The 139,673-nt window shown below is 49.3% G+C and overlaps 7 protein-coding genes across 9 annotated transcripts in view; all 7 read left to right on the forward strand.

The window, feature by feature from the left end:
* Positions 1-12,572, forward strand: part of LOC138078590 (keratin, type II cytoskeletal 1b-like) — a 13,465-nt gene extending 893 nt beyond the window's left edge. Inside the window, exons 2-10 of the mRNA XM_068971416.1 lie at positions 417-559; positions 6,183-6,314; positions 7,602-7,661; positions 8,161-8,256; positions 9,229-9,393; positions 10,888-11,013; positions 11,133-11,353; positions 11,769-11,803; positions 12,250-12,572. Coding sequence (XP_068827517.1) covers positions 417-559; positions 6,183-6,314; positions 7,602-7,661; positions 8,161-8,256; positions 9,229-9,393; positions 10,888-11,013; positions 11,133-11,353; positions 11,769-11,803; positions 12,250-12,572 — 1,301 coding nt within the window. The remainder of the gene's footprint in view (positions 1-416; positions 560-6,182; positions 6,315-7,601; positions 7,662-8,160; positions 8,257-9,228; positions 9,394-10,887; positions 11,014-11,132; positions 11,354-11,768; positions 11,804-12,249) is intronic.
* A 10,337-nt stretch (positions 12,573-22,909) lies between these two features.
* KRT1 (keratin 1) lies at positions 22,910-28,194 on the forward strand. Its single transcript, XM_068972234.1, has 9 exons — positions 22,910-23,503; positions 24,578-24,792; positions 25,089-25,149; positions 25,528-25,623; positions 25,794-25,958; positions 26,090-26,215; positions 26,763-26,983; positions 27,705-27,739; positions 27,848-28,194. Exons 1-9 carry the CDS (start codon positions 22,910-22,912, stop codon positions 28,192-28,194), a joined length of 1,860 nt encoding a protein of 619 aa, XP_068828335.1.
* A 24,248-nt stretch (positions 28,195-52,442) lies between these two features.
* KRT2 (keratin 2) lies at positions 52,443-59,914 on the forward strand. Its single transcript, XM_068969921.1, has 9 exons — positions 52,443-53,021; positions 54,279-54,493; positions 54,857-54,917; positions 55,725-55,820; positions 56,439-56,603; positions 56,863-56,988; positions 58,064-58,284; positions 59,421-59,455; positions 59,559-59,914. Exons 1-9 carry the CDS (start codon positions 52,443-52,445, stop codon positions 59,912-59,914), a joined length of 1,854 nt encoding a protein of 617 aa, XP_068826022.1.
* A 5,314-nt stretch (positions 59,915-65,228) lies between these two features.
* Positions 65,229-74,959, forward strand: LOC138078591 (keratin, type II cytoskeletal 73). Its single transcript, XM_068971417.1, has 9 exons — positions 65,229-65,675; positions 66,911-67,125; positions 67,940-68,000; positions 68,606-68,701; positions 69,444-69,608; positions 72,161-72,286; positions 72,674-72,894; positions 73,877-73,911; positions 74,712-74,959. Exons 1-9 carry the CDS (start codon positions 65,229-65,231, stop codon positions 74,957-74,959), a joined length of 1,614 nt encoding a protein of 537 aa, XP_068827518.1.
* Positions 74,960-84,717: 9,758 nt separating this feature from the next.
* LOC138077813 (keratin, type II cytoskeletal 72) lies at positions 84,718-96,632 on the forward strand. Of its 3 annotated transcripts, XM_068970065.1 has the most exons (10): positions 84,718-84,919; positions 84,953-85,179; positions 87,359-87,573; positions 90,192-90,252; positions 90,568-90,663; positions 91,403-91,567; positions 92,135-92,260; positions 94,768-94,988; positions 95,619-95,653; positions 96,439-96,632. In XM_068970065.1, the coding sequence occupies exons 1-10, from the start codon at positions 84,718-84,720 to the stop codon at positions 96,630-96,632; spliced, it is 1,542 nt and encodes a 513-aa protein (XP_068826166.1). The 3 variants fall into 3 exon arrangements, with proteins under 3 accessions (XP_068826166.1, XP_068826165.1, XP_068826167.1); XM_068970064.1 differs by having other exon boundaries at positions 84,718-85,179; XM_068970066.1 differs by lacking the exon at positions 92,135-92,260.
* An 11,737-nt stretch (positions 96,633-108,369) lies between these two features.
* Positions 108,370-116,063, forward strand: LOC138078067 (keratin, type II cytoskeletal 74). Its single transcript, XM_068970552.1, has 9 exons — positions 108,370-108,855; positions 109,457-109,671; positions 110,109-110,169; positions 110,663-110,758; positions 111,240-111,404; positions 113,064-113,189; positions 114,654-114,874; positions 115,333-115,367; positions 115,846-116,063. The coding sequence occupies exons 1-9, from the start codon at positions 108,370-108,372 to the stop codon at positions 116,061-116,063; spliced, it is 1,623 nt and encodes a 540-aa protein (XP_068826653.1).
* A 9,558-nt stretch (positions 116,064-125,621) lies between these two features.
* LOC138078035 (keratin, type II cytoskeletal 71) lies at positions 125,622-133,224 on the forward strand. The gene is made up of 9 exons (XM_068970499.1): positions 125,622-126,068; positions 128,472-128,686; positions 129,145-129,205; positions 129,713-129,808; positions 130,153-130,317; positions 130,517-130,642; positions 131,322-131,542; positions 132,179-132,213; positions 133,013-133,224. The coding sequence occupies exons 1-9, from the start codon at positions 125,622-125,624 to the stop codon at positions 133,222-133,224; spliced, it is 1,578 nt and encodes a 525-aa protein (XP_068826600.1).
* Positions 133,225-139,673: the final 6,449 nt, after the last annotated feature.

The following is a 139,673-nucleotide window of genomic DNA, read 5'->3' on the forward strand; positions in this document are numbered from 1 at the left end:
TGTGTCTCTGGATGCTCCAGGAGCCACGAGCCACCAGTTTAGCTGCCAGTCAGCGTTCAGCTCCAGGAGCAGGAGGGTTTACAGTGGTGGTTCCTCTGCGGGCTCTGGTGGTGGGAGCCGGGCTGTGAGGTCCGTGTGTCAGGCCCGAGGGAGGTGCGGCAGTGGTGGTGGTGGGTATGGGAGCCATGCAAGGGGGTTTACCTCCAGGAGCCTGTACAATCTGGGTGGCAGTAAAAGCATCTCCATCAGCCTAGTGGGGAGAAGTGCCAGTGGTTTCTGCCAGGGTGGGGGAGCAGGAGGGGGGTTTGGAGGCAGGAGCTTTGGAGGTGGTGGCTATGGAGGAGGTGGTCTTGGGGGTGCTGGGTTTAGGGGTGGCAATTTGGGGCTTGGGGGCTTTGGTCCTTCTTGTCCCCCAGGGGGTATCCAAGAAGTGACCATTAACCAGAGCCTCTTACAACCACTTCACCTGGAGGTGGACCCTGAAATTCAGAGGGTTAAGATGCAGGAGCGGGAGCAGATCATGGTTCTGAACAACAAGTTTGCCTCCTTCATTGACAAGGTGAGTGCCCCAGGGGCAGGCAGTCTCTGGGCTCTGACCAAATGACCTTGTACCCTGCCGCCTCTCATCTCATTGTCTCTGGTGGTGACAGTCACTTCCAGCGTGTGTGTCCTGGGACCTTAAGAAAGCATTGACTTCATTTAGGCCTCAGTTTGACTTCTTGAGGGGTTCATCTATGTCTTTTCATTTTGGCAGGAAAGCAGATCCAAGGAATGAAAATACCCATCAGACAAAATACATGATGTGGTCTCACTCACCACTTTCACTTTCCATCCATCCATCCACCCACCCATCTATCCATTTACTCATTCATCCATATACCTTTCACCCATCTACCCATTCACCCACCCATCCATCCATCCATCCATCCATCCATCCACCTACCCACTTACATAGTCATCCAGCCCACAGACATTTACTAAGCATCTACTGTATGCCAGACACTCCAGGTGTTGCAGGTCCTGCCCTCAAGGAGCCCCAGATCTAAAGGGAGGAGGATTGTGACAGTGTGTGGGAGGTGCGCTGATAGCGACATCGCTCTCTGCGCCATAGCACAAAGGAGGCTGTGATGAGCTCTGGGCTGATAAAGGTCTTGAAGGTGGAGAAAGAGTCAAACAGGTTCTCAGGGCAGAGGGAGTTTCCAGGCAGAAGAACCAGGAGGCCTGAGAGTTTGACGCTTTTAGGAAATTTCAAATGGTTACAATTTCTGGAGAACATGGCACAAGAGAGGAAGGAGGAGGAAAGTGGAGACACAGAGCAGGGAGAGAGAAGCCGAGTGGGCACACTGCAGCAGAGCCAAGCTGGCGACTCTGGTGGGGATTGCTGGGGGTCAAAGCCAATGCCCTGCTATATAGGATTCTGTCTGAGCTCCTCATTTTAGCTCATCCGGGGCCAAGAATAGGCCAGATGGAGCCAAAAAAACCCCCTTCTCCCTAGTTTAAACCTCAAGGTAGATTGGGTCGGGTCCAAACCACCAAGCAGGGCCTAGTAGGAGAGATATGGAAGAGACCTTCCACCAGTATTTCCTTTTGTCCAAAGGTGGTGGAGGCATGGACGCCACTGGAGGCGCCCCAGAAATTTCTTTACCTTTGGGGATGTAGTGGGAAGCACCCTGGGATCCAGAGAACCCTGCAGGCTCAGGGACATTCCCTCAGACCTCAGAGGAGTTCAGTGTTGAGGCCAAAGCTTGACCTATCTCTGACTGCAGGGTAGCCATTGCCAAAGTCCACCACTGGTCTGTGTACCTGGCCTCTGGTATCTGGGTGAAAGCTGGGGCCAGGAAACGAGGGTGAGTTGGGGGTGGAGGGATAAGAATGTTGAAGTCCAGAGGCAGCCAAAGGGGAATTCAACAGAGCAAATTGCTTCTGACTGCTTCTGATCACCTTGGATGAGACATTTGGCTGAATATAATCACACCTCAGGTATAGGCAGGGACTAAGAGGGCTTGATGGGAACAAGGAGATGACAGATGAAGGAGACACCACTGAAAGGTCAAGCTATATCAAAGGCAGGAAGAAGACAGGGTTGGGGATTGTTGAAATGGCCATGGGCAGCTGATCTCCTGAGACTCTGATTTGATTGTGGTTCCTGAGAAGGAGATGGCAACCCACTCCATTGTTCTTGCCTAGAGAATCCTGGGGACGGGGGAGCCTGGTGGGCTGCTGTCTATGGGGTTGCACAGAGTTGGACACAACTAAAGCGACTTAGCAGCAGCAGCAGCCATCAACAGGACATCTGTTCAGATTTATGGCATGGGGCGGAGGGCACAGGCCAAAGTTCAAGTGCCTATGGTTTCCTGCCCTTCCCTGAGGGCCTGGACTGTGGTGACCACGAGGAGAGTACTTATCCAGGAGGGCTCTGGCCTGGCTGGAAGAGAGAAGGCTTCTATCACAGTGGCTTCTGACCCTACCTTCTGACCTGATCTTCCTGCGTTTACCTTTAATCTTGTACATCCTATTCTCAGCACCACACCAGTAAAACATACCACATCACTCCATTTGAACCCTCTGTTGGCTTCCTGTTTCATCAGAAATAATAGCCATGATCTTATTAGGCTCTCTATGATCTGGCCCTCTAACCCATAGCTGCTGCTAGTTCCTGGCTTGCATTTGTGAGACTGAGGCCACGTTGCTGCTACTGGGTAGAACGACTCTCAAACTGCAAGGTTTAGTGAGCAGAGTGAAGGCAGGAACTTAGCTCACCAAGGTACAACTCAACAACGAGACCCTGTACACCTTCTCTGACTCTACTCCTGTTTTCCCTTTGCTCACTGGCATGCTATTACATCCCTCATCCTCCTGTACCCCACCGTGGACCTGCCTCAGGGGCTTTGCACTTGCTATTCCCCCTGCTTGGAACTCCTCCCTCCAAGGAGTGGTCCAGCCGAACCCCTCATCTCCTTCAGGTCTTTGCTCACACACTGCTGTCTCAGTGAGGCCTCCTTGATCTCCCTGTTTAAAGGAGTACCCCCTATCAGCATCCCTAGCCCCCATAGGTGTGTTACTTTTCTCCATGGCCCCTACAGCCATTCAACAAACTGTGCAGTTCACATCTGTTTCCTTATAGTCATCTCTTCAAATAGATTGTGAACTCCTAGAATGCAGGTATTTTGTCTGTTTTATTTATAGCTGTATCTCCAGCCCCAGAATACTGTCGGGGATCTGACAGCTGCTCAATAAATATGTGTTGAATGAAAAATTGAGTCAACCCTTCAGGTGTCAAACTTGGGCTCTCAGAGAGTGGGAATGGAGACAAAGGCTGTTTTTTCTTTTTTTTGGAATTAATGGCAAAGGAAAGGGATCCCAGGAAAAAAGGATGAGGGACCCAGTTCTTCCCACAGAGACAGTGCCCCGGCTTTGTTCAGCTGAGCTTGAACCCTCTGTTCAGGGCAATGAGCAGGGTGGATGGTCGACACTAGCAGCAGTGCCAAAGTCTTAGCATCTCATTAGTCCACGGTGTTTATGAAGTGTCCTCTCTGTGCTGGGTGCTGTGTGTCTACGGGTCTCAGCACCTGGTGTCCACTGGAGAACAAAGCCTGCCTTCCTGGGGCTCACATCCCATTGTGGGGAGGAATGTGCTGAAAAGCAAAAGACTGAAATCACGATAGATGCCATAGGGGAAAAGAACAGGGGGTTACGAGGGGGAGACCCCAGGGGTGCCATCCTAGTTGAGATCTAAAGAGAGACTAGGACTTCGCAAGGCAAAGAGTTGGGGAGACCTAGGCTGCTGGAGGCACTAGGGGGTGATTGGAGTGTCATTTGCAGGGGGAGAGGGCCACAGGAGGTCGAGTGGGGTGTGCTTTATCCAGGAAGAAGCTTAACTCTGCATGATGTTAAGTTTGATCTGGGTTACCCAGGCTTCTCCTGAGTACTGCTGCTGGGACACAGCCCAACAGTGTTTAGGGGCCCCTGGGGAAAGATCATGATGGCTTTCAGTGATTTTTACAGTGGTTAAATCTCATGAAAATTGCCTGGCACTCCCTGAAGTCAGCCTCTGACTCTGCAGTTTGGGTGACCAATGAAAGCCATAGTGTCTTCGCCTGGGGTAGGGGCTTGGCTAACCCCTTAGCACTCAGAATTGTCCCACTGCCCCCTCATTGTTTGACATAGAGCTTCCCTGTGGGACCATAAGATCCTTTCCTCTGGTCCCCACAACGCAGAGCACAGGGCTGCAAACGAGCACCCAGTCTCTCCCCTCCCTGCGATCGCCACCAGAGTGACAACCGGCCGGGTGGCAGGGATTTCTCATGGGGATGTCACAAACCAGGTGGACAAGCTGTGAGGGCGGCTGCTTTATCTCTTGCTTTGATAAAGCTAACAAAAACAAGCCATGGGAAAGAGTATTCTCTGGGCACATTCCAGCCTAGAGTCAGAGCCAAAGGAAGTTATTAAGGGCTGGCTGCTCAGAGGGACAGTCTCAAGGCTGGGAATTCTGTCCGCCCTCAACTCCTTAAGCATTGTGGAACTATCTTCACGGTTCTCTGACAACGCAAGAGTATGTTAGCCTCCTCTCCCACCACTCCCCACATCTTCTGGGCGGCTCCTGGAGGGCGTGTGTGTGTGTTTATGTGTATGTGAGTGGGTATGTGTGGGTGGGTATGTGTTTGTGTGTGTGTGTGTACACACACCTGAGCAAAGCATGGAGAAATCCATTGTCCTCACTTAAGGCACGGGAGGGGAGGCTCCCCCTGCAGGCGGCCGGTGGAGGTAGGACCAAAGTTGATAATCATCCTGGGAAGGACAGTCCAGGACTGGATCTGCACAGCCAGCCAGCTTTCTGGAGCCAGTACTTGACCTTCACGTGTGCAGCTATCGGGGAAGAAGCAGTGAGAACACAGTGTGAGGTCAGCTCTCCATCCTCTGTGCTAATGAAGGAAACTGCAACATGGGGGTTTCCCAAATACTAGTTCGATCCCTGAGTTTGGAAATACCTATAAAAGCATTTGTTGGACAGTAATGAGATTAGTTATGGCTCAGATGGTAAAGAATTTGCCTGCAATGCAGGACACCTGGGTTCGATCCCTGGGTTGGGAAGATCCCTTGGAGGAGAAAATGGCAACCCGCTCCAGGACTCTTGCCTGGAAAATTCCACGGACAGAGGAGCCTGGTGAGCTATAGTCCATGGGGTTGCAAAGAGTTGGACACAGCTGAGTGTGCACACACAACTCTCACACAGGCAACGTCAAAGTCCTTACTTTGGGGCATAGAAAGAATTACATAACTTAAAAAAAATGTACCTACTTTAAAACTTCTGTCCAAAATTCTTTTCCCTCTTCGGTTATTACAGAGTATTGAGCAGAGTGCCCTGTACTATACAGCAAGTCCTTGTTGGTGCCTATTTTAAATATAGTAGTGTGTAGATGTCAATCCCGAACTCCTAATTCAAGAATGTGGAAAAGAACAGATACAGGTATATGTGGAACTGAATCACTTTGCTGCACACCTGGAATGGACACAACACCGTCAATCAACTACACCTCAATATAAAAACATGGCTAAAAATGCATGTTTTTTTTAAAAAAATTCTGTCTGGGTTATGGGAACATTTAAATGAGGTGACCTTCCTGAAAAACACACTGGGCAGCAATAGAGGTGGTGGGTCGCGGGATGGGGGCACCTGGGCTAGTGTGTTCAGGAATCAGTTTAATATTCGAAGTCAAAATTATTCCTCCCCCCCTCTTACTTTCTCTTCTCCTCAATCACATGAAGTGTTTCAGCCACAGAGAGACATGAGCCGTGGGTGTGCCGGTGTTTCAGATGCTCTGGGTCCCCATTTCCTGAGGTTGGCATGGGGAGCTGAGGGCGGGGATGGGCAACTCTACCATGTGAGCTGATAGAACCAAAGGGAACAGGGTACCACTCGGATGGAGGGGACTTGCCCTCAACAGCAGAGTTCGATTAGTGTAATTTTTCGGCAGGTTGACCTTACAATCGTTGGTCAACCATCAGAAACCATACTGAGCTCATGTATCCTGGTCCTAGAAAAAGAGAGCCTTCTGGCCCCTGGAGGGGCATCCCGATTCTCTGAGGTCTGGATATGCTCTGGGGCTGCACCTGCTTCTACCCGTGGGACTGCTTCTTGGACCCACGGCTTGGGGGTGAACTTGGAGGTTTTCTGTTCTTAGGTGCGATTTCTGGAGCAGCAGAATCAGGTGCTCCAGACAAAATGGGAGTTACTGCAGCAGGTAAACACGTCGACTCAGACCAACAACCTGGAGCCCGTCTTTGAAAGCTACATCATCAAGCTGCAGAGGCAGGTGGGTTTTCTCAGAGCGGAGCAGATGCGCCAGAGTTCGGAGATCAGGAGCATGCAGGATGTTGTGGATGACTACAAGAGCAAGTGAGGCTCCAGGAGGAGCAAAGGGGTGGGGAGGAACAAGGCAGGGGCCTGGCTTACGGGGCAAGGCTTACTGTGAGTGGGTGAGGGGTGGAGGGGCCCTGGACGTCAGGCGCAGCCGGGCAGGCTCTGCACCACTGCATAACTGCACAGGCACCATTTTGCACACGGTAGCCCGGGAGTGATGGTATTGCCAGTCAGCTCTCAATTGTATTGGCTGGGGAGGGGAAGCAGAGGACCTTCATGGATGTTGGAGTCACATAAGCCTGGGTTCCAGGGTGGGCTTAGCCACTTGCTGACTGCCTGCAAGGTCAGCTTTCTAAGCCTTTGGTTTTCACATTAGTAAATTAGGGATAGTGAGTACCCTCCTTGTTGAACTGTTGTGAGGGGGAGATCTATGGCCTTCAAATTTGAGTGTGCATCAGCTTGTTGAAATCAGATTGGTCTGGGATGGGCCCAGAGGGCTTTTATTTCTAATATGCTTCCGAGTGATGCTGATGCTGGTGGACTGGGAGCCACATATGGGGAACCACTGGTTTAGATAAAATATTCTTAATAGTTCTTAGACTGTTTTTGCACATATGAAGCACTCAATAAGCACTAGCTATTATTAGTAATAATGGTAGGAGTGACACGACTTACTTAATTCTAGGTCAGCTGCTCCTGTCCCATACAGGCAACTGAGCAGCCTCCCCCCCGGTCCGGCTCCCCCCTTGCTGGGGGTGTAGGGTGCTTCTCTTGACTCATCTTGACGTGCTTACTGCGTTGAGCAGTCACATGTGTGTGAGTCAACAAGGGGGAAATGAAATGCACACTGAAGGTGACGGGGGCAGAATGGCAGGTGAAATTTTTTTCTCTTTTAAAAAAATTTAGTAAAAGTGGTTGCTATTTAGGTTATTATTAAAAAAAATGATTGAACTGGACAAATATACAAAGGTAAGATATTAAAATAAAAAGGACATTTGGGGGACATTCTATGTGGCTCTGGATTTTCCACATTGTGGGGTTGTGCCCTCTATTGACCTGGAGAGCCAGGAGGTGGCTCCAGCTGCTTGTCAGTGAGAGTGGCAGGCCCTGGAAGGGGACAGCCAGAGTCCAGGACCATAAAAGTCTGGGCAATTCCGAGCCTCCCACTGCAAGGAAAAATCTCAAGGAGCCAAGGTCAGCCCTTGCAGCCTGTCTGTGTTTCTGACCTCCCCCCAACAAGTATGAGGAAGAAATCAACCGGAGGACTAGCAGCGAGAATGACTTTGTTGTCCTGAAGAAGGTGAGGGATGGGGGTGTCCAGAGGGGAACTGTGGGTTCAGGAGGCTGAGAAGAGGCAGGGACTCCTTTGGGATGCGGTAGAACTGAGGGGTGGACAAGTGAGCTTGGGGCCAGCTTGTCAAGGGTGTTTCCTAAATGCTGGGGCCCTGACCCTGAAGCAGTGAGTCTCAAAAGTGTGTTGCTATATGAATCTTGAAAAGTTTTTGAGTGTTTAACCTCTCCAGAGTCCTGAAAGTGGAATTAAATTAATAGGCAGCATGTGAGTGTGTCGTGTGGGAGCCTTAGGACCTGGGGTGTTTTGCATGACTGGCCAGGATGAGGAGCTGATGGACACTTCCTTCTGGCCTGGAAAGCCCACGTTTGCTGGCTACTTATTTGAGTGAGGAGAGGAAATTTGCAGGCAAGGAAATAAACCCAGAGAGGCTTTGCCATTTGCCCAAGGCTGCCCAGACAGCTGGTGGCAGGGCAACCGAGTCAGACTGTCTTCACTTGCTGTTTAGGATGTGGATTCTGCTTATCTGAGCAAAGTGGACCTGCAGTCCAAGGCAGACACTCTGCTTGAGGAGGTCGATTTCCTGAAATATTTATTTCAATTGGTGAGTGAATATCTCAAATATTTCTATGAGATGATGAGCTCAGTCCTCATAAGAAACCTTTCGCTTTTCTACATCTGTCAGGGGGTGTGGGATGTAAGAGACGAAAGTCTGACACCCAACCTTACCCCCTGGGGGTGCCTCTCCCCAGTCACCTCAAGTCTGCGGGCCTGGAGTCAGAATCATTTCAACCCCAAAGCTCAGGATTCCGGGTGGGGCCCTGGAGATGGGAGCTGAGAGATGGTGAGACAGTCTCTGCTTCTGTCTGGAAAGGAAGGTTAATGCCCAGGACATATGGGGTAAAACCAGCCAGACAGCTTTATCAGCACTGGGGAGTAGATGGGGCCATCAGGGAACTCTGTGGGAGAGGGCAGTGTGGGTCTTAAAGGGAACACAGATGAAGACTGGAGAGGTGGGGATAACACATGCCTCCCAACCCTGGTCTACCTTGGAGGCACCTTCTCTGGACTGGATGCTGTGCTGGGAGCTGTATGGGTCTTGGGTATCTCCAGTCTATAGATGAGAGAACAGGGGCACTGAGAGACTGAGTTCCTTGCTCAGTCACCCAGCTGGTTAACGATGGAGCCCAGATGCTAAAGCGAGTCTGAGCGTCTACACACATGGAGTCCTTTCTGCTGCCTCTGGGAGCTCATGTGCTCTCAAGGAACAAGCCAGCCTGGCTGGGGGTCCAGCTCAAGATGGCAGCCAAGCCACAGTAATGCGGGATGGAGGGTCCAGGAAAGGCATGATGGGCAGCCCTGAGTTCAGGCTCCCTTCTTCTCCTCTGACCCAAGATCCGGATGCCTGTACCTTTAAGAAGGTCCCTCTAGGCACACAACAGTGATTCTAAGAGCTTTTCCCAGAGAGCTTTTCTCTCTTAAGGCTTCCCCAGAGAGCCTTGGGAGGGGGCATAGAGGGAAACTGAGGTCCCGGGAAGGGAGTGGAAGAAGTCAGCCTGTGTTCCATGCCTTGCAGGAGCTGTCTCAGATGCAGACCAACATCACTGACACCAACGTCATCCTGTCCATGGACAATAACCGCTTCCTGGATCTGGACAGCATCATCGATGCCGTGAGGATCCAGTACGAGGAGATTGCACAAAGGAGCAAGGACGAGGCTGAGGCCCTGTACCAGACCAAGGTGAGCATCACCATCCCCAGCCCAGGCCTGGTACCCTGAACCAAGCACACCTCCCAGAACTTGAATTGTCTTTTTCTTACTTCTAAAGTAAAACATGTTTGCTATAGAAAATTTCAAGATTACGGCTAAAGATTACTCATATCCCACTACCACTATGAATATGTCAGCATATTTTCCACTTGTTCTTTGTAGCTAACCTTTATTGAAAACTCACACATATCAGGCACTGCACTAAGTGCTTTTACACACAGAATTTCATTTACTCCTTACAACAACGCTATGAGGTAAAGATTCATTTATTGTTTTACCAATAATAGTAGAGCTCTTATGGTTGGGAAGTAGCAGAGGCAGAATTTAATTAAATTCAGGTGCACCATCTACACATCCATGCTCTCAGCCACCATGATGTTTTCTTATTTTTTCATAATGATATCTTTAAAAATATCTTTTTATATTTTTCTCTTTCATTTATTACTTGAGAATACCTTTCTCTGACATTAAATATTTGACATCATTTTTAAGAGCAGTGTGGTATTGCATGGTAAGAATATGTCTCCAGTTTTCAGATAAACATCCTTGTAGCTAAGTTTTGGGGCACATCCTTGGTGACTTGTTTAACATAAATGGACTCAGAACTTTCTGGAGGGCGAACACGGCAGTTAAAGAGTCAAAGGCTAGTCACTCAATTCTGAACACCTGGAGCTTGAGATCTGTTTCGTGGATTACCTGTGACCATCTCCAGTCGTGGCTGGCCTCTAGCCCACTGTCCTGCAGGCACGTGTTCTGAGTGCCATGGGGTCTGGCAACAGACTGGGGAGATAGATGGTCAACAGTGAAGACTTCAGAATGCAGAGATGCACTGGAGTCCACGCTGTCCCTTGTTTTCTTCAGAGGCACCCCGCTCTGCTTCCTCTGTAACAGTCATTGAGAGCCTGGTTTTGTCGATGGCATGCAGGTGGAGGTCCTCTTGATGGAGCCCATAGATACAGGAATGGAGATAGAGAGGAAAATGGGAATCAAGAAGGAACATGCTGAGGGCCTCTGAAGAAGTAAGGTCCTGAGTGTTAGAGAAATCATTCTGGAAAAGGGGAGGAAGGAATATGGTGGGATGGGAAAAGTGAGAGGGGCCCAGTATGGGCAAAGTTTAGATGTGGGAAAAAGGAGGTAAAAGGGGACATCAAGTAGCAGGTTTGTCTTGTTTGGTCCTGAGTCTGAATCTCTGTCTCGAGATATAGGCATCTCTGTGTGTGTGTGTGTGTGTGTGTGTGTGTGTGTGCACGCATATCTGTGTGTGTGGTGTCACAGTTCAGATGAGGGAGGTTTGGTACAAGTGTGAGCGTGTGTATGGGGGATCACAGCTCTAGGGAGGCTTACTCTGGGACCTTCCCTAGGGGAGAGCAGCCTTGGGCAGGGTCTGGGAAGGCAGACTCACTCCTTCCTGGAGGAGTGTGTGATGAGCAGCAGGCTGACCCTGACGCTGCCCTTGACCCTCAGTACCAGGAGCTCCAGATCACAGCGGGAAGACATGGAGACAAGCTGCAGACCAGCAGGATGGAGATCTCCGAACTCAACCTCACCATCCAGAGGCTGCAGGCAGAGATTGGCAACGTCAAGAAGCAGGTGAAATGTAGGCTCAGGGTGGCTGATCAGAGCTTCTACCTCCCATGATGCCCTGCCTCACGAAGCCCTGGAAAGTCATGCCCCCCCCCATGGTTCTTCTCCTTGACTCTCCCGAGTAGATCGAGCAGATGCACACCATCATTTCTGATGCAGAGGAGAGGGGACAACAGGCCCTCCAGGATGCACAGCAGAAGCTGCAGGACCTGGAGGCTGCCCTGCAGCAGTCCAAGGAGGAGCTGGCCCGCCTGCTGCGTGACTACCAGGCACTGCTGGGAGCTAAGCTGTCCCTGGACGTGGAGATTGCCACCTACCGCAAGCTGCTGGAGGGAGAGGAGAGCAGGTGGGTTGTGTCTCCAGGCCAGAGCGCAGGCTGGGTGCAGCCCTGGAGCAGTGGGATTATTTAGAGAGTGTCTATTTATACAATCCCAGCTTTCCTGGGAAGACTGGTAGCTCAGGGTGAGCAGAAACATTCAAGTCAGAAGCAGAGGACATGTGCGTAGGCAGTATCATTGTCATCGCTGTCCTGTTCCCCAGTGCAACGTCCCTAATACCACAACTTAAGCCACTGCAGCCAAGTGGTGACCCCCAACGCTAAAAGGCTCCATGAAAATGCTTCAGATTCCCTCTGCCTGCACTGGCTCCCTGACCTCTCTGCTCCCAACACACCTCCCCTGCTCCTGATGTCTCCTGGCTGATGATTGCTTTCCTTCAGGCTTTGCCGATAATGCTGACTGTGTGCACCTTGGTTTTTACAGGATGTCAGGGGAGCTGCAGATCCAAGTGAGCATCTGTAAGTAGCAGAGCCCAGGAGTGGGGCTGGCTGGGGCTAGGGGAGGGAGGGCCCATGAGAAGACTGGCCAGCAGAAATCTGGCAGCGGGCATTTTTGTGTCCAGTCCTACACAACGAAAAGCAGAGTAAGCAAGGACAACTGCACAGCCCAGAGAAATAGGTTGAAATAATATACGACTTTAGTTTTCCTTGATTTTGATTTTTATGATGCCTAATAATTAGTACTGGCTTAGAATTCTTCAGGGTGTAGCAATAATGAAAATGCGCCCTACATTCCTTCGTATTAGGAAGAATACTTCTGAAAGGGGGAGACTTTGATCCATGCTTTTGGCAAGTCAGATGCGGCCAGTGATGAAGGATGTAGGGGGCTGCTTTGAGGGTAGGTGCAGGTGGGTCCGCCCTGCCCAGCCCTCTAACCCCCTTGTGGGCTGTCCTTGCCCCCACAGCTGTGCAGAGCAGCCAGCTGACCATCGGCGGAGGTGCCCGGGCCTCTGGAGGTTACAGCGGTGGCGGAGGTTACGCAGGCAGCGGAGGTTACGCAGGCGGCAGCAGCAGTGGAGGCTACGGCGGCGGCGGCTCGCGCGGGGGCTCGGGCGGCTACGGAGGAGGCTCTCGAGGGGGCAGTGGAGGCGGTTATGGGAGCGGCAGTGGGAGCTACGGAGGGAGTAACAAAAGTAGCAGCAAGTACGGGGGCAGAAGCGGCGGCGCCTCCCGAATGCAGATAATCCAAACGTCTACCAGCACCTCCCACAGGCGAATCCTGGAGTAGAGCGCCAGGCTTCTGGAACGCCTCGCGGCTCACAAGCACCACCTCCTGACCCCACCCGCCACGCCCTTCCTGACCCCCATCCCCTTACCTTTTCCCGATGGGTCTCAGCAGTTTTGCTAATAAATTCCACTCTAGACAGGGAATCAGGTGGATGATCCCAAACGGCAAATCTCTATTTGGAGGGCACTCACCGGTGGTCCAAACACAGCCAGGCACATTCTCAAGCCAGATGCCTCAGCTGGCCCAGCTTGGGTACACTTGCGGATAATGGAGAGTTGATGTCAGGTATACTAGGTTTCTCACTCCAGGTTCTTTTTCTCACTCCAGGCTCCCCTTCTTGCACCTGGGCTTCTCTGTGAATAATAATCCATTCCTTAGGTCTGGGGTTCACAACCTCCAGGATCTAATATTAGCCTGATGACCTGAAGCAGAGCTGATATAATAATAATAGAAATAAGATACACAACAAATGTAATGCAATTGAATCATCCAGAAACCATTTTCCCCCACCCTCTGGTTCAGGGACAAATTGTCTTCCACAAAACCAATCCCTGGTGTTAAAAAGGTTGGGGAATGCTGCCTTAGGGGACTTGAAAATGAGGTCTTTGGGTGAGTAGCTGAGGAAAAGGCAGGCCAGCTTGGTAAGGAGAACTTCTGTGCCAGGGGTCGGTTCCTGCCTCTTGGTCTGTAGCCCCATCCATCGCTATTGCTGGAGAGTGTGGATTTACACATCAGACACCTGTAAGTCCTGTCTGGTCCTGATTCTGAATCTCTGTGTCAGGAAACATTATCCCTTGGGTTAACAGCCCAAGACGGGGTGTCCAGAAAGCAGAAATGCTCGTCTTCAGGGAGGACTGTAACTAGCAGTGAGTGGAGGAGTCGATGGACAGCAGTCTGGCTCTATTCTGTCCTGACTTCCTTTGGAAGCTCCATTCTTTGGAAGTGTGGCCCCTCCTGAACTCTGCTGGAGAATTGCCCAGCAGTCTGGGCACGTGCAGCCCAGCACTGATCTGTCCAGGTGCCCAAGCCCTGAGGAGTTTGAGAATCACACTTGGGTCTTGGGAAGGTTCAACCCTGAACTAGTCTGCAAGCTGCCCGTTGTTTGCAAGGTACAGCTTCATGCTCTTCCCAGACCTCAAAGTTCCTCCTGACTCTTGTTCTCTGTGATTCTCTCTTTGTGAGACTCTGACTGTTATTTTTTGGGCATCACGTAAGATACTTGAGAAATGCTGGAGGGGACAGGATGGGGAAAGTATGACCAACTAATGGGGCTTTGTGGGCCTTGAGAGATGGCCGGCTTTGCTGCTTAGATCTGGATTTACCTCCGCTTGTTCGCTGAGTCCTAATACGATGTCCATGTCAGGGACACTCCTGAGGCATCTGCTGGACTCAGTGTGGGTTCCCTAGGAAGTACTGTGACCTCAATATCTCCTGGTTGAAGGTTGTACCTTGAAGGGCTTGACATTTCTGGTGTCTCTACAATAAACTTTCTGTGTTCTCCAAACTGCTGTTTGATCACATGAGTTTACTCTTTTTTTACTTTCTGCAGGCTTCTGAAATTATTCATAATTGAAAAGTAAAGTTTACAGCTTTTATTAGTTTTTTATTGCATGAGTAATAGTTGATCCTCAAAAACCTTGCACACATAATCATACTAATATAAAGCTTAAAGTGGCTGATCTTTGAAAAGTCAGTTACACATTTGTTCAGGAGGAATTTGTTTTGCTCCCATTGTGTGGCAGGCAGTGGCCTGTGCACTGGGAATGTGATGTTGAATGAACACATTTCGGAATCTGAAGGCACTCACAACACAAACGGAGAGGGTTCAGTGGGAGAGGAAATTGGAGTGTGGGCCCCTGTGGACCCCCTGGCCTGAGGGTGGAAGCAAGGCCATATTGAGGACAGAGGCAGACCCGCTGCGCAGGAGCAGTGGGGACCGCGGGAGGTGCGCATGCTGGGGAAGGGAAGTTTGGTTCCAACAGGCTCTTGAAGGGCTGGAAAGTAGAACAAATAGGGGAACAGAGTCAGAGCAGCTGTGAGGGGCCCTCCAGACAGGGGAATGGTCTGCTCAGAGTCGTGAAGATCAGAAAGTGGGAAAGTGTGTGTGAGTGACAAGGGACAGCCAGGTAGGAGAAACTGAACTGGAGAGAGAAGCTGAGGCCATTAACTCAGCAGAGCTTATGGTCAGGGGTGTCTTTAACTGATGTCCCCGAGGGAGGCAGAGATGCAGAAATTCAAGGGTGGAGCAGGTTAAGCCATCACCTTATCCTCTGTGATATTTCTAAGTCTGTGTAAAGGAGTCACATAAAAGATGGGACCTGCTTTCTCTTTCTCTGAAGGAATACAGATGGAATTTGGATATGGGATTCATTCAAATAGAACTGCAACTCCTTTTGATGAGACATCGTGTTCCCATGTGTACCCCTACATTCTCTTGGAGAAGTTTCTCCCCATCTCACTTGTCTTGAAAGGAGGCCTGTGGGGCAAGAACTGGGAAAGGGAAATCCTAAGGGGAGGGATAGAGGGAGCAGACAAATACAATTTCTACACTTAAAGGTCGAAAGAGCACAAAGCCCAGGATGGGAAGACATGGATAGACAGCAGGGGGTAGAAACATGGTTGAAAGCATTCAGCTGAGAGTGATAGCACATGAGAGAGTAGGGTGCACTGGCTTCGAGGACAGGCATGGGGACCAGGAAGAGCATAATGTGCAGAGCCTCCTTTTTCTCATCCGTAGAAACAGCCTAGAAGAGGTGACCAAGATAGACAGGTGGGAACGCAGCAGATTTGGCTCAATATTAGAAGCCATCTTTTAATTAATCCTGATGTGAGAGAGGCCACATGGATTTAGCACATTGTAAGCAGAGGTTGGCTAACCATCTGGCAGGAGGTTGAGTGAGGGAGTGAAGGATAGGTGGGGTTGTGTGTATGGCAGCATTTCATGTCTTTGTTGCCCTAAGAGTTTGTGCAATGAAGCCTGAGAAAAAAGGAATTCTACTCTCTATTTTGTATTTGGCAAAATTGAGGTCAGATGCCAAGGAAGGATCAAGTCACGGAGAGGCCAAGAGCTCTCTAACCAGGACTGTTTTCTGGCATCACCAGACCTATTTCAGGGTGTGGATTTGATTATCCCTGGGATCATGCACGTGTGTAGGATGTCTATGATGTTCTTAGGGAATCCAAATTGGCTCTGGAAAAAAACACAAGGGCAAGGCCAACCAGAGGCCATCTTTCCCATACTTCTCCTTCTGGGCAGGAGTTGGGATTGACTCAGAAAGCACGGCCCTGCCTTTTCTTTTCAGAAGCCCTGACCATCCCCATCATGGAAGACTGGGGTGGGGGGCAGATGGAGGGAACTGTGTGCCTGAATCCAAGGATCCTTGGAACAGAGATTCCACAAAGCAGTGAGATGTGAAGGCCAAGGAGAAGGAAGGATCTTGGACTCTAAGGAGAAGTTTCACATGATATTCTGGGGCTAAGCAATGAGGCTGGGCACTAAAAGAGACCAGAGGAGGTTTCCTGGTACAAACATTATTCCTGTTAGAGATAAGGAGAGATCCCATCAGGAGCAAATGCCTCTCATCTGTAGCTCATCCTGGTGAAAAACATGAATGGGTCCACAGCCCTTTACTATGCACAAAATGCTTTCACATGCATTCTCTCAGATGACCCTCACTGGCATCGGGAAAGTGCTGTGGCGATCACATGCAGGCCCTTCCATGGGCCATAAGGTGAGCCATCCCTGCTTCTGGTCCATGCTATTCCTGCAAGGCAGATACTCAGAGGGAGCGCTGAGCAGACCCATCCATCCACCAGCAGAGGGGCGGACAGGTGGGAGCATGGCACCCAGGGCAGCCAGGCTCCCAGGGAAAGTGTGCCAGCTGACCCTCCCTCTGAGAGGCTGGGGCAGGGCGGGGAGCTCTGGGAACTAAATGTAATTCCGCCAGCTTCTCATCTACATAGATTTCGATCTTGAGACATGGCGAAGAGGAGGAGCAACCACGGCTCAATAAAGTTCTCACTCCGTCTGACAAGGCGTACGTTTCTGGGCTGGGAAAGTCTTTAGTCTAAGGAAGTCTCTCAACAATGTCGCCTCACCCTCAGTGACCGGCCCTTTGGCCCAGGAGGTGTCTTCAAATTATAAGCCAGGGGTTCTGATGGTTCCTCTTCAAGCTCAGTGTAACTCCCATTCTTTTGTTAGAACCACTGCCCTGGTTTTTATCAGCTTTCTGATCAGTCCTGGAAATTGTATGTCTTCAGATTGATCAATGCTACGTTGCAAGGCTGAGTTGGTAACTTGGGAGGCTGGGAGCTTCTCCAGCTTGGAGGATCTGTTCTGAACATCCCAGTGCTATGCCTGAAGGGCTTTTAGGGGTGTTCCGGTGATGTGGCCCAGCTTCCACACCTGTCTCAGTGTGCCCGGCCCCAGGGATCCATCCTCGCCCAACAAAGCAGGCATCCCACAGGGAGGGTTATTACCATCCTGGGTACTCCCTTCAGCTCAGGTGTACCCAGTGTTCCTTTCTGTAGTGATGGGCCCCTAGCTTCCTATTATTACAGATTTATGGACCCCATGATTCCCTTAGGTTTCCTCCCACAAGATGCCCTCATTTCAAGAACTTGAACTTCCTTTCCAGGTCTTTTCACTGCTTTCAGCAAAACATGGGGCTTGTTCCAAAGCTTTTCCTGATTGTTGTCTTCTTCTAGGTCCTTCCAAATGCGAAGGCAAGAGAGATAATCCCTGCTCCTTCTCTCTATCAACTACTACATTTCAGTTTCCCTGTAAGTTAGATACAGTCTCTATTTTATAGATGAGGAAAGCAAGATCAGAGAGGGTAAGTGACCTGCTTAGGGTCACACAGCTAGAAATTTGCAGTCAGGAGGTAGACTCTGTGCCTCAAAGTAAGACAGTCTCTACCTCTCTTCTTCCATATGCTCGTCTTGAACTTCCTCTTTTCTGACCTCTGCTCTGCTCCAGCATTGCCAGTGGGTGACTGCTGGGGGCCTCCTTTGCTGACAGTCTTGGAACAGGCTGTCCCTAGCTCTTCACCTGTCTCCCCTGTGTAAGGAGACTCAGCCCTTGCTCTGCTCACTACCGGCTTTCAACATCTCACCCCGCCTCCCCATTGTCTGTTTTTCCTTTAGGCCTTCTAGGCTTTAGCTTTCCCCACTGCCCTGAAATCTTCTTCTCCCACGTCCCTGGTGGAGTCCCACAGGGCTGGGTGGCTTGTCACTGCATGTCTCTCTTTGATGCTTTTCTCAGTCTCATCCCTCGAAAAGCTCTCAAAATAACACCACGCTGCCCCTCCCTCTCCCCTCAGCCTGCCTGTGACAGCCTCATCTCATTGATCAGTTCTGGGGAGTGTGTGTGAAGATCCTGGGGACTGGAGGTGCTCCAGCACTCTGTCTGGCACTGTTGAGGGTACCCCTCAGGGACAGGAAATCCTGTGGGAAGCTGGGGAACGGGGCTGAGAAGGCACCCAAACACACAGAGGACAGTCTTGCTTTCAGAAGGCTTACAAAGCAACTGGGAGACAGCAAACACGTATGCACACAAGTGAAAATGAGCCAACTGATACATCAGTATGCATTTGAATCTGGCAGCAACTGAGCTTAGGAAAAGAAACCAATGGAGCAGCTGAGTGATGTTAATCAAGGAACACTCCCTGGAGGAGTGGGCCTGTCCACTGCTCAGTGGAACAGACGAGATATAGGCATCTGTCTTCAAGGCCTGCTTGACCAAAACCAGATATCCAGGCCCAGATGCTGAAGAATTGAGATCTTGACTATGGGCAGGAGTTTGAAGACAGTTGCCAAGGCAACTTGAAGCTCTTTCAGAGGAGAGCAGAAGTAGGCTTGGAAGATGGAGTGGTGCAGAGAGAAAGGGAAGAAGAGAATTTGGCCTGGGCAAAACAAGCGAATGGCAAGGTCAACATGTGAGCCCTGGTAAGAGGATGATGAAGCTTTCAGCTTTGTCAGGGTGATGCAGGTGGTGGAGGCAGGCCAATGGCAAGATGAGACCCATGGGATGGATGAAGACACCCATGTACTTGAGTCTAATGAGCTGGCCTTGTCAGTTACCACATGGGCCCATATGTATGAACATAAAATGTCTTTTTTAAAAAAATTGGAAGATAATAACTTTACAACATTATGTTAATTTCTATTGTACAACAAAGTGAGTCTGCTGTGTGTATACACGTACCTCCTCCCTCTTGAACCTCTGTCTTCCCACCCCCTCCCACCCCTCTAGGTCATCACAGAGCACAAAGCTGAGCTCCCTGTACTATGCAGCAGATTTCTATGAGGTCCTTTTTTTAAAATGGGGCTAATAACTCCTGTCACATGGACTTTTTGTGATTTTTAAATGAATTGTGTCTCCTACCACATGACTGGTGCCTGTCAGGGTTAGGGTTTCTTTCTGGTTGCATTTTGTCTTTACTTTTATAAATGCAGGGAACACAGATAAGCCAGAAATGAAGGCTTGTGGTTGTCATCTTTCTCCCATCTTTGCTTTTTATTATCACCACACACTCATCACCATCCTGGGGATTCGGCAGGACACAAACTTGGTTAGCAGGCAGCATTTCAGTTTCCAGTCTTTTGAGGTGACCTCAAAAGTAAGTAGTGAAAAGAGAATGGAAGTTTGATTCAGGAATTGGAGGATTCCCAGGAATTGACTGTATGACTTGGGAAAATTTTTTGACATCTCTGGGTCTGCCTTCTCACTTTTTTGATAGGCAGGTTAGATGGTGGCATCTTGGAGTGATTCTCTTCCCACTCATTTATAGGAACCAATTCCCCCAGCCCATCCTTGAACTCTTCTCCAGTTTCAGAGGAAGAACACTTGAATCAGAACCAGAAAACTCAGCTTCTAGTCCCAGATGTGTCTTTTCCGAGCTGGAGTATTTAAGATGCTGAATCTCTCTGAGTCTCAGTTTTGTGTTTCATGAAATGGCTTGAACACAGCATGACTGCCTAGTTCTCAGGGGTGTGCACATGTGTATGTGTGTGTGAGTGTGTGTGTGTTCATTCTTACCTCTGCCAGCTCATTTCCTCTGGGAATCGTGTCTGCATCTGTTCTTGGTGAGGTGTAGGGTGCAGATATAAACTGATGGTTATTTTATGCCTTCTTGTTGCTTCTAGTAGCAGCTAGCGTAAGTTTTGCAGTTCTGTAAATTGTCTACGGACTGTTTGACTATCCAGCTCTTTGATTCTTCTCTATGTCAGTCTCTTAGTTTGAGGTTGGAAGCATGGATCACTGCAAAGATCAGCTGTGGGCTGGCAGAGGTAAGAAGGAGCACACACACACTCTCACACACATACATATGTGCACACCCCTCCAAACTGCTAGAAGGAATCAATTGTGCAGTGATATGTCTCATGAGGGAGTGTGCTGAACTAAAAGGATTTTGATGGCCTGTTAAAAGATGATTAGGCAACAGGCATCACCCTGCCAAGACCATCCCAAGTCCCATTGTTCCCAGTGAGGGACAAGATCTGGATTACTCATTCCCTTAAGAGATGGCTGGTGTAGCAGCTCAAGAATGGTAGCTTTGGGACAGAGTCTGAGACAACAGTGCCATGGAGATGAGGGGAAGGGGAGCACTGGGGAGGTGAGGGGCACTTTCTGGAGGAGAGTGTAGGGCAGGAACTGTGGAAAAAGAGGATGGAAAAGGCACAGTGGTGAGGAGCAGGCTGGAGAGGGTGTCCTGGTTAATCTATAGGGTGATGGGACCAGATGGTCTTCACTGACAACCTCCCTCCTGGGTAGGTTGTATTCCCCAGTGGAGCCCTCACATTTGATTCTATGACTGATCAATACCATTCAGGGTAGCTTAAAGCCAGCTGAAGTCAGAATCCACTGCTCACAGAGTCTTCAATTCTGTATTTACATGCCAGGGTGAGGAGCATGCCTGGCTTCTAAGAAGTGTCAGGATGAAAGTCTGTGTAGGGTCCAGGTCTTCCCAGATTCCAGTGCCACTACTGCCCATTAAGACTAACCAAGTGCTGCTCTCCAGGAAGGCCCCTGGGGATTGTTTCCTGACCCACTGCAATGCATGCTGGGTCCCTTTGCATTTGAATGGCAGCAAAATCCAGATCACCGACTCGATGAACATGAGTTTGAGCAAGCCCCGAGAGTTGGGGATGGACAGGGAAGTCTGGCATGCTGCAGTCCATGGATTTGCAAAGAGTCAGACACGATTGAGTGACAGAACTGAACTGGCAGAAAAATCCCTACTGAATTCTGAATCTCCTCTTTTCAGAGTAAACTGGAGAAACATTTTCCAAGCACGTGCACATGTCTGGAGCCATGGACTCAAAGGGATAAAATAGGCCTTCTGCCCTTGGAGCTCTCTGCAAGGGACTGGCTTCCTAGACTATCTGATTTTACACACAGTGGGCAGCACACCCCGAATTCAGCATCTGCGCTGTCATATAACATGTGGGTTAGGATCTTGTGCACTGCAGCTTGGCATCCCCCTGTTCAAATCCCAGCCATGCTGTCTGCCATCTATGTAGACTTGGCAGGCTGTTCAATCTCTGTGTCTCAGCTCATTTTAAAAATGGGTGGCATAGTAGCATCTATCTCAAAGCATTTCTTGAAAGTTGATATATATAAAGCTCTTCCCTGGTGACTCAGTGGTAAAGAATCCACCTGCCAATGCAGGAGATGTGGGTTTGATCCCTGGGTCAGGAAAAGCCTCTGGAGAAGGAAATGGCAACCTACTCCAGTCTTCCTGCCTGAGAAATCTCATGGACAGAGGAGCCTGGTGGGCTACACGGGGGTGCAAAAGAGTTGGACACAACTTCGCAACTAAACAACATGTAGACCAGTCCTGGTGCCTGGTCAGTTATTGATACATTATTATTAATTAGCTATTCTTACTCTGCTGCTGCTAAGTCACTTCAGTCGTGTCCGACTCTGTGTGACCGCATAGACGGCAGCCCACCAGGCTCCCCTGTCCCTGGGATTCTCCAGGCAAGAACACAGGAGCGGGTTGCCTTTTCCTTTTCCAATGTATGAAAGTGAAAAGTGAAAGTGAAGTTGCTCAGTCGTGTAGGACTCTTCACGACCCCATGGACTGCAGCCTTCCAGGCTCCTCCGTCCATGGGATTTTCCAGGCAAGAGTATTGGAGTGGGGTGCCATTGCCTTCTCCGATTCTTACTCTAGCTTGCCATTATAATTACTCTCATTATTATTATTGATGTTATTACTATTGACATTACTATTGTCCAGAAGCAATTTAAACCTCTCAGGCCAGCTTTCCTGACTCCCATCATGGTTCTCTCTTCCAAATCGACATCCATCTTTTCATACAGTCTAGTGTGAGTCCTGAACCACTCATCAAGTCTCACGGCCACTCCTTTGTTTTACAGAATGTATGAAATAACACCTGTTTGTTTATCTCATTCTCCATATGCGTTTGTGTGTGTTTTTGGCCATACCTTGTGGCTTGTAGGATATTAGTTTCCGATCAGGGATTAAACCTGCACTTTCAGCACTGGACCACCAGGGAATTCCCGCCATATAGTTTTTTGACTGGTAGTTACATGCCATCCATTTGCACCTGTTTTCTCTTGCTGATTCTGCCCTTGATCTGTTCCTGCTCTGGTCAACCTGTGAGGAAAAGCCAGAAAGCTAGAAAAGAACAAGCATCTCCTTTCTGGTCCTTTCAGAGCACAAACCCACCCAACCCATCCTGTTCCATGATAGTTCCTACTTCTCTGACATTAATGCACCCCACATATAAAGTTTACATTTAATAAAAAGAGCTTCTTTTAAGTTTTCACTTATTAAAGACAGCACTTGCTGAGCTCTGAAGTTTGGAGGGCAGATCTCAGAAATGGGCTGAAGAGCTCCTTCTGAGACTCAAGTGTGGGGAGCTGCACCTGCCAGGCTCCAGGAGAATGTGCTGAGCAGCTTCCACGGGCAAGGCAGGAATGGGAATTTCCCTATCTCTGTGACAGGAGGTTGTGAAATCCTACCAAGAAGCAGCAGGTGGCAGATGTAGGGTCCCATTTTCCTAAGTCGCAAACTCTCAGAGAGATTTTGCCTGATAACAAGATTACCACACGAGTGATCTTGCGTGTGCAGCAACTTTGAGAGCCATCCTGGGAGCTAGGTGTGTAGTGTTTATCATACTGTTGAGGCTCGTAAATATCTTGTATGGCTGCAGGCGAGCCAAACCTTGGAAAGGCGCTGCATCTCGCTGACTCTAGGGCCAAGCCCAGCTGGCTGCCTGTATATAAGGGGAAGTCTCTGTGCTCCAGGTAGAGGAGTGTTAGCTTCTTTCCTTCCTCTGGACGTGGCTCCTTCTCTCTCCACGTCAACATGAGTCGACACTTTAGCTCCCGGTCCGGGTACCGTTGTGGCGGTGGAGGAGGGGGCTTCAGCTCTGGCTCTGCAGGGGTGGTCAGCTACCAGCGCAGGTCCACTAGCAGCTCTGTGCGCCGCAGCGGGGGAGGCGGTGGGAGATTTTCTGGTGGAGTGTGTGGCGGTGGTGCTGGTGGTGGTTTTGGAAGCCGAAGTCTCATTAACCTTGGTGGCAGCAAAAGCATCTCTATTAGTGTGGCTGGAGGAGGTGGACGTGGCGGTTTCGGTGGTGGTTATGGCGGCGGTTACGGCGGTGGTGGCTTTGGGGGTGGCGGTTTCGGTGGTGGTGGCTTTGGGGGAGGCGGTTTTGGAGGTGGTGGCATTGGGGGTGGCTTTGGGGGTGGTGGTTTTGGTGGAGGTGGTTTTGGCGGAGGTGGTTTTGGTGGGGGCGGTTTTCCTGTTTGCCCTGGTGGCATACAGGAAGTCACCATCAACCAGAGCCTTCTGCAACCCCTCAATGTGGAAATTGATCCTGAGATCCAAAAAATAAAGAGTCAAGAAAGGGAGCAGATCAAATCCCTCAACAACCGGTTTGCCTCCTTCATCGACAAGGTGAGTCTGTCCGTTCAGTGCACCGGGAGAGCTGCTCCTGTTCCGTGGGGGATTGGCCCCCCCAGGGGTGTTTTGAGTTCGAGCCTCAGGTTTCTGTGGTCGGATGGTTAAAAGGATAGTTTGTGGAGTTGTCCTCAGGAGATATATTACAAGTATGTTTGCAATGATGCTGATGACTAACTTCTCTCTTGGGCAAAAAGGTCTGTAGTCCACATAAAGAAAGGTCAATTTGCCCTCACCATGAAGTGCTTTTTTTTCTTTTTTTAAAATTCAACTCCTGAGCTGAATTTGGCTTCATAGATGTTGAATAAAAATAATAGAAATGAGGTTAATTCAACCTTCTAGGATGCTCTGGAAAGGCCTTCCTAACCATAAAAAGGGACTTACTTGAGTATAAACAGAGCACATGGTGATATTGTAGCCAAAAGTGTGCAGTAAGTCAAGGTCAAGCATCTCTTGCTGTCGGAAGAGGAGAACGGCACCTTGAGAGTTTTCCATTGATACTGGACCAGGGTGGAGAATTTTTTGTGCTTGTATTTCCGAGTATCTGCTCTAGAAAAGAATGTAAATTATTTTTTACTTGATCATCAATAATGTCAACACAATAGATTTGGAATTCACTTTTTGGATTTTCCCAACATACTTTTGAACTATGTTTACTCAAGGAAAGCAAAACAATTTTTATGGTATGCTACCTAAAATAAAAAAGAAAAAAGGAAGGTAAATCTCTTAAATATCAAGTATCTGTTTCAAAATATAATTGCAGTAATTTTATATGCGCTTTGCTATTTGGATAGCTACTCCCTTCCAAAGTTCCAATGGCAAATTTTAATTGCCATTTCCAGTCTCATAGAAACTGAGGCTTCTCTGAGTTCACAGTGAGTTGGGTTTTGTTATGAAAATGATGCTAACTTGATCATCTTCTTTCTACTTTTTTCCTCTTCCATGGCCAGGAAAATAGGCATTGAAGTTCTTTCCCAAGTGGCTGGGCCTGGCTATGTGGTAGGCCTTGGTAACTCAGTGGTCATAGGACTCATTTCTGTACCAGTGGGTAATGGGGTCTTGTGTTCTTAGGTGAGATTCCTGGAGCAGCAGAACCAGGTGCTGCAAACAAAATGGGAACTGCTGCAGCAGATAAACACCTCCACCAGGACCTACAGCTTAGAGCCCTTCTTTGAGGCATACATCAGCAATCTCAGGAGGAATGTGGACCAACTGAAGAGTGACCGATCTCGGCTGGATTCAGAGTTGAAGAACATGCAAGATCTGGTGGAAGATTACAGGAGCAAGTAAGGATTACTGGCTGGGCTACTCTTGGCTTTTGTTCTAAAATATTTCCAGAAGGTAGCAAGCTAAGACTATGAACAGCATGTAACAGTACCTTTGCATAGATTAGAGGAAAGTCAATTTGGCATTTTCAGAAATCTTAGTTTTCTCAGACGCTGGTAATAGTTCAGTGGTTTTATTGCTTAGAAGGTAAGATGTCTTAGGCTGGTTATGACAGGCAATGTTACTTTTAGTCTAGAAAGCTAAATGTTGGGCCTCGCCTCCCCGAATCTCCTCCTCACTTCTGATTTCCTTGCAGGTACGAGGATGAGATCAACAAGAGGACAAATGCAGAGAATGAGTTTGTGGGCATCAAGAAGGTGAGACAATTCTGTAGGATGCCTATTACATTGGAAATAGGTAAGAGCGGAGGATGCTCAATGCCTAAGCCGAAAGAGGCCGTAATGTGGAGAGTCATGTAGTGGGCCTGAGGAACAGCCGAGGTAGAGATTCCCCCGGCCCAATATTATCACAGACCCGGACTTGCCCAGACACTCTGCTTCTCTAGACCCCTCAGGACTTCCTGGAGGGAGGAGGCAGTTCTCAGCAAGTCAGACAAGATCACTTGTGATACCAAGGGGGTGGGGCAGTCTAGGGATTAAGAAGTGAAGAAGACCTCTTGGAAAATCCCCTCCTAGCAGGTGAGAGGGACTCGCCCTGAAAAGATTCTGACTTCATGATGTTCATGGTTCTTCCAGGATGTGGACTCTGCTTACATCACCAAGGTGGACCTTCAAGCCAAATTTGACAACTTGCTTCAGGAAATTGATTTCTTCAAAACACTCTTCCAAGCAGTAAGTTCTCTAGTTTCAACCAGGTTTACCGAAATGGAGAGCCTTTAAGCCCAAACCCACTTCTATTCAGAAGAACAGAGATATACCTTTCTTCTCCTGAAACCCTCTCCCTGTCCCAAGTTGTTCTTTAGTTTTAACATGGTAAGTCACTGAACTGTTATGCCTCGCAGGAGCTCTCTCAGATGCAGACTCATATCAGCGATACCAATGTTATCCTTTCCATGGACAACAACCGCAATCTGGACCTGAATAGCATCATTGATGAAGTCAAAAACCAATATGAAGAGATTGCCCAGAGGAGCAAGGCTGAGGCTGAGGCCCTGTACCAGACCAAGGTGAATGGGCCGATGCCTGTTCCGTTTTCCTAAAGTGTCTTTTCTTGCTATCGTGACTTTTCTCTTACATTTGTGTACATGAGCCATGGTGCACTCTGCCACCTCTGAACGACTTCATCTACCACATTTAGTATGAAGAGCTCCAGATCACTGCTGGGCAACATGGAGACAGCTTGAAAAATACAAAGATGGAGATTTCTGAGTTGAATCGGGTGATCCAAAGACTTAGATCTGAGATCGACAGTGTCAAGAAGCAGGTACTTGCTTCCTCCTTCAACTACTCAGTTATATGGAATGGGTTGGGATGTTAAGGTTATTGGAAGATGTGTTCTTAATTTTGAGGCTTACAATCCATATGAAGGTTGTCTTGTTATCCCTAGTTCTTTGGTAACTATGGTTTCTAGAGTTCGGCCATGATGCTAGGTTCTCCTTGGGGAAACTTATGAAAATGACCTAGTAAAGAAATAGATATAGTGGTCATGAGAGGTCTAGCCCATGGCCCGAAGTGAGACTTCAAAGATGGTGAGGAAAGGCAACCAGGAGAGTGGGCATCTGGAAGAACGTCAGGTCTGTAGGCGGTGAAAGAGTCTTAACTTAGGGCCCAGAGAGGCTGCTGTATCACCTTTATTTAAGGAAGTTGACACAGTGATGTATTATCTCAAGACAGGTGAATGCAGGTCCTGTAATTCTCTGGGAGCCAGAGTACTGGCCTCACAAGGGTGGAGAGATCAATCTGAGACAGAAAGGCCAAGATGGAATTAGGTATTCAGAGAGTGTATAATATGCTGGATTCTCCTTTTCCAGATCTCTTCACTGCAACAGGCCATTAGTGATGCTGAGCAACGTGGTGAGAACGCCATTAAGGATGCCCAGAACAAGCTGAATGAGCTGGAGGATGCCCTGCAGAAGGCCAAGGAGGACATGGCCCGCCTGCTGCGCGACTACCAGGAACTGATGAACACCAAGCTGGCCCTGGATGTGGAGATTGCCACCTATAGGACCCTCCTGGAAGGAGAGGAAAGCAGGTGAAGAACTGGGCAATTGGCTACTTCCTATGTGCTTCCTCCCTTGGACACTGGTTGCTGTTGAAGATGCAATCACGTGACTGCAACTTGTCCTGGGTATGAGGAAAGGAAAAGCACACAGCACAGGAGGAAATGCTTGGTTTCACTTTGGGAGCCAGAGTCCTAAGCTCTTTTTTTTTTTTGAAGGCTGTTGCCTCTCTCGGAACCCTTTGAGAGAGAGCAATTTATTCTTAACCTGAGTGTGTGTGTGTTGGTCGCTCAGTCATGTCCAACTCTTTGCAACCCCGTGGATTGGGGCCCACCAGGCTCCTCTGTCCATGGGATTTTCTAGGCAAGAGTATTGAAGTGGGTTGCCATTTCCTTCTCCAAGGGATCTTCCTGACCCAGGGATTGAACCTGGGTCTCCCACATTTCAGGCAGACTCTTTACTGTCTGAGCCACACCTGGGCTGGCTCAGATGTCATCTGACCTAAAGCCAATGCCTTTGTGATGTGGTGGGCATATTTACCTTGTCTAAGTTACATGGAGGTTTTGCCCTGTTAGTACTGATGCTGAGAAAAATGACCGAGTTCGGGAGGCCAGAGGGAATGGGATTAGGTTTCAGATGAAGCAGCCTGGGGGACTCCCAGGTGGGAAGACTCTTTAAAGATGGCTGAGAGGGCCTGGGGAGGCAGTCTGTGAAGCTGGCATCATGAGTATTATGCTTTTCTTTCTCCTTCAGGATGTCTGGAGAGTGTGTCCCGAACGTGAGTGTGTGTAAGTACAAACTGATTTCTCAGGGCTTCTTCTCGGGTGCAGGTTTTGCTGGTCTTGCTGGGTTGGAAAGGGAGTTGGGGTTGATGATAGCCGAATGTTCTCTTGCAGCTGTGAGCACCAGTCACACCAGCATCAGTGGCGGCGGTGGCCGAGGAGGCGGTGGTTTTAGCTCCGGTGGCGGCGGCTACAGCTCTGGAGGCGGCGGCGGCTATGGCTCTGGAGGCAGCGGCGGCTACGGCTCTGGAGGTGGCAGCAGCTACGGCTCCAGAGGCGGCGGCAGCTACGGCTCTGGAGGCGGCAGCAGTGGGAGCCGGAGAGGCGGCTCTGGAGGCGGCGGTGGGGGCTCTGGAGGCAGCTTCAGCTCCTCGGGAGGTCGGGCATCCAGCACCAAGACCTCCGGTGGCAGTTCCAGCGTGAAGTTTGTTTCCACCAGCTATTCCAGAGGGACCAGATAAAGAGGTCCTCTCTTCTCCATTAGCTTTCTCTCTCCATCACTACCAAATATGCTTCCGAGTGTCCCAGCCTTACTGGAGGAAGAAAAGCTATGGTTACACTGGTTCATCCTATTCCCTAGCTCTGTCCTTTCTGCTCTGATTTCCAAAGAAAATTTTTAAATCAGTGACAATCTCAGTCCCTCAGCTAGGACCCTGCTCTGTACTCTGCCCAAGAAACACTTCAACAATTACTGCTACACACATTACATTTCAAAGCACCTCCTTAAGTCAGCCAGAGGAGAGCTGGTCAGACCCACGACTTCTTTGCCATGGACAGAGCACAAGCTCTGGACAGCTCCCTGGTGTCCTAACTCGCACAGCAAGCTCTGTGCTGCTTTGGTTTTGTACATAAGGTGTAAGCCAGTTGTCTTTTGTGGAGAGGTCTTCAACTCCCCGTTTCCTGTGTTGCTGCAATAAACTGCATTTGAAATTCTCTCTGTGTCTCCATCTCCTTTGTTCACAGCACTGTCCATCCTGGATGGATGTTCTGTGTGGAGAAGACGATCCTGGAGCCCTATGGTGTGTGTGTTTGTGTGTGGCCGGGGTGTGGGGGGGGGTTGGGGCACATGAACATGAGCAAGGTGGGGACACTGGTCAGACAGCATTTAACTTTAAACATTCAACATTTAACTAGAATGAACTCTTGTGCAGAGGGTGAAGGTGTCATGAGAAATAGAGAGACTAGGGTAGCAGGTTTTACTCATCCGAGAGGGCTTATTTGAACAGGGCAGTGAACCAAGCAGGGTGGGAAAGAGGAATCTGGCATTGAAAAGAGGGGGAGAGTATTATTGGAAAAGCAATTGTTTATGTGGAATAGCCAGTGATGATGTTATCAAAGAAAACTTGGGGCCACTTGCCCTTGTGCAGTAAAGCCCAGGTACTGACACCAGATTACGATGAAGGAAAGTACAGTGTTTACGGTGGGTGCCAAACAAGGAGTCTGGGCAACTAATGCTCACAAGGCCCAGACTCTCTGATGGCTTTCTGGGAAAGGTGTTTTTTTTTTTTTTTTCCCAGGAAAAGAAGGATTTATCCCTTGCAGCAAGTAAGGAGAATATCAGAGATGTTTCCCAAAGCAGTGTCTCCCCCAACAGAAAAACTGGGAAAGTTTCAGAGTTTCTTAAATTAATTTATTTTTAATTGAAGGATAATTGCTTTACAGTGTTGTTTTGGTTTCTGCCATACATCAACATGTATCAACCATAGGTATACATATGTCCCCTCCCCTTAAATCTCCCTCCTACCTCTTCCCACCCCTTAGGTTGTCACAGAGCCCTGGTTTGAGTTCTCAGGGAAAGGTTCTTAAAGACAGTTTGAGGGAGAGGGTTGCAGGGCATGTGATCAGCTTGCGGACGTTCTTCTGGTTGGTTGGTGATGACGTGATCGGGAGACAACATCATTAACCTTCTGGTTCCAACTGATGTGCGGTCGCCATGCTTGTGGTCAGCACATAGTCAAACTTCCACTTGGTGGGGATCTCAGTATTTGTAGAACAGTTCAAAGTCTACGACTCGGAGTATTATCTACAGTCTTTGAGGAGGAACTAAAGGTCCTTGACTTTGTTTAATGGATGAACTCATCTTATTTTCTCTTGCTGGACTGTTTTCTTTGTTTCTGCGTTTTCTCACTTCTCTAATTAAACTGATTTTTAGAACCTGGGGAAGGGCTAGCAGGCTAGCCTAGGAAGAGGCTAAAGGTTTTCTGTAAACAAGAGGCAGGCTGAGGACCTAGGGGAGGGTTCTGTCATGGGAAGGCCCCCCCCTCCCCAGAGTCCCGCTTGGCTACAATGAGAGGAGTGTGAGTAACATGGGGTCCACGGCTGCTATAGTCAGAGTACAGACTTAGGTATAGGGAGTTCAAGAACCAAGAGCGAGAATGGAGAGCTAGACATTCATTTCCTCTCTCTTTTAGGCCACCATTCAAAGTTCTGCTTAATGTAAGAAGCTCACTGGTGGGTATATAGCCCACACTGCTAAAGTAATACAATGGGATAGCATAGTGGCCAAAAGCACGAATGTTTGGAATCAGGTATTCTTGGGTGTGAACCACCACCATTAACGAACTCTGTGATGATGTGTAACTTATAGACCTTGCTACACCTCAGTTTTATTATCTCTAAAATGGAGGTAATAATGCCTTCCTCATGGAAATTACTGTGAGAACTGAATGAGATGATGAATGAACATGGCTTAGCATATAATAAGCCCTCAGTGAGTTTTAATGATAATGGTGGTGATGGTGATGATGGTGATTATCTGGTTGTTGTAACCTTGCTTATTGGCCTCCACATAACTCAGTAGATGTTTGTTCTAAGGAATATCAGCTTCCTAGCAAAAGCTGAAAAAAAAAGAAACCATGAAAAATTCTGTCAGTTTTCTGAGGATCAACTTTCTTAGGTTCCTATTAGGAAAAATGTTTCTAGCTCCAGTGTTAGCGAGGGCTGAAGGGACTAAAGAGGGCGTAGATCAACACGAGTATCATTTAAGTATCTGTCAGTGAATCTGTCCCTTCTTCCTGATCACCTCTTCATCAGAGCTGCTTCCTGTCTGACTGATGTGAGAATCAGGAAGGCTTTATGATGGATAGAAAGAACAAAGAACTTTGATTCAGAGAACCTGGGTTTAATCCACTGTGGTATTTATGGGGCAGGCAAAGGAAGATAATCCACAGCTTACTGGACAGGTGGATCCCTGGACAAGTCACTTGATCATTCTGAGCCTCAGGAGTCTTGTAGATGAAGTGGGGGTGAGGACATTTGCCTCTAGACATCAGGAGGATAAGCTACGCAATGTAGAAATGCTTTGTGTACTGTGAGCTTGTCAAACAGTATTTAAATGAAATTAAAAGGGAGTGACGAATGAGTAGGAGAACATGGTTGGTTGTCAGGGCCACCAAGGGGAGAAGTATCTTGACAAGGTCACTGTGACACGGTGATAGCTTGTAGGGACAAAACATTGGTTTTGTTAGTGAACCCAAGCCGAATCTACTTCTGAGGCCTAGTATTTATAGGCCAAACATATAAGAGATGGAGACATGAACCAAGATATCTGTGTATTAGCTTGTGGGAAACCTGTATTTTCAGTGGCTGAAATACCAGAGCCACCCCACCCTGTTATCAAGATGCCTGGGAAACTAAATTAGTCACAAGGGGTGGCTTGGTACTTGTGGATTTAGAACAATGGAAGTTGGAAGGCCTTGAGGGGGCTGGCTTCCTCTCCTCCATGGGAGAACAGACCACTGAAATTACCAGATCTCTGGGGACACTGTTGAATGAATAGTGATGTATTCTGGCACTCTGGCACACACTTCCTAATCTCTTTCCAAGTTACAAGTTTTTTAGTCATACGTCAGTATTGGGAATACCCTTGCTTGTTTCTTTTGAACCTAGGTTTTCTTGGTAAGGTCAGACATGAAACAGAAACCACTACAATTTATAGTGAAACTTACCAAAACTTGTAAGGTCACAGGACTATATGAAATCTCTGTGTTAGTATATAATAAAGAACTAGATGAGACGGTTTGATGGCATCACCGACTTGATGGACCTGAGTTTGAGCAAGCTCAAGGAGCTGGTAATGGACAGGGAAGAAAGGCATGCTGCAAAGAGTCGAACGTGACTGAGCAAATGAACTGAACTGAACTGAAAGAACTAAAATGAGTATGATCAAGCCCTCAAATGCATTAGTACTAGAAGGACAGCAAAGGAAAAATCTAGATTCTGATCAGTTCAACAAATAGTTCCTGCACACATACTGTATGTCAGGGACAAGTCAAACATTGGAAATACTCTGATGAGTGAGACATGGTTCTTGCCCTCAAAGGCTTGGGTGATAAGAAGTATGCCAATGTGTCATTATGATGCACGCAACCCACGCAATGATAGAAACACACACCAGGTATGGAAATGGTATATACAGAAGTGAGAGTGATAACAAGTGATGCCTGGCAGGGTTTTACAGGGTAAATAGGAGTTTTTCAGGCAGACAAGGAAGGTCAAGACAGACAATGACATTTAAGGTAGAGGACACTCCAGGCAGAAGGAGTACAAGCAAAGACAAAGACAAGAAAGAGTGAAATTGCATGAAATAATTGAACAGATGAATTATTCAATTATTCAATTGAACAAATTAAATAATTGAACATCTGAAGGATCATAAGATTACTGACAGTAAATGAAAGTGAAGAGTTAGATTCAATCAAGAAAGGCCTTGTACTCATTCAATGGAGTCTAGGATCTAGATGGTGGGGTCAGAAGTTCTCAGATGGGGTTTTGGGATCTACTGGCTTGTTACAATCTACTAAGGGAGGAAAAGGGGTTACATTATGCTACTTGTAAGAACTGAGCATGAACCACAATTTGTCATGTACTTGAGTAGTTTTGTTGTTCAGTTGCTAAATTGTGTCAGACTCTTTGTGACCCCATGGGCTGCAGCATGCCAGGCTTCCTGAGACCTTCACTATCTCCTGGAGTTTGCTCAAACATGTCCATTGAGTCAGTGATGTCAGCCACTCAAATCGTCCTCTGTCGTCCTCTTCTTCTGTCCTCAATCTTTCCCAGCATCAGGGTCTTTTCCAATGACTGGTCTCTTCACATCAGGTGGCCAAAATATTGGAGCTTCAGGTTCAGCATCAGTCCTTCCAATGAATATTCAAGGTTGATTTCATGAGTTTACCCTAAGAAATTTGATTTGCCAATGGATGATCTACTTGTCGAAGTGTCATTTTTTAAAGATATTTTTTTGGGGAGAAGCTGTGACAGATAAGGAAGAGACAATAAAGGGATTTAATGATTGAGTGACATGGTTCGATTGTTTTAGAGGGATCGCTCAGACCAGATTGAATGAGTGTGAGTGATAGTTGCTCAGTTGTGTCCAATTCTTTGCAAACCCATCGATTATAGCCTTCAGACTCCTCTATCCATGGAATTCTCCAGGCAAGAATACTGGAGTGGGTTGCCATTTCCTTCTCCACAGACCCAATTGGAGGGGCCCATATTGAAAGTAGGAAGACTTGTTAGAGGATTATTCCAAAGGCGCAGGCAAAAGACAATGAAGGCTTGCATCTCAGCTCAAATCCTTAGAGGTGGCAGAGTGGCCAGAAATGAAGATGAGGATCTGCATTCCAGAGGTGGTTAGTAATTGAATCATCAGGGCTTGGTGATGGATTGGATATGGGTTGGGGAGGTGGGTGAGGCAAAGGGAGGAGTAGAGGGTGGTTCCATGTTCCTGGTTTAGATAATAACAGAGAATACAGCAAGACAGCAGGTGGGGAGAAATGCTGAGTTACTTCTTTTGAGGTGTCTCCACTCTATCCATGTAATTATTGGGACTAGGGGTATAAACTGAAGTCATCAAAATCTGAAAGAGTACACCATCAGATAACTCAGAAGAAGGAATAGAACGAGAACTACAGAGAACTTCCAGGAGGAAGGCCAAAAACACATGGGAGAAATGGGCTAAAATGGAGAAAACTTAAAGACCACAAAACCAGTCACAATTCCTCAGGAGTTATTCAGCCAAGATACTGAGGTCCCCTGGTCTTAGTGATAACGTCTCAAAATCTTAGACTCCTTATTTCATCCCTGGGTAGGTCCAGTGTGGATTTGATGCTCGCAGCTAATTCAAGTAATAATATTCAGGAGGGAAACCCCCTAATACAACTGTGTGATAAAAAGTCTTCTATCTTCCATCACCAAGATCCTTTTCTATGTGGCAACCATAGTTCCTTGCGTACCATGCACACACAAGCAAACATGTACATATGTATTTATCCTCCTTTCTCATATGTCCTGTGGAATCTGTTCATATGCCACATCTTATGACCCAGTGTCAGCATTTTGCCCTTACCTAGAGATATCTGCACACACCTCCTCTCCCTGGGTCTGGATACATGTATCATGGCTCCTGGTGTTTCAGCTGGAAGAACAGAGTCCTTCCCTCTGCCCATTGGCTGATGGAGCCTTGGGGTTTCCCTTGGGCTATTATTCTTCCTTGAATGGTGACAATGTTGCAGGATTTAGGTCAGTGGATGGAGACTTCCTTCCATGACTGGTCCAAGTTTCTTTGCATAACTGTGTGGCTGTTATATAGCCACCTCTCCAATAGAGTTCTGAGAGTCATCTAACTCTAGAGAAGAAAGGACTTTTCTCCTTTTTCTCTCCTCACACAACACTCCTAGGCCTAAGACAACTGTCTAACACCGCTGGGAAAACAATAGAATCCAGCAACAATTCCTACAGCCTTTGCCTCTCAGATCCTAGTTCAGCTTAGCTCAATTCTGCCACCCTTACTCCTTCCATGGGGGAGGGTCTCCACTAGCCTTCGCAAGGGACTGTTCATTAGGGCTTGGAACAGAGAATTCCAAAAGGTGGCCTTGAACCAGAACCCATGGTTTTGCATTAAATTTTAGAAACCATAACTTTCCAGAACACTCTTAACTGAAATGGGGATCTTCTGTTGGTCCCTTGGAGGAACTAAGGGGAAGTCTCATAGTTCTATGCCCTGTTCTATCAAAAACATGCATGGAAATCTTAACAGGAACTTTGTGACATTGCTGAAAGTTTATTTTGAAAAAAAATATTCTTTGTTTAGACTAGCTGTTCTAACGGTATCAGTCTCATTGCCCTCTGTTTTTATAACAAAAATAAAATAGCACCCTTTTACTGTGCTAAGAAAAACTTAGAAGGTACATCTTACAATTGTACACAATTAAAACAAATCAACACAATGTTTTAGCTGCAATATAAAGGAGACACAAATTGGAAAAAAAAAAAACCTGGTAGTAATACCCTATATACTTCACTTTGTATATTCTCAGGCAGGGCTCTGTTAGGAAATGTAAGGAAGTGTAAGATGTTTGTACTGACAGGTAGAATCACCACGTGTTCAACCAGCTACAATGCAGGTGTGCTGCATGTACAATCTAAATACCATTGATGACACAGTATTCCAAAAAAGTTATTATGAAAACTCCCGTAAGTTTCCTAATGAGGGGAAAATACAGACTTCTCTTGATTTACGCAGTAGCAGCGTTCCTCACCAACTCAGTGGATCTGCAAACTGAGCATAGCCACTGTGTATATGTGACATGGGTTGGGTTCTGAACTGAACCATATAAAAGGTAGAGCATTCAGAAGCTATTCAGGAGGTCCAGCATAGGATCATGCTGGGCCATACTCATCCAATCACTAAATGCCTGACCCCCTCGCTCCCCAATATCACAGTGACAAGCAAAAAACTGTCTCCACAGATTTCCAAAAGATCCCTATGCTAATACTTCTACTTTAGGGCATTTTGGGAATGGGAATGTTTTTATTTTTTTAGTTTTATTTATTTTTTTATTCATTTTTGAATTATTTTATTATTATTGTTATTTTTTTACAATACTGTATTGGTTTTGCCATACATCAACATGAATCTGCCACCGGGTATATATAAGTTCCCACTCCTGAACCCCCCTCCCACCTCCCTCCCCATACCATCCCTCTGGGTTATCCCAGTGCACCAGCCCCAAGCATCCTGTATCCTGCATCGAACCTAGACTGGCGATTCGTTTCTTATATGATATTATACATGTTTCAATGCCATTCTCCCAAATCATCCTGCCCTCGCCCTCTCCCACAGAGTCAAAAAGTCTGTTCTGTACCTCTGCGTCTCTTTTGCTGTCTCACATACAGGGTTATCATTACAATCTTTCTAAATTCCATATATATGTGTTAGTATACTGTATTGGTGTTTTTCTTTCTGGCTTACTTCACTCTATATAATCGGCTCCAGTTTCATCCACCACATTAGGACTGATTCAAATGTATTCTTTTTGATGGCTGAGTAATACTCCATTGTGTATATGTACCACAGCTTTCTTATCCATTCATCTGCTGGTGGACATCTAGGTTGCTTCCATGTCCTGGCTACTATAAACAGTGCTACGATGAACATTTGGGGTACATGTGTCTCTTTCAGTTCTAGTTTCCCTGGTGTGTATGCCCAGCAGTGGGATTGCTGGGTCATAAGGCAGTTCTATTTCCAGTTTTTTAAGGAATCTCCACACTGTTCTCCATAGTGGCTATACTAGTTTGCATTCCCACCAACAGTGTAAGAGGGTTCCCTTTTCTCCACACCCTCTCCAGCATTTATTGCTTGTATGTTTTTAGAGCATCCAGGGGAGAATATGAGGCACATATTTTCAACTGCACTCTCTCTCCCTCTCTTTCTCTCTCTGTGTGTCGAGGAGGAGTGATTGTGGAAAGGCCTTATCTCCATCTCAGAATATCTTCTATGGACACTTGGATCATGTAACTGTTTTTTTTTTTTTATTAATTTCTATTTCATTTGATATTAAAGACATTTATTCTCTTGAGAGTGAGAGAGAAGATTCAAGAACAGAATCCCAAGACCACTCTGCTTAAGGACCAGAGTAAGGAGAAATCAGAAGAGTGTAAAGGAGCGGTCACTGTGTATGGGAGAAGCCAGAGAGCGTGGTGTCGTGGAAACCAGGACAAGCACATTCTAGGAAGAAGAGTCAAGTGGGAGTGGAAGGTCCCTGAGGAAGCTACAAGTTGAGAGGACCGTAGAAATATGGATGGGATTTGGGCAGGGCTTCCCTTGTAGCTCAGTCGGTAAAGAATCTGCCTACAGTGCAGGAGGCCTGGGTTCAACTCCTGGGTCAAGAAGATGCCCTGGAGAAGGAAATGGCAACCTACTCCAGTACTCTTGCCTGGAGAATCCCATGGACAGAGGAGCCTGGAGGGCTACAGTCTATGGGGTCGCAAGAGTTGGACATGACTTAGTGATTACACCACTACCACCAAGGGATGAAGGGGACACTCCAAGCCCCTGTCCTTGTGAAGAGGGCATGGCTGACAGGTTGACTACAGTTGGAGGTTAGAGAAGAGGTCCATAAAGTTGCTTCCTTGAAAGGAGAGTAAAGATGCCCGAGAGACATTTGGGTGGTGCTAGCAATTTTGGTTGTTGCTTGGAAGGATGCATGCAGAAGCTGCCCTGGGATGCTATGTGTCACTGTGCTTGCCCCTCCCATATCTGCTGCGGGGAACGTGGCACTCCCTGCCAGCCCATTATCAGAGAAATGGCGCCATCTCAGTTAACTTGTGACCTTCCCAGGTTCACCTAGAGTTATCCCATCCCTCCCTGGTGCTCACGCCCTGTTTCCAATTTGTCAATAGGCTCTGTTCGTTCTGGCCTGACAGTCTGGAGTGTCCTCTGCTGGTACGAAGGCTCCTTGACACACAGCGCTGGAGCCTGTACTGCTTACCCCAAAGCAGCAGCTCCCAGGGGCAGCGGGAGTGAAGAGTATGTAATTTGAGTGTTTCAGAAAGCTTCTTGGGAATAATAACAGAATAAAAATAATAGAAAGATTTTTTTCTTGTTTTTATTCTGTTGGTTGTAAAGACATAAAGAAGTAGCTAAACCCTTTTTGGTACAGAGATCTCTGGCGGGAGGAAGTTCTCTCCCTTTAGAAAAGACCCTGATGCTGGGAAAGATTGAAGGCAGGAGAAGGGGATGACAGATGGTGAGGTGGTTGGATGGCCTCACCAACTAGATGGGCATGAGTTTGAGCAAGCTCTGGGTGTTGATGATGGACAGGGAAGCCTGAGGTGCCGCAGTTCATGGGGTCACAAAGAGTTGGACACTTCTGAGTGACTGAACTTGGGTACTGAGTTCAGTCATGAGCATTTGGAAGGTCCAAATGACCCACCGAAGAGCTAGTGTGAGCTCAGGGGCAAGAACAGGGGCAGAGAAGAGACTTAATCAAAGGTGACTGAAGGTGTGTGTGTGAAGGTCACTCTCACTGAAGATGGACCACACCACTGTTGCAGAGTAGAAGGTCAAGGCTGTTCTTGCTTAGAAGTGATAAAAGTCACTCTGAAGGACATTCACTGAGGTCCAGTTGTCTGATGGTGGTAGGGGCTGACCTGTGACGAGTTAACCTCCACTGGACATACTTGAGTTGGCTGGCCTTTCTCCAGGCAGGCGTGCTTCAGAAGAGTCAAACCCTGGTTGGAACCACTTCCAACCTTGAGACCCATTCCTTGTTTCCCCATCACCTTCCCAAAGACTCCATATTCATTTTCCTTTCTTTTTCTTCCCTAAGTTTTGGAGTCAACTTTCAACATATTTTGACCAACTGTTTAAAAAGTATAAAAGTTTGGTCTTGGTCTGAGCTGATCTGACAGGTGATCTGGAGAACACCTTTGTTCAGTTAAGAAGACACTGAAGTTCAGTCCTTGACCCTGGATTGATCATGGCAGGGTGTGCATGAGACAAGGATTGAGGTGAGGCGGTTCTTGCCCCATCCTCTAAGTTATAGGTCCCTAATTAACCTCAACTATTTGGAAGGTGAGAGGGGTGTGTCAAGGGCGGGGGCAGTTCCCTGGTTTAGCTTTCAGGATCCAACAACCTATACCTTCCTCCTTGCCTCCTCTCTGCTCTGTATGCAGTGAGGCTGTGGATTAGTCCCTTTTGGTGTCAGCTTTAATTTCTCCTGTTGTCAGCACAGTTGGTTTCCTTTTGTTCTGCACCTCGTGGAGCTGGAAGAACGTCCTGGGCAAGTGGAAAGGACACATAGTGCATCAACTCTCTGTCCCTGAAGGAAGCAGGAGATGGTCCTGCAGTTGAAATCACTCCAATCAACAGGTTAACATTCGCCTGTCTCCACTCACACTCTGCTAGCTGCAAAGGTGTGTTTGGGATTAAAGAAACCCCTCTGGGCTCCAGGGGAGCGCCCTGTTTTTGGCTGCCTTCTCTTCAGTGATCTCTCTTGGCCTTATGGTGCATAAACACGTTGCCATGGTGAGGCTTTGAGACAAGGGGGTGTGGCAGGAGCCTCTGCTACCTCATTGTCACTTGTGACTTGCCACTTGCCACCGTGGAGAGGTGTGCCCCTGGCAGGGCCAAGGGGAGAAGCCAGCCCACACCACGGTGGGACAATTACCAGCCTGTGGTTATTCAGGGTCTGATGGAGCAAGGGTTGGATTATCTTGACTCTGGACGCAAGCCATTAGCCCCTTTCCTGACCACCCACAGACAAATGAGTAGAAGGAGCAGTCAGTTTGAGGCCTTGCAGCCTGGGGGAATCTTGGCAGTGGAAGATTTAGCAGCTTGGGAAGGACACTGCTCCTATTTATTTCTTATTTTTCTTCATTGTGGGTAACAGCTTTTGGGGTGGGGCTATTTATTAAGCCCCTGCTGTTGGTCTTTCTGGCGACATTTCTGGCTCTGAACTCCCATGCTGTCAGGGGTAGGGTGGCTGGGTGGCAGAGATGGCCCTGGCACTCCTTAGTCATGTGGCCTTGACGAGTCACTGAACTCAGTTTCTTCATCTTAAAAAGGAAGGAATTTACCATCAGGTGGTCTCTGACACGCTTCTAAGCTGTTAGTAATATAGACACTAGAATGGGCTGGAGGGCCTTTCAGAGGGGCAGAGCAGCATCCCGAAAGCTCCGTGTGGGGAGCGGAGATCAGGCAGAAGAGGGTGGAGAGGGCAGAAGTGGGGCTTACAGGAGGCTGTGGAACCTGAAGGCGCTGGTGCAAGTTCTGGGTCTGCCATGTGACTCGTCTTGTGACCACAGGCAGATCTCAGCAATATCTCAGAGGCTCATGGTGCCCATGTGTGAAATGGGTGGCTGGAAATGGTCGAGATGAAGTGACATCTGCGAGGGGCCTCTGATATCCCTTCCACCGGTGTTCTTTCTGGAGAAGGGGCTGGAGTGGGGGTGGGGCATAAGCAGAGGTGCAGCTGGCGGACCTGGGAGGGGCAGCTCCCTTGGGGACAAGTGGAGTCCTGCCTCTCATTCTTCTCTATAGCTTCATTCTTTAGGTCTTGATGCATTCAAGGGTCCTCCTTTTAAAAGAAATACGCATTCGGACTTCCCTAGTGGTCTAGTGGTTAAGACTCTGCATTTCCATTGCAGGAGGCAGGGGTTTGATCCCTGGTCAGGGAAGTTCCACATATCACATGGTGAAGCCCAGAAAAAACAAACAAACCCCCAAACACCAAAAATCCCCTACCAGGATTATATAAAAGAAACACTCATCTATTGGAGGGAAGGATTATGTCTTAGCACCATTACCACTAGCTCTGCAGTGAGAGGCAGGTTAACACCCAGGCAGGACTGAGCTGACTACCAACTGGGACCTCCAGGGAGTAGGGCTTGGGAGGTGGGCTTGTGAGACTCAGGCAGGCCTGCATGGTCAGGTGGCAAGATGCAGCCTACAAAGTAGCATTTCTATTTTATTACCAGAGTGATGGAATTCCTAGCCATTTTTAGCCACTCCTATGATGAAAGTGAAAGTGGAGAGTGAAAAAGTTGGCTTAAAGCTCAACATTCAGAAAACGAAGATCATGGCATCCAGTCCCATCACTTCATGGCAAATAGATGGGGAAACAGTGGAAACAGTGTCAGACTTTATTTTTGGGGGCTCCAAAATCACTGCAGATGGTGATTGCAGCCATGAAATTAAAAGACACTTACTCCTTGGAAGAAAAGTTATGACCAACCTAGATAGCATATTCAAAAGCAGAGACATTACTTTGCCGACTAAGGTCCGTCTAGTCAAGGCTATGGTTTTTCCAGTGGTCATGTATGGATGTGAGAGTTGGACTGTGAAGAAAGCTGAGTGCCAAAGAATTGATGCTTTTGAAGTGTGGTGTTGGAGAAGACTCTTGAGAGTCCCTTGGACTGCAAGGAGATCCAGCCAGTCCATTCTGAAGGAGATCGGCCCTGGGATTTCTTTGGAAGGAATGATGCTGAAGCTGAAACTCCAGTACTTTGGCCACCTCATGTGAAGAGTTGACTCATTGGAAAAGACTCTGATGCTGGGAGGGATTGGGGGCAGGAGGAGAAGGGGATGACAGAGGATGAGACGGCTGGATGGTATCACTGACCTGATGGACGTGAGTCTGAGTGAACTCTGGGAGTTGGTGATGGACAGGGAGGCCTGGCATGCTGCGATTCATGGGGTTGCAAAGAGTTGGACACGACTGAGCGACTGAACTGAACTGAACTGATAGACAGTAAGAAAGTAGAAACATTTGCTTTCTGCTGGAAATTGTGCTAAGTGCTACATGTGTTATTTAAATTATTTTAATATTTCATCCCAATTATTTTATTTGCTTTTATATCAACCATCTGAAGTAAATAGTACCATTATGCCCACTGTACAGATGAGGAACTAGAGGCCATGAACAGATAGGCAATCCTTCTAAGGTCAAGAAGCTAATAGGTGTTGGGGTTGGGATTCAACCCAGGTGTGGGACACAAATCCGTTTCCTCACCCAGCACACAGAGTCACCTTCAAGGGTGCTTTAGCATTCAAGCTTTCCTCCCCCTCAATGGAGAGGGATTCTTTTCTCTTGGGATAATATGGTCACTTTCATGCTGAGACAGAAGTCAAGGAGAAGATCTGAGAGACAGGAAGGGACCCTACAGACCCAGTGTCTGGAAGCCTGTGTTTTGACCACCTGGTGAGAACAAGGTGGCTCAGGCTTGGCCCAGGCTTCGCCCAGCCTTGGCCCAGCCTCAGGAGCTCCATTTTCACACTTTCCCACCAGGATCTGCACAGAAGATAATGAGGAGCCCTCCTCTCTCCTTGAGGGCCCTGGTCTGCCCGGCACTGGGGAAGTGCTCCTCTCAAGGCCAGAGAGAGAGCTGAGTGCTGCTGCTTAAACACCAGTGAGGAAACCTCACCTGGCGTCTCCCAGCAGCCTCATCATCAGGGTAACCTAGACCTCCCCCCTTCCGCTGCTCTGTGTTAGTCCTTCCTCTGGCTCTCAGGGGAAACTGGTGGAGACTTGCTCAGTCCCTGGGCAGATGGTTGTTTGAGCTTTAGGGCAAAGGCAGAGTTTGCTTTTCTAGGATCATCTCAGGAACCAGCCCATTGGAATACGATGGTCTTCAACTTGTTGCTGGGGAAGCCATTGTCCCACAAAGGTTAGGACACCAGAGATGCACCAGGGTCTTGTGGAGGGGAGGGACTGAAGGAACCTCCTGCAGGAACAGGATCAGGAAGGCACAGAATAACCCTGGGATCCAGCTAAGCTCCATCTCCCAGCTGCTGATCTGGGCAGAAGGGAAGTGGACGTGGGAAATACAGGAGGAGGATGACTGGTGAGGAAGAGATCAACCCCCAACGGTGTGGAAACTGTTAAAATACTGTGCGGACAGCCTGGTGCTGCTTCAACAACACTGAGATCAAAAGCAGGACAGGCTCCTTCCCCCCCCGCCCCCACACACACACTTCTCTACTGCTCTGTGCTGCTCCTCCCAGGGGCTTCAAGCCCACCCCAGTGTCTGCCCCTGGATGACCCTCCAGCCTCTAGGACACTCTCTCACTCCCAGCTTTCCCACCACTGCTAAGACCAACACTGGGGAGTTTGGTGACTCCAGTACCGTGCTGGCGACAACCTCCCAAACGGCATCTTTGATTCACTTCTCACTTCCCACGGCCCCCGGAGCAGGGCTCCCAGGGACCAGGCAGGAGTGAACGCCCCTCTCACTAGCCCTTTTTTGTCAAGGCACATCTGGACTCAATGCTGAGCCCCCCTGAGCCTCTGCATTCAAAGAGAGAAACAGGAGGACCCCTGAAACTTGTTCTTACAGAGACCTTGGCAGCTCCCTGCTGTCTCCTGCAATGATGTGTGAAGGGGGCTGTGAGCTGAATCCACACTTTGTATAGAGGGGAAGGATGCCAAGCCATTCTGTCCTTTCTAGCTGGTGACAAATAGACTTCCTGGAACATGAGAGGGGGCAGGGGACATCCCTCTTTCTCACACTCTGATAATCTATCATACTCCCTCTCCCCCTGACTGCCTACACCTGTAGCAGCCCTCCCCTCCTCTGTGCTCCCTGCCCAGCACCTCCACCCTCTTGGGTATGAGCAGAAACCTGAGTATCCCGACACAGCAAAGTCCTCTTCCCGGGGCCTCCATGCACAGTTGGGAAGCAGTGGCCTGAGAGAGATGAGTCAGCTGGCACATTTGAGGCAACAGTGTGCCGAAGCCGGTTCTGGGAGTCAGGCCTGGGGCTGGTTCATGATACATGGAGATCAGTTCAGGATAGCGATGCGTGAGATATTTGGGTCATGGGCCCTGATGAAAATCTGGGAGAGCTCTCTATGTCTGTGCTCTGTCTTCTCAGTGAAGCTTCACAGTCCCAGGCAAGCAGCCAGTTTTGCCAGAACTGCCCGGAGCCCAGCCATGGACAGCTCCATGGGCTCCGGTTTAATATCCCAGCTTGGAGTTTGTGGGCTGAAGACCCACAAACATGGCTTGAGCATTTGAGACGGTGATCTAAGAAACCAGATGGATATGGGGAAACAAGGGCACAGGGGTGACAGAGTGAAGGGGCACAGCGTTGGGGGAAGTAGCACCCCTGGGATGGATCAGCAGAAGCTTTCCCGCGAAGGGGAATCTGACATGAGCAGGAGGAGGGGCACTGACACGGAGCCTCTGGTATCTGGAGAAATGCCGGGATCCCAGTGATGAACAAAACGAAACGTGTCGTGGGCACAAGCCGTGTGTCATTACAGCAGACCCTCCCATGCCCCTGTTTCCCCATCTGTAATAATTCTCATCACATAGAACTGTTAGCAGATTGGAGACCAGGAACGTAAACAATATCCCATGAAGGACAAAGTGCTGTGGGATGGGAGGTATTTAAGATCCTGCCAAGGAGGCCAGATGAAGTGACCAACTACTCCTGGCCCCTCCAAGGGCCAGTAACTCTGCATGCTGCCCAAGAGGGAGGGGGCCTCCAGGGAGACTCCCTTGGCCATACTTGACACTCCTCTCTGCTGCCCACGGACGAGAGGACTTGTGATTGCTCAGTATCTGCACAGAACAGGGCAAGGGAAAATGTTGGCAATGATGTTCCTCCAGGGACTTGCCTAGACAACACTTCCTCAATATCCCAGCACAAAAGTCTGACACTGTCATCTCTCTTTCTTACCAGAGAACCATTATTTCTGTTTCAGAGTGAATGGCGTGGATTCTGTCTCTGAGCTGGGAAAATCCCTTGGAGGAGGGCATGGCAACTCACTCCAGTACTCTTTCCGGGAGAATCCCATGGACAGAGGAGCCTGGTGGGCTACAGTCTGTGGGGTCACACGGAGTCGGACACGACTAAAGCAACTTAGTATCCGCACATCATCACTCTTTCTTACCAGAAAAATGTATTTCTGTTTCAGAGTGAATGGCATCGAGTTAAACCTACAGAGAGAAGTACAGACCCTGTACTGGCCCTCTGGGGGCACCCAATGTATGCACAGTGAACCCAGGCCATGGCTTTAGTAACAGGCCTCAGAGGATGGGCCCTGGACTGAGCGTGTGGCTGTGTGGGGCCCACCCTGGAAAATGGAGCCCAGGAAACCCTCAGCATCTTACACTTTAGTGTTTAAGAGTCAGTTAAGGTGCTGATGTGGAGGGCTTGTGGGGAAGGTGGGCTCCATACAGACTCTCCCCTAATCCACCCTCACTCCAAAGATGCAAACCTAAACAATCAGGGTGTCAGGGAAGTGCCAGAAAGAGCAAAGATATTCTTCAGTTCAGTTCAGTTCAGTTCAGTTGCTCAGTCGTGTCTGACTCTTTGCGACCCCATGAATCGCAGCATGCCAGGCCTCCCCATCCATCTCCAACTCCCCGAGTTCACTCAAACTCAAGTCCATAGAGTCGGTGATGCCATCCAGCCATCTCATCCTCTGTCGTCCCCTTCTCCTCCTGCCCCCAATCCCTTCCAGCATCAGAGTCTTTTCCAATGAGTCAACTCTTCACATGAGGTGGCCAAAGTACTGGAGTTTCAGCTTTAGCATCATTCCTTCCAAAGTACACCCAGGGCTGATCTCCTTTAGAATGGACTGGTTGGATCTCCTTGCAGTCCAAGGGCCTCTCAAGAGTCTTCTCCAACACCACACTTCAAAAGCATCAATTCTTTGGCACTCAGCCTTCTTCACAGTCCAACTCTCACATCCATACATGACCACTGGGAAAACCATAGCCTTGACTAGACGGACCTTAGTCAGCAAAGTAATGTCTCTGCTTTTGAATATGCTATCTAGGTTGGTCATAACTTTCCTTCCAAGGAGTAAGCATCTTTTAATTTCATGGCTGCAATCACCACCTGCAGTGATTTTGGAACCCCCCCTAAAAATAAAGTCTGACACTGTTTCCACTGTTTCCCCATCTATTTGCCATGAAGTGATGGGACTGGATGCCATGATCTTCGTTTTCTGAATGTTGAGCTTTAAGCCAACTTTTTCACTCTCCACTTTCACCTTCACCAAGAGGCTTTTTAGCTCCTCTTCACTTTCTGCCATAAGGGTGGTGTCATCTGCATATCTGAGGTTATTGATATTTCTCCTGGCAATCTTGATTCCAGCTTGTGCTTCTTCCAGGCCAGCGTTTCTCATGATGTACTTACCTCCCCCCAAAGAGAAAGATTCTGGAGATTTTACATCTCGGGGACTCCGAATTTCAGACAGACTCTTCTCAGAATCTAAAACATTTTTAAATTAATTAATTAATTATATTAAAAAAAATCTTTAAGAAGAAGCTTTATGGCTAATGTGGAGTCCTAGAAGAAGAGGTCAAGTTCCCCACCTGCTCCCGGGTCTGCTAGTGACCTCTGACACCAAGGAGAGAGAAGGAATAAAAGGAGAAGCAGTAGACTGGGATTTTCGCTGCTCGAGTCAGAATTTGGAGGTGGTGAAATGCTATTTGTTTCCTTCTTTAAACTGAACATTCAGTAGTGTTTTTATTTCTTATTGAAGCATAGTTGCTGTGCAAATATTATATGTTATAGGTGTATAATACAGTGATTCACAACTTTTAAAGGTTATATTGAATTTATAGTTATGATAAAATATTGGCTATATTCCCCAGATCCCTGTAGCTTATTTTAAACCTAATAGATTATGCCTTAGTGAAATGTTATTTCAAAGAGATATGCTTGTTCTGTTGCTTTAGTCATGGCCGACTCTTGGTGACCTCATGGACTATAGCCCCCCAGGCTCCTCCGTCCATGGGATTTTTCCCAACAAGAATATTGGAGTGGGTTGCCACGCCCTCCTCCAGGGGATCTTCCCAACCCAGGAATCAAACTCGGGTCTCCTGTGGCTCCTGTATTGGGGCGGATTCTTTACCACCGAGCTGCCGGGGAAGCCCAAAGAGATAATTACTTTATCAATCAATTTTGTTTCTAGGTACCTTTGAAAAACAGAATATAAACTCTGAAGGAAGTCACAGTGGAGAATCAAGACATAAGAAAATTGTGCCATTCAGATCCTAGTTGCTCAACCTGGCAGGTGTTCCTGATGCTAAAACTCCCCTTTGTTAGCCGAAGTCATAGATATTTGCCCTTCTTCCTCCTCTCTGGCTGTCTTTTATCTGCTTTGCTGCTGCTATTGCCTCCCTGTTCCTCTGTGAGAAAAACTGTTGAAAGCAGAGTGTGGATTTTGATTTCCAAGTTCCCCCAGAGTTGGCTTCAGCAGTCAGGGCTTTACCTCTTGTTAATGTTGGTTTGAAGCACAGACTGACTTCTGAATGGGAGGGACACTTAGGGGTCTATAATCCAGTGACTCCATTTTACACAGGGATCCCTGACCTTTGGGATCTAATGCCTGATGATTTGAGGTGGAGCTGATGTAATAGTAATATAAATAAATATAAATAAATAACAATAGAAATAAATGCACAATGAATGTAATGTGCTTGAATCAAATCCATGGAACAACTGTCTTCCACAAAACCACTCCCTGGTGCCAAAAATGTTGGGAACCGCTGATTTTACAGACAAGAAAACCAAGACTCAGAAAGGCGAAGGGCTGCTCCGAAGTTCTGGAGTCAGTAGGCCGCAGCTTCTCTGACCCCACACATGATATTCTTCCCATTCCTGTTGGTTTCTAGACCCCTAAGTCCACAGGTGAGAAGAGGGAAGTCTGGTAAGAGAGGTGATATGTCAAAGTCGCATGGATAGTTTCTGGCAGAGAGACCTGACCTTTACAATGCAACACGGTCTTCCCAGTTCATTAAACAGCTTCCCTTATAAAAGTGCTGCTGCTGCTGCTGCTGCTAAGTCGCTTCAGGCATGTCCAACTCTGTGCGACCCCATAGATGGCAGCCTACCAAGCTCCTCTGTCCCTGGGATTCTCCAGGCAAAAACACTGGAGTGGGTTGCCATTTCCTTCTCCAATAAGTGAAAGTGAAAAGTGAAAGTGAAGTCGCTTAGTTGTGTCCTACTCTTCGCGACCCCATGGACTGCAGCCTACCAGTCTCCTCCATCCATGGGATTCTCCAGGCAAGAGTACTGGAAAGGGGTGCCATTGCCTTCTCCAAAAGTACTGCTAAATAGGGACAAATAGGCTGCTTTGAATGCCTGATGGGTTCAGTATGTGAGCTATGGCTCATAAAAATACAATTTGCTTCATGAATGTAAGTGTGTCTAAGGCTCATAAAAATATAATCCGTGTCATTAATTTAATACATCTCACATGAGTGACTGTACTAGCTCCAGTAAACAGTCACTGCTTCTTTAGCAAAGACTTGCATTTTCAGGATTTAAAATGCTTTTAAAGAAGAGTTTGTCTCTAGACAAATTGATAGAATGTGAGATCTTGGACTGGATCCTGATTTAAAAAGGAAAAAAGCTATAAAGGACTGAATTGGAATAAAGGGAGAATTTTTGAATATGGACCATATATCAGAAAATTACATACCGCTGTTAAATTTCCTGAATTCAATCATTGTGTCATGCTTATATAGCAAAACTGTGTTATTCTTCAGGTTGAATGAGGAAATATTTGAAGGTAAAATTTCATAATCTGAGAGTAAGTTACTCTCAAAAGTTTCAAGAATTAAAAAAATTAATACATAAATAAAGAGCTATGGCAAATTTTACAATGGAATATGGATGTTAATTTGCTCCTCTAGTGGATGTTAGATAGGCTTGATAGGTTTTCCAAATAAAGTGTTGGAAAAAGAAAAAAGAAGAGTTTGGAAGACTCATGGTTCTTGATGGGGAAAGTAAAAAGCTGTGCAGAGAGCTTTGAACAGTTATCCTCTTTTTTCTCCCCACTTGATAAAAATCCCTGTAGCAAAGGTACCAACTAGAATCAAGACCTTTGGCCATTTCTTCCAAAACAAGGCATCCCAGTGCTTACAGTTCTGAAGGCATCTCGAAGAACTTTGTTGTTAGACTGAAGAGCAAGAGTCTCTTGAATTTGGGCTTCTACAATTCCACTTTTCCCCCACCATTCTTTTCTCTTTTTCTCTCTCACTTTTAAAAAGGGGGACAGTATTTCTTCACTTGCTTCCTCCCAGTATTATTCTGAGCCAACCCAACACAGAAGCCTTGAAAGAGATAAAAGATGGGGGCAGCTTAAAATGATGGGGAAAATTGGGATGGAAGCTGGGGGTAGGAGGAAAAGTGTGGGCTGAAAGCATCCGAATGGAAGCATCTTCCAGTGGGCACGTGGCACAGAGACCTGCTGAAGAAATGGTGGTTCCCAGGTGGAGGCACAGCAGGCGAGCTGTAGCTGTGAGTGGCAGCAGCGCAATCTGGGATTAGTAGGAAGGCTTCCCAAAAGTGAGGGGCTGAGTAAGAAGGGGGGCAGATTTAATCTGGGGAAACCTGGGGAAATCTCTGAACTGTGGGGAAGCAGTGAGTAGTACAATGATGATGACTCTAATTTTCTGAAATCTTAACCAGGATAGGAAGGGGAGTTTGCTGGCTGTCTTATCCTTCCATAACAGGGTGGTTATATGGATAATGGGTAAGCAAGAATATTGATGCCAGAGAAGGGGGAAAACTTAGTTTAGAAAATAGCTTAGCTGGAACAAGGGGTGGGGACAACATGAATTTTTCATGAAGACCCTTTTTTGGCTCTTTCTGTGTGAGTGAAGACATATTATGGGTGAGAACACACAGGCACACCCTTTGGAGTGATAGTATTAACTAGATAGCATTTTAGCCCACAAGGCACTTGTCCAGTGACTTGTAGGTAGCATGAATAAACAGGAGCTGAGTTCATTCAGCTATTGGTTGAGTCTATGGAAAACAAAGCTGGGATGTGTAACCTTGCATTGTCTGGTCAGATCTGCTGGAAATGAGAAAATTCCCAGTTAGAATACTAGAACTGCATGGGACACCTGAGGCCACAATAGCAGGAAAGGAAGTGATATTCTTCCCTGTGGAAGCCCAAGGATGCAGCTCAATGTAACCCAAGGAAGATGGCGATGTGACTGTGAGAGAGATACACAGGCAGGTATGGAGTTTAGGGAGGGGAAATTAAGTTCCAGTGGGAGAATCTGAGGCTAGCATCCATACCAATTTCCCACTGGCTAAACAGTTCACCCCTTTTTTGCTTAACACTGAGTTTGCTTTCCTGCTCCACTGGCCAAAGGATGTGCTTTTGAAAAACTAAACACTTAGAGGCTTGGGCTTGCCGGCAACTCATTGAAAGAGTTGAGGAGCCAGAAGAAGGACTTTATCCTACAGGATCTCTGTTCTGTTCTCAGAGATAGCAAAGCTTAAAACCCTTTATACCAAGAGGTTAGTGTTGTTCTGGCCCATTAGGCATCTAGGATAAATGTTCTCATTTTATAGATGAAGAAATTGAGGGCTGTATGGAAGTCAGTCACAAAATCATAACCAGAACCAAGAGTCTTAACTTGGATTTCACTGCCTTAAAGAATGCAAAACAGGTTATCTAGAAAAGCATATTCAGATCATATAAACGGTAAAATTTTAATTGGAAATAAAGTATGTTCTAAAACATACAATCTGCATTAATTCTACCCTTCATGTTTCAAGAAAAGAGGAGGGTGCTTCCTTCTTAAACCTGACTTTCAAAACCTCGTAAATAGATCTAGAAAGGGAAGGTACCCTGAAGTGACCATGGGAGAGAGAATCAGTCGGGGTGGCTTACAGAGCAGTACAGCATGGAGGCTAGGCTGTGTGCTTGGCACAAGCCTGGAACATGGTAGAGGCTCCACAGATTTTTGTTCCTTTCCTTCTCGGAGGATTAAGAACTCTCCTCCCCCAAGCCCACCATGTCTGGCATGGCCTTGGCACAGTCACAGTGGTGTAACGGACCATTAGGGCATTGTTCGGATACCTGCAGATAACATTTGACATTGGATTGGGGTTCATGCTAAAGCTTTTAGCCTATAGTTTATATGCGTGATTAAGCCAGACTGGGGGAAAAAAGTCAAGCAGACACATTCATTTACTCATTTCAGTGTTGTCTTACTGCAAACCAAATATCCTGAACAGCTCAGTGTTTCATCCATCTCCTCCCTACTTTGGCCACTTAGTTGAGACATAGGATTGGAGACTTGGGGGAGGGGGTGTGAGAAGGTAAATAACACTTACTGAGTTTCTGCTATTGACTAGGAACTATGCATAGCACAGGAGCTTATCTTGTTCTGCTCTTACAATAGCCATGTTCTTCTTACTTTTATAGATGAGGAAACCAAGACTTCAAGAGGATTATAAATTATCCAAGGTCATTTAACTCAAATACAATGAAACTGGGACTTAGTCTCAAAGTGTATGTTTTTTACATTCTTTTATGCTAACTCTGCCCTAGGATCTGAGAAATCCTAGGGAAATCTGTAACTTGTGGCATGGTTGTGGAGGTGCACAGTCATAGCCATCAGAAGGGAGAATAAGACGCTAAGGGTGAAAGGAAAAGAAGGTATCTATGCGTCACCCGAAATAGTAATGAGACCTAACACTTGTATCGTGTATCATGGTTTTCAAAAGAGTTCGAATGAACTTCTACTTTATAGGTAAGAATAGAGAAACTTAGCATTTAATTCAAAGTCACAGAGCCAGTAAATGGGAACACTGGGGACTCAAATCCAGAATGTTTGACATTGAGTTCCATTCTAGTACTGCATACTGTGTCTCCCATGTATATGGCCACATAGACCAAGGAAGCACCTTGGCTGAGTTTAAGCCTGGAGACTCTGTGTACTTGGTGACTTGATGGGTCTTCTGATATTCATTCACCTCTGGGTATCATTGAAGAGTCCAGCCTCCAAACTGCTTAGCATGATCACCAAGTAGTACATGATTACTAAATGGCTGAATCAATGTACACTTGGATCTTGGAGTTGGATAAAGCCTATGATTGCAATCTTTTGTTGTGTACCTAGAGTTAGACAGACCCAGGGACAGAGGAACTTCCCTGAAGCCCCTCATTCTCTGGGTTTTCATGTAGAGAAATCATGGAGTTGATAGTTATAAAGACCTGGTTGTAGGAAGGAAAATTCTCCTCTTCTCAGTGACTGGCTACTGTGGAGTCCTGGTGTGGCATGGGAAGGGAACAGTTGAGATATTTTGCAAACTGACAACTTTTTTTTCTTTATTCTCTTCTTTTTTTAAAAAAAATTTCAAAGTCTTTATTGAATTTGTTAAGATATTGCTTCTGTTGTTTATGTTCTGGCTTTTTGGCCATGAGGCATGTGGTATCTCAGCTCCTCAAGAGGGGATTGAGCCCTCACCCCCTGCATTAGAAGGTGAAATCTCAACCACTGAACCACCAGGGAAGCCTGAAAACTGACAACTCTTTTGAAGCACCCTTGGTCAACTTCTTCCTGGGACAGGTTGTGTGTTTCCCCACATCGCATTCATGCTCTGAAAAATGCCTTGTTGAGACTCTTCCTGGCACAGAAGAAAAAGCAAGGGGGAACACTGAGGCTAGTATTGAGGAGCCTCTGAAGTCTCTAAGCCTGTCATCTCTTCCATCAGTGGAACTGGGTGGCGAGCCTCCAGAGGCCCTAGGGGCAGCTGGCCTCCCTTGGATTGGTCCAGAGCAGGGAGCAGCATTCGACAGAATGCCTTTTTTTTTTTTTTTTTCCAGATTGAGAAACTCATCCTGACCTCCTCTTTTGATGATTTTACAAAAATCGAATGGTGTGACAGATGTTCAGATAAACAGAAGTTTGCAATCAAAGCAAGTTCTAGGAGGGAGCTGATTAATAGATTTTTAAATGGCTATTAGCTTGATAATCACTCACCAGGAATAGCTTCCAGGCAGACCAAACCCTTGCATACGTGGGCCCACACCCATGCACAACAACACCTAGTTGGCGGGTATAAAAGGGGACAATGACAGTCTTCCAACAGCAGCACTGAGTCTCCCACCGGAATTCCTCTCGGGAACCTGCACCTTCCCTCTCCGGGCAAAGGCATCATGAGCTGTCAGGTCTCCTACCAGTCTCGAGGAAGAGGAGGAGGTGGAGGAGGATTCCGGGGCTTCAGTAGCGGCTCGGCTGTGGTCTCCGGTCGAAGCCGGCTATTAGGAACCAGCTCCTCGTGCTTGAGCCGTCATGGCGGTGGCGGTGGGGGCTTTGGCGGAGGCGGATTCGGCGGAGGTGGCTTCAGCAGTCGGAGTCTCATTAACCTTGGAGGGTCCAGGAGCACCTCCATTAGCGTGTCTGGAGGAGGTGGAAGCTTTGGCTCCTATGGAGGATTTGGTGGCAGAGGAAGTGGCTTTGGAGGCGGCCTCGGCGTTGGAGGAGGCAGTTTTGGTGGAGGCCGCTTTGGAGGTGGTGGTGGCTTTGGAGGTTTTGGGGGTCCTGGTGGCTTTGGGGGTCCTGGTGGCTTCGGCCCTGGAGGATTCCCTGGTGGAGGTATCCACGAAGTGTCTATCAACCAGAGCCTCCTGCAGCCTCTCAATGTGAAAGTTGACCCGGAGATACAGAACGTGAAGTCTCAGGAGCGGGAGCAGATCAAAGCTCTCAACAACAAATTTGCCACCTTCATCGACAAGGTGAGTCATTAGAAGCTGGCTTCATCTAAGGCTCAGGATGCCCTGCTTCTAGTGCTAACTGAAAAGCAAATGATAAAGATTCATTTTTTAATGAGCCATAGGTGCAGTCCGCAGAAGGCAATGGCACTCCACTCCAGTACTCTTGCCTGGAAAATCCCATGGACTGAGGAGCCTGGTGGGCTGTAGTCCATGGGGTCGCTAAGAGTCAGACATGACTGAGTGACTTCACTTTCACTTTTCACTTTCATGCATTGGAGAAGGAAATGGCAACCCACTCCAGTGTTCTTACCTGGAGAATCCCAGGGACAGGGGAGCCTGGTGGGCTGCCGTCTGTGGGGTCGCACAGAGTCGGACACGACTGAAGCGACTTAGCAGCAGCAGCAGCCAAGTGCACTCACACTGTCCTGGGTAATTGGCAGTATCCACAGGGGAAAGATGCAGGCTTCATGGTGCCATGTTCCATAATAGTCTGTGATTGGGAATTAATTGTGACTTTGGCTTTATTGTCTCAGCCTAAACAAACAATACTAATGGAAAATTCTGAAAATCATTAAAAAACTGACACAGACAAGAAATGGACTATTTCAAACCAAGTGTTTTAGAGGGGGTTGGTAAAACGTCTTCTGAGACTGTTCTTCCTTCCCTAGAAGTTATTGCTCTATTAAATTCTGGGAAGCTAAGCTTGAAATATCTGTTTAGGAATGAATAAATTTCTGCCTTCAAGAGAAGCTTTTTTAGTTTTATAAACCACAACATTTTTAACTGATGTCACTTTGGAGTGTGATAGGTTCTCTCCCATTTCAAGGCAGAGGAAGCTGTCTAAGAAATTTACAAGGCTCTTAAAAATCAGATGGAGGAACCTTGCCCTTATACTCATAGCCCTTAGGAGCAGTGCCAGTGAAAGCTTGCTTTTGGTTTTCCCCAGAATTTATGGGACCTTTGCTGGAAATTCAAGTAGGATCAGGGAGGGAGATGGCCTGGAGTTTTGAAAGCACCTGCAAATGAAATAGTGGGTGAGAAAGTAGGAAAAAGAGTTCTCTGTGTGGAGAATGCCAGATGTAACATTTAGGAGCCTACAGAACTTTCCAAGTGTGGAGACAGAGCTCAGAAGCTCTGCCCAGCATGATCCGGCATGCAGCTGGTGAGGATGAAGCCACATGGTTTTCCCTATTTCCCGAAGGAGAATCAGAGCTGACCCTGGCCTATCGGTGGGAAGGACAGCCCAGAGCTCATGTGCTTTCCTTCCGGTCCCCACAGGTGCGATTCCTGGAGCAGCAGAACCAGGTGCTGCAGACCAAATGGGAACTGCTACAACAAATCAATGTGGGCACCCGTACCACCAACCTGGAACCCCTCTTCCAGGGGTACATCAGCCAACTTCAGAGTCATTTGGACAAGCTTTCTTCAGAAAGAATGTCACAAGAGTCAGAGCTGAACAACATGCAGGATCTTCTTGAGGATTTTAAGAAGAAGTAAGTGGCAGAGTAAAAACTAAGTGGAGATAAACGTTGATTTGAGCCCATCCAATCATTGCCCCAGAAAACCACTCATCTCTCTGTTGCATTTGTGGGGATAAAGGGGAGAGCCTTCTGTATCTTTGCTGATAGTTTGGGAGGAAGACATTTAGGGCTTTAGAGATCATGTTTTTGACAAGTTTGATGGTTAATTTATAGAAAAGCATCCTCCTCTGGGTTATCATCATTTCAATTTAGACAAAAGTGTTTTTTAATAGTCCCAGGAAATGGAGTATTTTGGGTGAATCCAGTAAGAAAAGGAGAAGAAAAAGGGAAACAAACTAGTACTAATCTAACTGCAGTGTCCTTGGGTCCTAACAGGTATGAGGATGAAGTCAACAAGCGCACAGCTGCTGAGAACGAGTTTGTGACACTTAAAAAGGTGAGTGAGAGGATGTCATGGTTGGGGTGGGAATGAGGATGCATCAGAGCCCATTGTGCCCAGATGGACAAGCTGGAGCACACCTCTGAGTGAAAAAGCATGAGCCAGAGGAAGGGTGAAGCATATCTATGGCTGGTTCTCACGGAAATAAAGGTGTCCTGTAGTTCAAGCTTCAGGCAATTTCTGCGCTTTTGCTAGGACATTTCCCATCAATTACCTACTCACTGTATTGGATCTTGAAAGCTATGACCATAGAAAGCACTTGATCTGTTTTCTAAAGGGCCGAGGAAGGCACGGGACTTTCTTAGACTGCCTGCTGAAAGATGTAGTCAGTTGGGCTGACAAAGGTTTGAACCTGAAGGCAGAAGCGTGGGTTCTCAGCCTGGTTTCTGCAGAGGCTTTGGTGTGAAATCCAGAAGAGGTGGGATGGATAGATAGGATGGGAGAGTTGGGGACTGTTAAAAGACACAGAGGCTGTTATGCTCTTTGGTGGAAACACAGAGCATATCAAGCAGGAAGGAGAGAATGGTTGACAAAGCTCGGTCCCATCAGAGCTCTGATGGTCTAGGGGAGTGTGAGCAATGACATGGGCATGTAGCCCCCTGCAGAGATGCACTGTGGACCTCATGCCGAATGGGGTCCTGTGGGGTTGTGCATTGTCTGCGGTGCCTGGGATTTTGGAGAGCAGCTGACAGGGACTGGATGGAGGAGTAGCAGAGAGACGGCAGGGCAGGGCCCATACACAAAGCACTGCAAGGTGAGGGTGGGGGCTGTGGGCTTCACCAGAGACCCTGACCTTCCCTGTAGGATGTGGACCGTGCCTACACGAACAAGGTGGAGCTGCAGGCCAAGGTGGATTTGCTGAGACAGGAGGTGGAGTTCACAAAAATGCTCTTTGACGCAGTAAGTAGGCTGCTCTTAAATGGACCCTTGCTACCTCCCCTTCCCCTCAAAGAAAGTCCTCTCCCACTGGGGAAAGGGGGCTGTGGGTGGGGTTTATGGGTGGCTGACTTCAACTGACCAATGTCTAGGCCACCGGGAGCTTCTTTGGTGTAGGTCTTGGAGGAGAAGGACTTTCTCCCCTGATGTCACAGGAAGTAATGCTCCATTAGGACAAATTCCCTCACCCCACCTCCCCTTAGGAAAAGACTCACCCTGCTTCTCTTCTTACATCAAATATATTTCAGAGGTCAAAATATAATGTACTCCCCCCTTCCCTGCCCAAGTGCACACACATGACTTCTGCAACCGGAAGTACAATTTAAGGCATTTGCCATCAACTGGCTTCTTTCTGGGGGCACTTATTAAGCTGCATAAACTAGGAGGCTCAGAAATGCAGACCCCTCCCCATAATTCTCAGTACTGCCTGACTGGGAATGGTGGCTATATCACTTTACTTCCCACTCAGTACATAGTTAGTCTGAGATTCTGCATTTCCCTGACACCGGGGGAGGGGACTCCCTCCTCACTGCCCGCGGCTGTGGGCAGGGACGTTGTGGCCAGACCTTCCCTGTGTTGCAGGAGCTGTCCCAGATGCAACAGAGTGTCACCGACACCACCGTCATCCTGTCCATGGACAACAACCGCAGCCTTGACTTGGACAGCATTATCGCTGAGGTCCGGGCCCAGTACGAGGAGATTGCCCAGAGGAGCAAGGCCGAGGCCGAGGAGGCGTACCACAGCAAGGCAAGTTCTGGGTGGGCAGGGAGAGCCGCAGCTCTTTCTAATGAGCTGCGTTCCAGCCCAGCCAGTAAGTGTACAGTAAGGTTATTGGTGGTTTTGTCTAGTGAAAATTGGGCATCATTCCCAAGAAAGACTGTCTATAGTACCCCAAATGCCCTCAGTCAAGTATGGCACTGGTCCCCCATCTCCCACAGATGCAGACATGACATTCAGCTTGGTTGACCCTCCCTGGTCAGATAACTCTCCTCCTCTTCCCATGCAGTATGAGGAGCTCAGGATAACTGCTGGAAAGCATGGAGACAGCCTGAAGGAGGTCAAGATGGAGATCAGTGAGTTGAACCGCATGATCCAGAGGCTGCAAGGCGAGATCGCACAAGTGAAGAAGCAGGTGGGGTGTACGCCCTAGGATGGCTGCAGTTCTCCTGGCTGAGTGCAGCTCAGGGTGGGGTGGGAGGTGGTGTGCATGTGTGTAGGTGTGTGTGTGTGTGAGTGAGAGAGAAATTCTAATATAGTGTATGTTGATCACAAAAACCTTGGGCTTGACATAATTGAGACTTAGAACAATTTTAGAGTGATCAAGAGACATTCTTGGGGCTTCCCTGATAGCTCAGTAGGTAAAGAATCCACCTGCAATGCAGGAGACCCCGGTTCGATTCCTGGGTTGGGAAGATCTGCTGGAGAAGGGATAGGCTACCCAGTCCAGTATTCTTGGTCTTCCCTTGTGGCTCAGCAGGTAAAGAATCTGCCTGCAATGTGGGAGACCTGGGTTCAATCCCTGGGTTGGGAAGATCCGCTGGAGAATGCTAGGGACTGTATAGTCCATGGGGTCGCAAAGAGTCGGACAGGACTGAGCGACTTTTGCTTTCACTTTCAAGGCTCATTCTCAAGTAGGGATTAAGTGCAGGGAAATAATTTTGTTAACTTTTTGATCGCTTTCACGGGTGAAATGGAACAGTGCCTTACGAAGCTAGAGGTCATGGCTCACCAAAGATCACAGGCGTCACCTCCCATTTGTACCTCTTTGCACAGCGGGCTGTGTGATGCAGGGGCAGGGAGTGCTGCAGGGGGTTGGCTAGTTTGGACATTAGCTCTGGAAGAGGTAATGGGGGGCAGAGAACTGACTCCACAAGCAACAGAAGTTCTATGAAGCCATTCACATCAGTGTTTGCAGCTGCAACTGTAAAATGGGGTAACGACTCTGGCCCTAGATTGTGAGCATCAAAGGTCACGATGGGGAAAGGGTTAAGGGTTCAGTCCAAGAGGACTTGGGAAGACAGAGGCTCAGAGACAGCAGCAAGTCTTAGCAAGTTGTTTGTAACTTGCATTAACTCTCTGGTGACACACTTCCAGGACCAGTGATTCTGGCTTCTCACCCTGCACATCCTTGCTCCCTCCCTCTCCTCCTCTGCCAAGACAGGTTGCACTTCCTGTGCCAACAGAAACCTTTTCTCCTTCTCTCCTAGTGTAAGAAGGTACAAGAATCCATTGCAGATGCTGAGCAGCGGGGAGAGAATGCCCTCAAAGACGCCCAGAGCAAGCTGAGTGATCTGGAAGAGGCTCTGCAAAAAGCCCGTGAAGACCTGGCCCGGCTGCTGCGTGACTACCAGGACCTGATGAACACCAAGCTGTCCCTGGATGTGGAGATTGCCACCTACCGCAAGCTGCTGGAGGGCGAAGAGTGCAGGTGAGGGACCCCAGGACCCCAGGAGGCCAGCGGGTACCCTGGTTCACCTTCTCCTCTCCTGGAGCCAGGGCTGGAGGTGGAGGCAGAGAAGGCAGGAGGAGGGGCAGGGCCTTCTGACAGCTGAGAGCTGACGTCACTGGGGAGATTCAGGACACAGAGCAGCACTGTGGAGCTGTAGGCTTATCAGTGTGGAACGACTAACAAGGCAGATTAAATTTTAAATTAAATGAAGCAGTAAATTAATCTCTCTTTTCTGAAAGGGAAAACTGATGGTGTGAACACAGATTAGTTCTTGACGATCTGAAACGTTGTCTCTGGGTCTGCAGGGTGTGTGGCGTCTTCTCCTTCCACCTTGTGACACAGCGTGGGATGTCGTGGGTTGGAAGGTGCTGCCTGGCTGGGGCATGCCCACAGAGCAGGCACCAGATCTAGCTCTTTGCAGGTTTCTTGAGTGAATTACAGAACCGTGTGTTAACCTCCCAAAAGGAGCCTTTCCTTCCTCTGTGGTCTAAGACCTTTGTCCGTGTCCTCAGTACCCCTGGTGATTTAGTCTGGCTGAAGCAATTAGATGGGAAAAGCTCCCCAGCCCACCAGAGAGCCAGTATTACAGAGAGGGAGTGGCTTTGGCTTTGCTCGGTCTGCTGCTGGGTACCTGTCTGGAGGCCGGGCCTCCTCTCTCCAGCTCGCAAGATGAAGTGGGAAAGAATTCAGATGAAGCAGGGGAGAGCGGGGTGGGTGCAGGTCAGGGAGGCTGTACAGAGTCGCAGTTCTTTCTGAAGTGAATGTTCACAGAACAGTCTTCATTGGAGAATTTCTGGTGTGGCTTGGATTCTACATATCACACTCCCTAAGATGGATTTAAATAAAACAATGGGTTGCCAGTTCAGAAGTGAATTTGCTTTCGATCAGTTTTATCAGAGCAAGAAATTAGATGACTTGGGATGCCAGACTGTGTGGAAACATGGGGCCCGTCTCCATCTCTGTGATCTGGCAGCATCAAAGAAAGTGGGCTGTGTGAGGCTGCGGTGGCTGAGTTTTGAGGTTGACGTGGGTGGTTGTAGGTGGAAGTTGTAAAACCATGTATGCAGAGTCCCTAAGTGCTCTGCCCAGAGTTATTTTCTCTCTCTCTCTGGCAGGATGTCTGGAGACCTCAGCAGCAACGTGACCGTGTGTAAGTGCGGGGGGCGGGGGAGTGGTCCTGTCCTGGGGGTGGAGTGGGGCAGAGGCGCCGGGGCAGTTGGAACTGAGGTGTAATGCGGTCTGTCTCTCTGCAGCTGTGACGAGCAGCAGCATTTCCTCAAGCGTGGCCTCCAGGGCTGGCTTTGGAGGTTATGGTTCTGGAGGTAGAGGGTCCAGTTCTGGAGGCGGATTCAGCTCTGGAAGCAGCAGTTACAGCTCCGGAGGCAGACGATCTGGTTCCAGAAGTGGCGGTGGAGGGAGCTACGGCTCTGGAGGTGGCTCTCGAGGAGGCTCTAGTTTCGGAGGAGGATACAGTTCTGGAGGGACACACAGCTCTGGAGGCGGCGCCAGAGGAGGGTCCAGCTCTGGAGGGGGCGCTTATGGCTCTGAGAGGGGTGCTTCTGGCTCATCTGAAGGCGGCAGTTCCAGCGTGACCTTCTCATTCCGATAAGGATGGAGTCCGCCCTTGACCCTCCCCCTCCAGAATGCCTGTCTCTGTACATCTAACTGACAGCAGGTCGGATCTTGTTGTCCACCTCTCATGGCATTGTGGGGCAAAGAGATGCCCATAACCAGTCAACTGGAGCCAGTGACACTCTCTGTCCCAAGGGGAAGAGTCTGCATTGCTTAGGTTTGTGCTTCCAGCCCTGCCCCATTCCCTCCCCCTTCTTGCAGTTGCCCTTTCGGTGGTCCTTCTCCCAAAGGGTATTCTGTTGATCACCCCCTCTCAAAGCCTGTGCCTTTCCCCTGGTGGTGCCCCCGGGGAAACATGCTTCTTTGTATATAACCCTCTTGTTGGCTCTGCATCTAAGTGTTGTGGTCTTGGTGTCTGCACAATAAACTTCATTTGCAACTCATAGCATGTGATGTGTGTTTAATGTCAAGCCTCGGCAGAAGTGAGTAGCCAGGAGCTATTACTCATTGCTATCTGGTCAGGAAGATCTCCTGGAAAAGGAAATGGCAACCTACTCCAGTATTCTTGCTTGGAGAATCCTATGGACAGAGGAGCCTGGTAGGCTCCATGGGGTTGCAAAGAGTCAGACAAAACTTAGCAATTGAACACACACACGCACACACACACACACACTGAGTAGGATGAGCCTTGACTGGAAAAAGAAATGAGAATTAGGGCAAGGATTAGATGTTCTTTTCCTTAACTAGGAAAAGTCGATGGTGGAAGGAATTTGTACTTTGGAGAGTTCTTTTCTGAAAGTAAAATAATGAACCAGGACACAGGTGAGTTTTAGGAATTTTCAGTTCTGGAGGTATTGTGAGGTTTATTGAGTACAGTTGAATCATGACTGTGGTTCACTGGTGTGTATCCATGCTCAGTGACTGTCTTGTCCAAGTCTTTGTGACCCCATGGACTGTAGGCCACCAGGCTCCTCTGTCCATGGGCTACAGTCCATGGGGTTGCAAAGAGCCCAACACGACTTAGCAACTAAACCACCACCAAACATCTTTTGCCATATTTCCTTTTTTTCCAAAAATGAATAATAATTTTCTCAAAGTAGGAAAAGAATATTTGCTCAAACACAACGTCTTTCTAAAGTTCCTAATTTATAATGCTTAACTGTCCTCCAAAAAGTAGTGACATTCTACAAGAAAGTCCTTGTCACTTTATCCTGGCCAGTACCAAGTAATCGAAATTTTCTAATCTGATGGTGAAGCAAAATCCCCTTGTTTGAATTAGCGTTTATTTCTTATTACCGAAGAAACCTTTTCATATGAATATTTTGCCTTTTACGTTGCTTATCCTCTTCTTAAAAGTCTTTAAAAAGGTTTAATTGGAATATTGTTGATTTACGATTTTGTGTCAAAGTGAATCAGTTATACGTATTCATATATCCACTCTTTTCAAGATTCTTTTCTCATATAGGTCATCACAGAGTACTGAGTCGAGTTTCCTGCGCTATACAATAGGTCCTTGTTATTTATCTATTTTGTATATAGTAGTCTGTATTTGTCAATCCCAGTCTCCCCATTTATCCTTCCCCACTTCTCCCCCAGGTAACTGTACGTTTGTTTTCTACATCTGTGACTATTTCTGTTTTGTAGATAAGCTCATTTGTATCACTTTTTAAGATTCCACATATAGTGATATCATATATATATGTCTTTCTCTGTCTGACTTACTTCACTCAGGACGACAGTCTCTAGGTCCATCCACGTTGCTGCAAATGGCATTATTTCACTCCTTTTGGTGGCTGAGTAATATTCCATTGCATATCCTCTGTTGATGGACATTTAGGTTGCTTCCATGTCTTGGCTATTATAGTGCTACAATGAACACTGGGGTGCATGTATCTTTTCAAATTATAGTTTTCTCCAGATATACATAGTCCTGCATACTGAAGATTTTCTCCAACAGGTCTTTAGGTTTACGTTTTAAGTCTACTGTCTTATGAGCCAATTTTTGTCTAAAGTGTGAAACTTCACTTGAGGGTTTTGTTTGATAGATTGTGCTTTTGTTCTCTGTTATGGGTTGAATTGTGCCCTCAAAAAAGATATATTGAAGTCTTAACACTCAGTACTTCTGAATGTGACCTCATTTGGAAATAAGTTTTTCAAAAATTTCCCTTGAGACTTCTCTTTTGACCCATAAGTTATTTAGGCATAAATTGTTTAGCTTCCAAGTGTTTGGAAAAAATTTTGTTTTTTTACAATTTATTTATTTATTTTTTTTGCCACAGTGTGCAGCTTGTAGGATCCTGGTTCCCCAACCAGGCATTGAACCTGGGCTCTAGGTTGTGAGAGTACACAGTCTTAACCACTGGACTGCCAGGGAATTCCTGAAATCTTGTGTTTTAAAAATTAAAAAAAATGTTTTATTTCCAGTTTTATTCCTTGTGATCAGAGAATACACTCCATCTGACTTGAATTTCTTCTTTTGGTTCTCTCAGTTTGTTTTCTGTTTTAAACTGAAGTACAGTTGGTTTGCACGTTGTGTTAGTTTCAAGTGTATAGCACAGAGATTCAGTTATACACACATATATATATTCTCTTCAGATTCTTTGACCCTAGAGGTTATTACAAAATATTGGGTATAGATTCCTGTGCTATACAGTAGGAATAGGTCCTTGTTGGTTATCTAGTTTATATATAGTAGTGTTTATACATTAATCCCACCATCCTTAGCTCCTGAAGCCCCTACTTGCTGTACTTTCTTCTGTCCACCTTTAAGATCTTCCTCTATTTATTATATCTGTGATGTCCAGGTTTCTAGTTGTGGTGAGTGGAGTGAGTTCACACCATTTCTCCTGGTAGAGCAGTGTCAGAAGAAAGTCTGTCTGCTCCATCTTTCTGGATGAGAAATACTATTCTTTTACAGCATGACTGTAGTGCTCATGAGGGTGAAGGGCTTGGCTTTCTGCTTCCTTTGGGCTGATTCCTCAGAGAGGCCTGCCCCCGAGGCTTGAGCACAGGCTCTTGGAGGCACTGCCCCTCTGTGGGAAATGGGGCTGAAAATTAGATAAGGGTTCAGTGGACATCGATTCCCCAGGTGAGGGCGGGGCCGGGACATGAAATGCAAGGGACCCACTATTTGAAAAGCCACTTAGGAGAGATTTAAGGGTAGATGTGAGGATCCTGTCCTTAGGAGAAATGCTTTCAAGGGTCACTGAAGCATCTCCTTGTCTCCTCCATGACTTGCTGGGAGCCCTTCCTCCACCCCAGTTCTGCGAGGAGGGTGAGGGAGGAGTGGTAACTGAAGAGGAGTAGAGGGAAGATGGGATTTGGATCTTGTCCTCAGGAACCTTTCTGGCTGTTTGAGAGGATTGGCACACACCTGGGACACAGGTAGAGACAGGGAGTTAGCATAGACAATCGGTACAGTTTGGGGAAGCTGGCCAGAGAGGAGTGGCTAGACCAGGATGTGATCAGAGAAGGTTTTCCAGGGTATCTCTGTGGCAGGTTCCCAAGGAGAGACGGCCAGTGCGGGAGAGGGGAAGTCAAGGCCATGTACGGGGAGGGCACTCTCACAATGCACAGCCTTCTGAGTGCGAATACTTGCTTTCAGCCTTAGGGAATGAGCTCAAGGCCCATGACAGCAGTCTGTATTGAACAGTTTTGCTGAGACACTACGGGTCTGAATCATGACACTGCCATATGGAAAGGAGTCAATTAGGGAGTGCTCCTGGCTAGGACACTCTAGGTCCTCAGCACAGCACAGCCTTGTTTCATGGCTGTGAAGTGCAGAGGGAAAAACCTTTGTGTCTAGTGAAAGAAGGCTGAAAAGATTGCTAAGGACTATTGCTGATAGTGAAATTGAGACTGTCCATGAAAATGATTATTCTTAACTAGAAAACAGCTTTTTTTTTGTATAAAAAAGAAGAGGAGGTTGAATTTGGCAATTGCTTGGTACAATAGTTGTAGAAGCATCATACTGTTATGTTATAATAGAGAGTAAGGCCAAAATCTGCACAGAAATGGAAAAGAGGGATTGGCAAACTGTTCATTTGAGCACTTGCCTAGTGAAACAATTGCATTTTTATGGAGGAAATTATGTACTGTGAATGTATTTGGAATTGGGAATTGTGAAACTCTTGGGTCATATACTTTGGTAATATCAAGGATCTGGTAAAATTCAAATGTCTACCCTCTCCCTTAGAATTTTGAACTAGGTTTCTGTCTTATTAATTTATGACCCCAGAACCTAGATAAGACCTGGGACAGAGTCAGCTCTCAATAGAAGTGTGTTAAATGAACAGACAGATGGATGAACAAACACATGAAGGGCTGGCTGGCTGGCTGGACAAACAAATAAGGCCTGCAGAGCTTCGAATGTGGGGTCAGAAGACCAGCCAAAGGAGTTCTCAAGACCAGGGCCTGGTGTTTGTTTCCTCTGGGACTCATACAAAGAAAGGCTCATGAAATGTGATCCTCAACTATAACAGCAAACGTATGAGCTCCTGTTTTTCCATTTGTGGAAGGTGGACCCTCATAGCTCCTCTCCAGGACTAGCGAATTAAATGAGCTTCTGTGTATGAGGAGCTATTTTAATGTTGGAAAGCGCTGCACCAGTGTTAGCCACTGTGAATGGTGGCAATACCATAACTTTAAGGTTAAGGGTGGCAGTGATGGGAGGGTCCAGAACAAAGTCAGTGTGTGTAGCGAAAGGTGTACAGGGCAGCCTGGTTGGCAGAGAGGAGCAGGAGACTCCCCTGGGAGGGCACAGAGGGCCCTGCAACCAGAGGACTGGGCCTGGATTCCTGGTGGGCTTGTCTTCCATGGCCCAGGCCAGCCGTGAGACTGCCTCCGGGAACCCTGGGAAGCCAAGCCACGGAGCCTCTTTCTAACCACATAAAAGCAGCTAGCCAGGGTCCTGGGTGCAGCCCATCTGATTCTGGTACAGTCGTGAAATCTCTCACAGATGATGCTGTCAATTAAAGGTTTCCCCTCTGCACCCCCGCAATCTGGTCTCCTCACTCCCACGTCCTGGGGAAGGGCAATTTTGAGGCTGTGACAAACTTCCCAAGATCTTTCTAGGGATAATTCAGTCAGCCTAATTATCCCATGTTAATTAGATAAGACTCAAATTACAGGAGCAAGGCTTGCAAGCCTAGTACTCTGGGAGGTTTAAGTTATTTGCACGGTGTCTCTGATTTTGCTGGGAAAAAATGATTTGCTCCAGGCAAACTAAGCCCACAAATTAGGGCAGTGGCTCCCTCCTGAGCCCTATAAAGGAGGCGTCTGAGACCACAGGCTGGTAAGCTGCATCGCAGCTAAGGGTTGGCATCTCATTCCAGCTCGCTGGCCTCCCCAGCATGAGCCGCCAATTCACCTACAGGTCGGGAGCAGCTGCCAAGGGGGCCTTCAGCGGATGCTCAGTTGTCCTCTCTGGGAGCAGCTCTCCCTCCTACAGGGCAGGGAGCAAAGGGCTTAGCGGGGGCTTCGGAAGCCGGAGCCTGTACAGCCTGGGGTGTGCCCGGAGCGTCTCTTTCAACATGGCCAGCGGCAGTGGGCGGGCAGGGGGCTATGGGTTTAGCCGAGGCCGAGCCAGCAGCTTTGGCGGCAGCATGTTTGGCAGTGTGGTCCTGGGGCCCATGTGCCCATCCCTGTGCCCACCTGGGGGCATCCACCAAGTCACCGTCAACAAGAGCCTCTTGGCTCCCCTCAATGTGGAGCTGGACCCCAAGATCCAGAAAGTGCGTGCCCAGGAGCGGGAGCAGATCAAGGCTCTGAACAACAAGTTTGCCTCCTTCATCGACAAGGTGGGAATTCCTGGAGAACGACAAGGTCTGTGGCAGCTTAGGATATCTAGAAATTCTGAGGCCCAGCTCCTCCTCTCATGGGACCCAGACCAGCTCAGACTCTGGTTGAAAGACAGACTCATAACCTATAATACACCCTAAACTATAAGGCAAGGCAGATGGGGATAGTGGTACGCTAGAACAGTGGTTCTCTAAAGGGGTCCATGAACCGCTATCGGTCAGCATCACCTTGGCACTTGTTGGGAGTGCACATTCTCAGGCTCCACCTCATACCTACTGAACCGCAAATTCTGGGAGTAGGGCCCAGAAATCTGTGTTTTAACAAGCCCCCTGGTGATGTTGAGACACTCTCATGTTTGAGGACCACTGAAGAGCAAAGGGGTAAGAGGGTTTGGGGAAGTAAACATTTCCCAAGCTTAGGGGAGCAGGGGAAGCTCACCACAGGTGACAGTGAGGTAGGGCAGTGACGCATGAGTAGGACAGGTGGAGAGAGGCAACCTAAGGAGAGGGAAAAGTCACATGCAGCCTGATGGGACTTGTCTGAAGAATGGGGAGAACTGGGGTTTGTGTGTGTTGAGTGAATGGTGGGACAGGCCTGGAACACTGGAAAAGCACAAGAAGGGAATTTGGGCTTGACCCTGTAGGTGATGTGGAACCACTGGAGAGTTTTGTGCAAGGGAATGGTGGAATGTTCATAGACTGCAAATTGAAAAGGCTGGTTCTCCCCCTGGGGAAATGCTCTGAGGTCATAGGCAGCCAGAGATGAAGGCAACATGGGAGGGCCCGAGACCCCAGATCAATTGGATATCGGCCTCTGGCTGGGCTGGGAGAGGTGGTGATGAAGGAGACAGAGTAGGCAGAGGAGAGGCCAGGCCACCAGAAACCCAGAGAAGGGGTCCCTAAGAGCGTGAGGGCCAGAATGGCCAGATTACATGCCTAAGGACTCACCTAAGAAAGGTGGATCAGGCTAACCATCAACACTGGTCCAGGCAGGTAAGGACAGGTGCATAGGAGACAGATCTTGATGAGGGGCAAGCACGATAGTGAGGCCCCTCCTGACGCCAGTGGCTGTTCCCCAAAAGAGAACTGCAGTCAGACAAAGGACCTGGGTGGGAAGGGGTAGGAGAGTTATTTTCTGAGGGATGAGGCTACGTAACGTAAGGGAACACAGCTACTGTCCAGGAAAGAAAATTCCCTGGCCTCTAGCCATTGACTATTGGTTGGCTGGATTCCAGGTGAGGTTCCTGGAGCAGCAGAACCAGGTGCTGGGGACCAAGTGGGAGCTGCTGCAGCAGCAGGATCTGAACAACTGTAAGAACAACCTGGAGCCCATCCTCGAGGGCTACATCAGCAACCTGCGCAAGCAGCTGGAGACGCTGTCCGGGGACCGGGTGAGGCTGGGCTCGGAGCTGAGGAGCATGCGTGATGTGGTGGAGGACTACAAGAAGAGGTGAGTGGAGCCCTGCGCCCAGGCTGACTGCCTCCTGGGCCCGGGCTTTCCCCACAGGCACTGGGATGTATGCCTCTGGCCTCAGGGCCACTGAGCTCAGGTGAGAGTGACCCGTCCTGAGATCCTCTGCCCAGACAGGATCAGGGCCTTCTCTGGGTGGCCAGGTGCATTAGAGAGTGGACAGCCAGCATTTCAGGCAGTGGTGAGGCTGTCCTAGTTAGTAACTCTCCTGCTCCCCATTCACAAGAGCGCAGTTGTACATACCATAGCGTCTCAGGTCCTAAGCTTGTTCAAGTTGCCCCCAAGTTCCCAGGAACCTCCCAGCTGGGCAGGGAGCTGGACTTTCCATTGGGCTTCCTCTCACTTCCCTCAGACCCTAGACATTTAGGCCATGTTCCTTCCTCCTGTCTGAGGGGACAGTCTGACTTCCTTGGAACTCATTCTTGGCAATGGGGTGAAGTTATTGATAGGGGTGTCAGGCAGCTGGGGTGACACAAAAATCATGACTGAGAGAGGGGATGTGTTCCTGTGATTTGGACCGAGTGGGAGGAGGAAGAACCTTTTCACTCTCCAGGCTTCAGAGGAAATCTAGACCCAAGGCATCCAGCCCCCAGGTCCAGGAGGAGGTTGCTTCAAACCCTGCCCATGACGCTGGCCACATAGTCCTGAGTGGGACAGATTTGCAAAAATATAAAATAATATCTATCTATTAAAAGGTACATAGCATGGGCATCGCATCTCTTCTTTCATGATAACACTCCCACACACACCCACACCCACACACACCCTTCTCATCGTGATGCTTCTCCTGCAGGTATGAGGAGGAAATAAACAAGCGCACAACTGCTGAGAATGAATTTGTGGTGCTTAAGAAGGTGAGGACAGGATGCGTGTCCCTTGGTCCAGCAGGGTGAGGAGTGTAGGGGGTGAGGGAGGTGAATCACAGGAAAGACTGAAGTCTCTACCCCCTGCAGAAGGGCCTGGAACTGAAGGGCTACAGAGAAGGTGGAGGGATTTGCAGCCTGGGAGCACCTTGATGTTTATCTAGCAACTTCACTTTGTCCAGGCCTATGTCTTGTGTAAATGGCAGGAGTGCAGACATGGACAGTCACTCATGGACAGGCCCATGGTGGCCTGGGGAACAGCACATGCTTTGAGAAGGGCTGCAGGTTCACCTTCAGCTCTGACCACGGTGTGGCTGACCATAGGGAGGTAGGGCTCTCTCCCATACTCTCTTTGAGACAGAGGAGGCAGTAAAAAGATTCCATTCTTGGATGGGGCAAGAGGAGTTCCGGAGGCACAAGGAACCTGCTCAGGGTCTTGCAGTGAGTTCGGGTGGGGGTCACTTCTTGATCCTTGTGTCTTGACTCCATTTTCTGGGGCAGCTAGTCACTGATCTGGGTGTGGAGGGCCAGCACCTGGGAGACCCCTGTCTGGGCTTGAAGAAGGGCAATGTCAGGGGCTCTCTGGATTCCCCTAGGACGTGGACGCGGCGTACATGAGCAAGGTGGAGCTGCAGGCCAAGGTGGATGCCCTGGAGAGAGAAATCAAGTTCTTTACATGCCTGTATGAGGGAGTAAGTCTCCCCCAGTTCCTGTCCCTATCCTGGCTCCATCGTCTGGAAGGACAGAAGTGTGAATGAGCGGTTACTAACTCATCAGGAACTTTAAGAACCCAGGGACTCTTCAGTGTTGGGATGCTGGGAGCATTGTAGAGTAAAGCAAGCGTGACATCAATCTTGGTACATCCAATGATGTGTGCCATCCACTCCAGCCTGGCCACCAGCTGTCCCCTCTCACATCCTTCAGGAAGCCATGGGGCCCTAAGGGGTCCCCACTGACCCTCAGCCAAGCATATTCTCACTTCTGCTTGTCTTCTCTTTACGGCTTGGGAATTTCCTCGGGTCTTAGGCATGAGCCCCCGGGGATGGAGGTGAAAGTCCTCACAGCCTTTCTCCCGCCTCTGCGACCATCTGGTTTCAAGCCTCAGCCTGTTGGCCCATTCATGGGCTCTCAAATGTCCTTACTGTCCCTTGTGTGGTGGCCAGGCTCTCTCCCCTCCACCTTCTGCACTCCTGACTGATCTCAGGTGACAGTTATGGGGGTTGGTTTCTTCTTGGGCTACTTCGAAACCATCCAGCAGTTTTAGATGTAGTGTTGGAACCTCGGGACCAGTGAACTCCATTCTTGGAAGTTTTGAGGACTGCAGCTTGAGTTTATTTGGGAGGGTCTGGGGGGCTCCCTGCTGGGGCAGGCCCATCACCTCGGCACATTCTTCTGTTCACAAAAGGCACTTCAAGCTTCCTTGTTGCCCTGTAGGAGATTGCTCAGATGCAGTCCCACATCAGTGATACATCTGTCATCCTGTCCATGGACAACAACCGCAACCTGGACCTGAACAGCATCATTGCTGAGGTCAGGGCCCAGTATGAGGACATTGCTCTCAAGAGCAAGGCGGAGGCCGAGGCGCTGTACCAGACCAAGGTGAGCTGCACACCTCCCCAAGGTCATGTGTTCCGGGGCCTCTGGTCCATCCCATGACCCACCATGGCCCACATGCTCGCTGGGAGCACAGCATTGTCCAGGGTACTGGGGAAGCCCCAGAGGAGGAAGAGATGGCAGCTCTGTCCTTAGGAACCATGAAGCCATCAGAGAAAACACACAGCTGAGTGCAAATGAGTGTGTCACAGAAACACGAACCTTGGGGAGACAGAGGTTAGGGAACTAGGTCTGGGTGGGGCAACTCGGGAGCCATGTCCTTAGACGCAGACAGTTTTGAACTAATTCTGGGAAGAAGGAAAACGTGAGTAGTTAGCATCTCAACTCCCTTGTTAATGACAATAAATTATCTGATCATCTGAGATCAAGTCACTCCTATCACTCCTATCTTTTCATTCAAGTCCAACTCCAAGGAGAAAGGGGGAGGTTTGAGTCCCTTAGGTCTTGACTCCTCTCATGGGTTGTGGGTGGGGAAATGAGTCTTCAGATAATTTAGTTTCTCAGATCAAGATGGCAACTTACTAATTGTCCTTGAGGTTTATCAGGCTTCTTCTCAAGTGAAACCCACACTCTTGAGACCTTATCTTGCCCCTCCCCCTGCCCCCTTGTTACCTCAGGGGCAGAAAGATTTGACTTGCAAGGGTGTGAGGAAGGGAGGCTTTCATGGCCTAGAAGACAACTCAGGCCAAGGCTTCTTGATAAAGGTGCAAACTCAAGTCCTCAGTCCCCAAATCCTTCTACATTCCAGCTTCTAGCCAGAATCAGTGATGGCTATGTGGCCCAATCATTCTGGATTGTCAGTGACCAGTGCTTAATCCCAGATTCCTTCTAGAAGAATTAGGCATAAACATAATGTGGGTTCATTTTTTTCTTGAGGTTACCCACACCAGGATTTCTCCAGCTCAGGGCAAGCACTCACTGAGCAGAATGGCATCAGTGTCATCCCAGAAACAGTACTGTGAATGCTCATTATTACTCCCCTTTTGAAGGTGAAGAAGTGGGGTTCAAGGAGTTTAAATAACTTTTCAAGGTCATTTAGCTGATAAGTGACGGAGCTGGGTCTGAATCTACATGTCTAATGTTCCATAGCATTTAGACAGAAAGTCAGGAGGTGACTCTGGTTGAGGAGGATTTATGAGAAGGGCTCAGGGTGGCTTGGAAGTTGAATGGCAGGAGTTTAATCTCCTGTCTCAGGAGGAGACGACTTGGTGTCAGAATCAGGGACTTAGTGCCCTGGTGAGGAGGGCTATTGTGCAGAGATGCAGAAGGCCACCTGACCTAGCACCAAAGATAAAACACAGGAGCGCAGTGAGAAGTGCCCCTACCTTCCAGGGAACCCTGACTCTAGGACCATGCTGGAGCCAGATATTAGACAACCCCTCAGAGACAGACAGGCAGAGCACAGTCACTGGAGTTCTGGATGTCACATGTTCTTTGTGTTCCCCTTATGTCACTTTTCAAGGTTGTCTAGCTGGTAGGTGAGGGAGATTACTGTATTCTGGGGTAAAAATGGAGTACTCTCGATTACTCAATGGATGACATCAAATGCAGGAATAATCCCAAACTAATAGATGACTCCAAATTCGTGACCCATGGTGATAGGATATAACCAAATCTACCCCCGCACTCCCATACACACAAAATGCGCCTCCATGTCGAGCAAGACTGCCAGTAGCCTGGAACTCAGCTGAGCTATGAAGGGGAGGAAGTCCCAGAAAAAAAAGGTTGGTGGCTCATCAGCTCCCTCTTTGGTTCACTCATTCATTCATTCACCAGACTTCTTTTCTAGCCAGACTCTGTGCTAGATACTGGGAATTCAGAAATAAAACTAAAGGTCCCTACCACCCAGTCATTCTGAGTCTGATGGGAAAGACATTGAAATGTGTGGTCACAGTACAGAGTGGTAAGATCTATAGACTGGCATGCCGGGGACTATGGGCACAGATGGGCACCCAAGCAGGGACCAGTGAAGGCCTCCTGGAGAAAGTGAGTCTGCCCTGGCTGAGCTGGACCTGATTAGGGTGAAAGAGAGGATGAATGGGGGAGGGTTTTCTAGCAGGAGAGAGGGGCTCGTGCACAGACTCAGAGATTTAAGAGCGCGTTGGGCTCCTTATGGAACCTGAAACTGTTTGGCAGAGGTGCAGAACCAGGTAGGTGATGGATGAGGGCAGTGAGAACTGAGCCTGAAGAGCCTAATAGAGTCAGATCTCAAGGCACCTTGATGCCAGGCTAGGAGTTGTTTGAATTTCACCGTGACTTTGAGGAGCTATCGGCAGAGAAGTATCATAATCAAAGTGTGTTGCAAAGCTGCAGTGTAGAGGGTGTGAGACTTTCGACTGTCCTTATAGCTAAAACCTTCAGTGAGATCATCTCTGCTGAAGGCAGATAAATCAAGCCAAAGAACAGATGTTTGAGTGGGAGGCTGTTGATAGGCCTGGTGAAGCAGGGACCCCTACCTATTTCTGCCACACTCCCCAGGCAAAGGCACGGCCTGCTAGGCTGAGCTTAGGTTCCTGTGTTGGCCCCTCTCACCCTAGTTCCAGGAGCTGCAGCTGGCGGCCGGTCGGCATGGGGATGACCTCAAACACACCAAGAATGAGATCTCAGAGCTGACCCGACTCATCCAAAGACTGCGCTCAGAGATTGAGAGTGTGAAGAAGCAGGTGAAGGGGCTTTGGGGTATCCTGGCTCACTCCCAAGGGAGGGGTGAACTGTCAATCACACACTCTCCCCCATGTCCCTTCTTCTCACGGTCTTCCATCTCAGAACTCCTTTCCTCAGATCAAGCCTCTGTTCTCATCCTTCCACACTTAGCTCTCACCTGAATCCTGGAACAATTTGAAAGGCCCTTTCAGAAAGCCAAGGGGCTGAGAATAACAAGCCTCTCAGTTCCAGGTTGACAGGACATTAACCCCATGGGTGTGGCTTTGCTCTAGGAAGTGGGCAGGATAGAGCATGGTCCAACCACAGCGAGCACTTGGAGAGGGGCCGTGAAGGGAGGCTCAAGGTACCTTAGAACTCAGGGGGCAATGCCACCTCCTGATCCTCAGTGCTCCAACCTGGAGACGGCCATCACTGATGCTGAGCAGAGGGGCCACTGTGCCCTGAAGGATGCTCAGGCCAAGCTGGATGACCTGGAGGCCGCCCTGCTCCAGGCCAAGGAGGAGCTGGCCAGGATGATGTGTGAGTACCAGGAGCTGATGAGCACCAAGCTGGCTCTGGACATCGAGATCGCCACCTACCGCAAGCTGCTGGAGGGCGAGGAGTACAGGTAGGTGATGGGAGGGCTCTTAGAATGTTAGGGCTGGAGGGACTTTTGGAATCCTCTGGCTTAATTTCCCAGGTGTGGGTGACAGGCTGTTGGAGGGGTTGGAGATACTTTTTAGGTCACCTACAGACATAGCCTTAAACAGCATCCTGTCAGATAATAAGAGGTGATTTCCTTTATGGTTTTCTTTCCAATCTTCAGACTACAACAAAGAGAAAGCTTCAGCGTGGAGCTCTTGTATATTTGACACTGACCTGACACTTGCAAATATCCCTACCAGTAAAGAGATGGTAGATCCTAGGTTCAAAGTCTCTGAGCAGGCAACAATATCTAGCCAATTTTTCTTTTGTTTTATTTATTTTCACTGCTACTGTTTTTGTCTTTTTTTGGTCCAGCGATACTGGTTTTCTATGTATCCTGTTGATATAAAACTTCCTTTTAAGAGAAATACATTTTTTTTTTGTCACAGAAGACAGTCAATGAAAAATACTAAACATATAACAGTATGAGTTATATGTGGTCATAGCAACAGTTGAAAGGGTAGTACATGAAGTGTTGACACTTGAAAATCCCCATTCTAACCTAGCATTATTTTATGAATGAGACCCAGAAAAGAGAACTTATTGGTCCTAAAGTCATAAAGTTAGTTCCTATTGGCAACACCTGATGCTAGTATTTCTACACATGTATTTATTCAGACAGTAGCCTCATAGGGATGAAGAAGTGGGCTGATGAGAAGCACGCATAGCAGGAGGGCCCCTGGGAGGTGGTGTTGCCACAGGGGCTCCAAGGTTGCAAGGTCACACATCTCCTAAGGGGAGAGACCAGGGAGAGGTGCTTAGAGTCACCCAGGGCAGGTCATGCCACCTGGCCAGCTGGAGGACTTACGGAGGCTGCGCTAGCCTGGCTGACTGTTGCAGGCTGGGGTGAGGGTAACTCAGATTCCATGTGATGGAGATTCACCTGTGCTTTTGTCCCCTTGCAGGATGTCTGGAGAATACACCAATTCTGTGAGCATATGTGAGTATTTCACACCTCTGAAAGAGTATTTTTAGTCTATTAATGAACACAAAGGAAGTGGTCCCCTACCACCAGGACCCCCATGGAACAGCCTGGGTTCTGGCTGATAGAGCAGCATTGTCCTAATCTCCTGTGCTGAGACCTGCAGCCTCTTCCTTGATGGGGTCTGCTTCCCATCACATTCTGACATTTCACACTTCCCCATTTCTGGGCCCTTCCCCAGAAACCTCACTCATAAGACTCTCAGCCCCATGCTCTTCTGCCACCCCCCATCCTGGCTTTGCTGCATGCCAGAAGCTGTGAGTAGGAAGAAGGGCACCTCCTCACCCAGAGTGAGACCCGGGTGTGCACAGAAACATCGTGCACAAACAGTCGAGATGCTGCCCTAAAGGATTCAGCCTGGTCTCCTAAGAGAAGCCGGCAAAAACTCTCCCGTATCAAGCACTCAGGAAATTCTTTGGAAAAAAATTAAGAATGTCTTCTTAAGTTAAACGCAAGATTTGCTGGCTTACATGATGCTTAGGCGTCATCTGCTCTTTGGGGGAAGCTCCTGCTACTCCTGTTTGTTCAAAGAATGAGAAGGCACTGGGCTTGTGGGTCCTGTGGGATCTGGGCTGATTCTCCTGGTGCTTGAGCTGCTCAGGAATTGAGCATATGTCTAAAGCCAAGTCCCCAGTTGATGTGGAGTATTACTTAGGAGGGACACATTTAATCTAGGTAGAGCTGGGAGGCTGGAGAGGACTTTGGGTCAGCCCTGTCCTGGGACACACACTTATTAGTCCTCCCTCTGTCTTCCACAGCCGTCATCAGCAGCTCCACGGCTGGGACCGCAGGCACGGGAGCCGGCTTTGGGTACAGCGGCAGCGGCACCTATGGCTATCGGCCCAGCTCTGTTGGGGGGGGCTATGGCTTCCTGCTGGGGGGCTGTGTCACTGGCAGTGGGAACTGCAGCCCCCGCGGGGAGGCCAAAAGCAGGTTGGGGAGTACAAGTGAAATCAAGGACCTGCCGGGAAAGACCCCAGCTCTGAGCTCACCCAAGATAAAGTGAAAGACAGCTGTCCAGACAGCTTGCTTTGGTTTCTCCTGGCCTCTCTTCTTCAGGAAATTCCTCCCTCACATTTGTCATCATCTCCTCGCTTTTCCTCACCACTGTCATCTCCTCTCTCGCAACTCTCTGCCTTAGTCTTTCTTAATAAGGAGTCAGGATGATAGCCCATCCTTCTGCCTCTATACTAAGAGGCTTCTTAAGGCAGCCTCCCCTTCCTGCAGAATTGCCAGGGATAAAGACTTGACCCTTTCCTGGCTGTAAGCCCCTCGCAGATGAAGCTTTTGTCTCAAGGGCAATCCCAGTCCTCCTGCTTCCCCTTCTGTGCCCTGGTTTAGGTAATTATTTGGCCATGTGCACCATGGGTACAGACCATTACAAGTCCACTGACAGACCTGCAAGGACGGTCTCTTGTTAGATCAGCATCAGCTCTGGGGAAACCCTTGGTCATTAGCTGTATTTACCTTGCACGGTCCCTGCAGACTACAGCCAGGAGAAACCCTGCTGACTGGCCCGTCGGTGAAGGGATTTGTCTCTCAGCATGTGCCTTCTTGTCCTCGTTCAGGTCTTTCTTCCCTGCTTCCTCATCTTACCAATAAATTTGTACAACTCATGCTCCTTCTCTCTCCTAAGGGAATCTACCTCTTAGGCAAAATTTCTTCTGTAAATAGAGGTCAATGTCCTGGAACCCGAGGCCCGGTGTCTTTCAAAGAACCCCAAAGTAACCTTTGAGCTGAGTGAAAGACATCCTTGCATGGATGGCAGGACCCCATGGTCACCTTCATTGGATTTTGTGATACTGGCGATTCATCTCTGTCCCCCATCTCCAGCAGATGAACCTTTGAAATCACGCTTTTCTCAGGTCAATGCACGGGTGAACGGAAAATCTTTGAGAACATCCAGATTGTTGGGACAGACAAGGAGCCAACATTTGTCTTGTGGCAAAATTTAAAACTGGCCAAACAGAAAAATAAATATCATATACTAACACATATATATGGAATCTAGAAAAATGGTACAGATGACCCTATTTGCAAAGCAGAAATATACAGTCATAGAGAACAAATGACCTAAATAGAAAGGCAATCCAAAAAAGAGAGGATATATTTATACGCATAGTGTATTCACTTTGCTGTACAGCAGAAACGAACACAACATTGTAAAGCAGCTATATTCTAATTTAAAAAAAAATAAAATTGGCCAAGAGGCAGCAGAAGGCCAGTTCCAGAAAGCCTGGAGCTCAAGTTTTGGCTGCTCATTGTTCTCTGGACAAAGATCAAAGGCAGATTCTGTTTTAATTAATGACCCAGGTTCTCTTGATCCGTGGGGAAGTTTTACTGGGTTGAGGTGGATGTGAATGTACATGTACGTATGTATGAGTTGTGTTTAAGCATGGGGGCCATCTCTGTTACATGTCACTCAACTTCCAAAACACTCCTGTGCTCAGAGTTTTCTCATAGGCCCCCAGGCCAAAATCATGCTGGAAGCATGCAACAGGAAGCAAAAAGTAAGTGAGAGGCCAGCACACATTGAGACCAGGGCTCACAGGTGCATCTGAACAGGGTCACTATGGGTCCAGAGAGAGTCCTAGAGTTCAAGCTGATAGCCTTGAATTCAGATTCAATCCGTGCAACTAAGTGATGATCATGGGCAAAGCTTTCAAACTCTTTGAGCCTCATTTCTGTAGCTATAAAGTAAGCAGAATTAACTACCAGATTGTAGTTAGGCTAAAATGAGGCAATATGAAGATGTTCTGTGCAATTCCTGGTACAAAGTTCACACTTAATAAATGTTAAGTGGAAACAGAATCTTGTTCTTGATCTTTGTGGTTCAAAACATAATGAGCTCACTGAAAGGTGCTTAGCTGCTGGTAAAGCAATTAACAAAATCTAAACTTTAAAGAAACCATCTTATAAACTATATGCAGTTATTGATTGCCCAAAGGAGAACTAGCTGGCTGAATAACTAGTCACAGGGAAGACACTCTTGGGGCCAGTAAAGAAATGGTGGTCAAATCAAGGAATATTTAGAAAGTAGCTATCACATGCCTGGCATGAGTTAGTGCTGAGGATATAGTGATATAGAAAAAGGTCCATGCTCCCCAATAAGTCTTGGTTGCCCATTATATGTAAAGCACTTTGTTAGAAATGGGGACTGTGCCTGGCAGTTAAATAGGTTTTCCCTCTCCTCATGTCAAGGGAAACAAAATGAATATACATATACAGCAAAAAGGTCTATGTGAAGAACAGATAATGTCAGCAAAACAGATATATATATATATATAAATATATATATCCATTTCCATCTATCTATCATCCTCAGTTCAGTTCAGTTCAGTTGCTCAATTGTGTCCGACTCTTTGAGACACCATGGACACACACCAGGCTTCCCTGTCCATCACCAACTCCTGGAGCTTGCTCGAACTCATGACCATTAAGTCGGTGATGCCATCCAACCATCTCATCCTCTCCTCCTGCCTTCAATCTTTCCCAGCATCAGGGTATTTTCCAATGAGTCAGTTCTTTACATCTATCATTCTAGTTGTTGATTAATCTGATGAAACAAAAGGGTTGGAGGATTATAACTAGGTCTCAAACAAAATGATTACGTCTTCTTTCAAAAAGCTTGGAATGCATATGTGAATGTATCCTCTTGTACTGTCTAAGAAGCAAGGCAATGGCATTTCCAGGCTATGACTTGATCTTTAGGTATACATCTAAATATTATCACTGCTGCTGCTGCTGCTGCTAAGTCGCTTCACTACATATTCTCAAATAGGAAAAAAAAGTTTTCATTTAAATGAAATATATACAACTTTTTTCATTTCTAATGTGAAAAAGAAAATCACTTTATCATAAAAGATGGGAATAAAGTCAACAAAAAATTATTTGGGGAAAAGAAAAGGAAAAGGGACCAAACTCTTAATGAGGGTCTTCCTAGTGGTGTTAGTGGTAAAGAAACCATCTGCCAATGCAGGAGATATAAGAGACGCAGGTTCAACCCCTGGGTTGGGAAGATCCCCTGGAGGAGGAATTGGCAAACTACTCTAGTATTCTTGCCTGGAGAAACCCCATGGACAGAGGAACCTGGCAGGTTACAGTCCATAGGGTCGCAAAGAATTGGTCATGACTGAAGCAGTTTAGCATGAGCTTTTAATGAAGATGTAACCACAAAAAAATGTAACTATAACCCAGGTGGGATATGGGCAACATAAGAAATCAGAGGCAGCACAGAGGAGAGTGGGAACTTCAAGGAGGTCAGGGGAGGCTGGCAGAGGAGGCATCACCTATGGAGTTTTGAGAGGAGGGAGCTTACTAGGCAGACAAGAGGAAGAAGTGGGCATTGTGCCCAGGGGCACTAGATGGTATAAGCAGGTCACGGTTGCCCGAGTGTGAAGAGGGAGGCTGAAGAGTTTCCGAGGGTGGAGAGGGAGGGGCCAGTGGCACCTGAAGCTGAGGAGATGGGCAGCAGCCACATCAGAGAGGCCCTGTGTCTGCTAAGGAGCTGGGATTTCATGATGTAGAGCTCAAGGGAGAAGCCTAGATCTTGGGTGTCAGACAGGCCCAGCTGAGGCCCTCCTCCGCCACTCACGGTGTGACTTAGGCAAGCTACTCTGTCCCACGAGTCTCAGTGTCCTCCGGTGTAAAAAGGGGTTAATAATAGTAGCTCCCTCGCAAAGCTGTCATGAGAATCACACTTAGTGAGAGAATGTAGGAGCATTCTTTAATTTAGTGACTGCCACATAGTATGTGTTCCATAAATGGCTGTTAATAAATCACTGTTACAATTATAGCTCTTAGTATTACTAGGATAGACTCTTCTTTCAAGAAGCTTAAGTGAGAGGGAAAGTAGAGAAGGTCTAAAAACTAAGGATAAAGAGTATTGTCTATTAAGAGAGATTTCTATCACTTAACTTCTACGCTTGGATTCGGGTAATTAACACTGATGGCCTCCATGGGAAACCCTTGAAATCTCAGTGGTTTAAGTTAACTTGAAAAGGGTTCATTTCTCATTCCCAGTCTAAGGCATCTCATGTATATGGTTGTGACAGTGGATGTCTCAGGAGCCTAGGCTCTTGTGTTCCGTAGCCCTGTCACTTGGCACACTCGGTTTCCAGAGTTACTAGGATAGGAGAAAAGAGAGATTCGAGAAGTATGTGGGCTGCTGACTGCCTCACTCTAGGAATGACACACTTCAATGCCATTCGCACTTGATTGGCCAGCACGCCCCCACTCTCCAGCCAAATCCCAAAGGAGGCTGGGAAATGGGGAGGAGCCAAGTCCACTTGGTAAGCACTGGCGCTGGCAACCTTCCTCAATGTAGGGACAGACATCAGTTACCACCAGAAGGTAACTCCACTGGGTGGTGTTGGGGTGATGCTGGCATCTGCCCTCCAGTCCACACAAACAACTTCCCTTTGGTTTTGACAGTGTAGCGGGAGACATGTTGCTATAAACCAGATCAGTCTGCATATTATATTTATTATACTTAGATCTCCTTCAGGTGTTTAAGGAGATACTGTAAATTTGTTTGGATTTGGAAATTTGTCTACTTGATAGTGGACTAGAGAAAACTTGTTTAGTATTTCTTAAAGTATATTCCTTAAAACCCTGATTCTTATATTTAGTCAAGGAGGGGGGCTCTGTGACCTGAAAAAAGCTATGGAAAGCCTTGAGTTTTTTTTTTTTTAATTATCACAGTAATTTATTTCTGATACTGGAATCAGCATTCTACTTTCTTCTCCAATTTTTTTTTGAAAAAAAAAAACACTCATACTAATAGTGGGAAGAGGGAGGGGGAATATTGGAGTGGGAGGTACACACTTTCATGTATAAGGTAGATTCAAAGATATGTTGTATAATGGGGGAAGATAGCCAATGTTTGGTAATAATTGAAAATGTTAAGTAAAATTAAAAAAAACTCACTTATAAAAATTATATATAGCTTTTATTATGTTGAGGTATGTTCTTTCTATTCCTGCTTTCTGGAGGGTTTTTTTTTTGTTTTTAATCATAAATGGATGTTGAATTTTGTCAAAGGCTTTCTCTGCATCTATTGAGATAATCATATGGTTTTTATTTTTCAATTTGTTAATGTGGCATATTACATTGATTGATTTGCAGATATTGAAGAATCCTTGCATCCCTGGGATAAAGCCCATTTGGTCATGATGTATGATCTTTTTAATATGCTGTTGGATTCTGTTTGCCAGAATTTTGTCAAGGATTTTTGCATCTATGTTCATCAGTGATATTGGCCTGTAGTTTTCTTTTTTTGTGGCATCTTTGTCAGGTTTTGGTATTAGGGTGATGGTGGCCTCATAGATTAGTTTGGAAGTTTACCTTCTTCTGCAATTTTCTGGAAGAGTTTGAGTAGGATAGGTGTTAGCTCTTCTCTAAATTTTTGGTAGAATTCAGCTGTGAAGCTGGGCTTTTGTTTTCTGGAAGATTTCTGATTACAGTTTCGATTTCAGTGCTTGTGATGGGTCTGTTAAGATTTTCTATTTCTTCCTGGTTCAGTTTTGGAAAGTTGTACTTTTCTAAGAATTTGTCCATTTCTTCCAAGTTGTCCATTTCATTGGCATATAGTTGCTGATAGTAGTCTCTTATGATCCTTTGTATTTCTGTGTTGTCTGTTGTGATCTGATCAATGGAACAAAATAGAAAGCCCAGAGATAAATCCACACACCTATGGACACCTTATCTTTGACAAAGGAGGCAAGAATATACAATGGAGAAAAGACAATCTCTTTAACAAGTGGTGCTGGGAAAACCGGTCAACCACTTATAAAAGAATGAAACTAGAACACTTTCTAACACTGTACACAAAAATAAACTCAAAATGGATTAAAGATCTAAACGTAAGACCAGAAACTGTAAAACTCCTAGAGGAGAACATAGGCAAAACACTCTCCGACATAAATCACAGCAGGATCCTCTATGAACCACCTCCAAGAATATTGGAAATAAAAGCAAAAATAAACAAAAGGGACCTAATTAAAATTAAAAGCTTCTGCACAACAAAGGAAACTATAAGCAAGGTGAAAAGATGGCCTTCAGAATGGGAGAAAATAATAGCAAACGAAGCAAGTGACAAAGAATTAATCTCAAAAATATACAAGCAACTCCTGCAGCTCAATTCCAGAAAAATAAACGACCCAATCAAAAAATGGGCCAAAGAACTAAATAGACATTTCTCCAAAGAAGACATACAGATGGCTAACAAACACATGAAAAGATGCTCAGCATCACTCAGTATCAGAGAAATGCAAATCAATGAGGTACCATCTCACGCCAGTCAGAATGGCTGCTATCCAAAAGTCTACAAGCAATAAATGCTGGAGAGGGTGTGGAGAAAAGGGAACCCTCTTACACTGTTGGTAGGAATGCAAACCAGTACAGCCACTATGGAGAACAGTTTGGAGATTCCTTAAAAAACTGGAAATAGAACTGCCATGTGACCCAGCAATCTCACTGCTGGGCATACACACCGAGGAAACCAGAATTGAAAGAGACATGTGTACCCCAATGTTCATTGCAGCACTGTTTATAATAGCCAGGACATGAAAGCAATCTAGATGTCCACCAGCAGATGAATGGATAAGAAAGCTGTGGTACATATACACAGTGGAGTATTACTCAGCCATTAAAAAGAACACATTTGAATCAGTCCTAAGGTAGATGAATCAGTTTCAGGTAGATGAAACTGGAGCCAATTATACAGAGTGAAGTAAGCCAGAAAGAAAAACACCAATACAGTATACTAACGCATATATATGGAATTTAGAAAGATGGTAATGATAACCCTGTATGTGAGACAGCAAAAGAGACACAGATGTATAGAACAGTCTTTTGGGCTCTGTGGGAGAGGGCAAGGGTGGGATGATTTGAGAGAATGGCAGTGAAACATGTATATTATCATATGCAAAATGAATTGCCAGTCCAGGTTTGATGCATGATACAGGGTGCTCGGGGGGCTGGTGCACCAGGATGGCCCAGAGGGATGGGATGGGGAGGGAGGTGGGAGGGGGTTCAGGATGGGGAACACATGTACACCCATGGTGGATTCCTGTCAATGTACGGCAAAACCAATACAATATTATAATTAGCCTCCAATTAAAATTAATAAATTTATATTTTTAAAATTACATGCTTATATTAGAAAATTCAAAAATATTAAAAAATATTAAAAAAAGAATTAGAATTTCACTTCCCAGTTGAGAAAGCACTGAGTGGGGTTCACTCAGGTGTAGCAGTAGCACTAAGTGTATTCATGGATTCTGCAGTAAGATGCTACCTTAACTCTTTTTTTTTCCTTTTAACCCAGCATGGAATCCACCCCCACAGTTTTTTAATACATGATATCTATTAATTTTCTTAGAACTAGTGTTCTGGGACAAAAGAGACCCACTGGCAAATCCTTGCTTAAAGAGTTTCGTTCATGTTAGACTGCTGACCTCTAGTTTCAAAGGGTGCTATTTCTGGCCCCATCTAGCAATCCAGGGGTTGCTGTCTCCCAGAACTAGTGGCAGAGATGGTCACAGGGCCTGAGGTGACATAGTGAGCTGCCGTCAGGGGCAGGTGCAATGAGAACCCTGCTTATCAGGCTTCAGCCTCGTTTTGACCTGCCCATATCCTCACGTATCTGATGTCTCTGAAGCCTGGATGTGTCACTTTTGCCTTTTCATACTCTCTAAGGTGAGCCTGAGGGTTGAGGAATTCTTGATTCATCCAGCCAGTTGACCCTTCACTGGAGGATAAGAAAAGCTCATTTACCTGTTCCTGCCTAGGGGTGGCCAGCACCTAACTCTGGGCAGAAATGGCTTGGTCTCAGACGGCTGAGTGTCTCAGCTTCTTAGAAGGCGTCCAGGGAAAGGGAGACTTCAAAGGCTCCCTGTGAAAGCCAATTCTATGTAAGTCTCTCCAGCTTCAATTTAAAACCTTTTTTTAAACTCAGTGACCAGAACTTATAAACTAATTGTGTTCATGGGGTGGGGGGGCGGGGAACAACCGCTGGCTAAAATCATGGGGCAGAGGGAGAGATCTCATGAAAGAAGGGAAAGCACAATCCTGAGTTTCTTGAATGGCCTAATGATCACCCATTCATACTGATGTCCTCCCCTTTTCCAGAGGGAACGGACTACAGCATCTCCTCTTAGGTAGCAAAGAGAGCCCACCCCTTCCCCCCCAGAACACCCCAGACTCCTCTATCTGTTTATCTGCAGCTGGCGCCACCTTCCAGCACTCACCAGTGTCCCCAGAGCCTTGTTCCCTGTGGGGTAAACACCTTGGCTGTTATTATGTTCTGTGATTGGCTCAGTGGAGGCTGTGTCAGTCATCTACCCTCAGGCACTATCTGGCTGGCCCATTAGGGTCCCGAGGGAAGCTGAGGCTCCACCGAAGAATAGAAGACACAACACGAGCTTCATCCTGACCTCCAGTCTGTTTCACATTTGTCCTGAGTGTCTCTGATGCCAAGGCCTTGGCTGAACCTGGGGGAGCAGGGGGGGAAGGACCTTAATCCAGAGGGACCTGTCAGTCTGATGGAGGAATGGGATAGAGTTCTAGGGCTCAGACAGACTGAGCTATAAGAGCGATGGAACAGAACCCCCTGGACGCCAGAGGAGCAGGAGGGAGCTGTTTCTCAGGGAAGAGAAGAATTGAAGGCAACTCCAGCTGGAAAAAAAGAAGTTGAATTAGATCGAAGAAAGAAGCTCCTGAGCTTACATGGAGTCAGGTTCTAGAACTGAGTTCTTAATTTCAGACTGGGGGAGTTGTCCTTGGCCTTTCCTGACCTGTTCCTGAGAGTCCATCATGTGTTGGTCCAGAATCAGAGATGTCAGGGCAGCAAATGTCCTGACCAAAGTTTCCTTGATTGGAGGAATGATCTTCTTCTACTATTAAAAACAAAACATAAAACTCAAACAAACAAACCAAAGACAAATCAAAAACCTCCAAACCAAACCAAGCAACAATGAAACAACCCCCAAACCTCAGAAAAGGCCGTCTTCCTAAAGTTCTCCTGTGCCATCTCCCCAGGCCGTCTTCTTCCCTCCATCCTAGATAACGTCTCCCCAACTCTTGTTCCAGAAATGCTTTTCTGGAGAAAGCTTTTAGCTCTGGCCCAAAACCATCTGCCAGCACTTGTGACCAGAGTTCTCACTAGCCTTGTTTGTCACTGTGTCTGGTCTCCCAGATTGAGAAATCCCTGTAGACGGATCAGAAGTTTCTACCCTTGGAACTTTCTTCTGGGCAGACAGCAGGGGACAGACTAAGGAGGACTCTCTGGAATATTCTTGACCTTGTTCATGTCCTTCTGAAGCAGAACCAGCCTGGACATCTGTTACCCTATTACCCTGGCCCCTCCTCTACCCAAAGAAGCCAGACCCACTGAGAACTTCCACTGGAGATCTGGGCAGGGATAACCCCAGTGATTGCAGGGCAGCGAGGGGAGATAAGGCAGCCAAATGACTATAATGCAGGAGATAAGCTGAGCAAATGCAGGGTTCGGGACCATTTTATAGGGAATTCATGGGAGTTCAGGGTGGAAGAGACAAAAATCTCAGAGGGGAGATGGTAATTTCATAAATGGAGAACCAAGAGGCCCTAGGTGGCCTGAAAGATATTCATGAACTACATATTAGGCTGACTCCAGCCAGCCCAGCCCTCTGACTATTTAAGGACTGAGCAGGGACAGAAAGCCCAGCTGTTCTGTGCCCCTCGCCTGTCCACCAAGCAACCAGTGACCTCCACCTCCCAGTCATGAGCCGCCAGTTGAACCTCTACCCCTGTGGGGAGCGCCTGGCCTTCAGCGGCTGCTCTGCCATCATCTCCAGTCGGGTCAGCAGCAGCACCGCCTCATTCCGGGCCAGCGGCGTCAAGGGCACGGCCACCTTCGGCAGCAGGAGCCTCTTCAACTGCGGGGGCGGCCGGCGCCTGGCCCTGAGCTCCACGGCCGGGCGGGGTGGCTCCGTGCTGGGTCCCTGCGTGGCCACAGGTGGTGGCCGCCAGGGAGGCTTCGTGGGCACTGTCTTTGGCAGCGCGGGGCTGGGGCCCGCGTGTCCATCCGTGTGCCCACCGGGCGGCATCCCTCAGGTCACCGTCAACAAAAGCCTCCTGTCCCCGCTCAATGTGGAGCTGGACCCAGAGATCCAGAAAGTGCGCGCCCAGGAGCGGGAGCAGATCAAGGCTCTGAACAACAAGTTCGCCTCCTTCATTGACAAGGTTGGTGCTGGAGCGTCTACCGGTCTGTGCCTTGGTGACCAGTGTACATGTGGGTCTCACTCTGCCCCTGCCACTGGCGTGGGAACTTGGGCACGTTAGTTATGCTCTCTGAACTTCCCTTGCCTCTTGTGAAAAATGGGCACAAGAAAAGCTCTAACCCCATAAGGCTATAATGAAGATGAACTGGATGTTTCTAAGGTGCTTAAAACAGTGCCTGGCATACCTTCACCCCGCCCTTCCCCTTAAAGAGGAGCTTCATTCCTTCCTTGCAGGAAAAGACTCAGGAAAGGGAGGGAGGTGTCAGGGGCAGGAGATGCATACTGGGCCCCCTGAGTGCTCTCACTACCAAACAGAGAGATGGGTTTGCAGTTCCAGGACAGGGGGTGTCCCAGGACAGGATGCCTGGTGGGTGAGAAAGACCTAGAAGGTAGGAAGTGGGATAAGGATGTAAACCAGAAAGGTTTTTAGAGGAGGTGAGAGGAAAGGGCTAGAACAGTGAAGGTGCTGAGGGGACAAGATTTGGAAGGTGGGCATGTCAAATTATGTGCGTGTATGTTGTGTAGGTGTGTGTATGTCCAGAAATCGGGGCAACAGAGAAGATGGCTCTGGAGTCATAGGCAGTGACCCCGCTGAATGGGAGGAGACAAAGAATGGGCTTCTCTTGTCTCCACCTGGAAAGATCTAGACCATGAGGGATATGATACGAATAAGAGCTGATATTCCTCAGTGCCTGGTGTTGACCCAAGTGGTTATTTATCAACCCGTGATTCAGTGATCACTCTATCTTGCAGAAGCTCAAATTAAGATAGAGGGAAGCTAAGAAATGTGCCAGGGTAATAGAAGAGGCAGCAATAGTAGCCTGTGTCCCTCCCAACCGTACGTGGGAAGAGGAAGTGAAGTATTGGAGGACAGAGGGCAGGAGTGGAAGAAATAACTAAAGAGATTGGTAAGAAGAGGAACGTTGGCGTAGCAGAGGCCTGACGTTATTCAGTACAAAAATGAGAAAATTTCCGTCAAGTATGAATAGATTTGTAAAGATGTGATTGTTGTTCAGTTGCTCAGTCGTGTCCGACTCTTTGCAACCCGTGGACTGCAGCACACCAGGCTTCCCTGTCCTTCACTATCTTCCAGAGTTTGCTCAAACTCATGTCTATTGAGTCAGTGATGCTGTCTAACCATCTCGTCCTCTGTCATCCCCTTCTCCTGTCCTCAATCTTTCCCAGCATCAGGGTCTTTTCCAATAAGTTGGTTCTTTGCAACAGGTGGCCAAAGTATTTGAGCTTCAGCATCAGTTCTTCCAATGACTATTCAGGGTTGATTTCCTTTAGGATTGACTGCTTTGATTTCCTTGCTGTCCAAGGGACTCTCAAGGGTCTTTTCCAACACCACAATTCGAAAGCATCAATTCTTTGGCACTCAGTCTTCTTTATGATCCAGCTCTCACATCTGTACATGGCTACTGGAAGAAGCGTAGCTTTGACTACACGTACCTTTGTTGGCAAAGTGATGTCTCTGCTTTTTAATACGCTGTCTAGGTTAGTCATAGCTTTTCTTCCAAAGAGCAAGCGTCTTTTAATTTTGTGGCTGCAGTCACTGTCTGCAGTGGTTTTAGAGCCCAAGAAAATAAAATCTGTCACTGTTTCCATTTCCGCTCCCCCCCCATCTATTTGCCATGAAGTGATGGAACCGGATGCCATGATCTTACTTTTTTGAATGTTGAGTTTAAAGGTGTGACAATCTGCCTCCAAAACCAATGAAAGAAACGAACCAGGAGCAATGTAGACTGCGTGTAAGAAAGAACATGCATGTTACCAGAGTGACTTTCCAGTGCCATTCCCCAGTCACTATTTCTTCCTGCTTCTCACTTCCCTTCACTCCAAAAACACCAGCATTTATAGCAAAAGATGCTGCCTTAATCACATGGTAAGTCATGGTGGCAGATGATAGACAGCATTGCTTACACCCACTTCCTGATTTCATTTAAAACTGGATCCTGTTTCTTGTCTTAGAGACAAGGTGGGCATGTCCCTCGGGCTGCATCCACTCTCTGAGGAACCTGGCTCTTTCCTGACTCCCACTGCAGGATGACACCTTCTGATTTCCGGGGCCCTGTCCTCACTCTTGAGAGGCAAGAGCACTTGGGGGGGATCTGGGGGCTATGACCACCTTTGGTTTCCAGGTGAGGTTCCTGGAGCAGCAGAACCAGGTGCTGGGGACCAAGTGGGAGCTGCTGCAGCAGCTGGACCTGAACAACTGTAAGAACAACCTGGAGCCCATCCTCGAGGGCTACACTAGCAACCTGCGGAAGCAGCTGGAGACGCTGTCCGGGGACCGGGTGAGGCTGGACTCGGAGCTGAGGAGCATGCGTGATGTGGTAGAGGACTACAAGAAGAGGTGAGTGGAGAGGTGGAGAAACACCACTGGAAGGTCTTGATTATAGACGAGGTTGTGATTTGGAGCCAGCAATTTTGTCTTCTTGAATCCTTTGCTGATATCATTACTACTCTTTCTTGTAAGGGAGGGAGAGAGATCTAGACAGGATGAAATGTAGGAAGAGAAAAGATCTACCCAAAATGGTGCTCCAAATTGCCCAGGAGATGATGTGCTCATTTTAAACATTGAAAATGGAAGAATGTGGGGCGGGGGAGAGAATTGTCTCAAAACCAGATGAACAACCCAAATGGCTTTGTAGCTCCTCCTGAGTGAGGTTTTCTATAGGGGTTGCCAGGACTCCTATAGAAGGAGACACCCTTCCAGTCTCAGAACACATCTTAAAGCAAAGCAAAAATGAGTTTTTAAAAGGTTTTGGTTTTTTTCATGGTGAGGCATCTCCATGTTGCTGAATTCCACTATTAAAGAGAACAGTTGAGAGTGTGCTTGGACGGGAGATGGTTTCTCCTTCTAAGTTGAACCTGTGAGGAGAGAGAGTGATGCCCCATGCTTGGTGTGATCTGATGTTTTGGTGGTTTGCTTCCAGGTGTTAGGATTTTTGGGGATAGGTGACTTCTTCCACAAGGTGGTGAAGATGGTCAGAACTGGGCCTTTTTTCTTGGTTCACTTTTGATCTGCCCATCCATCTCTACTGAAGTCCCCCTGAAGTGGGACTCTGGGCTGAGCTCTGTATGGAGCCCCTGAAGGTGGTGGTGTTGTAGTCCTGGACTTCTGAAAGCACACAGATTGTGGGGACAGGCTTAAAGAACACCTCCAGAGAGCCCCCTCTTTAAATATGTGCTCACACTCAAATACAGTTTCCAAAATTTTGGTTCATTTAATTTATAGAAGGCATCTACCATCTAGCTTAATTGGAAATCTAGCTTTCGTTGTGAAACCAGAGAAATAAGAGTTGCTTTCTATCAGAAAAAGTGTGGCTTCATATTCAAATTCAAGTCAAAATATAAACATGCACTGAGAACTATTTTAAAATCCACTCAGCAATAAACTAAGGGTGACATCTTGTACAGTACGTTATTGAAAACATTAAAGGTTAAAATGATGCAGATTTAACATAATTAATACATCTATATTCTAAAACAAGATAAATCCATGTGTACTCTGTCATTGTTTAACTTTTAATTATACATTTTAATCTGTTTTTTAAAATTATATGTTATTTATTAAGTCCATAGTAATGTAAAATGCAGTTTTTCTTTATAAATGTTGTATGTGTAGATTGAACTCTGATATTCAATTTTTAGAAGTAAATGATGAGAAGTTATAATATATGAATGTCATCAATTTTGATAGCCATCATGATCAAACTTTTCCAATGTATTTTATGAAGTAGAAAGATATAAGGTGCTAAAAGCTAATTGGTCTTCAATTAGCATATAGTTTTATTTTTGTTAATAGGATGGATATAATGTGATAACATGTAAGATAATATGAGATAAAATTGTGACGGAAACAACTATTTCATAGTATAACTTGATAGAAAGGAGTTTTAGATTATCTTTTGAATAACACACACAGAATCTGAGAAATCATATAAGCTGTTTTCTGTGTTTTACCCAGTGCAACTAGAAAAATATGGCAGTCTCAGAAAATGTTCCACTATTTAAATACTTTAAATACTCACTTCACTAATCTGTACTACTTCAGCCATCCAACACAACTTTATTTTCTTGGCAGCCAATGATGTGACTTAGGAAGTAAAAAGCTGAAAAGAATTGCTCAAGTTAATGTGTATGAAAAGTAGCCCTTTTGGGGGCACAAATCATTTCTTTCCAATGCTCTATTTTGTTTGCTCTCACAAATATCCTGTATTATGTTTTTTAAAGAATCCTATTATTCTTTTTAAACAAAAGGCCGCATGGATAGGAGGCAAGGCAAGAGGGGAAGAGGGAATGTGAGACCCCAGCCCCGCACCCCTTCCCCACCTACCCCTTTTCTGCTTATATATTTATATTCCATCTACAAGACCCTGGGGGGGAGGTGACGTGTCCTTTGATAATAGTAAGGGATGGAATAGTGAGATCTTTAAGTGAAATGATCAGTGCTCTTGACCCTCCAAGCCACAATATGTGGTGTAAGGAGAATATCTCATCCCCATCCAAACAGCCTATTTCCAAGACCTTGCTTCACCTGTGTAAGAAACAGGCATAACTTACAGAGTGAAGGTGGGAATAGCATTTTGTTTGGTGCCTGCGAAGTTTCTCCTCCGGCTAGGGCTCGTACTAAGGTGCCAGCTGGTGGGGAGGGGGGCGACTTTTGGTTGTCACGAGGAAGGTGGGACAGCAGAACATGCATGATGTCTCCATCACAGATGCATTCCCAAGCAGATACATTTTAGGGTAGCCTGACTATGAGCGAAGGAGCTGCACATTGATTCCTTTAAACCTCTCCTTGTCTCATCCCCTTGGAGAAGTCTCTCCGTGCCCTGAGGGAACGTAAAGCGCAAGTTGTGGGTCACTGCCTTGCAGCTTTTGGCACAGAGGCGATTGCTCACTGCTCAGTGAGCATTTGCAGAATGGAACTGTTCCACTGGTGACGCTCCTTTCTCTTGCCCCACACAGGTACGAGGTGGAGATTAACAGACGCACAGCTGCTGAGAATGAGTTTGTGATGCTCAAGAAGGTAAGAGGCGGGTGGGGAAGGCTGCAAGAAGCCTGGGGGCTCCCTAGGCGCCTGGCATGAGGATGTTTGTAGGATGGCTAGGATTCTAATGTCCCACTCATCTCTTCAAGCCCCTTGCCCGGGCAGTGTGCTGCTTCCAGAAGCTGTCCACTTTAGATCCAGGTGCAGCCGTGGCCCTGCACAGTGGTTGGTTTGCTCTCAGGGATCGGGCCTCCCAGTGAAGCATGGCGGAAGGGGAGAGAGCAGGGAACCTGGGGCTCCTTGTGGCAGGAGGGAGGGCAGGGGGAGAGGCAGGCCCCTCTCTGTGTTCCCCAGGACGTGGATGCCGCCTACATGAACAAGGTCGAGCTCCAGGCCAAGGTGGACTCCTTGACAGATGAGATCAAGTTCTTGAAGTGCCTCTATGAAGGGGTAAGGACCCTGCTGAGCTCTCTGGTGTGGTCTGTTCCTCTTGCAAGTGGTTTCTGGCCCTTGGCCTGGATGGTCACATGACCAAAAGTTGGCCAAAAGGCCTTTTGACCTCTGTACTGACCCACATTGTCAGTACAGCTGCCATTTGCTGAGGCCCTACTATGTGCTGAGCCGTAGGGGTAGGCTTTGAGGAGACTGTGATGGAGGAGAAATGATTCCTGTCTTCTAGGAATCATAGTCTGGTAGGGAAAACAGCATGTAAATGAGCTTTGGGAGAGCAGCAGAATGGAGAAAGGTGAGCAAGATTTCCGTGGGTGCAAGGAAGGGCATGGACTCCAGCCTGAAGGAGCAGAATGAGGGGAGACCGGGGGCTGGAGTTGTGCTAAAGTATGAGGGGCCTGGAGAAGTGGGGGTTCACTGGAGACTCTCTAGAGGACCGAGCGCTGCATAAGGAGTTCAGACTGATCTGTGGTGGCTGTTGGTGCAGAGAGGGTGGGTGGTGTGGCAGGAGTCCTTTAGGTGTGACGGAGAGGGCAGTCCCATGCTGGGTGGAAAGCTCCATGTTTTCATCTCACACCCACAGGCCTGAGCACTGCAGGCCTCTGCTGAAGGCCGAGCTCATGTGCCGAGGAGGGGCGGGAAGGGGAAGCAGGGGATTTGCTGGAGAGGATCAAGAAAAGGGCCCCCTGCCCCACCTTCGGAACCTTTAGCTGACTCCCCTCCCCTAACTGTCCTCCAGGAGATAGCTCAGATCCAGTCCCACATCAGTGACACGTCCGTCATCCTGTCCATGGACAACAACCGCGACCTTGACCTGGACAGCATCATCGCCCAGGTCCGTGCCCAGTATGATGAGATTGCCCTGAAAAGCAAGGCTGAGGCCGAGGCGCTGTACCAGACCAAGGTGAGCTGAGGCCCAGAGACCACAGCTGCCACCCTGTCATCATGCACGCACGTGTGTACTTGTGCGTGCGTGTGCATGTGTGTTGGGGCTGGGCAGAGACTTCCTGCTTCTTGGAGTTGGGCCTTGTGGAAATGCCTTCCTGTGGTCCAGAGAGATCCACCACAGCCGTGGCAGGTATTGGGGGCCGTGTATGGGCTTAGCCCTTCCCTCGCCAAAGCCCTTGCTGACAGCTGAGGCCACATCAGTCACAGCATCAATGGGATTCTGACGCCGTTTCTGTGGACAATCCACTATCTCAGCTTTCCTTCTGTTTCCAACTTTGTCAAAACGAGGACAGGAAGTTCAGGTTTGAGAAACCGAGGATCCTGTTGAACTGGGGCCGGTCTTCCTATCCAGAAGGAAAGGGTTGTCTTTCTCCCCCTCCCTCTCCCCTCTTCCCTCCCTCTCTTGTGCCTGCATTGCTTAGATAAAGAGAATGGTGCCCCGTCACTCTCCCTCTCCTCCAACACCCAAAGGGCTGAATTCTCAACTGTCCTGTGCTCTTCATCTCTTGTCCCCCAATCTCAGATCCAGGAGCTGCAAGCCACAGCGGGCCAGCACGGGGATGACCTCAAACTCACCAAGGCTGAGATCTCAGATCTCAACCGGATGATCCAGAGGATCCGCTCGGAGATTGGGAACGTGAAGAAGCAGGTGGGTTCTATGAAAGGAGTCAGCTGACAGCACTCATTGGTTTGAGACCAATTATGGTTTGGTACAGTCAGTATGAGAGCAGTTGTACCAGACTATACAAATGAGAAGAGCATCCTGCCCTTCCCAGTACCGTGAGGATCTTGCACCAATCTGTATGAAGCTCATTATTACAAAGGGTAAAACAAGATCTCTCAGGAGAGAACAGTAGGAATCCATATGGAAGGGTGTAGCATCCTTTGTTGCGCATCACACTCCCTAAGTGCTGCAGGGCTTCCAAGGGGCTCTGGATAAATGAGGACCCGAGTGAGGCTTCCTGTAGGAGGTGGATTACCTTGGGATGGAAGGCAGGAAGGAGGGGGAAGGGGGTCTGGTGAAGGAACCCACAGGAGCAGTGGATGTGAGGTTGGCATGTGTGCTAGAAGAAAAGACGCCCACCCTGAGCAGAAGGTCCATGATGGGTGGGTGGCAGGGAGCAGGACACCCCTAGGTAAGAATGGGTGGATTATGGGCAGTCTTCAAAGAGGGCAGTGGACCTTAGACCCATTGCAATTGGTGAAAGGGCTTGGAAATTTCCCATGATGAATCCGTGCCAGAGGAAGGAGAGCCAGCAGTGGATTTTAGAATTTTAGAAGAGAGTGGAGAAGGAAAACACCACCCAAACCTGACCCCCGCCACACACACACCCAACGCTAGTCTTGGCATGGGGCTCTGCTCAGTGTTTGCCCTTTCCTGTGGTTGTCTGTGGGGGGCACTATACTGAACGTAGTCCATAGGAACACAATACGGGGCCACGCTTATGATTCCAAAGCAAGCAAACTCATGAATCTCCCAAAGTTTGTGGAGTTTGGTGCAAGGATTTAAGGTCTCAGCTTCCTGGGCAAGTCAAGTTCCCTATCTCCTTCCCTCCTCTGCCCTGCTTGTGCACGGGCGTGTGTGCACACACACACACACCCCTCCTCCAACAGTGGAAAGAAAAAAGATAGACTAATTAAGAACCTATGGTATTTTTATTTAATCAAATTCTGCATAAATGAAAGAAAAACACAAGATGTTTGAAGCTACCTTTGGTACCCAGTTACTCTATTTATCTGATAAAATGCTCTGTGTACCAGTTTAAGCAAACTTATTACCAGAAAATGACATTTGTGATGAAAAGGCCACTGTGCTTTGGAGGTCAGGGGAGATGTCCTCCTTGGGGAGCCAGTGGGGTCACTGTTGATGCCTGGTCCCCAAGATGGCTCCTCTTGAGGGCTCTCAGCCAAGGTGCTTTCCTGCCTTTGGACCTCTCCACCAAAGAAGCCCACAGTTAAACATGCAGACTCTGCATCCAGTGGCTCCAGAATTCAGCTGCTAATTATTTCAAAGAAACCATTTCAGGTCCTCCTTTCAACTCATGCCACATTCACAAGACCCAAGCTTCTGGAGTTCCCCAGGTTCACCTGCAGGATCTCGGTCAGTGAGAAAGAACAGAGGACAGTTTGGTGGAATCTGAGTTGTAGAGTTTATTGCATCCTCCCTAATAATTAGGTCTCCACAGTCCTGAGGATGGTGATGCTTTTCCCTGGTTCAATAGCTGGGTCCTAGGTTTTTCTGCTGAGGCTGTGAACACTCACCCGAAACACTGTGGATGCTTGTATGGCTGGGGGCCTGCCTGGCTGAGGAGGGTAGCACCACCTGCATAGCAGTGAAAAATCCCATTTGGCCTCGGGACCAGCTACTGTCCTTGGAGTGAAGCAATTTTGACTCCAGAAGAAGGGGACAGATCCTTAGATCCCACCAAAGCCTAACCAAGTGACTGGCAAACATGCTCATGACTGAAAGGCTCAAGACAACCCTCCATTTGCCCAGCTTCCCCTGGATGCAGTGCTGAGGCCCACCTGCAGTTTGCTTCTGCAAGTAACACCTAAAAGTGAAGTTTGTAAACTAGTAAAACCTGTTAGTTATGCAAAAGTATTCTTGGAAGCTGTTGCCTTGTAGCATGAGTCTCTGTGCAATTTGGGAGGCCAGATCCTCTGTGGGGTAGGATTATTGGATAGACATTTTATTAATAGGAACTTGATCGGTCTCTATTTTTTTTCCACTATTTATAGTATCTCCCAAGATATCTTTTATACTATGGGACAGAATTAAGGCCAGTGACCCAGAGACTTTTTAGGGTTGGTAGAATTTTTAAGGTTGGCAGAACAGGCGATGTTATAGACTAGGAGGGAGACGACGGAGCCGTGTGCCCAGCTGGCCACCTTCTCAATCAATACCTTTCCCCTCCTCTCTCCCAAGATAAGGACACTCCACCTTTACATGCCATGGCATGAGCTGGACTGAACTGTGCCTGGAGTTAGGGGGAAGGACAGATACTAGACATCACCTCTAGTGATGTTCAGAAAATGGGAAAACCAGAAGGACCTCAAAGCATTTACCACCAGTCAGGATCAAAAGAAGGGAGGTCTTCTGAGCAGGATCTCAGAGCTATGCTCTGACCCAAAGCACTGAACCCATTTGCCCCTCAGTGCTCCAACCTGGAGATGGCCATCGCCGATGCTGAGCAGCGGGGCGACTGTGCCCTGAAGGACGCCCGGGCCAAGCTGGATGAGCTGGAGGCTGCCCTGCTCCAAGCCAAGGAGGAGCTGGCCAGGATGATGCGTGAGTACCAGGAGCTGATGAGCACCAAGCTGGCCCTGGACATGGAGATCGCCACCTACCGCAAGCTGCTGGAGGGCGAGGAGTGCAGGTGAGGGGGGGATGTCTTTTGTTTGGAGCATTATCTCCGTGCTTTAGTAGGAAGGTTGAGGGCAAACAGTTTGGTTTTGTTCAGGTCCTACTGAGGTGAAACTCTATTAAAATGGTTTTGACATGGTGCGGTAGGAAAGACCAGAGTTAGACAGCAAGAAGGACAAGACGGTAAACATCCCAAAGAGGTGGCAGGGGAAGAATTGAAGACATTGAGAAATAGAGCATCCCTGGCCCTTCATGATTCATTCTTGAGGCGAGTGGGAGGGGCAAGACGGTCTCCAAGCGTCACCTAGGTTCAAGGTTGCTCTGGCAAAGCCTGAGGCCCAGCGAGGATGTGAGCTCACTCCTCTTAATTGTCTCGGACTAAAGGCATCACTAGTCGGAAGCAGGAGCACAATTATCCCACACATCAGATAATCCCAAAGCCACTCTGACGGGGAGGCTGACCCTGCAGCAGACTTTCCGTCTTAGCGCTCTGTTTCTTGAGAGGTCCCACTCAGCTGTTTGGGAAGAAAGAAGGCTGGGCTGGAGTGGAAGGCACGTCTGAGAGGAGAGGCTGATTCACAGAGGTATCTCCCTGGATCGAAGTTTAGGGAGGTTTATCTGATTTTTTTCTCTCCCTCTGCAGGATGTCTGGTGAATATCCAAATTCCGTGAGCATCTGTAAGTATCTGCAGTACCTAGTTCTGCCCTTGGTCACCTACCAGAAGTCGAAGTCCCTCTATTTTCATGACACCAAAGAAAAGTTAGAATAACAATAACAGAGTGGGTTAAGGGGAGACTTAGGGGCACAAAGAGCGAGCTGGATTTAGTAACCAAGGAGAAAAACAGTATCGTGAAATACTATTTTAATACAGGTTATACAAAAGTATATACCTTTGTATAACCTGTAGAGAGATCAAATGATATCCAACAGTATATAGTCCCAAAGTCTACTGTAAGAATGATACTTAATGACTACATTCCATTTCTTTGAGGCCAGTCCATAAGAGAGGTACTGGATTGAAGTAAGAAGGAATGAGAGGAGCCTGACTGGCTGAATGATGGAAAAAGCAGAAATAACCTCCTGCAGACTCAAAAGCTAGAGAGAACGCAGGGTTCTATTGTAGGGTACTCCCAGCAGCCCCTGTCTTTAGCAGAAGCATCAGAAGGCCTCCTTGAAGTGCCTTTCTTCATCTGGTCCTATCCAGATGGAAATTCACTTATAAAGTCTGCTAGTGCTTACAGTCTGGCATTGATAGATCAACATAGAATAATTAGGAAAAGGTCAAATACCTGGGGTCAAGTACATGAAAAATGACCAGTGCTGATAAAAATCTCTTAGTAAACTAAAAATAGACAATGGAGGATGTGTCTGCATGTGAAGCCACCCAAGGGGAGAGAACTAGGGGAATGATCAGGATGTCCCAGGAGGCTGAATGAACTGGGTCTTTTCTTGCTGATTGCAGCCGTCATCAGCAACACCAGCGCTGGGGCAGGAGGCACTGGCTTCAGCATGGGCTTTGGTGCCTCGAGCAGTTACAGCTATAAATCCTCAGTGGTGGATGTCAAAACCAAAGGCAGCTGTGGAGGCAGTGAGCTCAAGGATGCTCCTGCCAAAACCTCAGGCAGTAGCTGTGCAACCAAAAAGGCCTCGAGATGAAGGGCAGATGAAGGCTGGCTCACGAGCAGAAAGCTGCAAACCTCACCCATCTCGCCATGTCCTCATCTCCTCTTCTGGGTCCCCTTCCCAAGTCAGGAAGTGCTTCCTCCATAACCACAGCCTTGGTCCCATCCCTGCTCCTTGTTCCCAGTGGGGTGATGCTCTGATGCAGGGCGTCCAGCCACAGGCTCTCTCTCTCACGACCTCCTCCTTGGGCACCTTTCTCTGGGTCACTGCCCTGTATGCAGAGATTACACACATCCCCAGGATGCTTCTCTGTGACTAGGGGCAAGCCCCTCTGTCCTCGTACCTTTCTGGGTCTTCACAGTCAAGGGGTTCTCATTGTCCTCTGATTGGGGTCATGCCCAGTTCTCTGCTTCTCTTCAATAAATGGTCAATAGCATCTGTTTCTCAGTGTTGAATCTGTTGCCCGGCATACTGACATCTGAGTTGCCCCCTCCAACTTTTCTTGGTCCAGCTCCTGCTTCCTTCTGGGTCCCTGATCTTTGCTGTCTGGTCCTGGCCAGGCAGACATTGGTTGATAGCTGCTCCTTATAAACAGCAGAGATTTGTTACAGATTTGCCTCTAGGCAGGCTTGGGTCTTCCTGGACACCTGGGCACTTACTCCAGGTAGGCCACACAATGGCCCTGTGAGATGGGAACAGTCGCCCTCTGTACAAAGACGCTCAGGCTGCTGTGATCAAGGAGCTGAGTCACCCCAGGACTCAGGTGTCTGAGTTTTAGCGCGGCTTCCTGCCCCACCTCTCAAAAGCTCCCACAGTCCCTACAACTGTCCCTCGTCAGAGTCGTTCCTGCTTCTCCCTTTCCTCCTCAGTCTCCCGCACCAGCCTTGCTTTCCTCTTCTTGCAGCTGATTCTTTTCCATCCTCAAGTTTGAGGCCAGCGCGCCCGCCTGCCTGTGTATGCCTCTGAGCCTACTGTGTCCGTGGAGCAGTGGCTCACGAGCTTTGGGGAGTCTGGCATCGTCAGGCACAGGGAATACAGGAGTCAGCAAACCAGCACGTAGAGCCGGTCCTTGGGGAGCTCACAGTCTGGTGGGGAGAGTAAAAATCAGCAGTTAACAAAGAAACACAGGATATGTCAGGCAGTGATGATTTCTGTGAAGAAAAATTAAATGGAGTAAGAAGAGTGTTCTTTAATGCATGTGTATGCTTCTGTAAGAATGTTTTCTCAGAAGCAGTTGACATAGTCGCCTTGAACAAGGTGCTGAAGAGCAAAGTCCTCCAGGGCATGGCCACCTTCCAACGATGAGCCTCGTTTGAGGGTGAACTTCAGGATGCCTGTGACCCCTTCTTCCCCTCATCATTCCCCAGCTTCATACTCCAGTCTTTCTTCCTGGAGGCCAGGACTTTTCCCACCTCGGGACCTTGGCAAATGTAACTTCCAATCTCGAGTGCCCATGCCCCATTTCCTGAAAGCCTGCGCATCCTTGGTGATCCAGCTGAACTGCCACCTCCTGTGGGCATGCATTTTCTGGTCCCTCCATGTGGACTCCATCAAGTCATAAAAGCAGAAATGAGATGGAACATTAGGGTTTGTGGACAGTAACTCCTTGAATCCCCGCACTGGTATAGGCCAGCAAACAGAGGCCCAGATGGCTGAGCACTCTGCCCACGTTCACAGCCCTGATGAGCCGCAGAGTGGGGACCGGGGCCCTGCTCATCCATAGCACTGTTCCTGAACCCATAGGACAGTTGAGGCTCCATTTTCCTGGTGTCATGTTAGCTGCCCGCAGGTCTGTCCCCTCCCCCGCTCCTCAGAGCCCCGTGTTCCGTTCTGGGGCTCTCAGTCTGGCTCCTGGTCGGCACTCAGCATAACATTTGCCACAGGTATGCACGGCTCCGTCTCACCCACCTTCACTGGGGAGGAAGAGCTCATGTAACACACGTGTGTCCTGATGATTTGGCATGCAAGTGATGAAACACAGTTGTGTTAAGAGATTTGTGTCTTACATTCATCCACGTTTATGCTATTTATAGAATTTATCAACCAAATTGAGGCACTTCTAGTCTGGGCATACGCGAAACTGGATCTGCAGACGGCAGGCATAAGCCAGGACTGTGTCAGGCACATGCTGTCTTACGTCTGGCGTCCTGGCTGAGCGTCATATGTTTTGGCTTCAAATCCTGGCTCTTCTAATGGCTGATTGTAACCGGGTACAAGATTCTGCCCTTGTAAAATGGGGTTGATACAAGCTGGCTTTTGATGAGCGCTTTCTATACACTGGGTACTACTCAGCACTGTATATCTGGCAACAGTGAATTCTCCCAACAACCCAACAGGTATTTTTGTTATAATGTGGACCTCACTCATGATATGCTGAGGCTCACAGGGTAGAATAATCCACCCAATGGCACACAGTAAATGGCAGAGTTGGGGGTCCAGCTCTGAGTCCTGTCCATGTTTGCCATGCACAATGCCTCCATACCTGCCAAAGTCCTCACTGCAGAGGAGAGCTGAGCACATGGAAAGGGATAATGCGAGTAATGCAGCATCTGGAATACAGTTTGCAGCCAACAGATGTTGGCTGTTATTATAATCATCACTGTTAATGCGTGTTCACAGGGCCTTTGTGTTTACCAGCTGTGCACTAGTCCACAAGCAGTCAATCCAGAGCAGCACTGTGCCCAGAGACCTGACTCAGGTGGGCTAAGTGCGGGGCCAGGGCAAACACTGGGTCTATTCATTGACACACGTCCCGTTCAGGCACCAGGAAGAGTAACTCCTTGGTGCTGGTAATTTGTGCCTACACTGCCCTCTGCCATCAGCCCCAGGTTCTGCACCTTCCAACGCTGTGTGGTAGAAAGACACTTAAAACCAAGACGGTGTGAGACAACCCTGGTCAGGCTCTGCGCCCACCGCGGAGCTGCCAGCTGGAGGAGATGCTGTTTCACTCCCTGGCATGCCCAGGCAGGCCCCAGCCTCCGTGTTGCCCAGGCCCTGGCTTCTGTCTCTCCTCCTTCTTTCTCATCCCTCCTTTCACACGACTGGGGGTGGGTCGGGGCTGTGGTGGTGGCGGCATTGCCACAGCCTGAACCTCTTTACATCTAGTCAGGGAATTCGGGACCTTCCGACAGCTCTTCCTCGATGGGCTGATCCAGGAGTCCTGGGAGGGAGAGGTCCCATCCCTCAGCAGTACTGTGCCCTCGCCTCACCTGTTCTATGTCCAGGCTCCCGTCCCGGCTGCAGGGGGAGCCCTCTGAGACCTCTCACTCTCTAGGCAAAGGGGCTTGGAGGACGATCTGGGCTTGGAGGCATGGTGAGGCACAGCCAAGGGGCTACAGAGGAAGGGAGGGATCAGAGCTGAACACAGTCTCGGAAGGCTTCCTGGAGGAGGTGAAGGGAACATGACTTGTTGGAGACCGGGAGTGTCTTAGACTTTTTAAGCCACCGTTGGCAGCTGCTCTGAGGTTTGAGCTGTGCTTTGCCAGCTGCCTCCTGTTCCCTTCCAGGGCCGCTACCACTCCTGTTTGTAGGATAAGCCCCCTGCTAAAGGCACCATCCCTCAGCCCTTACACTCACGGTTAGCAAGTGCTGCACAGGCCAGCGGAGAGGCAGAGGGTCTCCTCTCCTGCAGACCAGTTTCTGCCACCCTGCTTCTCCCTCCAAACTTGGCGCACATCCACATCACGCCACCGTGTAGGCTCGGTCCTTAGAGGTTCATCACCGGAATCCCTCCGTCTTACTTCCAACCCACCCATCCTCTCTCTCAGGGATTCCAGATCCTTCTGGCTGAGACTCCAGATGCAGCCCCAAGTTCTACTTTAAAGCTACCCCCAACTCACTGGACGCAGAAGAGTCACAGCGTGGTGGCTGCAGGCTGGAGAGGGATCACCCGGTCTGAGGGGACACATGCCGGCAGCCGGCCAGTCGAGAGTCTGTTTCTTTTGTGGCTCATCATTACGCCTTGGGCAGCTTAGACGCGCTGCTCCTGTTTCCTCCTGCGCAAAGTGCTTAGTCGCTCAGTCATGTCCATCTTTTGTGACCCCGTGGACTTGTAGCCCACCAGGCTTCTCTGTCCGTGGGATTTTTCAGGTAAGAATACCGGAACGGGTCGCCATTTCCTCCTCTTAGAGGATTGTCCCGACCCAGGGATCAAAACTGCGTCTCCTGCATCTCCTGCATTGCAAGGCAGACTCTTCACCACTGAGCCATCAGGAGGGCCCCTCCTCATGTGTGAAGTGAAACAAATAAGGGTATTTACTTGGTAGGATTGGTGTGAAGATGAAATGAATTAAAATGTCCTCAGCAAGCCCTCAGCCAGTGATCCCTCCATGTCTACACCCCAGGCATGACGGTCAGAGCACCTTCCAGCCCCATTCCAATCCCAGGATGACAGCTCTTCCTTCATTCTCCTTTGCTCTCCCAGCCCACGTTCATTTCCAGAAGGTTCTCTCCCACAGCTGATGGTCCCTCTCAGCCCTCTCCTTGGCTCTCTGTTATGAGGTGCAGCCCCACTCTTGCTCCATGCTGCCCCTCTGTTCCCTTTCCCTTAAGTGGGAGCCAGTGTGCCCAGTCTTCTGCGTTCCCTGGCCCACGTTGCAGACCACTCATGTCCTGGTACCACCATTACGTCCAGACGTAATATCCCACTTGCTTCAATGTTGGGGGGCCCATGACACTGGGGAGAGGGGGCTTGGTCTTGAGGCCTCCTTCTCCACAAGGGCAAGTGGACACAACTCTCTGAAGGGGCTTGGCTGTGGTCTCAGCTCTGGATGGAGGAGCTCACAGGCTGACTCCAGCCTCAGCCCAGCCTGCCTGAGCCTCTAAGTCCGAGGCAGGCTTGCGTCCTGGGGGGTGGAGCTTAGGCCCCTCCTCCCAGCAGTGAAGGGGTTCCCTGTAGCCAGCAGGTAATTCATCCCTTCCACCCAGGCTGATCTCCACTGCGAGGCTAGGGGGTCTCTCCAGCCATAAACACTTTAGGAGTCAGAGTAGGCTGAGAGAGAGAATCAAGAATGAGGATTCTGTCATGGATCCATGGGGGGCTCAGGCCATGCCTGTGCCTCCCTCCGATCCTCCCCCCTCCCTCATCTTCCTCCCTCTCTAGGCTTCGGCTCCTCCCCTCAGGACCAACTCCTCCCTCCCCACCACTCAGGGAGCTAGACAAGCTTCATTTCTGAAGACACACACTTCTTATTTCTTATACTTCTTTCTGGACATCCTGCTTTCAAATCTTTTCCCCTTTCGGTTCCTGCTTTGCCTGTGGTCATCCAGGCCCCTTGGTGCTCCTGCCCTGCTGGGTGTTCCTCCCCTTCTCCCACCCCTCTCCTAACTCCTGCCCCCAGGCTTAGTTACAATACAGATACAGGGAAGGGGGGATGGCTATTCCCCCACACCTGAGGCAGGTGCCCCCAGCCCACCACTCCAGCTTCCCCTTCCTGGATGGGGTGAGAGTGGGCTGCTCCATCCCGTTTGGATCAGGTTGCACGAGGCTCTGATGGGAGATAGAGGGCTTGTCATTGGGATGACTGGCTTAATTACAGCCCGCCTTGCAGCCTGCTTGTTTGCTTTGGAAATGGGCAAACGAAGAGGCGGATCAAGCATCAGACTTCACAGCCATGATAAAAAGATTAAGGCCTTGCCCCCAGCGTGCCTGTTCTCTTTCAGGAAAAAAAAAAAAAAAGTCACACCATGAAGGGGTTTGGGGGTTAGAAAAGTACCTTACAAACTTCTTCCAGAAGTGGCTGGGACTTGTGGGGCAAGGTGGGGCAGTGGGGGGAGGTCTGAGGTAAGGAGATGGATGAAATAATGGAGGTATGGGGGCTGGTGGTATTTTGAAAAGAGCAAATGAAAGCCAGCGTGTCCTTCCAGAGCAAGACGGCGCTTGTCTCCACATACCTCAGTGCTTTCCCGCTGAGGAAAGCTCTGGTGATGACTGGGCAGGGGCTGGGGTGGAGTTGTAAAGAGTCCAGAGAGCTTTTCTTTCTTAAAAGAGGACAGAAAGAGAACTTAAGCATGCTTGATGTCCACCTCAGGACCAGGAGTCTCTCCAGCCGTAAAAGCCTTAGGAGCCAGAGCAGGAGGAGAAAGAGAATCAAGACTGGGGAGCTTAGTGAGGCATATCCAGGAAGCGCTGAATGCAAAGAACACTCAGGCTAGGAACAGTGAAGACAAGTCTGCAGCTCCCTAAGTCAGAGGGAAGCGGAGCTGGGCAGGGCTCCCAGCGGACAGAGGCCAGAGTGGGCAGAGGTGCGAGGCGGGGGACCGTCACTTTCTTTCGAGAGCTCAAAGAGGAAAGGTCCAGGGGACTGGAAGTCAGAGTGGAGGCCTGGAGAAGTAGGCTCCAGCTTGAGGGTGGTGGGGGGAGGCCAGGAGACCTTGATGACCAAAGGCTCCAACTCACCTGTGTAACACGAGCCTATCCCTGAGATTCAGGCACGCACCCACGAATGTCCTGAGGGCTGTGAGGGTTACGTCCAGCAAAGGGCCTGGCGAGGGGGCAAGTGGGAGGCTTGAAATCCAGCTGTGCACCCTGGCAAAGGGCTGCATCTGCCCAGAGGAAGGGACACCTTTTCCTAACTGGCACAAAAGCATTTAAAGGCACTGCAGCCACTTGGCTAAACTGCTCCAACGTTTGTCTCCTGAGCTGGACCACAGAGAGAAGGAAGGAGATGCTGGTGCTGAGAAGACATGGGGAAAGTCCCAGACTCAGAGATGGGGTGTGCGGAGACGTGGGTAGAAAGTTCTATGAGACCAGCTGTGATAAGGAAGCTGCTGCCAGATTTCAGGTCACTGAACAGCCTCTGCTAAGTTTTAATAAACAGAAGCTTACTACACAATGTCCTTTATACTAATGTGGCACCAAGAAGCAGAAACTTTGACCCTGTTGACTGCCTGTCTGGGTTTTCACTCAATACAGTGCCTTATAACAGGACTTGAATATATGACAATGGAACTGAATTTATATTGGTGCCATCCAGCTATCTGTTTTCTTAATAATCTGGGAAATTCATGTTAACAGGTGTGTGTTGGGGGCAGGAGGCAAGGGAACAGTGAGGATGGCGAGAAGCCAGTGAATTGTTTGACTATGTAAGTTTCAGACTTGGAGAGATGTTCTAACTTCAGGGACCCCCCTAAACTACTAGAGAATTTGATACTCTTTACTCTGTGGTGTGGTGGGTGATGGTCAGGCCATCAGCTGTCCAGATTTTCCAGAACAGTCCAGATTGTAACATGGAAAGTCCCATGTCCCACTTAGAAAAACCCTCAGTCCTGGGCAAACTGGAATAGCTGGTCACCCTACAGAATGGTCTTCAGCTGCTTCAGTCGTGTGGCCTGGGGTTCTGGCCCTCATCTTTTGTGCCCAGAATTTCCTTTCCCATCTTACAAACACGGGACTTTGGCTTCAGTCTCTGAACATCTTCTTGCACCCCCTGTACCCCAGCTGGATGCCCAGGCCCCTAGACTGTAGCAGTGAGCTCGACCCAAGCTTCAGTCCCATCTGCTGTTGGACTTGATACCCTAAGACCCAGGGAATTTCATGTCAGGAAGGTGAAGGGTGTTGGGAGAGAGAATGGGGAGAGAGTGAGAAAAGCAAGTGAACTCTCTTGCTTGTTCTAGTTAACTTTGGATGAGGATGGAAAAACAGCCTCCTTTCAAACTGGTTCAGACAGGCTGAGAGTATGTGGTTTCTGCCCTGAGCTCATTTTTGAAAGGAAAGCAGAGAACTCAGCTTCATGTCCTTTCCATTCTGAGGTGCTGCGGTTTGCCCCCAAGTCTTATTACCCATCAAGCTTCCTTCAAGAATCTGTCAAGCTTCTTCTTCTCCCTGTTAATTACCTTCTACAAATGCTGGCTTCCTTGACTATGTCTAGGAATAGTCAAATGGACAATGGATTAGAGAAAAAAGACCTTTGATATCCATTCTCAAACCAGTTTGACATGACCTCAGTTATGTCCATTTGGGATTATTTGTGGCACTGCTTTCTATTCCCTTCCAGTGTGGTGTGCTCTGCAGACCTCTCCCCTCCAGGAGCAGCTTTAACCAGGATGGCAGGAGATTATGGTGCACATGGGCTCAGCTCCTTCCGGTCTCCCTGGGGTACTTGTCTCCCCCGCATAGTTCTCCTCATGCAACCCAGAGCGTGTTCTTTAATCTAAAGCACACGCTCTGTGAGGTTTCTTCCCTGAGGACCCGCACATGATTCCACCCTATCCTCAGGGAGAAGGGAAACAACTTGGCCTGTTTTGTCATTTTTCTCCCAGCAACCTCTGCTTCATGGACAGAGGAGCCTGGTAGGCTACAGTCCATGGGGTCGCCAAGAGTCAGACACGACTGGGCAACTTCACTTTCCACTTTCATGCATTGGAGAAGGAAATGGCAACCCACTCCAGTGTTCTTGCCTGGAGAATCCCAGGGACGGCAGAGCCTGGTGGGCTGCCATCTATGGGGTCGCACAGAGTCGGACATGACTGAAGTGACTTAGCAGCAGCAGCAACCTCTGCTTCCCAAGCCAAACTTTCCCCTACAGTCCCCCTGGGCTACTCACTGCCTCTGGGATGCTTGTGTGTCTATCCACCTTCCCATTCCCAACCCCCACCTCAGGAAGACCAGTATATTTTATTCTGATTTATTTTTAAAAGCAGAATTTCAGTAACAGCTTATCTGAATTACTCATTTAAACACAAGGAATTAAACTATAGCAATAACAACAGCAAAACAACTTTCACGTGCTTATATTCTGTCTCCTCCTGCTCAATTTCAGTTTCTTAGAAGGAAGGAGAAGGTCTTACCTGCTTCTCTTTTGATGTCTAGCTTAGCTTAGAGCAATTCACCGAGTAGCGCTCAATTTTCTACTTACTGAATGAACCAATCTCTTCAAGCCTTGGGACACTGATTAGTCCTGTGAACTCATAGACTGGGGTGTGGACTATGATGAGTAATTAGAGGGTAGCCCGCATGGTGAAGATTGGAACTGTCAGAGATCCTACTGGGTAGCAAAGACAATTCTCTGCAATTAAATTTCCTGGGAGGGGCCCCTGTGTTTGGCCACAGTCGCCACACTGTCGTCAGGAAATTCCCCTCTGCGTCCTCCTCTTACTTCTGTGTTGCAACCACCACCGCCACGGCCATCACCATCATCACCATCACTAGACTCTTAGTGCTCAGCCCCCAGCGCTGGGCCAGGCCCACGCCAGCACTCACTGATTGCTTGCAGAATGAATACAGAGTGCGGGGACCCCTAGCCCTGCTCCTGGCTCTCCCCAGCCTGTCACTTCTGAGCATGGATGGGCCCAGTTCATTCTGTCGCATTTTCCTGGGCACCTGAAACTCTGCTTTTGATCTATTCTAAATCTTCTCCAGCTTTGAAGGCCTAGTCTCATGCCTTTCTTGTAAATTCTCTTTTGTTGAGGTCCAGCTCCCCTAACAGATTAGGGCCCACACTCCACCAGGCAGCGGAGGTGCACACTTGGCCCAGGAAGCGTCAGATCCCCAGAGTCATGCTGATTTCCCAGTTGGAGGCTCTCAGTGAAGGCCCAGCTATTGGACATTGTAAAATAAAGTAGCCCCCATGAAAGTGAGTCTTTTCCTCCCTCTGCCCACCCCCATTTTGGCTGACTTTCTCTCGCAACCTCAGAGTGATGTCTCACCTAGAGCAACCACCTCACATAAGCCCCCATTTCAGGGACAACCTCCCCTTCCTCTCATGTCATCTGCTCATCTGAACAATATAGAGAAACACGAGTACGCGGCACTCAGAGCCTTAGCTGCCGTGCATGCCTCGCGCATCAGAAAGTCTTGCATCCACGGCTCTAGCTCTCATCTCCATCACACAACAGGATGGTGATGGTTAGGAATATGGACTTTGAAACCAGACACACTGGAATTCCAGACCCAGCTCCGACGTGCTAGCTGAGTGAATTTAGGCAAGTTCCTTAGCGTCTATAATCCTCAGTCTTCAACTGTAGGGTGAATTCAGTAACATGAGGATTACATTGAAAATCCTTGTAGTGCTCACACAACGTCTGGCACATGTGATGTGACCGATCAACACTGATTCTTTTTGTTACCACAACAGATACTGTTGCTGCCACCACTGCTACCATTATTGCGATTACTATCTCAACCCTCCGCTGCCTGGGAGCGCCTAGTCCACCACCCTGCCACAAATAATCGAAGCACAGCCTTCCAGAGGTCCTTAACTCCCCAGCACACCTCCGATCCTTTGTTCCCAACTTTTCTTATTCCAGAGCTTTAACCCAAGGTTAAGTTCTTTGCATAGATTCCTCTTACTAGTCTGCAGCTCCTTGGGGGCTGCGACCAGGTGATAGCCACGTCTGGTCAAGGGATTTACACTATTTGTTGACATTCATTCAATAGCATTTGCAATCTGGTTTAGAAAACCACAAGAAACCGCTTCACTTAGCACACATGCCCTAGGGCTAGGCCCTGCCAAGGAGGATGGGAGACAGGGACCTTAGAAAAACTTCCACCGCTGCCTCTGGGGCTGTTCGGAGAACTTCATGAGAGGAAATCCTCAGAGGAAACCGTCCAGGGCTATGCACATCCAGCTGTCCCGCTCACGCACTCCCCCTTCCCAGCTGCGGAGCAGCTGTCTGCTATCACTGGCTTCAGATGAGTCAATTTCATTACTGAAAAAGTGGTCAGAGTCAGAGCAAGGAGATGCCTGCTTTTGGAGTAATTTTTAAACATTTATCTCCACCAGGGCTCCCTGAGCTACAAAAAGCTGGTCTAACCCTACCCAAAATTGAATGGCTTCCTAAAGTGATCAAGAAAGGAGCAGAACAGGTACCTTGACTCCAGGAGCAAGACCCATGGGCTTCAGTGCCTTGGTCGCTGGGCTTGGAACATGTCCCCAGCGAGCACTAGGGGAGACGTTCTCCCCAGGGGAGTCAATGGCCCACCTCCAAGCCTGCTTCATGGCTCATCTCCTAGGATGCAGCAGATGACCTTGTTCAGGAGAAAAAATTCAGCTGCAGGAACTACCAGCTGCCTGAAAAGATTCTGTCTGTTGAAAAGGCAACATCGAGGTAATCACCACCCAGTCCCTGCCCAGTACAGAAATGTCCAGACAGTCCCCTGCTGGGTGGCACACAGACTCGATACGGTCATTTCCACTACCTTCCTGGGGTCCATTCCATTATTAGACAGCTGTGGTCCTTACAGTGACCCAGAGAATGAGCCCTGGAACTTCTTTCTTGGACTTAGATCTTTGAACACATGCATCACATCCTTTCTGAATTTCGTCTTCTCCGGTGCAAACACCACAGCTCCTCAACAGGACCAACAAAGAGAGGGGTGGGTTCTCTAGGGCGGAAACCTGGGGTTTTCTGATGAGCTTTCTCTGGACAAAGCTGGGCATTTCCCCTGCTTCTTACTGACATATCTGTCAGCAAGAAAGAGGCAGCCCTGGAAAAAATTAAGCTAGGAGATCTCTGAAGGGGATAACTCTCCAGGTCCCTAATTAGGAGCACAGATAAATGCCTGATTCGACCACTCCAGTCTGCAAGGACAGCGTATTCTGCTCACAATCAGAAGCACTTTGTTGCTGCACAGGGCTTGGAGATATCTGTTCCACAAATTGCCCATGGCCTCAGGACCTTCGGCAGGGAGAAAGGAGATAGAGGAGCAACACCCTTTTCCGGTGTTCAGGGATGGACAGAATAAAAGGGAGCGGTGCTCTGGGTGCCCCATCAAAAGTTCTCTCTCCATTGACTGCTTTACTCCAGCTCTGCCACCTCCATCTCTGCCACCATGAGCCGGCAACTGAATGTCAAGTCTGGTGGCGACAAGCGGGGCTTCAGTGGGCACTCGGCGGTGGTGCTGAGGAAGGTTGGGGGCAGTGTGGCTTCTTACCGTTCACCCAGCAAAGGAGATGGTGCTGCCTTTGGAAGCCGAAGCCTCTACAGTCTCTGTAGAGGGGATGTCAGTATTCCCCTCAAGGGGGCTGGCAGCAGTGTTCGGACTGGAGGTTACAACTTCAGGCTTAGCTCTGGGTATGGAGGGGGCCGGGCCAGTGGCTTTGCTGGCAGTATGTTTGGCAGTGTGATCCTGGGGCCTGTGTGCCCATCCATGTGCCCATCCATGTGCCCACCTGGGGGCATCCACCAGGTCATCGTCAACAAGAGCCTCCTGGCTCCCCTCAACGTGGAGCTGGACCCAGAGATCCAGAAGGTGCGCGCCCAGGAGCGGGAGCAGATCATGGCTCTGAACAACAAGTTCGCCTCCTTCATCAACAAGGTGGGTCTCCCAGGTGGATAAGATAGTCCAGTGAGATGTTCATGATCCCTTTCTGCCTGGCAGTGCCCAGGGCATTGTGGATGGAAAGGTTGCTGCTGGATCTCACGAAGGGCTCTGTGATCATAGCACGACCTGTGAGCTAGGCAGCACAAAGGAATAAATGAATGTGTTGCTTTCTTTTACAGAGAAGGGTGGAAATTTTGGTAAAGGATAGCCCTACCTTGAGGAAGAATTGATGGGAATCTGGAAGTCAACTGGACCTCTAGCCCTTCACGGCAGATGGAGGGCTGATAGAATCAGCACTGTTCAGAGAGAAGGGCTCATGGTACAGAAGAAACACTTAGCTGAGACAGGAAGAGCATCTCCTGGGGCTGGGTCAGGCAACAGAAGCCAGCTATGGAATCTCCTTCTTCAATGAGTTTTCAGTGACTGGTTTTGCCTGAAAGGCTACAGAATGAACCCTTGTAAAGGGTCTTGTTTGTATGGAATTCCATGTGTGGGGAGTCAGGACTGGAGCCAAATGTCTTTAGAAAAATCTGTATAACCTGGTAGGGTCCATGGTGTTTTTCCACGGGACTTGGTAGCGCCCATCTGATTCCAGGTGAGGTTCCTGGAGCAGCAGAACCAGGTGCTGGGGACCAAGTGGGAGCTGCTGCAGCAGCTGGACCTGAACAACTGTAGGAAAAACCTGGAGCCCATCCTCGAGGGCTACATCGGCAACCTGCGGAAGCAGCTGGAGACACTGTCCGGGGACCGGCTGAGGCTGGACTCGGAGCTGAGGAGCATGCAGGACCTGGTGGAGGACTACAAGAAGAGGTCAGTGGGTCCAGCCGAGGTCGCGGGTCATGTTCCCAGAGGCCCCAGGGATCATCCAGTCTCTGTGTCACTTTTTAGGAGGGCAGGGAGCAAGCACCGGGGTCAAGGGCTCACACCCTTGCTCTGACTGTGAAGGAAGGACCACCCCTATTTGATGAGAACTTCCTACCTGGTCGATGGGAAGGAGTTCCTTTGCTCATTGACCCACCAGTGGGTTCAGTGACTGGTTTGGGGCACCTGGATATCTCCCTAAGGTCCAGAGAACAGAATGTTAATGAGGCAACTCAGGGACACAGGACTGCCACCACCAGCCCCTGCAGTGCTCCAGCAGATCCTGTGGGGACTCTGCATCCCCAGCACTTGCCTGGTCAGTGTGAAGAGGGGGTCACCTGGCCAAGGGGACTGAGACCTCTGCTATCTTCCCTCCTTGCCCACAGGTATGAGGTGGAGATCAATCAGCGCACAGCAGCCGAGAACGATTTTGTGGTGCTCAAGAAGGTAAGAGCAAGAAGAGCCTATGGACTCTGTTTTCCCTTGAATCCCCATCCTAACCAATCCTGCTAGGGACTCCAGCCCTGGCCTTCTTCTGGGAAGGGGCTGGTACCTGAGTAGAGATGGAGTCATATTCTGGTCTCTAGCAAGGTGGAGAGGACATGTGCCTAGGATATGGGTGGAGACAGATAGGAGAGAATCATGGTCTGGGAATTGGAAACCTCTGGCTCACCTCAGCCTTCCTGTGTGACTTGAGGAAATACACTCTACTTCTCTGGGCTTCATTTTCTCCAGGTGTAACAGAAAAAGAGTAGCCCCCACTTCTTTATTTATCCCCAAAGATGCATAGGAGAGAAAGGCAATATTGAGGGTTTTTATTCACCAACCTGCTTCCCTTGGTGGGCAAAAGATAGGAAGTTAATTGACTTTTAGGGCAAGGACAGGGCACCTGGTGGGATGTGGGTGATATTGACCAGTGGCTCTGGGTGCCTCCTGGCAGGATGCAGATGCAGCCTACACAGTCAAGGTGGAGCTCCAGGCCAAAGTGGACTCTCTGGACAAAGATATCCAGTTCCTTAAGTGTTTGTACGATGTGGTGAGGACACCCCCTCCCTCCCCCACCTCTTTCCAGCTGAGAGATTCCCTGGCTCTTCCAGGGAGATGCTAATAAGAAGGACTGGGGATAAGCAGAATTAAGGGTGTTTTGATGGGAAGGTGCAAAACCCTGCACTGGGAGGCCATGGAAGTGTAGGATCCTGGTCCCTGGAAGCCATATTCACAGGAAAAATGTCTCATCTGGGCTGTGATAATGACCTTGGCAGTAGGCCGGTAAAAATGACCCCATGAGGTCCTACTGAAGCACAGATTCCTGATACTGTGAATTGCAAGAAATGCCTCCCATGGCCTGCTACCCACATGGGGTGTATCCTGCTGTGTGAGCCTTTTCCTTGGCTCCAGCAGGCATTTCTTCTCTCCACTTTGGCCCCTTCTGCCAGGTGCCACAGGCCCAGAAGTCTGATGGGAAGAGGAGGGAGGTGGGGGAAGGACCCTGACTCTGTCCTCATCTCTCAACTCAGGAGGTGGCCCAGATCCAGACTCACACCAGTGAGACCTCTGTCATCCTGTCCATGGACAACAACCGTGACCTTGACTTGGATAGCATCATTGCCGAGGTCCGAGCCCAGTATGAGGACATCGCCCTGAAGAGCAAGGCTGAGGCCGAGGCGCTGTACCAGAGCAAGGTGAGGACTGATTGTGTCTCCCTCCTCCACCAGACTTCCTTTCCTGGGAAGGGACACCTCCACCAATGGATGTGAGACACCCCTTAGGAGATGTGTTGAATGAAAGAAGGGTTATAATCAATGCCATAGTGACATCTACTCAAAAAGAATTCTTGGCAAAAACTGTTATCAAAGATAAGCCATAAAACTGGGTAGGCATTTCCAACAGAGAGGGACAGGCCATCCTCTGATGGAGGAACGAAGCGAGGTGCTCTTGCTATAAAACTGGGATTAGGTCGTGTCACCATGGGAAAGAAGGAGAGTAACAGATATGGACGAGAGTAGCTATGGGTGACCTGGAGTGGGACAGGGAGTAAAGAAGAGGATGCCGTGAGCTTCCCTCTGATCAGTGTGGAAGGACTGCTAAGAAGAAGAGGTGGGATTCTAGAAGCATTCTGGGGGATGGCACTTAAGCTTTGAGGTAAAACCCTTCTAGGCTGTCACTGAGAAGACCCTTTACCTGAGGGCCCTATGGGGCTTCACACCTCCCAGCTTTCTTGGCCATTAAAACCCGCCAACAGCAAGGACCACAGGTTCCTAGTTCCCTGTCCAGGGCTGTGTCATCCTCTCTTTTCTGAAGGGCTGGCCAAGGGTGAGGGGAGGATCTGAGCTACAAGTCCTGAGCCCACAGTCCCACCACCTCCAGGGTACATGCATGCGGTCCTTAGCCCTGGCCCTTCACCTGTCATTAAGAAAGGATTCTAGGAGAATGTAAGTTTCATGGGACCAGGGACCTCACCTATACCGCTCACCTCTGTATCTCCGGTACCTGGAACAGAACCTGGCCTTTAAAATACTCCTCTATAAAGAGGTGCTAAATCAGTAAAGAGGTCCAGAACTCTTCTATTTTGGAAAGTGAAAGTGTTAGTCACTCAGTCATGTCTGACTCTTTGATATCCCATGGACTGTAGCCCTTCAGGCTCCTCTGTCCATGGAATTTTCCAGGCAAGAATACGAGATTGGGTAGTCATTCCCTTCTCCAGGGGATCTTCCTCACCCAGGGATCAAACCCAGTCTCCTGCAGGTGGATTCTTTACCAACTGAGCCACCAGGGAAGCCCTATTTATTTTGGAAGTGCTTGAAAGTGAAAGAAAGTGAAGTCGCTCAGTTGTGTCCGACTCTCTGCGACCCCATGGACTACAGCCTGCCAGGCTCCTCTGTCCATGGGATTTTCCAGGCAAGAATACTGGGATGGGCTGCCATTTCCTTCTCCAGGGGATCTTGCCAACCCAGGGATCGAACCTGGGTCTCCCGCATTGTATGCAGATGCTTTTACCATCTGAGCCACCAGGAAAGTCCTTGGAAGTGCTTAATACATGCAGACTGCATTTTCCCTTTATCCACCCCCAGAAAAGATTAGTCAGGGAGATAAGAAAGGAGGATAGGCCCAGCAAATAGATTTTTGCTTAGAGAAACAGGTGGACTTCTTGGTCAGAATCAGCTCCAAACAGCTGGAAGGATAACCCAGGTCCTGGCTCTATCACCTCCTGCTGCAGAGCTATCTACCCTGGCTCTCTCTGGTGGTGGAAGGGTTTGCTCAAGACACTTTCTCTGCCTTGGGTGGTGGGGGATATGGAGGGAGTTCTGTCTCATCACCAACTTCCTGTCTCTGGAAACCAGATCGAGGAGCTGCAGCTGGCAGCTGGCCGGCACGGGGACGACCTCAAACACACCAAGAACGAGCTGTCGGAACTGAACCGGCTCATCCAGAGGATCCGCTGTGAGACTGCAAATGTGAAGAAGCAGGTGGGCAGCAAGCCCGCAGAGAGCACGGAGGCTGGGCTTCACCCTCTGTGATGGAGAGACTGGAGCCCATCCTCGAGTGAAAAGCAGATGTCCCCTGCCTGACTTGGGACTCTCTGGACCATTGATGATCCCTCTTCCTCGCCATACCTTGGGACCCATACACTCTGAGCTGTCAGCCTGCTCAGAACTGGAGGGGCCTTGCACTTATTTCACCTGACTCTCACAGATCAGATAAGGAAACTGGGCTGGAGAGAGGAAGGGACTCTCCCAGGGTGTCCAGCTGGTTATTAGGATTAGAATTTAGGTCTCCTTTCTTTTTTCCATCATTCTCAGGCCTTTTCTGTGTGCAGTAAACCTGCCCCATGTCCCCTTCAGGTATGACCCTCCGAGGGCAGACCCCACACCTCTTCCTCCCGCTGGACACTCGGTGCATGTAGGGTTTGGGGGGCCTCTCCTTGGGACCCTCAGTGGCCAAGTTGAGGTCCTCCTCTCACTGCTCTCACTGGGTGACCAGTGAGGATGATAGCAGATGAAGATGGTCTGGGTTGTCTGCCCTGTACCCATTGCAGAAAATGGGTCTTGTCCTGTCTTGTCTGAAAGCAGAAAAACATCATATCTCTGGGGAGATGATTTTAAGGGGGTGGGGAATCCTTCCCCAGGTGACCCTGGCAGGTCAACTCTGCCCAGTGATAGAACTGCCAAACCTGGAAGAGCTGAGCCAGCTCTCTTTCCTGCACCCCCACAGCCTTCCAAGCCAGGTGATGTGGGGAACACGGGGCCTGCTTTCCAACTCGACACGCGGCTGATTCCACGACTCTATGAGGACTGTTTCTCCGCCTGGTCGTATTTGCCATCACATTGCCACTGGATGTTTTTCAGGCCCCAAATGCTCTGTCTGAGGCCATGGATATAACCTCAGGCCCTTAGCCTCTTGTTGTGTGGGAAGGTTCCCCGAATCCATTCAGGCCAGACGTGGGGAGCGTTTAGATAGACCCTCCCTGCAGAGTGCTAGAATAGTCCAGAGATGTACACTGTTGGGTGCTAACGGGTAGGAAGGGTCCCTGCTGGGAGACACTCTGCAGGTAGGGGTCTGATCACAGAGGTGCCTTGGCACGCTGTCTGATTCTTGGAGGCTCCAGGTTGGGGTCTCAGTGTGATTCTCCAGGACAAGGTGGACTTGAAACGGACAGCTACTCGTTTCAACCTCACTAGACAAACTTGCAAACATCCAAATCTCTTCTTGCGGTCCTGAAATGCAACTGCTCTGACAGCTTTTCATGGGCCTTTAAATATCCATCTACAAAAGAAAATAGAAGCGACTCAGATACTGTGGTGGCTCTGCAGCAATTACTTGCTACCACCTTGGACCTCATCTGTAAAGTGAGGGGGGTTGGGACCTAACCATTAAGATCTAAACATTATTCTGGGCTCTGATGGTCTTCCCATCCGTCCTTTGCTTTACAGTGTGCCAATCTGGAGACGGCCATTGCTGATGCCGAGCAGCGGGGAGACAGTGCCCTGAAGGATGCCCGGGCCAAGCTGGATGAGTTGGAAGCTGCCATGCACCAGGCCAAGGAGGAGTTGGCCCGGATGCTGCGTGAATACCAGGAGCTCATGAGCCTGAAGCTGGCCTTGGACATGGAGATCGCCACCTATCGCAAGCTGCTGGAGGGCGAGGAGTGCCGGTGAGGAGGGCAAGGGAGATGCCATGGTGGGGGCAGGGGACTGTGGGTGGCTCCCTGCTGGGCCAAGGGACCATTTGGGAGGTAAAAGAGGAAAGCCAGCAGTGCTCGTGACATGGGCACAGAAGGGGGCTGTTTGTTGACTGAGCTCAGCTTCCTGCAAGAGGAGGTCAGATGTGAAGCACCGGTGGTTGGGTGGTGGCATGAAAAGAGCCAGTGGGGTCAGACAGACCTGGCTTTAATCACTCGCTTTGCCATATGTCAGCAATGTGGTCCTGGTGTCTGTAAATTTTATTATTTATTTGCTCATCTGTAAATGAGGATTGTAACCTCCATAAAATGAGGTTGTTTTAAGGAGGAATTCAAATGATAGGCATATAAAGGCAGGAACCCATCAAAAGACTCAGCTGAACTAGACACTTCCCTGAGGTTTTATACTTCTCCAACTTTCTGTCTTGCAGGATGTCTGGGGAGAATCCCTCCTCTGTGAGCATTTGTGAGTATCCCTGAGAGACGGGTCGAGTTGGGGATTCTGACTGGACGGGAAAGCTGGGGACTGCAAGATAATGTGATACCACCTCCAATCATTGTCTCCCCTCATCTGGGGGCTCCTAGTACTGTCTCAGGAAGGTTCTCTGGCTTTAAAGGAAGCCTATTTGCCTTCTGTCCCAGGGAATCAGTGACTGAGGTCATGCCAACCCCATTTCCTTCCTGTGTCTCTCTCCTGGGCATCATCATCCCAAGAAGGGGTTGAGAATACAGACCTGTGAGACAAATGGTCCTAGATTCTCTAGGACGGCAGGGACCATTTGGTCCCGGGTTGTCCTCACCTTGCACAGAGGTTGCAGTGTACCTGGGTCTTGACCCACCCTTGCGGTGTTTTTTGACTGCCAAGGGTCGCTGTGGGATGGAGGGGTGGCTTGCTGAGTGATGCTGTCATCCTTCTTCCCCTGTTCTGGGTCCTTCCACCACAGCCGTCATCAGCAGCAGTGCAAGCAGCTCCAGTTCCCACCCTGGATCCTTGGCCAGCACTGACCTTGGGGCCAGCACCACGGCCAGCACAGTGACCAGCAGCTCCAGAAGCACCCAAAGCGGGCAGATCAGGGCCAAAGGGGCACAAGGGGGAGACCCCAAGGACTCCCAAGACAAGAGCACCCCAGGCAGCGGCCGGGCAAGGAAAGCTGCCCAGTAAAGCCCCTCAGCTTTAAGGGTTCTCTCAGCTGCTGGGAGAAGAGATGCTCTTGCCCTGCCACCTCACTTGGAGATGTCTGCCACAGCACCCCCCTTCCCCAGAGTCCTAGGACCACCGTGGTACATGCGACCACCCACATGCACTGTGGCCTGTCTCACTGTCAAGTTCTGGTTGGCCTCATCCTCTCCTGTTTTCAGGTCCCATCTGGACTTTGTGACTTCCTTTTTCCCTGCTGCCCTCAGCTGCTAGGAGGCTTATGGACACAGCTATAATTCCCTTCTTGGCCCTGGAACATCCCTAAGAACATCCCTAGAGAGAAAGGAGAGGAGGGAGGAAAAAGAGAGGAAGAGGGCGAGGGAGGGCAGGATAGTTTTCTCTATGCTTTGGTAGAGTCAGCAGTTGTCCGAAGGCTTGCTTTGCAACCTGGAGGCGGTAGCAACTCCTATATGTTAAGCTCAACTACATCTATTGCCTTTAATTCTCATCCAATTATGCAAAGTAGAGGCAATAAGCATCCTTAGGACAGAAGAGACGCCCCCATCCTCTGAGTGACTGTGGAACGTGCCCTCTTCACTCCCTGGGTGCTAGGGTCGGGAGTTGAGCCCAGGCCTGTTTGACTCCAGGGTCCGTGTGCTTTTATATGCCACTGTCTCTTTAATGAAGGGAATGTCAAACTTTTATTTGATGAAGGCAGAGACTTAGGTTGCCTTTCTGTCAGCGGGTAGGTGTTTATCTTTGGGCCTTTCTCTGGGCCCTTCAGCTGTGTCCTGCTGTAGCTTCTGATTCGCAGTGCCTGCTGCCAGGAGCTGTGTTCAATGAGGGAAGCTTGCTTTGTCTCTGGTGGTGCCACCCAGCCCAGAAGTCCTGGCTTTTGTTGTAAATATTCCTAAGGATGGAGACACCCGGTTCCTCCTTGCCTTGACTGAAGGATTCTGAATTTCTGCCATATGTTCAATAAACTGTCCTTGAGTAATTTCCGAGGTGCATGTCTGTTAACGTTTCAATTTCTCCAAACTGCCCATTTCCGATGATGATACACTCCATCTTGCTCACAGGCACAAGCCTTTCAGGAACCTGGAGGCTGCTCTGGAGGTGAACCCAGACCAATGGGAGAAATAGACACACACACAAAGTCATGCACTCATACAAATCAGGGAAGGGCAGCCCAGTGCAGCAATGCTGAGAAGTGATCAGCACAGGGAAGCTAAGCAAGGAAGGCTTCCTGGAGGAGGAGGAGAGTATAAACAAATACTAAAAAAGTGAGAACATAGGTTCTTAAAAAGAATTTAAGTCACACCATCACAGTAAGTTTCGGCTTGGGTTTTGTGTGCTGGTCTTGTTGGTTGGTGGGTGGGGTGGGTGGGAGGTGAACAGATTTGGCAGTGGATTCTTAGACATGGCATCAAAAGCCCAGGCAACCAAAGAGAACATACAGAAATTGGGCTTCCTCAAAATTAAAAATTTCTACACATCAAAGGGAATTACCAAGAAAGTGAGAAGATAATTTACAAAATGAGGGAAAATATTTGCAAATCACGTATCTGATTAGGGTCTAGTACCCAAAACATTGCTTTCGAACTGTGGTGTTGGAGAAGACTCTTGAGAGACCCTGGGACTGCAAGAAGATCCAACCAGTCCATCCTAAAAGAGATCAATCCTGGGTGTTCATTGGAAGGACTGATGTTGAAGCTGAAACTCCAATACTTTGGCCACCTAACGTGAAGAGCTGACTCATTTGAAAAGACCCAGATGCTGGGAAAGATTGAAGGCAGGAGGAGAAGGGGATGACAGGATGAGATGGTTGGATGGCATCACCGACTCAATGGACATGAGTTTGGGTGAACTCCGGGAGTTGGTGGACAGGGAGGCCTGGCGTGCTGCAGTTCATGGGGTTGCAAAGAGTCGGACACGACTGAGCAACTGAACTGAACTGAACCCAAAACATATAAAGAACTTTGACGTCTCAGTAACAAGAAGACAACCCAATTTAAAAGCGAGCAGAGGAATCTAATAGACTTCTCTTCAGAGAAGATACACAAATGGCTAACAAGCACGTGAAAAGATTCTCAACATTATTAATTATCGGGAAATTCAAATCCAAACCACAAAGTGGTAGCACTTCACATTCACTAGGATAGCTGTAATAAAAAAGAATAGAAAACGAAAACCATTGATGAGCTATATGTGAGACCGAATACCCTAAAACTCCTAAAGGAAAACATAGGCAGAACACTTTCTGACATAAATTGCATAAATTGCAGCAATATCTTCTTTGATCGATCTCCCAGAATAATGGAAATAAAAACAAGCAATGAACAAATGGGACCTATTTATACTCAAAAGCTGGGAGTCACCGCTTCCTCCGCCCTTGAAAAAGAATATGATAAAAACAGGACAACCGGCTCTCACGTGTGTGCCACTAACAGAGAGGAATGGACACTTGGAGGTCTGACGGTGATAGCTAATCTAAGACGGGGCCTGTTGTCAGGTGGACTGTCACCAGAAACCTGGGCACACAGGTGTAGACACGTGCTCATCAGCCCACAGACTCAAGCCTATGGACAAGACTCAAAATATTTAACCACTGGTTTAATTAGGCACTAACCCATCACAGAAGGTGTCAGCCACAGGCAACTGAGACAGCCACGCTGGTCCCCACTGGCTGGACAGCATTCTGCCTAAGTTTGTATTCACAACCACCCGTATGCAGATGTGGGCCCCCACACAGCCTCTGACACCTATGGGAACACGTCTGTGAGCTTGTGAGCAGTGCTCACAATTCACACCGTAAGCATGGAGACTGGGGCCACAGAGCAGAGAGCATCGTCTAGCCTCAGGGGGACCTGTTAGGCTGGAAGGACGCACACAGCACCTGGGCAATAGGGCTGTGTACAGAAAGCTGTGGCTGCCCTAGGGAGGGCTCAGGGGAGGCTTCTTAGAGGAGGGGTGTTTTTGTTTGTCTTAAAGGATAGGACCAGTCTGCCTCGGTGGGCAGGAGGCTGGGAGAACAGCCCAGGGCGTGTCATCAGGGGAAAGCAGGATGCATGTAAGAAACATGTGATCGTCTCATAAGCATCCCACCCAAGTCCTGAAATTATATTGTCTTCAAAAGAGCAAAACAGGCTAAGGGGAGTAGGGGTCAGATCTGCTGCTTGGAGAGTCAGGGACAGGAAGAAGAGAGCGGGAGGAGTCGGTGCTGCTGAGCTCAGCTTCTCACACCGTGCTTCAGGGCGGGCATGTACACTGGACATTGGCACACAGGAAAGCCAGGACAGCGCAGAGGGGAAGGGCACAGATGGCAGCCAGGCAGCTTACCTCAAATCCTGGTGCAACTACTCACTAGCTGTGCAACTTCCAATAATTTACTTAACGTCCTGTGCCTCAGTATCTTCATCTGTAAAATGGGGATAATAACAGTACTTGCCTCACAGGACTGCAGTGAGAATTAAATGAGTTAATACGTATGTAGTGCTTAGAGCAGTGTCCTGCAGAGCCCACCCTGTGTGTTTGCCAGTATCATTACCATCATCATTATTATTTACAAGATGCCTCCCATCCACCTCAGGGAGCAGGCGGAGCAGGTATTAGTACCCCCTGTTTTAGAGATGTAGAAACAGAGGCTTAGGAAGTTGGGAGACCTACCCTGGTCACATGACCAGGGCCTGGATGCACAGTCCTGAGTCCACACACCTTGCCAGAGGCTTGGGGTGGGCTAGAGAAAGGAGATGACCAGCAGCAAAGCTCAAAGGAGATGGTCTTGGCCACGGAGTTGAGCAAGGAGGAAATGAGGGGGATGGGGCAGCCCTAGAAGGCATTTCTCTGGCAACCAAACAGCAGGGTGGGAGCAGAGCCAAGTGTCTGGGAGGACAGTCTTCCTTGGCTTTTATACCCTGGCTCCTCTGGCATGAGCTCACCTTCAGCCTTGCCAGCTGCAGACCTGCTAAACAGCTGTCCTGCCCCCAGATGGATGGCCCTGGCCATGGCCAAGTCCCCCAGGGGCTGTGCTCCAGCTGCCAGGCTTGGGACTGAGTGCTCTGCCTGCCTGAAACTATAGGAGGATGTAGGGGGATGAAGGGCGTACTTGTGTGGGATTCTCAGACAACATGCTCTTTTCCTGAGTCCATCTGCTGAGCAGGGCTGGCAGGACCGGAACTGATGTCATCCAAATAGCCCAGCTCTGCTGCTGCTGCTAAGTCGCTTCAGTCATGTCCAACTCTGTGCGACCCCATGGACTGCAGCCTACCAGGCTCCTCTGTCCATGGGATTTTCCAGGCAATTGTACTGGAGTGGGGTGCCATTGCCTTCTCTGAAGTAGCCCAGCTCATTCCCCCTAATTTTGGAGACAATTATTTGCTCCGAAAACCACCTGCCCCATTCTCAGTACCTCCAGCCTCCCCCACCCCACTCCTATATCAGCTAGATTCTGCTTCCTCAAACATGTGTGGCCCACAAGAGCCCTCAATAGCTCTCACTCACCCTGTCTCATGCACAGGGTGGGGTCCATGGTCCCTCAACCCATGGTCTCCCTTCACTCATAATCACGCCAGCCTGAAGGGTCTTTCTCTCACAAATGCCCTTCCTCCTGCCAGCCTGGGTTGCTTTTACTCCTCCTCAGGAAGAGTCTACCCAAGCCTTTTTTTCCTTGAAAGACTGACATTCAAACCCCTTCCTCCAGGTAGTCCTTGTGGATTCAGTGTCCCCAGGTCTTGCCTCTTCTCTGTGCGTTCCCTTTTCCTCTCACCCAGCAAATACCCTCTGGGATTATACTAGATTTTCTAACTCTTCTCTCTCTCAAACCTTCTCTGGAGGCTTATAGGACCCCAGAATGCTGAGAATGAGGAGCCAATGGATCCTGCGGAGGCCATGGAATCACATGAACATGCGAAGCTGATCATTCTCACAGATGTAAAGACAAAAACACAGAGAAAGCTACAGATTCTTTGTGTAAAGTGAACAAAACATTTAGTTATAAAACCAAGAGCCATATAAATGTAATTCACTTAGCAAGCAACTTAAAATTCCCTTGAACATTCAAGCTAGATGTTCTTGGTAACCTGGGAGTTGAGTCTCTGATTGGACATACTTTCCCTGCCAATTCACAGGTGAGTAGAGCTGCAGCTCAGAGACCTCCATGCCTGGCCCATCATCTCTCGGGATTTAATTCCCACCTGGAAAACTGGGCAGGGCTTCCCAGGTGGATCAGTGGTAAACAAAGAATCCGCCTGCCAATGCAGGAGACATGGGTTCCATCCCTGGGTCGGGAAGATCTGGAGAAGGAAATGGCAACCCACTTCAGTATTCTTGCCTGGAAAATCCCAGGGACAGAGGAGCCTGGCGGACTACAGTCCATGGGGTCGCAAAGAGTCAGACATGACTGAGCAACTGAGCGCACACATACAGACAGGAAACAGCCACCCCAGTACTGCAAAGGACGTGAGGGGAAGATGAAGACGGGACGTGGGGCGTAGTAGATCCCAGCCTGTCTCCCTTACCAGCCTCCCCAAGCAGGGACTCTGTCTCTCTTGCCCATAAGTTTGCCCAGGTCTCAGTTGAGTCTGGGGCAGGGCCTTTATAACCTTGGTGAACTACAGCTCTGTGCTGATTTTCTTTAGTACCTCCCTTTATCCCTGTGGCAAAAACACCAGTAAGCACCCCAGGAGCCCCACCTGGGCCCACCCTTCCTGTGAGTGGCCCAGAATGTTCCTCCTTCCTCTTCTATCATCCGCATCAACAAAATTGGATGTTTCATTCCTAATGGCCAGTATCTAATTAACTAATTTATACTAAGGTGTTAATGACTTGTTAATAGCTTGATGAGATGCTTTTTCCAGGAATCCAGAAACTAAGTTCTCTGAGGGCAGAATGCTTTTTATTGCCTCCCTCAGCACTTGGTAGGTGCTCAGCGAGTGATAAAGGGATCAGTATCAATATAGTTGGGCTTCTCCTGGTGGTTCAGTGGTAAAGAATCCCCCTGTAATGCAGGACCCACGGGAGACACAGATTCGATCCCTGGGTTGGGAAGCTCCCCTGGAGAAAGCAGTGGCTGCCCAGCTCAGTATTCTTGCCTGGAGAATCCCATGGACAGAGGAGCCTGGAGGGCTACGGTCCCTAGGGTCACAAACAGCTGGACACGACAGAAGCAACTTAGCATGCACGCATCAATATACTTAATATTTGAAAAATGCTTCCTGTCAAATCTTGTAGCTAGAAACACTTATTAGACAGTGGCTATTATTATTTCTAATGGAGAATTTTCCATTACCAGAGATGGTCTGAACAGAGAGATTCTCGGAGCCTGGGACCCCTGGGAACACCATCTATTCCAGGTCCCCCAACAGCAGATAACACTGTATGGGAGTGTGCTAATCCAGACATCCTGTTGCTCTGAAAAGGAAGGGGAGAGAGGAGGAAAAGAGAGGACAGGCTGATTCCTAAATTCTACTTTTGGTCACTGATTAATATGTATTGAACATTGAAATACACCAGGCAGTTACCAAGGATTTACATGAATTAATACATGTAATCACCACAACTACCTCATGAGAAATCTTTTTATTTTTGTTGTTTTTCTTTTAAAATGTATTTATTTTTCCATTTGTTTTGGCTATACCATGAAGCATGCGGGATCTTAGTTCCTTGGCCAGGGATTGAACCCATACCTGCTGCGATGGAAGCAGGGTATCTTAACCACTGGACTACTGGGGAAGTCCTTCCATGAAGAATTGTGATCCCATTTAGAGCTGGGAAGCGGAGGCTTCGAGAGGTGAAGACGTGCTGGGTGGTAGCGTGGGATTCAGACCTTGGGAGCCAGCTCCTGGAGCCTGGGCTCTTACCTGGTGCCATTGGAGGCCGATGCAAGCGCAGAGGCTCCCTGAAGATGCACCATCCCAGCAGTTTGGTGGCTGTTCAAACCATTGTCAATCCTCTCACACCTGGGAAGGATGACCAGAGGCTAGTCCTGTGCCCTGAGGGAAGATTCAGAGGGAGGAGTCGACTGGGGGCCATGGAACCCTCTCCCAGGCCCCTGGCCCTAGGGAACGTGGCAGCCTCCACACAGCAGTCAATGGGCAGAGGAGTCCTGGATTGGGGCCTAAATCCAGGAGTGTAAGCAGGGTTTTGAAAGACTGGAAGGATTTGGGCAGGAAGAGATGGGGAGAGAGGATGTTTCAGGCTGGGTAAGAACAGTTTGGTAAAAATTTGAAGGTATTTGAAGATGAGCCCTGTGGATGTCCTTGGCAGAGCAAAGGAGCAGCCAGAAGGGAGGTTGCTGGCTGGGGTGGAGGTGGGGTGGCAGCTGCAGGGACTCTGAAGTCTGTGCTAGGGAGCCGCCATGCCTATCAGAGAGACGGACAGCCGGCAAAACCATGGAGGGGACCACCCTCATGTGAGGACTGGGTTCCAAGAGCTGAAAAAGGCCTTGAGTGCTGCACCGCAAGCTCCTGGGCACACTGCCTGACACATAGTGCACAGTGGAGATTTACTGAGGGAGAAGAGGAGGGGCGGAGGTGCCTACTAGGGGGTGTCTGGGAAACTTCTACCCTCCTTACGAAGGAAGATGCCATGACACGCGATGCAGGCTTCAGAGGAAGCTCATGGAGCTGCCCGCAGAGTCCCTGTCTTTCTGGCACAGGGCAAGAACATGCCAAGGGGTGAGGGAGATGGGAGAGTCAGACGTGGGCTCTGCTGGCCCAGGAAGACCTCCAGGAAGAGGCTGAGAGGAGGGAGCAGCAGAGTGAGAGGGAGAGAAGAAAGGAAGGGTGGAAAATGGAGAGGAGGGATAAGGCAGGACGGAGACAGGATGGCAGGAGAGAAGGGCGGGAAAGAGAAATTCTGGTGAACCACGCAGACAAAATGGCAGGGGGAAGCTGGGAAGGGGCATGTGGCGGGTGGGGTGAGGGATTTCAGGCCAACCCCCTAAACAAAGTGACAGACAGCCCCAGACCAGCCTGGCCCCAGATTCTCTTCTCTTCCATGTCCCCACCCAGCCGAGAGTCACAGCCCACCCATGGGGCCCCAGCAGGGATCTTTGGGAAATGGCAATCTCCAGAGGCAGAGCCAGCCATGGGCGAAGCTGGGGCTGCAGTCGCAGGGGTGATCATGGGGGAGCTCTGGGGTCTACCGCGGGAGCCAGCGATGCAGGAGGGAGGGGACACCAGGCAGAGTCTGGGATGGGGACCACAGGAGTGCCTGAAGCAGGATGCACAGGGCTCCCTGAGCCCCGCTCTGGGCCAGACCTTCACCCTTGGCTTGCCTGGGTGTTGAGGGATGTGATGGAAGTCCAGTCTCATCTTGACAGTAACTTCTTCATTTCAGTTTTAAACAGATGGTTCCTGACCAAGTTGCTCCACATCTTATTAGCAAATACACATTGGAGGAGAGACATACATGACAAAATGGATGTTCAGGAGGCTTCCCCTGAAACCTCCAGGCCCTGGACGAGCCTCTGTCCACTGTGTCCATATCTCTTCCCAATGGACTCTGGGAATTTCTCTCCCACCTGCCTGACACCATCCTCCTCATCTTCTTCATTCTGCCCAGGTGCTTGAAGGGCTAGACATCCCTGTGTGCAGGCATGCTCAGTCACTCAGTCAGGCCTGACTCTTTGCGACTCCATGGACTGTAGCCGGACAGGCTCCTTTGTCCATGGGATTTTCCTGGCAAGAATACTGGGGCATGTTGCCATTGCCTCCTCCAGGGATCTTCCGGACCCAAGGATTGAACTCGTGTCTCCTGCTGCTCCTGCATTGCCAGGTGGAGTCTTTACCACTGAGCCACCCTCTGCACAGCCTCTAACCTGTCTTATTTTGAGAGTTTGAGAGGGGTGAAGTGTGGCAATCCCATTTCTTGGAGAACTTGCAGAAGCTCAAGGACCCACTGTGTCCAGGGTTGACTCTGGCCTGGGCTATTCATGTCACTTGCCAGGGAGAGGGTCGCTCCATCCTTGATACTCCACAGAGAGAGCTACTGTCCTCTGTGGGTTAGGAGAGGAGGCCATGGGGTGGGGTGTGTCTCAGGGGGCCTGGGGGAAGGGTGAACAGCTCAATGAGTGGCCCCTTTCCGTGAAAGAAGAGGACGCAGCTACGGTTAGAGCTCCCAGATATTCTATCCAGCAACCTTCCCTGTCCAGGGCAGTCCATCTGCTCCCCCTGGTCCCCAGGAGGAAGCCCACAGCCAAGAGAAGATTCATCAGGATAGAGATGATGAAGAGCCAATGACACCCCCCTGGAGAGGCTGGGGCCTGGGGCAAATTACCCTGTAACAGCAGGTTAATTAGATAAGACCCAAATTACATGAGCAAGGCTTGCAAGCCCAGCAATTTGATGGTTTCATGTTGTTTCAGAGGTGGGGAGGCTTGATCTCTAGCTCAGCACAGAGAAAATGACTTCTTGCTCGCAGGCAAGCCAAACCCATGAATTAAGCTCTTGACTGGCCAGCCACGAGCCCCAGTGCCAAGCGCATATAAAGGAGGGCACCTGCCAGTCCTCACTGCAACCTGCAGAACCGTGTGGGAATTTGCCTTCGTTCCTCCAGCATCCAAGCTCCATCTCCACCAGAAGCATGAGCCGCCAATTCACCTGCAAGGCCGGAGCCGCTGCCAAGGGAGGCTTCAGTGGCTGCTCAGCTGTGCTCTCCGGAGGCAGCACGTCCTCCTACCGGGCAGGAGGCAAAGGGCTCAGCGGGGGCTTCGGAAGTCGGAGCCTTTACAGCCTGGGTGGCGTCCGGAGCATCTCCTTCAACGTGGCCAGCGGCAGTGGGAAGAGTGGAGGTTATGGATTTGGCCGAGGCCGGGCCAGTGGTTTCGCCGGCAGCATGTTTGGCAGTGTGGCCCTGGGGCCCATATGCCCAACTGTGTGCCCACCTGGAGGCATCCACCAGGTCACTGTCAACGAGAGCCTCCTGGCCCCCCTCAACGTGGAGCTGGACCCCGAGATCCAGAAAGTGCGTGCCCAGGAGCGGGAGCAGATCAAGGCTCTGAACAACAAGTTCGCCTCCTTCATTGACAAGGTGGGTCTGCTAGGACCTGGGGACCTGTAAACAGCCCTTGTCTTTTCTTCTTGGAACATGTGCTTTTGTTGCAGCAAGAGGGATTGAGATTAGAAATGGGAAGGCACGTAATCCAGGGTGACTGAATTAAGGTTTCCTGTATAGTCTTCCTTGAGAAAAGACAGGCAGATCAATCTCTACTGGCAGAGGCTTGTCAGGGTTACTGAAAGGAGCTCCAAAGAGAAGACAGACCCTTGCTTCTTACCCTTGAGAGCCAGCTTGGTGCTACTGCTAAGCCTGGGCCCAAGCAGGCTATAAGCAGGAAGGGGCCAGGAAAGCTGTCCCCCTCCTATCATTGCAAGCTGAGCTCATCCTCTAGTCCTTTGACAGAAGGACTGGGAGCACCAGCGAATGGTCCTTTATGGCTGGCTTGGCCATGGGCTTTAGTTTTGGTGGGTGAGGACTCTCTTGAGAGGCAGAAGAGCACGGTGGGGATGAGGTCTCCACAGCGCTCTGAAGTCAGACCCAGTTTCCACCTTGGCCCCATCACTGACCAGCTGTGTGACTTTGTGTGGCTAAGCCAGTCACGTAGCCAGCTGTGTGGATGGGTGGAGAGTCATCCACCCTGTTTATGCCTCTGTTTCCTCATCTCCACCATGGAGATAATAACCTACCTCTTGGGGCCACTATCAGATTTGTGAAAGAAAATGCATGTGAAGATCTTGTCATGATGCCTGATGCATGCTAAGTACTCCCCAGATGGCAGTGACTGTTATTATCATTTTTATCTCCGAAAGCTGAAGGAGGGGTGTTGGGAAGGAGAAAAATCAAAGGTCTGGAAGAAGCCTCAAGGGATCATCCAGTCCAGATAGGTCCTGCCTTTTTGCAGATAAGAAATGATTGCTCCCATTTTGCAAGTCAGCAAAGGCAAGGGGCAATGCCATGCCCAAGGTCATCTCCAGGCAAGGGAAGGTGCAGTTGGAGGCTCAGCCTCCTGACTCCAGACCCAGTACTGGGCACTGGAGGACTCTGCTGGCTACATGACAGTCAGGCACCAAGGGTGGGCCAGCCCAGGACAAGGCCTATGTTGTAACAGTCAATGGCCATCAAAACCTTGCATCCTCACAGCTCTGGACTCCAGTTCGGAGCAGTTCCTGTTCCCTCTGCTCACTTCAGGGGCTGCACTGTCTCTGTGGCTTCTTACCCCCTAACCCTTTTCACATCTGGAAGAGCAAAGTATTCTGAGGTTTGGGGTCTGGGGATGTGGGAGTGGACTGACCTTGGGCTGAGCTGGTCAAACCTCATTAACGAGTGACAGTCTGGAGACACGGAAAGAAAGACAAGCATGAAGATAGTCACCTCTGTGAAAAAGGTGGTCTGTCTGGGGTGCCTCTGGGCTCAAACGCTTGGAGGTTTCCTAAATAATTTTGGTCCCTAGAGGAGTACAATCCCATAAGCCCAGGAAGCCAGGGGCGATGGGTACAGCCTATCAGCCATCCAGATGCGCATTGTGCTGTCCTGGGAGTAGGGTTTTCTCTGTGGTGAATACTCAGTCTTATGGGTAGACTTGAAAGAGTCAGGATTGCTTAAACCAAACCAAATGCTGGCAGATCTGCTGGAAGCAAGCTGTTTGGTGACCAATCCCACCTCAACACTGAAGCCCAGACAGTTTTCTGATGTCCTGTGTTTCTGACTTTAAGGAACACAACCTTGTTTAAAGCAGCTGTGCTCACATTCGATTGAGAGAAGTCACATTCAAAACAGAAAAACCAAAAATCAACCCAAACCAAACAAGAGCAGTGGCTGCAGATCCACCAGCTCCGGCCAGTTTCCTGGCCTAGTGAGGCTACGATGGCATGGGAGTTCTGTCTGTCCACCTTGCTCCATGAGCTACGTTTGCTCTAGGGAAGATAGTTCTGAGGAGCAGGACTAGGGGAGTAGGAAGAGGCCTTGAGAAAGATGGAGTTGGACTCTGATGAAGGAATTTAGAACACCCAGGAGTTCTTGGTCCATTGAGCCTCTTGATCATGAAATACTGGAAAATGAAGAGCAGTCTCCTGTCTTTTGAGTGGTCAGCCTTTCCAGAGATGGATTCAGCCTGACTCTGTTGCAGTAAATTCAGGCTCACCCCTGCCCTGGACTGGTTTGGCCATAGTGGATTCAGAGTGATCAGATGCATGGGTTATTGGAACATATATCTGGGTTCAGTTCTGGGCTCTGATATTTATTAAACCACTGGACCTTGGGAGAGGTCAACTTCTCAGTTTCCTTTCCACAGAATAAGGTTAAAGATGCATGCACCTCAAATAGCTGTTGTGAGGGGTAGAGGAGAAAATGCAGGGGGACCGCTTTGCCCAGTGCCCTAGAAGTGACGGGTGTGATGGTTTCCATGGAGGCTCAACGTTTCTGGGCATTGGGTTTCAGGTGAGGTTCCTGGAGCAGCAGAACCAGGTGCTGGAGACCAAGTGGGAGCTGCTGCAGCAGCTGGACCTGAACAACTGTAAGAACAACCTGGAGCCCATCCTCGAGGGCTACATCAGCAACCTGCGCAAGCAGCTGGAGACGCTGTCCGGGGACCGGGTGAGGCTGGACTCGGAGCTGAGGAGTGTACGGGACGTGGTGGAGGACTACAAGAAGAGGTGAGTGGGGAGGGGACTCCCTGTAGCTGCATGACTCTCCCTGTCCCTTTTGAGCAGGAGTGGGCAGCTACCCCAGCTTGAAGTTTTTGGAGGCAGGGGGCAGTGTTCCTTGTCATACCAAGCAGAATCACCCCAAGATAGCTCTGGGACTTGCTCCCTGATCCTCCAGCCTGGCAGTTGGGACAGATGGGTGGTTTCCCTCAGGATGTTCATGCCACATGCTCTTCCTCATTTTTGAAGCTGAATCTCCAATAATCTCCTTCTTCCAAAATTGGTGACCACATCCCCTCCTCCAGGAAGCCTTCTCGCCTGGCTGGCCCCACAGGCCCTGGACTCTGCAGGCCCTCCAGCATCTGTGCCCTCTGTCAAGCACACTGCCCCCAGCTCAGGATCTTCCCTGGGCAAGCGAGGGTTCTCAGTGAGACATATTAACCAAAAAAGCCCTGGCATTCCCACAGGTATGAGGAAGAAATCAACAGGCGGACAGCGGCAGAGAATGAGTTTGTGCTGCTCAAGAAGGTGAGGGGGTAGGCCGGTCTGGGGTCTGGGGGTGGCCTGGGATCTGGTGGAGCTGAGCTCTGCTTTCAAAGAAAGTGAGCTTATTCCAAAACGGTGAGGGGAAGGCAGGGGAAAACCACAATGCAAGACTATCCAGAGAAGGGAAAAAAGACAGGATGGGGGCATCCTTGAGTGCTTAGTGGGGGCAGAATTCTCCCACAGTGGAGAACAGCAGAGGACAGCACCCAGAAGTCCCTTGCAGCTGCAGGCCTGGCTCGGATGCCACTGGATTACTGACAGCAGTCTGGCTGGGGCTCCTTTTCTTAGCGGGGCACCCCATCCCTACTGCTGAGAGAGCCCATTTGCAGGATGGGGCAGGGCTGGGCGCTCTGCTCCTTCCTCCCCTTTCTCATGAGCCTCCCAAAGAGGAGAGGCGGCTAGTTCCCTGTGCAAGGGAGCAGCCTGCGGTGTGTGTTGCCTTCTCGGCTGCAGTGGCGGTGACCTGGGGATGGCTGGGCTATCTTTCAGGATGTGGATGCGGCTTATGCCAATAAGGTGGAGTTGCAGGCCAAGGTGGACTCCATGGACCAGGAGATCAAGTTCTTCAAGTGTCTCTATGAAGCTGTAAGTCTATCTCTCCATTCCACCCCTCTGAGGGCTCCATTAGGGTAAGACTCTCTTCTGAGACACCCAGGAGGGACACCCAGGCCCCTGCTCGCATCTATTCATCTCCATTTCAGCCCTGAGAGGCTCCTCACCTCCACTCTCTGGGTGGGAGGGAAATGGTCCTGGCCTTACCTCCCTGGCAGCGGGACTCTGCCTGGGGCCTGGAGGGGGCTCACTATGCACCGTGAGCTGCAGTCTTGGTTTGGAGCCTCTAAATGGCATCACTGGGATTTGTTCACTTATGAGGGAGGTTGTTGACCTCCATCAGTCACGTCTTGAGACCATCACTGTTTCCCCTGCAGGAGATCGCTCAGATCCAGTCCCACATCAGCGACATGTCTGTCATCCTGTCCATGGATAACAACCGCGACCTGAACCTGGACAGCATTATTGACGAGGTCCGTGCCCAGTATGAGGACATTGCCCTGAAGAGCAAGGCTGAGGCTGAGGCCCTGTACCAAACCAAGGTGAGCTGGGCTGAGGCCAGGCCGGGGAGGGTGACCCCCTTCGACAGGAGGGCTGGGCCAGATCATTTTCAGAGCGGAGACAATATCCAGTTAAGTGTCCAGCATGTCCTGTCCCCATGACATCACCAACCCCAGCCACCGTGCACTCCCACAACACACTCATCACCCCTAACCATGGCTCTGTTCTTTGGGTCCCCAGTTCCAGGAGTTGCAGCTCGCAGCCGGCCGGCATGGGGACGACCTCAAAAACACCAAGAATGAGATCTCGGAGCTCACCCGGCTCATCCAGAGAATCCGCTCAGAGATTGAGAATGTGAAGAAGCAGGTGAGACGGCTGGTTGCCTTTGCCTGGGGCAGACGGGCACAATTGGTGGGGGGTGGGGGCGGAGGTGATGAATGGGCTGAGGGTGTCAGCCTCCCAAATCTCTGCCCAGGAAGGGAAAGGGGGCAAACAGGTCACCACATCAAACCCTTAGAGCAGGCATCCCTGGGGTGTCTCCACTGCGGCTCAAGTGCTGGGGGTGTGGTAAGCTCTTGGGAAATAATAGTTGATCCTAGAGCATCTCCTTCCCCATGCCCTTGTCTCTGACCCCACATACCTGGGCAGCCACTGACATTGTACCTTCAATACAGTGTTCCAGTGGTCTCTTCTCCCAGACTTTAAAGTCAGGAGCAGAAGGCTGAGCTCTACTCTCACTCACTTTGTATTCTCAGCATAGGCTGGCCAAATAAATGACTTTGCAAGGAACCGAGTGGTGCTGAATCTATCAGGGCTGCAGAATGCACTATTTTTCATTCACCAATGTCTAAACACAAGGCAGTGAAGCCAAAGCTAAGGAAGGACTTGCCAATGCCAGAAAGGGCTCCAACTAGAAGAGGAACAGGGAGGTCTGACAGGTGGAGGTGGGCGTGTCTGCTTCAGAATCTCAGAGAATGAGTGGGACTTGGATGTGGATGATTCCAGGGAGCCCTTCTGGTTTCCAACTCTCCAATTCCCCATTTAGGCTTCCAACCTGGAGACTGCCATCGCTGATGCTGAACAGAGGGGTGACAATGCTCTGAAGGATGCCAGGGCCAAGCTGGACGAGCTGGAGGCCGCCCTGCACCAGTCCAAGGAGGAGCTGGCCAGGATGATGCGCGAGTACCAGGAACTCATGAGCCTGAAGCTGGCCCTGGACATGGAGATCGCCACCTACCGCAAGCTGCTGGAGAGTGAGGAGTGCAGGTAATGGGGCACGCTATGGCAGGAAGGCCCCGGGGGTTGGGGAAGGACCCAAGGAGAAAGGCCAACACATCCTAATCTAGAAAAGATGAGTTCCTGGGGAGTGAAGAGGTGGTGATGCTAGGGAAAATAACAGAATTGATAATACCTACCCAGACATGAGTGCTTACTTCATACCAGGCACTGTGCTACATGGATTGGCTCATTCAATCCTCACTACTTCCCTGTGTGTACCTGGGCACACTCCCATTCCCGCCAAAAAGAAAAAGAAAAACCCATTACTTGTTCCATCTTCCTTAACTGCCCAGGTCCAAGAGAGAGATGGGCGGCCACTCCAGCATCCCCAGTGCTCTTGGGAGAAGGAAAGGATCAATGCCTGGGTCTGACCTTTGGGAGGTGTCATGCTGTCTCTCAGATGTTAAACCTCATTAGGTTTAACTGGGATGGTTGCCTGGTTATCCCAAAGATTCAAGGGTGTCCCCCATAGCTCCTCAGGCTCTGTGCCAGAGGAGCCCTGGAATTTCCATAGGTGTCTACTGAGTTCAGAAACCCACGTTAGTCTGGTGGGGGCACTAGCTTTTAGGTTAATAGATTGCAGGTTGAATGACTGCTTGCTCTTATTTCTCCCCTTGTTAACAGGATGTCAGGAGAATTTCCCTCCCCTGTCAGCATCTGTAAGTATGCTTGGACCTAAAACTGTACACTCTGTGGACTTGAAAGGGCCTTAGTTATACCCCATGTGTGGAGATGAGCAATCTAAGGACCAGAGAGGGAAACCTTTGGCTGAAATCACACAGCCAGATAGCAGGGCATGGCCAAGCAATCGGGCCTCCTGACTCCTAGCCCAGGGCTCCTTCTCACTTACCACTGTCTACTTGCTCCCAGGGGATGGCAGCTAGGAAGGCTCTCACCATGGGAATGGGGAAACAAAGGACATGGTGCAAGACAATAAGTATGGGTGAGAGGCCCGGAGAGCCAGGTTGCGAGGTTATGATCAGACCCGGGCTGGGGGACTGATGGACCTAGGAGGTCATGTTGATAGTTGTTAGATTTCTAGATTTCTCACCAGGGTTAAGAGTTAAATTGTAGCTTCCCAAAGATGCCCCTGGAGGACAGCTGGCAGGAGGCAGGAGGAAGAGGCTGGAGACTGAGAAGTTTAGAGAAAAGGCTAACAGAAGAGGCAGGAGGTGTCCAGAATGACACAAGAGTCCGTGGGTACCTGGACCAAAGAGGTGGACCTCTGAGAGTTAAGAATCAGCTGAATTGAGTATAAGCTGGGCAAACCAAGGGTAGGGCGTGGGGGGAGCAGTCTCTGCCATATTGTCCCCAGTGGGGAGGGAGTTGACTGTGACTGGGTCCCCCAGCCAACCTGTTGTTCCAAGAAGAGCCGCACCTGTCCTGGGGAAAGGCGGCCTCCTCTGGCCCAGCCCCTAGCTGTGCCTGCGGGCTGCTGACCCTGCTCTCCCCCCGCAGCCATCATCAGCAGCACCAGCGGCAGCGGCGGCTATGGCTTCCGGCCCAGCTCGGTCAGCGGAGGCTACGTGGCCAACAGCGGCAGCTGCATCTCTGGAGTGTGCAGTGTCCGCGGCGGGGAAAGCCGGAGCCGGAGCACCACCACCGACTACAAGGATGCCCTGGGGAAGGGCTCCAGCCTGAGTGCCCCCTCCAAGAAAGCCAGTCGGTAGAGTCCGCTGCCCTCCCGCCATCCCTGCGTCCCGGCTCTGGCTCACGCACATGCGCTCTCCCCAGCCCATTGTCAGCCCCAGCCCATTGTCAGCCCCACCCCCACCCCGCCCAGCCTGTTCTTGCACCTCCGGTGCTGGCCTTGGCCGCTCACTTCTCCCAGACTGTGTCTTGCTGAACCTGGACAGGTGTGGACAACTGAGCTTGGTGAAATTCCTCCTTGCACATGCTGGAGTTTGCCTCCTTGGCGGTGGTCCCTGACCCATGCCATGGGCTCCCAGCCTTTCGTCCTCTGCACAGCCTTTGACTCGGTGGCTGATTACTCTGTCTGGCTCCATGGGTCTCAGACCCAGGCCCTCTTCTCACACTGGGGCCTTTGTCCCAGCTGGCTCTGTGTTCAGGAAAAGGAGGGCTGAAGGACAGACCGACCAAGCGAAACCATCCCTACCCCACCCTGTCTGGCTCACGACTCATTCTGAGTGGACCGAGTACAACTCAGGGACTCTTTCTTCATTCTATCCTGCACCCCCAGCAGGGAAGAGGAGGCCCCTTCATTTCTCCTTTCTCCTTAATGACCCTCCCACTGCATCCTCAATAAACAGCACGATCTGACGGCTTGGTCTCTGAGTGGTCAAGGTGCGCGCACAGACCTCAGTTCAGATGCTCATGTGAGCACGCAGGCACATGGACACACACATTACACCATGGCATATCACCTGGGCAGGTTAATCTTCTCTGTAGAGCAGAAAAGAAGATGATTTCTGAGCCCACATGGCAGAGGGGCTGGGAGCACATGTTGGGCTGCAGGAACATGAAGTGTGGAGAAGAGCTGGGAAGTGAGAGGGAGAGGGCGTGGGGGAAAGAAAGGGAAAGCATAGCCAGGGTGTGTGTGTGGCCTGGTTTGTGGCTTTCAACAAAAGGGTTGCCTGTATCCACTGGCAGAAATGGTCCTGCTCTTGTCAGAGACTCCGGTCTCTTTCTGAGAACTGCTTGTTTCCTAGACGGTGGGAGCTTGGCAGGCAGTTATCTGCATTTGTTCAACCTGTGCCTCACTCTCACAGTCCTGTCTTCTGGGCAGGGTGGTGGATCTCCCAAGAAGGGTGGAGCTGGTGGGGACCCAACCCCCTGGCCCCTCTGTTAGAAAATCTAAGATAGGGAACAAGTTTTCAGAGCCTGAGCCCAGGGTGGAGCGGAGTGAGTTGGGCTGGGGCAGACTGTGAGGTTTAGTGACTATGCAGTTGGCACTTCCGGACACCTGTCTGTCCTGCTCCCACTGTGGGGAGGCCATCCCTGCCCTGTGGTGGGAAGGGCTGTAAGGAGGCAGATGGATGGATTCCACAGCAACAATAGAGAGCTGGCAAACCTCAGCCAGGAAGTCCCTGGAGTTCACAAGGGCTTCCAAAGATGGGGGAGGAGGGATTGGATAATAGGATGGATGGGCTAGGTTGGCAGATAGAACTTGAGAGTAGTGGCTAGGGCTTACAGCAAGGCCACAAGGCCAGGCAAGAACCCCCCACCACCCAGGAAGTGACCATTGGCCAGGGCTTCCAGGCTGCCCTCAACCAGGAAGTCAATGCCACCTTTCAGCAGGTGCGGGTAGAGGAGGGGCAAGCAGATCAAGACTCAGAAGCAAGTTTTGCTTCCCTGGTTGACAAGGTGAGGCTGGTGTGTATGTGTGCTTCCAGAACTGGGTAGAGACATTGCCATTTCCTCAGTAAAGGAGTCACGCACATCTGCTGTCTCTGCCACTCTCCTCCCTTTGCAGAAGTAAGGACTGAGGTGAGACAGCAGAAAGAACTTTCTGGTTGAGAGGTTTAGAAGAAATGCTAGATTCTCAAATGTGGGGATAGAGACTGTCTCTCTAGATGCTGCTGTTTTATCAACGAGGTTGTGGGGAGGGAGTGAAGACCACTCCCTTGTCTCTTTCTGCCCCAGGGCTCATGGGGGTCTTCTGGGTGGGCAGGGTGATTCTGGGTTCTGAGTCCATTTTCTAGAACAGCAGATCACAGTGCTGGAGAGTGAGTGAAGCTTCTTGCAGGAGGCAATCGGGAGCCACGCACTGAGGCCCCTGGTCAGGACTTAAGTTATCAGCTTGGCAGGTCTGAGAGTGGGATGGCTGGGCTGAATGTGCACTGCAGACTTGGTTTGGGGAACATGAGAGGGCCCTGGGGAGGGACTAATGACGATGACTAGCAAGTAGGGTGGCCACTATGTTACATGAGTCTACAAGGTCATTGGATTGTGGTTACTAAGAGCAATGGTTCTTCACATTGGCTGAAAAATAACCTGGGAATTTCAAAACAAATACTGTTGCTTGAGCCTCTATTACAAGTCACTTAAGTCAGGCTACTGGGGTGGGGTCCAAGTTTCACCAGTATCTTTTGAAGTTAGTGAAGGGATTCTAGGGAGCGGCTCGAGCTGAGAACCACTGGTCTAGGATGTGGTCTTAGGGATCCAGAAAGGAAGAATGCCGTGATCGATTAGTAATGCCTGCTGTGGCGGCCAGTGAAGGGAGTCGAGGCATAGGATGCCCTCTGTCGTTGGTGCTCACCTGTGGCTTCATGGTTTGCCGAGTACTTGCACACTCATCATCTGAACAGCATTGAAAGTGAGGGAATGCCACTCTTGTCATTTCACATATGAAAAAACAGGATCAGATCCTCTATCAACAACCATCCTAGGCTGGAGAAGACCTCAGGTACCCTGTCTCTTGCCTGAAGGACTGAGTGGAGAGTGGGGGCAGGGCTCTAGCTTAACGCACAAGTCTGGACTGGAGTAGGTGCTTGACAGTGCTGCCACCTGCCTGCTCCCCCGTCCTGGCAGGTTCCAGGGGGAGATCAACCACAGGGTCAGTGTGGAAGAGGGCTCAGGGTTGCCCTGACACACTGCAGGCCCCGATATCCTAATGTGCGGGCCCTCTGTGCTGCATAGCAGGAGCTGCTTTATCTTTTTCACCAGTGAAGGAACTGAGACCCAGGGAGGGGCAAGGGCCTCATCTAAGGTCACCTAGGTCATCAGGGGCGGAGCCAGGCTCAGACCCCAAAGTCCTATGATCTATCTGGTCAACACACCCATGGCAGGATGTCATCGGTCTGCAACAGGGGTGAGGGCGCTGTGCCTGAAGGTGGGTAGGTTAGGGACCTGAGAAGCCTCGGAAGTATAGGGGATTCTGGATGGTCAGAGAGGGGTGAGCACATTACAGCCTCCAGTGGCATCAGTGGACAGAGCAGTGCAGGTGGGCCTGTGGCAAATCAGGGCGGCTGGGGGAGGAGGCAGCAGAAGGGGCAGCAAGGCAGAGGCTGCTTTGCGGAGCAGATGGTGCATCATGTGGAGCCTTTTGCTTCTGCTCTTGGAAGCCCAGGATGGGCAGAGGGAAGAAACGGGGTCCCTGGAGACAGAGGAAAAGAGGTGTGGGCTCACTGTAACAGGGATGAGATCCAGGGTCCTTCCTACCCTCGGGATGTGGAGGGAACTTCAGTGGAGCTGAAGGCCCGGATGGAGGTGCTGTGTAGGGGTCCCATCAGGGCTGGCTCTGGGGGTCAGAGGTGTGATGGAGTCGGTTCTGGCCTCTCCAGGATGACACCGAGCTGAGGGTGCCCTTGGAGTTGCCACGGCCTGGGTTTCCTCTGCTGCTGAGCTGTTTCCATCTTCCCCACCCCCAGGATCACGTTTCATGCCCACTTCCCATGCACACACACCAAAACTGAACCTCAGGAAGGGAAAGTGATGGAGCCTGGGCCAGGTCGTTGACTCCAAACATTCCTCCTGAAGGGTTCCTGCCTGTTAGAACAGTTCATTCTGGACCCCCAGATCCAGCTGGTGTGAGGACAAAGGCCTGGTCATGTGCACGCAGAGTACAAGGTGTGTTTCTAAGTCAGGGAGTTCCTCAGGCTACAGTGTCATAAGAGCTGGCCTGCAGGCCTGGGGCTGAGCTTTTCACGGCCTTCCAGGAGGGAACCAACAGGCCTGGGCCTCAGACATGACCATGCTTCTGTCCACGGGCAACAAGCAGCTCCTGGGCCAGGCTGCATCATCCCAGTAGAAGAACATGATGGCCCTGCGGAGGGAGGCCCAAGCCCTGGAAGACCAAGAGCCCTGTAGTGCTCTCTAGCTGGGTTCCCTGACTAAAGGGCCAGGTCTAGGGCTTTAAATGGGCACCCAAAGTGGGAAGGGGATGACTAGGGGGCCCGCCTAACACCTCTCAGCCAGTCTCTGAGGCTGCAGGCAGGAACTGGAATGATAGGAGGTTAACCACCGGGGGGTGATGGAAACGTTGGGGCAGCTCTTAGGCTGGAGTCTGGTTTAGAGACAGCCTAGAGACTACTGGCCGGCTCCACTGCACAGGATGGCTTGTGTCAGAGGGAGCCTGGAGTGGAGCTGAGGGGCAAGGGCCGGGCTTGGATGGATCCCGAGGGTATAGAGGCTGTGGTTGGCCATATCAATGGAAGAAGAGTATAGAGAGGAGCCATCATGTATTCCTTTCCTCAGATGCAGATAGTGAAGGCCTTTGATACTTGGCAAGTGCCCCTTGCTTTCTGAGACCCTGTCTCTGCTCCCCTACCCACCTGACTCATCTCCTCCTCCCAGACCAATGACAGGGACAGAATCATCTTCACCTGTGTACTCCTGTGCCTGGCACACCATTTGTGCTCAGCACAAGTGGGTGAACTAAATGCTCCCCAATCCCCAGCAGACTCTGACTCCAGGCTGCCATGGTGGGTCCTGACAGGAGCTGGTCCTTGGTATAGGCTGAAGGCCCTGCTGAAGGCCCTGCAGCAGGAAGGCCAGATGTATCAGTGGCCCAGCTGGGGGACTATCAGGGGCTGAGTCAGGCTGGCTGTAGATGTGGACATTGGCACCCTTGGGACATCTCTGGAGGGCAAGGAGAGCAAAGGGAGTTCCAGATGGCATCCAGGGGTCCTGCCAAGGGGCTGAAGCCTCTTGACACTGACCTCTGCCCTGCTCCTCTTCTTCATCTGTGGAGCCTCAGCCCTTAGCCCCTTTCCCATACTTCAGGCCCAGAGTAGCAGGTAGGGGTCCTAGGACAGGATTCGGAAACCGATGTTTATGGAGCCCTAGCCCTGGGCTGGGCCCCTCTCTGAGGCAGGTGGTGCTGTTCCTAAGACAGACATGCTAACTCCAAGGCTACTGAGCAGTACCTGGAGCCAGGATTCCATGAGCTCTGTCTCCCAGAGCCCACACTCTTTCCACATCGCCACCCTGCCTCCTGGCATGGGAACGGCCTGCCTCTGCCCACCCAGCTGCTGTGCACTCATTCCCACCCTACCCTGACCTCCCACGGGCTCCCTGCCCATTCTCTGTTGGAACTTTCATAGTATTCTGTCATCTGAAGCCTGATGTCTGTGAGTCCTTGGCACTGGGCTGGGTTCCCTTTTCATCTGATTGCCATTAAGCCATCTCAGTTTTACATGCTGCCGGCTTCCTGCAGAAGCTGTGGCCCCACAGTCACTGGTCAGTCACAGTAGCCCATCCCCTCAATGTTGGGGGTCTTTAAGGCAGTACCTTGATCAAGCTTCTCTTGATCCTCGTCTCCCATGCTAGAGGCAGCCAGGGGTGGTGGCAGCCCTAGATCGGGGCGGGGGGGGGGGGAGGGAGCACAGTGATGAAGAGGTGATGAGTGCTTAGTTGCTCAGTCCTGTCCAACTCTGTGCAACCCCACGGACTGTAGCCTGACAGGCTCCTCTTTCCATGGAATTCTCCAGGCAAGAATACGGAAATGGGCAGCCATTTCCTTCTCCAGAGGATCTTCCTGACCCGGGGATCGAGTCTGTGTCTCCTGCATTGCAGCTGGATTCTTTACCATCTGCGCCACCAGGGAAGCCCTGAAGAGGTGGTGGAGGTGGGCTAAGTGGACAGAGGTGGAAGAGGTTTTGGAAGGAATGGAGCTGAGGCAGACTGGAGTGGGCAGGTTATCTTGAGAAGCTGTCTGGGCTCTGGGAGCAGAAGCATCACAATGAAATCCTAGATCAGCAAGAAGAATCTGGAGATACAAGAAGGAGACAGCCCAGCCATGCAAGTTGGTGCTTCTGGTCCCTGTCGTTTGCCTAGATCGATGTGGTGGCCAGTCCAGCCAGCTGAGGATGGCTGCCACCTCTGCCACCACCGTGACAGGGGTATCTTTAGTTTTCCTGAGCGTCTTCTGAGGAGACTCAGGAGACCTCATGTCTCACCACTTGACCTTGGAAAAGTTCTGCTTCCTCTCTGACTGCCGCCCCTCAAGCCATCCAGGACCCTGGCTCCCTATCATGCGTGGGTTATCTTGCCAGGCAGTGAAGACTGTTTCTCCTCTGGCTTACTCACCTGCTGCCTCTCAGGGCTGGAGATCCTTGGGGCCCATAGCCTAACCCCACTGGCCCAAATCTCATCAGCTGAGGGCTTATCAACACCACTTGAAGAGATGGGACATTTTCAAGTCTGAGAGTCTCTCTGC

This window comes from Capricornis sumatraensis, chromosome 4 (genome assembly GCF_032405125.1).
Source record: "Capricornis sumatraensis isolate serow.1 chromosome 4, serow.2, whole genome shotgun sequence".
NCBI classification, from domain to species: domain Eukaryota; kingdom Metazoa; phylum Chordata; class Mammalia; order Artiodactyla; family Bovidae; genus Capricornis; species Capricornis sumatraensis.

Bases quoted from the DNA above. Each gene is read 5' to 3' on its own strand.
- KRT1 (XM_068972234.1), top strand. From the start codon at position 22,910: ATGAGTCGACACTTTAGCTCCCGGTCCGGGTACCGTTGTGGCGGTGGA. The intron at 24,793-25,088 runs GTAAGGATTACT...ATTTCCTTGCAG, and splicing joins GTGGAAGATTACAGGAGCAA to GTACGAGGATGAGATCAACA. The intron at 25,959-26,089 runs GTGAATGGGCCG...TACCACATTTAG, and splicing joins AGGCCCTGTACCAGACCAAG to TATGAAGAGCTCCAGATCAC.
- KRT2 (XM_068969921.1), top strand. From the start codon at position 52,443: ATGAGCTGTCAGGTCTCCTACCAGTCTCGAGGAAGAGGAGGAGGTGGA. The intron at 55,821-56,438 runs GTAAGTAGGCTG...CCTGTGTTGCAG, and splicing joins CAAAAATGCTCTTTGACGCA to GAGCTGTCCCAGATGCAACA. The intron at 59,456-59,558 runs GTAAGTGCGGGG...GTCTCTCTGCAG, and splicing joins CAGCAGCAACGTGACCGTGT to CTGTGACGAGCAGCAGCATT.
- LOC138078591 (XM_068971417.1), top strand. From the start codon at position 65,229: ATGAGCCGCCAATTCACCTACAGGTCGGGAGCAGCTGCCAAGGGGGCC. The intron at 72,895-73,876 runs GTAGGTGATGGG...GTCCCCTTGCAG, and splicing joins CTGGAGGGCGAGGAGTACAG to GATGTCTGGAGAATACACCA. The intron at 73,912-74,711 runs GTGAGTATTTCA...TGTCTTCCACAG, and splicing joins CACCAATTCTGTGAGCATAT to CCGTCATCAGCAGCTCCACG.
- LOC138077813 (XM_068970064.1), top strand. From the start codon at position 84,718: ATGAGCCGCCAGTTGAACCTCTACCCCTGTGGGGAGCGCCTGGCCTTC. The intron at 85,180-87,358 runs GTTGGTGCTGGA...TTTGGTTTCCAG, and splicing joins TCGCCTCCTTCATTGACAAG to GTGAGGTTCCTGGAGCAGCA. The intron at 92,261-94,767 runs GTGGGTTCTATG...TTTGCCCCTCAG, and splicing joins TTGGGAACGTGAAGAAGCAG to TGCTCCAACCTGGAGATGGC.
- LOC138078067 (XM_068970552.1), top strand. From the start codon at position 108,370: ATGAGCCGGCAACTGAATGTCAAGTCTGGTGGCGACAAGCGGGGCTTC. The intron at 111,405-113,063 runs GTGAGGACTGAT...TCTGGAAACCAG, and splicing joins AGGCGCTGTACCAGAGCAAG to ATCGAGGAGCTGCAGCTGGC. The intron at 114,875-115,332 runs GTGAGGAGGGCA...TCTGTCTTGCAG, and splicing joins CTGGAGGGCGAGGAGTGCCG to GATGTCTGGGGAGAATCCCT.
- LOC138078035 (XM_068970499.1), top strand. From the start codon at position 125,622: ATGAGCCGCCAATTCACCTGCAAGGCCGGAGCCGCTGCCAAGGGAGGC. The intron at 128,687-129,144 runs GTGAGTGGGGAG...GCATTCCCACAG, and splicing joins GTGGAGGACTACAAGAAGAG to GTATGAGGAAGAAATCAACA. The intron at 129,206-129,712 runs GTGAGGGGGTAG...GCTATCTTTCAG, and splicing joins AGTTTGTGCTGCTCAAGAAG to GATGTGGATGCGGCTTATGC.